Source organism: Mesoplodon mirus (assembly GCF_964341445.2).
Source record: "Mesoplodon mirus genome assembly, chromosome: X".
In the NCBI taxonomy this organism is placed as follows: domain Eukaryota; kingdom Metazoa; phylum Chordata; class Mammalia; order Artiodactyla; family Ziphiidae; genus Mesoplodon; species Mesoplodon mirus.
In genome coordinates this window covers 106,405,698-106,549,876 of record NC_138981.1, presented here as the reverse complement: position 1 = coordinate 106,549,876, position 144,179 = coordinate 106,405,698, and the positions used below count along the sequence as shown (strand labels likewise).

At 36.8% G+C, this 144,179-nt stretch overlaps 1 protein-coding gene across 6 annotated transcripts; it reads right to left on the bottom strand.

Annotated features, from left to right (window-relative positions):
- Positions 1 to 22,797: 22,797 nt before the first annotated feature.
- On the bottom strand, positions 22,798 to 143,789 carry STAG2 (STAG2 cohesin complex component). Of its 6 annotated transcripts, XM_082609121.1 has the most exons (35): positions 143,513 to 143,789; positions 103,401 to 103,479; positions 101,052 to 101,195; positions 97,734 to 97,812; positions 93,523 to 93,687; positions 88,007 to 88,103; positions 83,452 to 83,528; positions 80,588 to 80,792; positions 78,481 to 78,632; positions 75,757 to 75,830; positions 74,502 to 74,625; positions 73,606 to 73,704; positions 73,430 to 73,509; positions 68,153 to 68,260; positions 66,997 to 67,108; positions 62,480 to 62,597; positions 61,950 to 62,053; positions 60,804 to 60,896; positions 60,569 to 60,658; positions 59,784 to 59,987; positions 58,169 to 58,239; positions 57,528 to 57,615; positions 57,355 to 57,435; positions 52,630 to 52,722; positions 50,159 to 50,333; positions 45,800 to 45,939; positions 44,235 to 44,336; positions 41,843 to 41,991; positions 40,111 to 40,239; positions 36,270 to 36,493; positions 33,990 to 34,179; positions 33,789 to 33,899; positions 30,249 to 30,375; positions 29,188 to 29,265; positions 22,798 to 24,730 (listed from the first exon to the last, which is right to left on the bottom strand). In XM_082609121.1, exons 3-35 carry the CDS (start codon positions 101,093 to 101,095, stop codon positions 24,707 to 24,709), a joined length of 3,807 nt encoding a protein of 1,268 aa, XP_082465247.1. In that variant the 5' UTR covers positions 101,096 to 101,195; positions 103,401 to 103,479; positions 143,513 to 143,789; the 3' UTR covers positions 22,798 to 24,706. The 6 variants fall into 6 exon arrangements, with proteins under 6 accessions (XP_082465247.1, XP_082465245.1, XP_082465246.1 ...); XM_082609119.1 differs by lacking the exon at positions 103,401 to 103,479; XM_082609120.1 differs by lacking the exons at positions 103,401 to 103,479; positions 143,513 to 143,789 and adding an exon at positions 142,533 to 142,622.
- Between the last annotated feature and the right edge of the window lie 390 nt (positions 143,790 to 144,179).

The window sequence follows — 144,179 nt, the reverse complement described above, 5'->3', positions numbered from 1 at the left end:
TCACCAAAAAGGATACCCCACATCCAAAGACAAAGGAGAAGCCACAATGAGACGGTAGGAGGGGCGCAATCACAGTAAAATCAAATCCCATAACTGGTGGGTGGGTGACTCACAGACTGGTAAACAATTATACCACAGAAGTCCACCCACTGGAGTGAAGATTCTGAGCCCCACGTCAGGCTTCCCAACCTGGGGGTCCGGCAATGGGAGGAGGAATTCCTATAGAATCAGACTTTGAAGCCTAGTGAGAATTGATTGCAGGACTTTGACAGGACTGGGGGAAACAGAGACTCCACTCTTGGAGGACACACACAAAGTAGTGTGTGCATCGGGACCCAGGGGAAGGAGCAGTGACCCTGGGGGAGACTGAACCAGACCTACCTGCTAGTGTTGGAGGGTCTCCTGCAGAGGCAGGGGGTGGCTCTGTTTCACCGTGGGGACAAGGACACTGGCAGCAGAAGTACTAGGAAGTACTCCTTGGCATCAGCCCTCCCTGAGTCTGTCATTAGCCCCACCAAAGAGCCCAGGTAGGCTCCAGTGTTGGGTTGCCTCAGGCCAAACAAGCAACAAGGAGGGAACCCAGCCCCACCCATCAACAGTCAAGTGGATTAAAGTTTTACTGAGCTCTGCACACCAGAGCAACAGTCAGCTCTACCCACCACCAGTCCCTCCCATCAAGCCTCTTAGATAGCCTCATCCACCAGATGGCAGACAGCAGAAGCAAGAAGAACTACAATCCTGCAGCCTGTGGAACAAAAACCTCATTCACAGGAAGATAGACAAGATGAAAAGGCAGAGAGCTATATACCAGATGAAGGAACAAGATAAAACCCCAGAAAAACAACTAAATGAAGTGGAGATAGGCAACCTTCCAGAAAAAGAATTCAGAATAATGATAGTGAAGATGATCCAGGACCTCGGAAAGACAATGGAGGCAAAGATCGAGAAGATGCAAGAAATGTTTAAAAAGACCTAGAAGAATTAAAGAACAAACAAACAGAGATGAACAATACAATAACTGAAATGAAAACTACACTAGAAGGAATCAATAGCAGAATAACTGAGGCAGAAGGGGTGGGGAGGAACAATATAGGGGACGGGGAGCAGGAGGTACAAAGTATTGTAAGATAGGCTCAATATGTATTGTACAACACAGGGAATATAGGGAATATTTTGTAATAACTGTAAATGGAAAGTAACTTTATTTATTTATTTTTATTTATTTTTGGCTGTGTCAGGTCTTCGTTGCTGTGCGTGGGCTTTCTCTAGTTGTGGCAAGCAGGGGCCACTCTTTGTTGCGGTGCACAGGCTTCTCATTGTGGTGGCTTCTCTTGTTGCAGAGCACAGGCTCTAGGCACACGGGCTTCAGTAGTTGTGGCACGTGGGCTCAGTAGTTGTGGCTCGCAGGCTCTAGAGTGCAGGCTCAGCAGTTGTGGTGCACGGGCTTAGTTGCTCCACGGCATGTGGTATCTTCCCAGACCAGGGCTCGAACCCGTGTCCCCTGCATTGGCAGGTGGATTCCTAACCACTGCACCACCAGGGAAGCCCGAAAGTAACTTTAAAAATTGTAAAAAAAAAAATTTTTAATTAAAAAAAAAGAAGAAATAGACGATCTGAATAGGCCTATATTTATTAATAAAATTGAACCAATAATTAATAACCTTTCAAAACAGAAAACACTAGGCCCAGATGAATTCTACCAAATATTTAATACCAATTCTTTACAATCTCTTTCAGAAGATAGAAGCAGAGGAAATACTTTGTAATTAATTGTGTGAGACCAGTGTTACCCTAATACCAAAACCAGACAAAGACACCAGAAGAAAAGTACAGACCAGTATCTCTCATGAGCATAGTTGCAAAAATCCTCAACAAAATATTAGCAAATCAAACCCAACAATGCATAAAATGAATTATACACCACAACCAAGTGGGATTTATCTCAGGTATGCAAAACTGGTTCAACCTTCAAAAATCAGTTATTTAACCCATTACATCAATAAACTAAAGAGGAAAAATCACATGATCATATCAGTAGATGAAGAAAAAGCATTTGACAAAATCCAACACCCATTCATGATAAAAACTCTCAGTAAACTAAGAATAGAGGGGAAATTTCTTCAACTTTTGTAGAAAGAATATCTACAAAAATCTTATAGCTAACATCATACTTAATGGTGAGAAGCTTGGAGCTTTCCCACTAAGAACAGGAACAAGGCAAAATTTCCCCCTCACCACTGTTTTTTTTTTTTTTTTTTTTTTTTAATTTTATTTTATTTTATTTTTTTGCTTTATAACAAATTTAATCAGTTATACATATACATATGTTTCCATATCCATTCCCTTTTGCGTCTCCCTCCCACCCTCCCTATCCCACCCCTCCAGGCAGTCACAAAGTATCGAGCTGATCTCCCTGTGCTATGCGGCTGCTTCCCACTAGCTATCTACCTCACGTTTGGTAGCGTATATATGTCCATGCCGCTCTTTCACTTTGTCACAGCTTACCCTTCCCCCTCCCCATATCCTCAAGTCCATTCTCTAGTAGGTCTGTGTCTTTATTCCTGTCTTACCCCTATGTTCTTCATGACATTTTTTTTTCTTAAATTCCATATATATGTGTTAGCATACAGTATTTGTCTTTCTCTTTCTGACTTACTTCACTCTGTATGACAGACTCTAGGTCTATCCACCTCATTACAAATAGCTCAATTTCATTTCTTTTTATGGCTGAGTAATATTCCATTGTATATATGTGCCACATCTTCTTTATCCATTCATCCGATGATGGACACTTAGGTTGTTTCCATCTCCGGGCTATTGTAAATAGGGCTGCTATGAACATTTTGCTACATGTCTCTTTTTGAATTATGGTTTTCTCAGGGTATATGCCCAGTAGTGGGATTGCTGGGTCATATGGTAGTTCTATTTGTAGTTTTTTAAGGAACCTCCATACCGTTCTCCATAGCGGCTGTACCAATTCACATTCCCACCAGCAGTGCAAGAGTGTTCCCTTTTTTCCACACCCTCTCCAGCATTTATTGTTTCTAGATTTTTTGATGATGGCCATTCTGACTGGTGTGAGATGATATCTCATTGTAGTTTTGATTTGCATTTCTCTAATGAGTAAAGATGTTGAGCATCCTTTCATGTGTTTGTTGGCAGTCTGTATATCTTCTGTGGAGAAATGTCTATTTAGGTCTTCTGCCCATTTTTGGATTGGGTTGTTTGTTTTTTTGTTATTGAGCTGCATGAGCTGCTTATAAATTTTGGAGATTAATCCTTTGTCAGTTGCTTCATTTGCAAATATTTTCTCCCATTCCGAGGGTTGTCTTTTGGTCTTGTTTATGGTTTCCTTTGCTGTGCAAAAGCTTTTCAGTTTCATTAGGTCCCATGTGTTTATTTTTGTCTTTATTTCCATTTCTCTAGGAGGTGGGTCAAAAAGGATCTTGCTGTGATTTATGTCATAGAGTGTTCTGCCTATGTTTTCCTCTAAGAGTTTGATAGTGTCTGGCCTTACATTTAGGTCTTTAATCCATTTTGAGCTTATTTTTGTGTATGGTGTTAGGGAGTGATCTCATCTCATACTTTGACATGTCCCTATCCAGTTTTCCCAGCACCACTTATTGAAGAGACTGTCCTTTCTCCACTGTACATTCCTGCCTCCTTTATCAAAGATAAGGTGACCATATGTCCGTGGGTTTAACTCTGGGCTTTCTATCCTGTTCCATTGATCTATCTTTCTGTTTTTGTGCCAGTACCATACTGTCTTGATTACTGTAGCTTTGTAGTATAGTCTGAAGTCAGGGAGCCTGATTCCTCCAGCTCCATTTTTCGTTCTCAAGATTGCTTTGGCTATTCGGGGTCTTTTGTGTTTCCATACAAATTGTGAAATTTTTTGTTCTAGTTCTGTGAAAAATGCCAGTGGTAGTTTGATAGGGATTGCATTGAATCTGTAGATTGTTTTGGGTAGTAGAGTCATTTTCACAATGTTGATTCTTCCAATCCAAGAACATGGTACATCTCTCCATCTATTTGTATCATCTTTAATTTCTTTCATCAGTGTCTTATAATTTTCTGCATACAGGTCTTTTGTCTCCTTAGGTAGGTTTATTCCTAGATATTTTATTCTTTTTGTTGCAATGGTAAATGGGAGTGTTTCCTTGATTTCACTTTCAGATTTTTCATCATTAGTATATAGGAATGCCAGAGATTTCTGTGCATTAATTTTGTATCCTGCAACTTGACCAAATTCATTGATTAACTCTAGTAGTTTTCTGGTAGCATCTTTAGGATTCTCTATGTATAGTATCATGTCATCTGCAAACAGTGACAGCTTTACTTCTTCTTTTCCGATTTGGATTCCTTTTATTTCCTTTTCTTCTCTGATTGCTGTGGCTAAAACTTCCAAAACTAGGTTGAATAAGAGTGGTGAGAGTGGGCAACCTTGTCTTGTTCCTGATCTTAGTGGAAATGGTTTCAGTTTTTCACCATTGAGGACGATGCTGGCTGTGGGTTTGTCATATATGGCCTTTATTATGTTGAGGAAAGTTCCCTCTATGCCTACTTTCTGCAGGGTTTTTATCATAAATGGGTGTTGAATTTTGTCGAAAGCTTTCTCTGCATCTATTGAGATGATCATATGGTTTTTCTCCTTCAATTTGTTAATATGGTGTATCACGTTGATTGATTTGCGTATATTGAAGAATCCTTGCATTCCTGGAATAAACCCCACTTGATCATGGTGTATGATCCTTTTAATGTGCTGTTGGATTCTGTTTGCTAGTATTTTGTTGAGGATTTTTGCATCGATGTTCATCAGTGATATTGGCCTGTAGTTTTCTTTCTTTGTGACATCCTTGTCTGGTTTTGGTATCAAGGTGATGGTGGCCTCGTAGAATGAGTTTGGGAGTGTTCCTCCCTCTGCTATATTTTGGAAGAGTTTCAGAAGGATAGGTGTTAGCTCTTCTCTAAATGCTTGATAGAATTCGCCTGTGAAGCCATCTGGTCCTGGGCTTTTGTTTGTTGGAAGATTTTTTATCACAGTTTCAATTTCAGTGCTTGTGATTGGTCTATTCATATTTTCTATTTCTTCCTGATTCAGTCTTGGCAGGTTGTGCATTTCTAAGAATTTGTCCACTTCTTCCAGGTTGTCCATTTTATTGGCATAGAGTTGCTTATAGTAATCTCTCATGATCTTTTGTATTTCTGCAGTGTCAGTTGTTACTTCTCCTTTTTCATTTCTAATTCTATTGATTTGAGTCTTCTCCCTTTTTTTCTTGATGAGTCTGGCTAATGGTTTATCAATTTTGTTTATCTTCTCAAAGAACCAGCTTTTAGTTTTATTGATCTTTGCTATCGTTTCCTTCATTTCTTTTTCATTTATTTCTGATCTGATCTTTATGATTTCTTTCCTTCTGCTAACTTTGGGATGTTTTTGTTCTTCTTTCTCTAATTGCTTTAGGTGCAAGGTTAGGTTGTTTATTCGAGATGTTTCCTGTTTCTTAAGGTGGGATTGTATTGCTATAAACTTCCCTCTTAGAACTGCTTTTGCTGCATCCCATAGGTTTTGGGTCGTCGTGTCTCCATTGTCATTTGTTTCTAGGTATTTTTTAATTTCCTCTTTGATTTCTTCAGTGATCACTTCGTTATTAAGTAGTGTATTGTTTAGCCTCCATGTGTTTGTATTTTTTACAGATCTTTTCCTGTAATTGATATCTAGTCTCATAGCATTGTGGTCAGAAAAGATACTTGATACAATTTCAATTTTCTTAAATTTACCAAGGCTTGATTTGTGGCCCAAGATATGATCTATCCTGGAGAATGTTCCATGAGCACTTGAGAAAAATGTGTATTCTGTTGTTTTTGGATGGAATGTCCTATAAATATCAATTAAGTCCATCTTGTTTAATGTATCATTTAAAGCTTGTGTTTCCTTATTTATTTTCATTTTGGATGATCTGTCCATTGGTGAAAGTGGGGTGTTAAAGTCCCCTACTATGAGTGTGTTACTGTCGATTTCTCCTTTTATGGCTGTTAGTATTTGCCTTATGTATTGAGGTGCTCCTATGTTTGGTGCATAAATATTTACAATTGTTATATCTTCTTCTTGGATCGATCCCTTGATCATTATGTAGTGTCCTTCTTTGTCTCTTCTAGTAGTCTTTACTTTAAAGTCTATTTTGTCTGATATGAGAATTGCTACTCCACCTTTCTTTTGGTTTCCATTTGCATGGAATATCTTTTTCCATCCCCTTACTTTCAGTCTGTATGTGTCTCTAGGTCTGAAGTGGGTCTCTTGTAGACAGCATATATATGGGTCTTGTTTTTGTATCCATTCAGCCAATCTGTGTCTTTTGGTGGGAGCATTTAGTCCATTTACATTTAAGGTAATTATTGATATGTATGTTCCTGTTCCCATTTTCTTAATTGTTTTGGGTTCGTTATTGTAGGTCTTTTACTTCTGTTGTGTTTCTTGCCTAGAGAAGTTCCTTTAGCATTTGTTGTAAAGCTGGTTTGGTGGTGCTGAACTCTCTCAGCTTTTGCTTGTCTGTAAACGTTTTAATTTCTCCATCAAATCTGAATGAGATCCTTGCTGGGTAGAGTAATCTTGGTTGCAGGTTTTTCTCCTTCATCACTTTAATTATGTCCTGCCACTCCCTTCTGGCTTGTAGAGTTTCTGCTGAGAGATCAGCTGTTATCCTGATGGGGATTCCCTTGTGTGTTATTTGTTGTTTTTGCCTTGCTGCTTTTAATATGACTTCTTTGTGTTTAATTTTTGACAGTTTGATTAATATGTGTCTTGGCGTATTTCTCCTTGGATTTATTCTGTATGGGACTCTCTGTGCCTCCTGGACTTGATTAACTATTTCTTTTCCCATATTAGGGAAGTTTTCAACTATAATCTCTTCAAATATTTTCTCAGTCCCTTTCTTTTTCTCTTCTTCTTCTGGAACCCCTATAATTCGAATGTTGGTGCGTTTAATGTTGTCCCAGAGGTCTCTGAGACTGTCCTCTGTTCTTTTCATTCTTTTTTCTTTATTTTGCTCTGCAGCAGTTATTTCCACTATTTTATCTTCCACCTCACTTATCCGTTCTTCTGCCTCAGTTATTCTGCTATTGATCCCATCTAGAGTATTTTTTATTTCATGTATTGTGTTTTTAATCGATGCTTGATTCATCTTTAGTTCTTCTAGGTCCTTGTTAACTGTTTCTTGCATTTTGTCTATTCTATTTCCAAGATTTTGGATCTGGGAAATAGAATCTTGGATCATCTTTACCATCATTATTCTGAATTCTTTTTCAGGTAGACTGCCTATTACCTCTTCATTTGTTAGATCTGGTGGGTTTTTATCTTGCTCCTTCTCCTGCTGTGTGTTTTTCTGTCTTCTCATTTTGCTTATGTTACTGTGTTTGGGGTCTCCTTTTTGCAGGCTGCAGGTTCGTAGTTCCCGTTGTTTTTGGTGTCTGTCCCCAGTGGCTAAGGTTGGTTTAGTGGGTTGTGTAGGCTTCCTGGTGGAGGGGACTAGTGCCTGTGTTCTGGTGGATGAGGCTGGATCTTGTCTTTCTGGTGGGCAGGTCCACGTCTGGTGGTGTGTTTTGGGGTGTCTGCAGACTTTTTATGAGTTTAGGCCACCTCTCTGCTAATGGGTGGTGTTGTGTTCCTGTCTTGCTAGTTGTTTGGCTTAGGGTGTCCAGCACTGTAGCTTGCTGGTCGTTGAGTGAAGCTGGGTGCTGGTGTTGAGATGGAGATCTCTGGAAGATTTTTGCCGTTTGATATTATGTGGAGCTGGGAGGTCTCTTGTGGACCAGTGTCCTGAAGTTGGTTGGCTCTCCCACCTCAGAGGCACAGCACTGACTCCTGGCTCCTCAATTTGGGATGATGTGTTGTCTATTCATGTATTCCACAGATGCAGGGTACATCAAGTTGATTGTGGAGCTTTAATCCGCTGCTTCTGAGGCTGCTGGGAGAGGTTTCCCTTTCTCTTCTTTGTTCTCACAGCTCCTGGGTCTCAGCTTTGGATTTGGCCCCGCCTCTGCGTGTAGGTCGCCGGAGGGCGTCTGTTCTTCGCTCAGGCAGGACAGGGTTAAAGGAGCAGCCTCTTCGGGGACTCTGGCTCACTCAGGCCGGGCGGGAGGGAGGGGCACGGAGTGCGGGGCGAGCCTGCAGCGGCAAAGGTCGGCGTGACGTTGCACCAGCCCGAGGCGCGCCGTGCGTTCTCCCAGGGAAGCCGCCCCTGGATCCCGGGACCCCGGCAGTGGCGGGCTGCACAGGCTCCCGGAAGGGCGGTGTGGGCAGTGACCTGCGCTCGCACACAGGCTTCTTGGCAGCGGCAGCAGCAGCCCCAGCGTCCCACGCCCGTCACTGGGCTCCGCGCTTTCAGTCGTGACTCGCGCCCGTCTGTGCAGCCCCTTTAAGCAGCGCTCTTAATCCCCTCTCTTCGCGCACCAGGAAACCAAGAGGGAAGAAAAAGTCTCTTGCCTCTTCGGCAGCTCCAGAGTTTTCCCGGACTCCCTGCCGGCTAGCTGTGGCACATTAGCCCCCTTCAGGCTGAGTTCTCGCCGCCAGCCCCAGTCCTCTCCCTGCGCTCTGACCGAAGCCCGAGCCTCAGCTTCCAGCGCTGCGCGCCCCGGCGGGCGAGCAGACAAGCCTCTGGGGCTGGTGAGTGCCGCTCGGCACTGATCCTCTGTGCGGGAATCTCTCTGCTTTGCCCTAGCCAGGTATGTGGGGGGTTTCTTGCCTTTTGGGAGGTCTGGGGTCTTCTGCCAGCGTTCAGTAGGTGTTCTGTAGGAGTTGTTCCACGTGTAGCTGTATTTCTGGTGTATCCGTGGGGAGGAAGGTGATCTCCGCGTCTTACTCTTACCACTGTTTTTTAACATCATAAACTCTAGCAAATGCAACAAGACAAGAAAAGGAAATAATAGGTATACAGATTGGGAAGGAAGAAATAAATTGTCTTTATTCCAGATGACATGATTGTCTATGTAGAAAATCTGAATGCACAGACCAAAAAAAAAAAATAGAACTCCTGGAATTAATAAGCAATTATAGTAGCAAGGTTGCAGGATACAAGGTTAGTATACAAAAGTAGTCAATTGCTTTCCTATATACCAGCAATGAATAAGTGGAATTTAAAATTTTAAATGCAATGTCATTTACATTACCACACCAAAAAATGTAAAACTTAGCTATAAATCTAACAAAATATATACAAGATCTATATAAGGAAAACTATAAAACTCTGATGAAAGAAATCAAAGAACTAAATAAATGGAATGATATTCCACATTCATGTCAGTTCTTCCCAAATTGATCTGCAGATTCGATATAATCCCAATTAAAACCCCAGTAAGTTATTTTGTGGATATCAACAAATTGATTCTAAAGTTTACATGGAGAGGCAAAAGACCCAGAATAGTCAGCACAGTATTGAAGGAGAGAAACAAAGTTAGAGAACTGACAGTACCCAACTTCAAGACTTACTATAAAGTAGTCAAGACGTGTGGTATTGGTTAAAGAACAGACAAGTAGATCAATGGAACAGAATAGAGAGCCCAGGAATAGATCCACATAAATATAGTCAGCTGATCTCTGACAAAGGAGCAAAAGGAATACAATGGGGCAAAAATAGTCTCTTCAACAAATAGTGCTGAAACAAGTGGACATCCACATGCAAAAAGAAAAAAGAATCTAGACACAGACCTTCAAGAAACTAGCTCAAAATGGATCACAGATCTAAATGTAGAATGTAAAACTATAAAACTCCTAGAATATAACATAGGAGAAAATCTAGATGATCTTGTATTTGATGGTGACTTTTTAGATACAACACCAAAGGCACAGTTCATAAAAGGAAGGATTAATAAGCCAGACTTCATTAAAATTAATACTTTTGTGCTCTGCAAAAGACACTGTCAAGAGAATGAAAAGTTGATTCACAGACTGGGAGAAAATATTTGCAAAAGGCGTATCTGATAAAGGATTGTTATCCAAAATACACAAAGAAGTCTTAAAACTAAATGAGAAAACAAAAAAACCTGATTTTAAAAAATGGGCCAAAGACCTTAATAACCATCTCACCAAAGCAGCTATACAGATGGCAAATAAGCATATGAAAAGATGCTACACATCATATGTCATCAGGGAAATGCAAATTAAAATAATAATGAGATACCACTACATACCTATTAGAATGGCAAAAATCCAGAACACAGACACCACCAATTGCTGGCAAGGATGTGGAGCAAGAGGCACTCTCAATCATTGCTGCTGGGAATGCAAAATGGTGCAGCCAGTTTGGAAGACAGTTTGGTGGTTTCTTAAAAAACTAAACATACTCTTACCATACAATTCAGCAATCATGCTCCTTGGTATTTACCCAAAGAAGCTGAAAACAGGTCCATGTAAAGACCTGTGCACAGATGTTTATAGCAGCTTTATTCATAATTCCCAAAACTTGGAAGCAACCATGATGTCTTTCAGCAGGTAAATAGATAAACTGGTACATTTAGACAATGGGATATTATTTAGTGCTAAAAACAAATAAGCTATCAAGCCATAAGAAGACATGGGAGAATCTTAAATGCATATTACTAAGTGAAAGAAGCCAATCTGAAAAGGCTACATACTGTATGAATCCAACTATATAACATTCCGAAAAAGGCAAAACTATGGAGATGGTAAAAAGATCAGTGGCTGCCTGGGGTTGGGGTGGGGATGAGGGATGAATCGGTGGAGCACAGAGGATTTTTAGGGCAGTGAAAATACTCTTTTTGATACTCTAATGATGGATACATGTCATTATACATTTGTCCAAACCCATGGAATGTACAACACCAAGAGTGAACCCTAATGTAAACTATGGACTTTGGATGATAATCATGTATCAATATAGATTGATTGATTTTAACAAATGTATCACTGTGGTGCAGAGTGTGGATAATGGGGGAGGCTATGCATGTGAGGGGGGCAGGAGGTATATAAGAAATCTCTATATATTCCACTTAGTTTTGCTGTGAACCTGAAACTGCTCTAAAAAATAAAGTCTATTAAAAAATATTCAGAAAACATTTTCTTCAAGCAGTGCACAAAACTGACAGTGCTGAGAAATTAGTGTTCCTGCATCATAATGTCAAAAATTTTTAATGTGAAAAACCTCATTTTTAAACAAAAATTTAAAATAGTTTTTCAATAAAATTTTGGATTTACTCTTCTATTCCTGAAGTTTTTTCTACGATAGTGTTATTTAGTTTTGGCCTTAGCTTCAGGAAAATATTTTTTTAACATGTGGCCATATAGCATTTTGCCTAAATGTATATTCAGTGCACCTCTAGTCACCAAGTAAACAAGAACAGCAGAATCACTAGGAATATTTCACTTAACCCATTGTAAGTTTTCTGATTCATCCAATGGGCATGTATTCTAGCTCCTCCTCAGTTTAGGTGTACCTTCATAACTTAATACCACTTTTAAAAAATCAAAGTCACCATTTTAGGTAGACATTCCCCAACATTTATCAAGTTCAGCACTAACAATCTTATTCGGTAAGTCAATTCATTCGGTTATCTGGGCATACCTTTTACAACTAGTTCCTCTTCGGTGGCTGGCTCATCAGGAAATCACACTGTTCAAAGCTAAATCTTTCCTGCTGTTGTTTTTTCATGGCAGATTTGGTTACTTCTTTAAATTTTTTCCAGCCTAAAATTGCTATAGTGTTGCTCTCTACTTTAGAATTTGGGGATCTGATTCATCTGTGTGCTAAAGCAAATCCCAACTTAATTCTCGAGACTTATACCGGCCCTGACAGTGAGTATTCCCTTGGCCTGCCTTCACGCTGAAGGGCAGTGGCTTTCTACTCTGGGATGGGTTCTTGTTTGGCTCATCTTTTACTCAGGCTGACTTTTAAAACACATGGGCCTGTACTTTGGCAAACACAGACTAGTTGTGCTCTAAGGACTTGTCAGACCGCATACCCTCAAACCCACGGTTGCTCAACTTATCAAAAGCTCTGCGGAGAGAAATCAAATTTTATGGAGGATTGCCTGAAGGCTATGAAGTCCGTCCATTTCTCTGGTCTAAAATTTATCCCTGGATAAAAGTGTACCCCTGGGGCTTCCCTGGTGGCACAGTGGTTGAGAGTCCACCTGCCGATACAGGGGACACGGGTTCGTGCCCCGGTCCGGGAAGATCCTACATGCCGCGGAGCGGCTAGGCCCGTGAGCCGTGGCCGCTGAGCCTGAGCGTCCGGAGCCTGTGCTCCGCAACGGGAAAGGTCACAACAGTGAGAGGCCTGCATATTGCAAAAAAAAAAAAAAAAAAAAAGTGTACCCCTAAATACAAGAAAACTGTATCCCTGGACTGAATTGCTTTGGCCTCGACTTAACTGCTTTTTTAAAAATTGAGATATAATTCACAGACCATAAAGTTCTCCTATTTAAAATGTACAATTTGGGCTTCCCTGGTGGTGCAGTGGTTGACAATCCGCCTGCCAATGCATGGGACATGGGTTCGAGCCCTGGTCCGGGAAGATCCCACATGCCGCGGAGCAACTAAGCCCGCAAGCCACAACTACTGAGCCTGCACTCTAGAGCCCGTGAGCCACAACTACTGAAGCCCGAGAGCCTAGAGCCCATGCTCCGCAACAAGAGAAGCCACCGCAATGAGAAGCCCACGCACCGCAACGAAGAGTAGCCCCCATTCGCCGCAACTAGAGAAATCCCACGTGCAGCAACAAAGACCCAACAGAGCCAAAAATAAATAAATTTATTTTAAAAAATAAAAAATAAATAAAATATACAATTCAATGTTTTTTTAGCATATTCACAGAGTCGTGTAACCATCACCACAGTTATTCTTTGGAACATTTTCATCACCCCCCTCCAAAAAAACCTCATACCCATTAGCTGTCACATCCCCTTTCCCCTCACCAACCACCACCATCATCCACTGCAAACCACTTCTCTTTTCTCTTATAGATTTGCCTTTTCTAAATGGTTCATGAATGGAACCATCCAATATGTGGTCTTTTCTGACTGGAATCTTTCACTAAGTATATTTTCAAGGTTCATCCATGTTGTAGCATGCATCATTACTCCATTCCTTTTTTATGGATGAATAATATTCCATTTGTGGATATGCCAATTTTTTTTTTTTTCGGTATGTGGGCCTCTCACTGTTGTGGCCTCTCCCGTTGCGGAGCACAGGCTCCAGACGCGCAGGCCCAACGGTCATGGCTCACGGGCCCCGCCGCTCCGCGGCATGTGGGATTTTCCCAGACCGGGGCACGAACCCGTGTCCCCTGCATCGGCAGGCGGACTCTCAACCACTGCACCACCAGGGAAGCCCGTGGATATGCCAAATTTTACTCATTCATTCATCAGTTGATGGACACTTGGGTTGCTTCCACTTTCTGACTATTGTGAGTAATGCTGCTGTGGAAGTACTTTTTTTTTTTTTTTTGGCCATGCTGCGTGGCTTGTGGGATCTTAGTTCCCCTACTAGGGATCGAACCTGGGCCCCTGCAGTGAAAAGAACCAAGTCCTAACCACTGGACAATCAGGGAATTCCCTGGAATTACTTCTAATGAATTGCACTTTAGCATTACACTAGTAGCTTACACTGAGGGATATCACAAGAAATATACTAGAAATGTGAGAGTTTTGACAGTAAGTAAAATTTATTGCCCAGGATCCTATTTATAAGAATTCATAAGAGTTAAGCTTAATCTGAAGAACTGGTTTTGTTTTAGATGCTTAGAGACACTGAATCCTGTAATCCCACATGCCATGGAGCGGCTGGGCCTGTGAGCCATGGCCACTGAGCCTGTGCGTCCGGAGCCTGTGCTCCACAATGGGAGAGGCCACAACAGTGAGAGGCCCGCGTACCGCAAAAAAAAAAAAAAATAAAAGAAGAAAAAGAAAGCTTGGAAACAAGTTTATGGCCCACTTCTAGCAGGTATACAGGACCTTGATTTTTTACTTGTAATTGTCTTTTGTCCTGATTGCTTGCTTATTTTTATATTGTTCTATTATCCTTTTTTGAACAGCATGGGGTATAAACATTAGTGGCCATTTAGCCCCCTCTACAAGTCATGACTGAACAGAAACAAGGCCTTGAATATTGAGAGAAAGCAAACTAGAAGTCATTTGGGCAAGAGGACCATATACACATCCTCTTAAATTTCAATAACTGCCTTCAAGGCAGAGGTGGAAAATTGTAAGTTACCAAGACATAAATAAAAAAATCATTTTACCTTTATCCACACTTTCTAAAATGGGATCCTAGAAATAGTAGAGGTTCTTCAGTTAAATGTTTTCTACCAGAGATTCAAACTACCTACGGAACTCATTTGTTATTTTCATCCATTTCACATATAGGGGTTCCATGTACAATTTCAGTTTACAAAATAGTCCTAAAATGTTTGAAAATCCCTGGGAGTGAGAAAACCAAGAGACAGGTAGTTGGAAAACTTGGGTTTGCCCTTAACTTGCTTTGTTATTCCCTGGACATGCTTTCTTCTGTGTAGAACGAGGTGAGTTGGATTAGAAATTTCTGAGGGTCTTTCCAGCTCTGCCACTCTATGATAAGTCACAAAAATTAAATAGCTTTCTGAATGCAGCCACACTACCAATTATTTAACAAGGCAAAATCTTATTTAAATAGATTGCATTGATTTAAGTTTGAGGAGTTCTGCCGTAGGGGAAGTGAATAAGCCATCAGTGGTGTTCTTGTTGCTTTTTTACTTAAACTCTTGAATTAAAACCGTATGTACTTTTTAAAACAATGGTAAATTAAGTGGTCTTCCAAAACCGTATACTGTCTGCGTACGATCAGTGAACTACCTAGTCTCTTTATTTGGTACTAGGAACAGATTGTTAACCTTCCTTGTTTCCACGGACCACATAGTCCTAGCTTAAAGCTAGGGATAAGTGATTCTTTCTTCCCTCTCCCTCTCTTCTTCTCCTCCCCTCCTCCACCCTTCCTCTCTGCTCAGTCCTTCCTGTTCAACATTTTGCTATGGAGATTTTCAAACACAGAAGTTGAAAGATTTCTACAATGAACACGCATATACCCACCACCTGGAGACTACAACTAACATTTTAACTACACATATCTATCCATCTAATCCAGCTCATCCATGAATTACTCTTATTTTTGGTACGTTCTGAAATAAGACAGAAGTTCATTTCACACCTAAACACTTCAGTATAAATATTAACTAGAGTTAAATATTTGTTTATGGTGTTTGTTATTAGGTAAAATATAAATAACGTGAAATGCACAAATCTTAAGTCTAAGCGTTTGAGTCACACAGGACAAAGTTTATCCATCACCACATATTGTTTGCTTGTGTCACTGTCCAGTCAATCGTGGCCTCTACACAGTGGAGACAACCACTGTTATGATTTTTTCCACCATTTCTTTTTATTGCTGAGTCATATTTACTGTATAAATATACCTCGGTTTACTTATCCATTTTCCTGTTGATGGAACTTGGGCTTTTTCCAGTTTGGGGCTATTATAACTAAAGCTGCTATGAATATTCTTGTTCAAGTCATTTTATAGACATATGCTTTCACTTCTCTTGGGTGAACACCTAAGAGTAGAATTGCTGGATCATAGGGTACGTATGTGTATGTTTCGTTTCCTAAGAAACTGCCAGACCTTTTTCCAAAACAAAATAGCAGTTTCACTTTCTCCACATCCTTGCCAATATTTTATGCCGTTAGTCTTTTTGATTTTGACCATTCTGGTGGGTGTGTAGTGGTATCTCGTTCTAATTTGCATTTCCCTCATGACTAATACTATAGAACATGTTTTTCATGGGTTTTTCTTCCCATTCGTCTATCTTTCATGGTGAAGTGTGTGTTCAAATTTTTGCCCATTTTTATTGGGTATTTATTTCATTTGAGTTGTCAGGAGTTTTTTTTTTATATATATCCTGGATACCAGTCCTTTTTCAGACATATGTTTTGTATTTTCTCCCACTCTATAGCTTGGCTATATATTTTCTTTTCTTTTCTTTTCTTTTTTACGGTACACGGGCCTCTCACTGCTGTGGCCTCTCCCGTTGCGGAGCACAGGCTCTGGACGCCCAGGCTCAGCGGCCATGGCTCACGGGCCCAGCCGCTCTGCAGCATGTGGGATCCTCCCAGAGGGGCACGAACCCACATCCCCTGCATTGGCAGGCGGACCCTCAACCACTGCGCCACCAGGGAAGCCCTATATATTTTCTTAATGGTGTCATTTCAATAGCACAAATTTAAATTTTGATGCAGTCTATTTTATCAATTTTTTCTTTGGTAAATATTGTTATCTATGTCCTAAGAAACTTTTGCCTACCACCAAATAACAAAGATATTCCCCTCTGTTTTCTTTCTTTTTTTTTTAAGATACTGATGATGTATTTTCTTTGCTTCTTTTTTTAAAAATAAATTTTATTTATTTTTGGCTGCATTGGGTCTTCATTGCTGCGCGCAGGCTTTCTCTAGTTGTGGCAAGCAGGGGTTACTCTTTGTTGCGGTGAGCGGGCTTCTCACTGCAGTGGCTTCTCTTGTTGTGGAGCACAGGCTCTAGGCACACAGGCTTCAGTAGCTGTGGCACGCGGGCTCAATAGTTGTGGCGCATAGGCTTAGTTGCTCCGTGGCATGTGGGATCTTCCCGGACCAGGGATTGAACCCGTGTCCCCTGCATTGGCAGGCAGATTCTTAACCACTGTGCCACCAGGGAAGTCCCTCCCCTCTGTCTTCTTTTAGAAGCTTTAGATCTATGATCCATATCAGATTGATTTTGTGCATAGTGTGAGATAAGGGTTGAGGTTAACCAGTTATTCCAGCACCATTTTATCCAGTAAAATAGCAGAATATAAAATTAAGATACAGAAATGAATAGCCTTCATATACACAAGCAATAATAGGGGAGATAATGGTAGAGGAAAACCTCATTCAGCTTGCAATAATGAAGATAAAATACTTAGAAATAAACTTAACAAGAAATGTGCAAAACCTATGTGAGGAAAACTTTAAAACGCTCCTGAAAGATACAAAGCAGACTTGAACAAATGGAAAGACACCCCTTGTTCTTGAATAGAACAGCTTAACATCATATAGATATCAGTTTTCCTCGTGTTAATTTTTAAATTTAATGCAGTAAAATACTAAAAAGTAGTTGCAAAAAATGACAGAACTTCTCACTGTCGGCCTGGATAACCACATAGGAGTGACATCCTAACCTAGAACAGCTACCCTGGATTATAGAAGAGCAGGAAAAAACTCTCTTATGTAAGCCACTGTATGTAAGCCATCGTTGGATCTTAACAGCAGGGTATCCTGCACCAACTAGTACAGATCAGGTACCTTAAAGCGGCATGCTGCCAAACAAAATAAAGTATTTGGCATTGTCCAATTCAGAGGTGGCCATGGAGAATAAAGAACAAGGAAAAACTTCCAGGAGGAGGATAAGGAAGACAAAGGATAAGGAAATCCCATCCAGAGAGCAGAACGAGAATCTGACCAAAGGACTTCCTCCACTGCCATCCTTCTTTCTTCTGAATGTGGGCCATTGTGGTTATTCTGTCCACGCTGCACTATTCTATATTGGGTGTTAGAGGATACCCATCTGTATCTGGACCTGATGGAGAAGACTGAGCATAACGCAGAGAAACTAAATTTTGAGTTGCATGTAGTAACTGGATAGGACTTTGGATTGTTTCCCTTGGGGAATGGGGCAAGCACGTCCTAAGAATGGCAAGAGGGATATACACGGATGGCCAGAGGGGAAGTCTGAGGCAGAGAATGTCAGTGGTCAGCCAAAATCCATTCCTCCCTTCTTCCTGGGCATATGGCTAGGCTACATTTTCCAGCCCCCTTGCAAGTTAGGTGTGGCCACATAACAAAGTTCTCTCCAATGAAATGTGAACAGAAGTGATGTGTGCAATTTTCAGGCACACATCCATGATCTTTCCCCACCTCCTGTGGGCTAGAATGGTGATGACCAAACAACCTGGGAAGCCATGTATTAAAGATGTCAGAGTTGCCTGCCATGAGCCTGTGTCTTTCAACAACCACATAGAGAAAAGGCACCTGCCAATTTGGAAGAGCTGTCCTGAATTGCTACCAGCGGGAGAAAATTTATGTATTAAACCACTGAATCGCTATCGAGTCTCTCCTTGCAACAGCTTAGCCTTCTGAAGTTAATACAGAGGCCACTGGGGCTCTCAGAGCAGACAATTCTTAACAAAAGGCTTTTGAAGGTGCTAAAATCCTAAGAAATGCCAGATAAACCTTTAAATGCTATGGAAGGGCCAGTTAAATGTGTCTACACTTATACTGAAACTTGGTACAAAGGACACTGGGCCCAAGAGATTTAGAATCAGAAAATGAATCTGACCCAAACGCGTTTTGGCAGGCGTGAAATCGAGTGCCACACTCTGCTCCAAGCTTAATCTTAACACCCCATCCAAACCTCTCTCAACTCACTACCAAAGCCATTTGCAAAGGAGGAGATGAAATTGGTTGCTTCACTAACAAGGAAAGCCAGGAAATCAGTGGCAAGTTTCCATGTGGCATAAGCCAGACCCTGACAGCTATGGAGGTTGGGGGCTTCATGTAACAGTTATAAGTTCAGTTACTATTGCACAGGCTATGGGAAAGCCACATGGGAACACCCTTCTGTCAGTTCCCTGAGAGATGGCTGCCAAAGAAAGGCATCCCCAGAACTCCACCAAAAGGGTGCGATTCTTAACCTGCCATCAATGAGTTAGCTTGGGGCACAGAGCAAGAAACTGTGATTTGGAGGAGGAAACAAAGCTCTGTAGATAGGTTAGAGAGAATATTGGTAAGGAAATCCAGCAAAATGAAGGTCACTGGGACATAGAAGAGTTTCATTGGAGTGGTAGGGAGGAAGGCCTGATTGGAGAGCTTTCAAGAGAGAATCAGAGAAGAGGAAGTCCAGACAGCAAAAGGAGAAAAACAGGGCAGTGGCTAAAGGGAGATGATTAATCCAGGGAATGCTTTTTTCCCTAGTTTTGAAGATGGAAGGTTTGCATGTTGTTAGGAATGATCGAGTTGAGGGGAAAACTGATAAAGCAGGCAGGGGAGAGAGGGAAATCCAGTGTCTTTGATACAGGGACAGTTTATCCACTGTAACAAAAGGAAATGCAGTGTATACAAATAGAGGCAAGTAGCTGGGTACATTTAGTAGCAGAAAGATGAAGAGAGGTGGTTTAAGAGCATGCATGCAGTGTGGAGTCAGATGATGGGTTCAATCTAAATTCCATCACTTTTGAGTTATGTGCCCTTAGGCAAGTTGATTTAACCTTCGCATCATTTCCTTATCTGTAAAATGTGGGTAATATCAACTAGAAATCTGATGCAAGAATTAACTACCAGTGAAGTGCTTCGAATAGTTTGGCATACAGTAAACATCCAACAAAGATTGGCTGTTATTTCTTCAAAATTAGTTATAATTTTGCTATAAGTACCATAAAATTATTTAAAAGCTAACTTGCCAAAGATTTACTAAACTCCTCCTGCCTATCCTGAACTTAAGATGGAAGAGGTAAAATAAAAAGCAAGTAAACTTACTGTAGCTGACCCTCCATTTTAAGTTTGCACGATCAGCCCCAAGCTGACTTCTACTGAGGAACCTACTTCTCAGGAATTTAATACAATTACACAACTGAAACTGTAGGGAATGTATTATTTTTCTCAATGGTAGAATAAGGCCTAATGTGACTAATCCATATTAGTATACAAATCAATTTATTACAGCTCATTTAAAGGCAAACTACTACTATTATCTTGGATATTTGCCAATTCTGAGAACACTGCATTTAACAATGAAGTGACCAAAGGTACAGCTGTGAATGTTCTTTTTCTTTTTTAAAGCTGATGTGAGGTAGTGGGTGGCCAACTATCTTCCAGTTTTGCCCCACCCATCCCTAAGTGGCTACTAAATAGTTCTTACACCCATGATGGCCACTTATTTATAAACTGAAGTACAGGTGACTTAGTGTTGTCCATGATGCTCAATTATGCTGTCCCCTCTGCCTGGAATTCTTGGCCTTGGTCACCCTGCCCCCATTTCACCTAGCCCACCTTTCAGCTTTTAAAATTCAACTCAAGTAGCAGCTTTATTCATAGTAGTCAAAAAATGGAAACAACCCAGATGTCCATTAGATATTGAACAAATAAACTGTTGATACACACAGTATGGATAAATCTCAAAAACAGGCTGAGTGAAAGAAACCTGGCACAAAAGGATATTGTATGATTCCATTCATATCTAGTTCTAGAACAGCCAAATTTTATCTGTGGTGGAAAGATAAACAAGAGTTGTTGCAGAGGGGATGAAAGCAGAGATTGATTGGTAAGGAGTACAAATGAACTTTCTAGATTGATGGTAATGTTCAATATCTTTGATAGGGGTTTGGGTTAAACAACTGTAAGCATTTGTTACAACTCAGCAAATATATACTTACAGTTTGTGTATTTCATCATATATGAATTTTATGTCAAAAAGAAAACATGGTAAATATTAAACTCCTAATGATAAATGCTGGAATATTTAGGGGATAGTGTACCCATGTTTGCAATTTACTTTTAAATTACATGAAAAAGACATATTGATAGATGGATATATGGTAAAGCAAGAATGTAAAATGTGTTCACTGTAAAATTCACCGTTGCTGCGTGAAATTTTTAATAGTAAAACGCTGAGGGAAAAACTCAAGTGTCAGCCTTATAGGAAGCCTCCCAGAGCACACCCACCGTAAGTGCCCCTCCTCTGGGCTCCCATAACACCCAGTAAAAACATTGAACTTACCCCATTTTATTAGTTCTGTATCTGCATCCCAACGCCCAGCAGAACTGTAATTAACTTGAAAACAAAGTCTGTCTTCTTGGTCTCAGCAGCTAGCACAAGGCCAGGCACACAGTAGACAGTAAGACTTGTTGACCTGAAGAGATGCTTAGTGAACTCATCTCCTGGTTTCCTTATAATCAAAGACCTTGGCTCATTTTCTTTTGCTGAATCATTACAGCTCCCAGAATAATCTATCTGACCTGGAATTCATCCATGTGAATCCTTACAAGTTCCCTTTTTGGCAAGATTTTGAAGACATCCCTTCTGGTTAATCCTACTCCTCTTCCCCAGTCTCTCAACTTTAAAAACTATTAACTAGTAACTATCGATGCGCTCAGGGCTCAGATTTAATTTACACTCTTTACAGAAGCCAGCTGGGCAGCATATTAAGGACTATGTTGACTCATATTACTCAATTCTATAGCCACCTGGACTCCTTAAAGATGCTCCATTTCCTCACCATGGCACAATGAATATGTGCTATTTTATCTTTATGCAATTATCTATGTAATCCTTATGTATCAAATAGTTTCAATACTGCCAGGACTTAACGCAGCCAGACTGTCTGGGCTTGAGTGCCAACCGCATCACCTACTAGCCATATAACCTTGCCCAAGGTGTTTTAACTTTTTTTATGCTTCATTTTCCTCACTGCCTCCTGATTAAAAAAAAAAAAAAGTCGAGGGGAGGGACAGGGGTGGTGTAGGGGAGGGGGGATGATAATAACATGTTTCACCTGTTGTCATGAGCCTTATTAGTAAGTTACTGCATGTAAACCAAACAGTGTCCAGCTTTTAGCTGTCATTTATTATGTTCAGTTCCACATCACCAATGGCAGAAGACTGGGCTTATAATATCTACAAAGCAGCCTAAACGACCAGTGTGCCAGTGTTACATTGATATAAATCATTTTTTAAGAGTACAATGCAGGGTGGTGACTATAGTTAATAATACTGTATTGTATATGTGAATGTTGCTAAGAGAGTAGATCTTAAATGTCCTCACCATATACACAAAAAAATGGTAATTATATGAGGTGGTAGATGTGTTAACTAATCTTTGTGGTAATAATTTCACAATATATGCATGTACCAAATATTCATATTGTACACTTTAAACTTATACAATGTTATATGTTAATTACATTTCAATAAAGCTGGGGGAAAATGGGGGAAAAAAAAGGGTACAATGCAGGGAACTCCTTGGCGGTCCAGTGGTTAGGACTCGGTGCTTTCACTGCCATGGCCTGGGTTCAATCCCTGGCCAGGGAACTAAGACCCCACAAGCTGCGTGGCGCAGCCAAAAATTTTTTTAAAAATTTAAAATTAAAGAGTACAATGCAAATCTTAACACATTGAAGACTAAGAGTTTTCAATAAGAATTCAATTAGTAAATTCTTTTTCAATTATGGGCTTTCACTCACCTCCAAGCATCAGTCACTTATCTAAGGGAGGTTTTACACACACACAAACTCTTTCTCTCTCTCACTCTCTAGCTCAGCACACACTGCTGGTTTCCTTCCTAGCACTTATTACAAGTTTAATTATTTTATTTGATTCTTTCCTTATTTGTTTGCCACACTAGATCTACGAGAGAGGAGCCCTGTCTATCTTGTTCACTGCTAGATCTCTAACACATGCCTTAGCACATAGCGGGCACTCAAATGTATCCTGGATGAACAATGCAGATATTTTAAAGAGCATTTAACTCATACCAGATAAAAATTAAAGTAATAATGGTCACAGGTTTCTATTTTAAAGTAATAACCCAATTAGGGATTTAGTCTCATTTAAAAAAAGTATGATTTATTAAAAATATAAAATGGCAATGTTTTCTATAAATTATTCCCACCCAAACATGTTAAAAGATATGATAACAGGTACACTTTCTAAACCATTTATAGCCACCCTCCTCCTTCAATTACAAAAGATAAAACATACAACATACTGTAGGTTTATTTTTATTCAAAAAGTTACTGTCTCAAGACATAAATACAAATCAGAAAACAGTACAATTAGGACAATAGAATGTGGAGGACAACAGGTTAGAGTAATATATAAAACATTTTTAGCTGGTTGAAAACAAAGCTGTAAGAACTGCTTTCACAAAGAAGTACTCCTTTCAAGAGTGAGAAAAAAAATCAACTTAGGTTTAAAATCATATATACAGTCCTCTCAGCAGTTCTAGTAAATGCAGTGGTGTGAAAAACAACATAGGCAATACTTTTTTGCACCTAACAATATTTGTTGATGGAAAATCTGTTAGACAAGTCTGATTTCATTTGTTATTAACCATGATTTAATAAAATAATTGTATTTTATCATGATCTTTAGCTAACCTATGGTTTTTGGCTACCACAGCCCAATGCTTGTTGATTTCTGACTCTAAGAACTGGAAGCCTTTTGGTATTCACCCATCTGAAGATATTCTTGTATTGCAAGCATATTAAGGCATGGAATGATTAAAATAATATACCTCAAGAACTGAGAGACGACTGACAAAAGATAGATACACATGTAATATAAGTTAATATTTTGTTTTAAACGATGTCTAGCTGCCTAAGCCTCGCAAAATGAGTTGATGTCAAAATGGCAAGTAGCCACTTTCTGTTTTAAACTAATTTGTGAAAGGACATAAAATGAAGTTTAAAGCTTAGCTTTCAAAGAATATTATGGGTTATGAATTCTATTATCCCATCTAATTTACATACAGAGGAAATGTACTGTAACCTGTTAGAAGTATCTTTAACCTGAAGACTGCTTGCAAAGACAGATAGATAAAACAATATAAAATACAAATTTAAAAATCATTTTAAAGCATGAACACTCATGCTTTTCTATTTTTAAACATTGTTAAACTTTCAATATATTTCTGAAACCTCATAATTTTAAGTTGGAATTTAAAAGTAAGAAAAAACTAAACAAACTGCGCAATTATAAAATCAGCACCAATTTATATATATATATAATTTTATTTAAAATTTAGATCCCTATTCCCACACTCTAATAAGCTGTATAATTTTTGTTTAGAATTTTTTCTGCAAACATACTACAATAAGCTTCTTTTATTTGGAGACAAAATACAGTGGCACTACTGGAAGGAATATCACAACATTACATTTTTATCTTAAAGGACAAGCAAACTTTCAGGGTTGATAATGGGATAAGCATGTTTGAGACTGGTTACCTTCTGGCAGTTCACTGCATCTGGGTATTTCTGAAAAGTATAGAGAAGCTCTTGGATTTTAAAAATATCTTAAAATACATTTTAGATGAAAAAATTGTAAAAGTTCTGCTTATAAGTTTACTTTTCTCCACAATTACAATATTTTAAAAGAAAGCTTTGTTGATTGATGTTTCAAGCATTTAAATTTAGAATGCTAAAAACAATTCTATCCTATAATTTCAGGGTAGGGGAATAAACTCAACCTTAAATTTGTTTCTTGGATGTAAACAGAAATCCAGCAGAGGTCATCATTACTTAGTACACCCAGTAAATAAATGTGAGAGGATTCATGTCTGTACCAAATGCCTCTTCAGATTGTTATATTTTCTTTAAAAAAAGCATGAAATAATTGATTCAAAAGCCAACTAACAGCGCATAAATAAAATATTTACTTTCTAAGAAAAACTGTAGCTTATCATCAAATTGTTTACTTGTCCTTTACTTTTTTCAGGCAAACAAAACTGCCCCTCAAATGCACTTGATCTTGGTAAGTATAAGCATGTCATATTCTCCTTAGAGAAAAATCTGTACAGAATTTCACTGTATCTACCACACTTTATTTTAAAATTTCCTCTTCCACTTAGAAAATGACTTCACCACAGATTTAATTGTGTACTGGTATTAAAACATTGACACCCCAAGAACCTAATGAGAGAGAGGAAAAAAAATCTGGTTAAAATTGTCATTCATTTCTTTGTAAAATATATTACATTGATACTTGGTAATATTAAGTTTAACAACATGCTAAAAATCACTTTGAAAAATTCCCCTCTCCTCAGATATATAATTCTAAAATTATAATTACCATTAACATATAATGAAATAACATCAGGCCTAATCACAATGCTACTTACCTCACAAATATAACTAAAAGCAAAGATCATGTCTCATTTATACACACCCCTAATGCCTAGATAATGCCCTGAACATAGGCACCCGACATTTGTTGAATGAACAAATGAATGTGCTTTTTGACATACACTTCTGGCACAAGATGTATGGCAAACTTGGTCATTTGCACTGTGAAGTGGGTATAGTTTTTAAAAAGGCATTTGAACATGCAGACCAAAAACATCCAAAAACAATATAAATATGTAGAAAATAGGAAGCTTTCTGAGTGAATGAACAGGACTACAAATTTTAAGAAATCAAATAAGTAAGGTAAAATCTGAGCAAACAAAGTTATATTGATGCTTTTCATTACATTTCAGTTGGGAAAAGAATGTTACATAAAATCTAATAATTACTTGTCACTAACTTAAAAAAGTAAAAGCAGGTAATAAATGGAGCAACTCCCTCTCGTTCATTAAATAAGAATAAGATATAACCTTCAGTTGTACATACTAAAAGTTAGGCTCTTCAATTAAAATTCCAGCACTTACTATGACAATTAAGTAATATTTTAAAATACTATAATAAAATAGTAAAAAAACTGATATTAAAGTCAGAGGTAATGAGCTAAGACTGAGATTACAAAGGGCTCTTACTTGTAAATTATTAAACCTCACTTTAACAAAAGTCATAGAACTCACAAATTGTTCTGATCTTAATTGAAGGAACTGTGTATTTTCAGACCAGAAAACAAATATCTATCTCATTGCAAGCTCACTGTAGTAAATTATCAAGTAAAGTGTTTGGAATCCCCAGTAATGAAAGCAATAGAGAATTAATGTACCCCATTTCTTACCTGTCATCCACCAAAACCACCACCACTACTCACCCCTTGCCCGCCCCCACCCAAGTTTCAGGGTTCTCCTTTTTTGGTTAGAGTCAGAGTTTGGGTGATTAGAATGTTTCCACCAAAGAGGCCTAGGTGATACGTGATGTTTAAAGATCCCTTCTAGCCATAACACTGTGTGACTCTGGGTAAAGGAAGATCTAATGGTGAATGAAAGGATAAAATCTTAATTAGCAATTTTAGTGTAGAGTGTGGCATGAAGATGAACTCAAGTTCTTTCCAAACCAAGTGCCTACCTAGAAATGGCCTGAACAGGTTGTCTTTTGTTTTCTCCTGTGTTTGTACAGACTAGGTTATAAGTAGATTCTTCTATTAGAACAGTTAAATTAGCTCAATTATACCAAACCCTTCTTTTACCAATTTTATACTACAGATAATTCTAGTAAGAGTCTCAACACGGAAGAATGATATTAGTGATACTTATTCTCTTTCTGTGCTAACATGAGCTACACCTGTTTCTGGTGTTAACATTAATAACCACTTAAGCATATACTTTAAAAGTACCAACAGCAAGCTTTGGTGTGTTGAGACAATACTGGCCCACTAGTAGCAGAAAGCAACCACTGGCACAATGGGATAAAACAATGTTGACACTGTTTCCAAATATGAAACTAAATAAATCATAAATCTAGAATGTTGTATATATGCAACCCAAAACTGATCTGCTCAGAGTTTTCCTATTACCACTTCTGAATTACATGGATAACATGTTACGAAAAACACATTTAGGATTTATTTAGTATCTATACTAGGATGCTAGTATCTACAATAGGATGCTTTGGGTTACTTCACTTAAAATTAGAGAATCTTAGAACTGAGTATAAAAGGATTTAAAGTCTCAATTTTACTATTGTTTTGATGACTCATTTATCACAGGCTTGAGTAAAAACAGATGTAAGCTATTGTAGAAAAGCAAATGCAGATTTTTACATTTAAAAATTTCTATTATTCCACCTCTTAAGTTATTGTTGAGATAATGAGGTAAAGTTTAATGTATATTTTAAAACAAACTAGTATTAACTTAAATATATATACATGGTCAAAGATGTCTAAAGATACCTGCACTTTTAAAGATAGTGAGCACTCAGTTATGTGACTGCTGCCATCATGTGGTAATACTATAAAACTACAGGTACAGACGCATGTGCTCATTTTCCCAGTTTTAGAAGCAGCAGAACTATCCTCTTAGTTATGACATATTCAATAAACACAAGAATGCCAAAATTTTTCTACAAATAACAAATAATTATTAGGTCCCTATCTTTGGCCTCACTCAGATTATAGCTTTCCCTAAATGTTAAATGTCAAAAATACACACACATTTACATTGCTGTTCAACTACTGTAGTAACCTAAAGTGAAGAGCACCTTTTTGCAAATCTAGTAAGAGACTAAGGAAACAAATGCCTACAGTTTTCCTGACTTTAGATGAACACATGAAAAAATAAGGAGATCTCTGCCCACATCAATTTTGACTACAGTTAATCATTCCAATTTCTAAAATATTTTTCTTGGTATTTCTTCCACAGTAGAGGCAGCATGAGATTTTTAAATCAAAAGGAACTCAGGTCAAATTACTACTCTGACACTAAAGTTGTATAACTCTGAGCAAGTCACTGAACCACCTCTTCAGTCCAAGTTTGCTTGAGTGTAAAAGTGGGATCCCACCACCTTTCTTACAAGGTTGCTGATTAGATCAAACTAAATCGTGCCTAGCATAGTGTCAGGCACATAAGTTTTCAAATACTAGCTTCCATCCCTTTTCACCTCAAAGTGATAGTACAGTTGGACTAGAATACAAACCCCTTGACAGCAGGGGGAGCATCTTATTCATTTTAGTGCCACTTTCCAACTCGATAAACTGCAGAATTAATGCATTTCATTATATCTGCTTGAAAAGATTCTCTTTTATTCCTCATCACAATCACTACCTAAATGTTTTATTTAACGAACTGGAAGATACATACTCCTAGATTATCAGGGAAACCACATACTTCAATAGGCACTTAAACTACAGACTTAAGGGTAGGCCTAGGTCACCTATGTTACTCAAATTACGGTCTTGTTAGAGATGCAGAATGTCAGGCCACACTTCGGACCTACTAAAGCAGAACCTACATTTTAATAAGATCTCCAGATGATTCATATGCACCTTAGAGATTGAGAAACACTGGTTTAAAGGATCCCAAGGTGGCTTGTCCAAAGATTTCTATACCCGCTGATCTATGAAATATTTGTCTTTTAGCTCAAATAGCTGGCCTTATTAATATAAACATGTTAACATCAGTTAGTTTGTCAAAATTCTTCCAAGAGCTATCTGAAAGCAGATTATGAGGCAAGAAGAGGGCAAGGAGAGAATGGCAGAGATAGGGGCACAGAAGGCAGGCCTCAGAGGATGATACAACAGTCACCTGAGGCAGGAGGTGTTAGAAAGAAGGAGCATAAATGGGTAGACACTGAAAAGTGAGATAGAAGGGCACTTAACGGATTTATTAATTTGACAAATAAAACTAAATACCTACTAAGCTAGGCAAAACTCAAAATGAATAAAATCATCACTGCCTAGAGTTCAGTCTGAGTGAAATGTAGTATCTTATTTCACTACACCAATCTGGTAGTTATCAAAATAGAAGTATATACAAAGTGTTATGGGAACTGAGAATAAAGTATCTATCTAAAAAGGTTAGGAAAAACTCTGCAGTAATGTCCAAACTGACTACTGAAGAAAGAATTCACTACGAGGAAAAGGAAAGGGGCAATTCTGACAGAGAGAAAAGCTTTTACAAGGTCATGGAGTCATGAAAGAGCATAGTGTGTCTGAGAGAAACTATAAGATCTGAACCAAGGCATTCTCAGGGAGAACATGGTAACAGGGACTGATAGAAGAAACAGAATTGACAATACCTAACAATAACCAATTATCTCAATCCCCTTATCTTTATTACCAAAGCCTCTGTTCAAGTTCTATTTTTCACCATGCCTTCATATTATGATTATGACTATTATGATTATTTTTCTTCTCTTTCATCCTATCCAAAGAAATCTTTCTGAAACACAATTCTGATCATGCCGCTCCCTCATTCAAAATCCTCCAATATGTAACTCAAGCCTACAGGAAAAGTCCAAATTCCTTAACATATCATGTCCCAGTTGGCCAGGGATTCAAAGGCACTTTGAATCTGTTACCACCACTGCATAATCCCTCCCCAGCCCTACCCCGAAATCCCTCCTGCCTTCCTCTTTTCCTCCTATCCAGTTGTTTTTATCCATTCTCAATGTATTGTCCCAGTTCTTCAACCTCAGACTTACAGACTGCCTATTACTTTTGATTTTATAATCTTGAGGCATATTTAAATTAAACCTACTGATTCATCCATAATTGAAGCTGGATCAAAGAAATCAGGCTTCAGTTCTGTTCTCTCTCGTCTGTTCTTTGATGGTGGCTAAGGGAGAAAAAAGGAAGTTAGTTGACAATTGTCATATCTATAATAAGCCAAATAGTAACTGAAAATATTGAAATTATCATTAAGTGTTCACATGGTCCATGTAATTGCAATTGTACCCTACAATATTTCAAATGCTATATATTCAAACTACAGACTGTTTAAACATGCAAAACCAATTCATTCGTGGAAAATTATACTTAAAGATGAAAACTGGAAAACCAATTTTTTTGTTTTACTTTAAAAATGTCTCTCTCAACTTTCCTTTCAAGATACTGAATTACGCTATTCTGAAGAGAAGCCATATTTACTTATTTCTTCCCTTTAAGGAGAATACACCAAGGTATACTGAGAAATAGAATCAGAAGACCTGGCTTATAATGAATCTCAGCTTTACTGCTTACTAGTTTTGTCTCCTTGGATAGGCTGTCTAAGCTTCAATATCCTCAAGCCTTTCAACCTACCTCACAAAGCTGAATGAGCTGTGTGGCAAAATGAAATATATACAAACATTTTGTATACAGTAAAGCCCTAATTGTATATATGATGTAATTATCAAAGAATATACCCTCATATATATTAAACTTCCAAGTTTAAGTATTTTACTTTACTATCTGATACGGAAGTTGATCTCAATAACAGGGTAGATCATGTTAACAATGTATTATTTTGATAATGGTAAAAAGAGGGCAAATTATAAGGTAATATTATACTTAGTATACTATTAAGCAAAATAAATCCTTTAAATCTATATATTCCTAAATTAATCTGAAAGTTCATCATCTTAAATTAGGACCTAACACCCCCACCAACCTCACCCTCTTCCTCAATCCCTTCTCATGTATCTAAACTCCTGGCAAGTATTTTATTTAAGAATTTTGCAAAACTTACTTTTCATAGCAAGTATTTCTCTCCTCTAATAATATCCAACTTAATTTCCAAAAAATCTAAATAGAAAATCCTACAGAATCATTGTATCTTACCAAGTCTATATCCATGGTGTCGAAATCCATCCCCTCATTAAGATCTTCAATCCTCCCTTCCGAGGACATCATAACATCTTCAACGATTGGCTCTTCATCATCTTCCATTAGGCTTGTACCACGCCGACTAGAGAAATACAAAACAAGGTCAAGATCTGAACCAAAGTTGTGACTATTAATATATTGGCAGCAACTATGTGGCTCTGTCTATTCAAGTGTAATGGAAAATGATGGAATTAAAGGTCAGGGAAAATGATTAGGCATTGATCATGTCATCAATGATGTCAAAACCCCAATGTTCACTTGTCTAAAAATGCTATGGAGTTAGGTTTATTCGATATTACTTCAATACATTTAGCTTGATAGTTCTGATATCCCATTTAGAAGTTCAATGAGAATTTCCCACATGGGAACAGACAAGATACCTCAAATCCTTTTTGAAAGTAGGCAGGGTACAAATTAATAAACAAGTATAAAACAGAGACCAAAGAAATGACATTTTCAGAATACATATATTTTCATGAATATATATTGTTAATTTTACCCATCACTCACTCAGTACCTAAAATGTACCAGGCACTCACTCACTCATTCACACAGTGCCTACTATGTGACAGGCTTCTACTGTGTCCTATGGATGCAAAATAAAAGATGAGTAAGACATGGTTCCTGCCCTCAAGGAGCTCACAGTCTACTCTGGGAAACAGAGATAATTAATTATGACAAAGTGTGATAAATATTTCAAGAGAAATATGCCTTTAGTGCTATAAAGATATACTGAAAGAAGAGATTAATTCTCCTTCAGGAAGAAATGAGCAACATTTATGCTGAAATTTGCATTCTGTATCCTATAAAACTCAAAACTGAGACATATATAGAAAAGTAAAATAAAAATTAAGACCAAAAATTCTGTTATCACATTATTATAAGAAAAAAACTCAAATTTCAAGTTCACAAATTAGCCCAGATCGGCATAAAAGAGTCAACATAATAGTGAAATTAAGGGTGACTTCTTATTCCCCAGTTTGGCTAACATTTCCTTCTTTCCTCACTCATTTAAAGATTCTACCTCAAAAATCAATTATTTATTGAATGCTTGCTTACAATTTACATAATACCATGTTGAGTCTTAAAAGATAAAGATAGCAAGACGTGATGTCTAGTCCAGACTACCTGGACAAATATGCTGACAATGGTCCCTATTTCCCAAGAGTTCTGGATAGTAAATGACAAATTTACTATATTTGGTGGAGGCAACGTGAAGGGGATATGTGTGCTCTGGGGATCATATATTATAGAAAAACAGAAATTCATTCTGCACTTCATTTGAAGTATAAGAAAGATAATATATGTGATACAAACTATGAGAGAGAGAGAGAGAGAGAGAGAGGGAGAGGGAGAATTTGGAAGTATTTTTAGTTATAGGGCAGATACCATTACAGAACAATTGTTGTAAAACAAAAATATTTTAAAGTCTCAAGCAATAGAACACTTATGGTACAACACCCAAAAGGATCTTCTGGTAATAAATTATTTAACTGGGATAATTTCTTAGTCACCTGAGGAAGTTTATCTCTAAGAAGAATTAAAACTAACTACAAACATTGTATCTATATGAGACGATGGATGTTCACTAAACTTGTTGTGGTAATCATTTCAGGATGTATGTAAGTCACATCATTAAGCTGAACATCTTAAACTTATACAGTGCTGTATGTCAATTTTATCTCCATAAAACTTGAAGAAAAAAGTTAATCAATCAATCTACAAACAAAAGAATAATGATAAATGGTACTGAGTAATGAGATGCTATGGAAGATCTTGGGCACCGGTGGGCAAGTTTTCAGGGGAGACATTAAGGACCAAATGATTGCACGGCAGAATTCTGAAGTGTTTGGACTGGTGACTGGTCAGAAGCTAAGAAATCACTTGTTGAATTCAGCGTGAATTAAGAACATATATTAAAGGGAATGTGGCTATAGAAACAGAATAGGGGACAGAATCAAGGGATAGTATAGAGAATGAACATATTAGACATACTCGGATCAGAATCTATAGATGTGATAAAGTATACCTTGTCTGTAGAGGTTCTTAACACCACTACAGATAACTAAAGTGAATTTAAGTAGACTACCACTCATGTGGTAAATGATCATTTCTTAAGAAATATAGGTAAAATTCTCATCATTCAAAAACCAATAAAATGAAACAAAATATAAATTTTAAAAAGGTAACAATTATTATCCCCCAGCATTGAAACATATACCACATTATATTACAAATACAAAGCTTTCAAACTAAAAAACTTAATCAGAATCATCAGATCTTCCCCCTTTGTACCAGTCATCTAAAGACTACTTATATGCCATTTCTTTTGGAGCCAAAGCTAATAAAGATTTATAAAAATCTCATACAGATTCCAGTAAAAACAAAGTATTTGAAAATTAAACTACAATTTTTTTTAGCATTGGACATTTATTCATTCAATGAACATTTACTTAGTACTTTTTAATGTGCTGAGCACTAACAGGAAACAAAAGTAGTCCCTATTAAGTGGTACAAATTATTATGTATAAAATAAGCTACAAGGATATATTGTACAACACAGGGAAATGCCAATATTTTATAATAACTATAAATGGAGTATAACCTTAAAACCTGTGAATCACTAAATTGTACACCTGTAACTTATATAATATTGTACATCAACTATACTTCAATTAAAAAAAGAGAAAGAAAGAAAGAGGTCCCTGCCCTTAAGGAGCTCACAGTCTAGAGAAAGGGACAAATTCATAAACAAATTACAATACAATGTGGTAAGTGCTATAAGAAATAGGAGTATACATAGTGTTACGGGAGCATAGATGACACCACAGCTTCACATAAGGTGACACCTGAGCTTGTTCTTTTATGATGATTTTACCAGTTGCCAGGGAGTAGGATATGATACTAAAATGTAGGCAGGGGCCATATTTAGAAAGATCTTGCATGCCATGAGCTAAGGAGTTTGAACTGTATCTTGCAGGCAATGGGGATCCATGGAAAGGTTTTAAGGAAAAGAGTTACATTATCAGATTTTTATTCTAGAACAGCAATTCTTGATGGCAGTGTGAATGATGGAGTGGTGGTGAGGGGAGTGAGGGAAGGGGTTGGTGAGAGGATAAATGGGAGATTTGAGGGAAGAAAACGAGTTAGAAAGCTAATATAATAGTTCAGGTGAGAGATGAGGGCCTGAACTAAGGTAGGGATCAATTAAGATGTAACAAAACTGAATTTTTAGCTATAGTTCTGTGTACCAAAATAAACAAGGATTCATATTTAAACTTTTCCAACAGATCAACCTACGATCAGTCCTTTAGCTAACTAGTTAATATTTAAGTTTTTTTTTTCTGTTGGAAAGACCAATTTTTAGTTCCTTGATTATTTCAGCTTAGTTACTCTAGAGAGTTTGCTGAAATTTTTAGATAAGGCACACATTAAAATATGTTAAAATGAATTAGTGAACTTCCTGTACTCAGACAATAAGGCACTCTCACTTACATGGCATGCTGAAGATTAGTTCGCAGTTTAACATAGCTCATTGCTGCTCTCTCCTGCTGTTGCCTTGCTTCCTCTTGTTGTCTTTGAGCTAACATCCATGTTACCTGCGTGCTTCAAGGAGAATTTTATTCTTCTTTTAACTTAACTTTTTTCTATGTAATTAATAAAGTTATAGTACAGAAAATGATCAAATGTACTTACTTATAATCAAGAGGAGTTTGATGATGTTCAGTCTGCATTGGATAGACACTCATGAAACTGTCCTCAGGTCGTAATCTTTTAGGCTCTCTCATAATTGTTGAGGTGAGTTGTGGTGTCTGCATCATAACTGGGGTGTGCAGTGTTTGTTCTCTGCTTAGCCACATACTGTCACTACTACTGCTTTCTTCAGCTGAGAAAGAAAATTAACAGCAATGAAATTCAGTCACTAATTTTGATTAACCAAGTGTCTGATACAATGTGTTCAGGTCAAAAAACATCTGTTTGCTTTCCACATGCTAGAGCTTGGAACAGAAGGATACAAAGGTATGTAAGGTGCAGTCCCTGCCATGCCCTTACAGCCTAGTTGTGGAAAAAGAAAACACAGGCAATTATAACACAGTGTGGTAAGTGCTAAAAGAGAGGGAAGCACAGATAGAATGAGAACAATGAGAGGGATCAGAGCTAGCTACCCAGAAGTTACTTCTGACTAAAGTAGATACTGTGTGGACTGTGAAGTCTCCTAGGCAGGGGGGAGGACATAAGCAAAATCACCGAGGCATGAAACAGCAATGACTGAACCATACTAATTTACTGATATTCAGCAATTTTTGACCTACAAACTAAGAGTTTAGTACTCCTGGAGTAGACGGCAAAAGGTAAGGCTGAATAAAGAGGCAGGTATCAATTTATGCAAAGTCTTATAAGCTGTGCTAAGGTGAAAGGAACTACTGCTGAAGGTTTTATGGGAAGCAATGTGGTGAGTTACATGTTTTAGACAAAGTATGTAGTGGTAGTGTGGAGGGTGGACTTAAGAATATGAAGACTAGTAAGCAAACAGGCCACTTAGGAGGTTAACTGTGTATACCAGGTGAGTTAGAGGTTCAGAACACTTTAAAATTTATAGTGGCATGCAGGGAATACATCTTTTAATTTGATAACTTTTCTATTTAAAAGAAGGAAATTTTATTTTAACTTGCTATCAAGCCCTAACTATTTTAACTGGTCAGGGACACTGTAAGAGAGATTTCTCCACAGACTGGGATGTTGGGACTATATGATCAATCAAGTCCAAATCTAAGTTACAAGTTTAAGTTATAAGTTACGAGTTTATGCATTTATATTATTGGATAAAAAGTACTAAAACCATTAATCCATGTGGCAATTTAACAATATGGCCCCTAAAAAAATAAATACAATTAAAATATGGCCCCCAAATCTTTGACACTCCTCACATTAACAGGTGGGGGATGATGTCCCATTCCCTTGAACCTGTGCCCTGTGATTGCTTGGTCCATAGAATATGATGGAAATTATGCTATGCCAATTCCTGGCCTTAAGAAAATGGCAGCTTCCAGAGTTCTTGTCTCTTGAGACACTTGCTCTTGGAGCCCAGTCACATGCTGTGAGAAAGCCAAATAGCCACATGGAAAGGACATGTGTAAGGTGGTCCTGGCAGACAATCCCGCTGAGGTCCCAGCTGACAGCCAGTATCAGATACATCTGTAAGTGAAGATGCCTCCGTATGATTCCAGTCACCAGCCTTTGAGTATTCCTAGCAGAAGCACCAGACATCATGTCCCTGCTATGTCATAAGTTTTGGGGGTAGTTTGTTACTCAGGAATAATAGCTGCAGCAAATTTTGGCAACTATGCTAATTTGTTTAAAGTTTCCTAAAGAGAGGAAAAAAGTCCCCAGACCCATTTTGAACCAACCCTGGAGTACTAACAGTCCAAGAGATTCAAGTGTCATAATGTATTCTTAACCCTAAGATTATAGGCAGCAACTTGTATTTCTATCAAGTTCTTTATGATTAATGCTCTTCTTCATAGAAATTCAAAAGTTGGGACCTCTCTGAATCTGTTGTACCACTTAAACTAGATGATTTGATCCCTTAGGTAATGATTAGCTCTAAAATACTGAGTCCATATCCCTATACAGAGTATAGTGCAGTGATTTAAGAGCAGGTGCTCTAGAGTGAGACTGCCTGGCTCTGCTACTTAATATCAGTGTGACCTTAGGTAAAAGTTCTTAACTTCTCTGTACCAGCTTTCACATTTGAAAAATGAGTATGTACCTAAAGAGTTGTAAGAACTGAATTTATGTATGTAAAATGCTTAGAACAGTACATTTACACATAATTGGAGGACACATTGTTCAAGATATTATTTAACAACACATATCTCAAATTTAAAAATAAGGTGACCCTTAATGACAATTCAGTCATTAAGGTTTATGGTAAACATAAAGGACAAATATAAAGAGAATAAACTACATTCTTACTGAGTGCGAGCTGCATGCCTTCAACCACTTTCCGTTTTCCTGTAGATGGCTTTGATTTTTTACTCCGCACGGTTGACCCCCGACTGCTGATTCCACTAATGACTGACATGGTGTCATCATCACCACCAGCTAGCAAAGAATTTCGGTATGACATCAGTGGAAGCCACACATCTTCTCTTCGGAGTGACATCTGAAAGGTCATGAACTTCTCCAAGTAAACATACCTTAAAAAGGAGTAGAAACCATTAGCTTTGATACATCAAATTGACCTAGCTTTTTTTTTGCTTTTTGCTTATTCCTATAGGCTCACACACTATAATGGAACATACATGATTTAATGAGAGTTAAATAAAAAGTAAATTAGAATGAAAATAGTGGTTGATGGGTCTACATTTCCTCAAAGCATACAGTAACAACTGAAGGATTATTAGCGTTCTGTCTCAAGAAGTCTCTGTTCTATCCTAACATTTACAAGTCCTCTGTTAGAAGAACAAACCTGAGTCATATTCCTGGAAAGAGGACTGGATTTAAAAATTACACAACTAGGGTTCTACCAACCCCTAGCTGCGTGAGCATAGGCATATTACTTCACTACTCAATCTAAGCCTCATCAGTACACTGATGAACAATTTTGTCTCTATCAAGATTCGCACATTAAATGAAATAATTCATAGCATTTCAGCTTATTATTTGTTGAGCATCTATGTCCCAGGCAATGGGGGTAGATACAAAGGTCAATCAGATATGGTCCCTACCTGCACAATATTTTCAGCCTGATGGAAGTCACACATCTACCCTTGGATTCAAGTATCACAAGGATTTTATGACATATATAATATAGCAATCAAAAATCAACTAACATTTGTGTGACTACTGTGTGCTAGGCATTTTCCTCTTGGGTTCTTTAACTTTACTCTTACAGTCTTGTGAGGGAGACATTCTCCCCATTTGACAGATAAGGAGAGAAAGGATAAGAAAAGTTAAGTAATATATCCATGGTCATAAAAATGAGAAAGCAGTATAACCATGATTCAAATCCCAGGCTTCTGACACTAAGAGTTCAGTGCTTTATTGTGTAAATTATGCTTCACACAAGTTTCATCAACTAACTGTAAAGTGCAAACCAAATTTTGCTGTCATAATAATGGCTAATTCGAATCAGTTCAGAATTACCAGTTTTGGACACCATAAGAGAAAGGACAGGAGAGATGAGTTACAAACATACTGCTTAGTGTTAGTTGTATATATTGTAAATATATTTCAGCTACACACAGTAGTACAGTACTCATCAAAGCGTGGTCTGGAAGTTGGCTATTAGTCTGAGAACTTACCAGCCTGACACAAGATGTGCAGTCTGAGCCAAAATATACTCATTAGTTGAGAGATTTACAACTATGTATCCACCACAAAGCTTAACAGAACATTCCAGATAAGTAGCCCTCCCTGATGCTAGCTCCCTTGGTCCTCTTTCCAGCCACAGAGGTTGCCATTAACCTGAACTTGCTATTTTTTGTCCCCATTTGTAATGTTTTAATACCTATTTGTCTGTAAACATCATACCACCATTTTGTACTTAGCTTTTTGCACTCAACATTATAATTTTAAAATCTAACCATTTTGGAAGAGTGACGTCAGCTAACACTATGGTGGCAATCATTTTCCAATAATGTAAGTGTATCAAATCAACATGTTGTATACCTCAAACTTACACAGTATTATATATCAACTATATCTCAATGAAGTCAGAAAAAAAAATTTTTTTAAGATGAATGAGATCTGAGGGTCTAATGTATAACATGGTGGCTACAGTTGATGATACTGTGTACTTAAATAATACCACATAATTGAAATTTGCTAAAAGAGTAGAGCTTAAGTGTTCTGATAAAAAAAAATGGTAAATATGTGAGGTGATAAATATGTTAATTAACCTGATTATGGGAATCCTTCCACAATGTATATGAAATCATCATGTTGTACACTTTAAATATATTACAATTTTATGTGTCAATTATAGCTCAATAAACTTGAAAAAAATTTTTAAGATTTTAAAAGCAGATCAATTGGATTGTGTGAATCTTATTTCAATCCCAACTCAATCAAATAAAAGTCACTGTTGACATCTGATACTAGAAATTTGAACAATTAAATGGGTTTTTAATAAAATTAGGGAATTGTGTTTACTTTTTAAAAATCTAACCATTTTGACCACTGTATAGTATTCCATTGTATATTCATCTATTGATACCATTTTCTAGCTGATAGATGTTTAGTCAGTTTTGAGTTTTTCCCTATTCAAACAATGCAACAGTCAAATACTTTAATAGTTATCCTTCTACACATGTGTAAGAGTTCCCCTAGGGTATCTACCTATGAATAGAATTACTGGATCATGAGGTAGGGAGAATCTTAAACTTTACTAGACATTGCCAAATGTCTCCAAAGTGGTCTTGTACCAATTTACTCTGCCACCAGCAATGTATAAAAGCCTCTATTGCTCCACATCCTTGGCAATACTTGGCACTATCCGATGTCTTAAGTTTTGCTAATATGCTAAGTGAGAAATGTTTTTTTATTGTTTTAATTTTTATTTCTCTAATTAATAGTGCCAATGCAATTTTGGGGGGGGCGGGGGGGCGCACCACACAGCTTGTGGAACCTTAGTTCCCAGACCAGGGATTGAACCCAGACCCTTGGCACTGAAAGTATGGCATCCTAACCACTGGACCACTAGGTAATTCCTCAATGCAATTTTGAACTGGGATAAATTTATATATAATAAAATGCACAGAAATTAACAGTAAAGTTGGATCAGCTTTGCAAATTAATGCAGCCATGTAGCCCATACACCTATCAAGATACAGGACATTCCTATGACCCTACAGAGTACCCTGTATCCCTTTTCCCATTCAGTCTCCCCAACCCCAAGAAGTAACCACTATTGTGATTTCTATCACCGTTTTGTCTGCTTTAGAATTTCATATAATATCTATACAATGTTGTTTTTTTAAAGACTTTTTTGATGTTGACCATTTTTAAAGTCTTTATTGAATTTGTTACAATACTGCTTCTTTTTTATGTTTTGGTTTTTTGGCCGCAAGGCTTGTGGGATCTCAGCTCCCTGACCAGAGACTGAACCTGCACCCCCGGCAGTGGAAGGTGAAGTCTTAACCACTGGACCACCAGGGAAGTCCCCAAGATCTATATAATCTTTAAAAGCAAAATACTGGTGGGCTTTCAGAAGACATTACCTATGAGTTATTCATATTCTTCTGTCTTTTTATACCTCAAAGCCCGGGGTTGGGGGTTGGGCGTGGAAGAGATGAAAGAAGATTTTGAGACTTTAATTCCATTTGTTAGGCTCTCTTAGAACGTAAGTCACCATTTTAGAAGACCAAACCATAAAAGTATCCTGTTTAAATGGCCTGTTGAGAACAGGACTTGTAGTTAAAGTACAAAGATAAAAGAGGGGGACTTCTACTTTCCAGTGTAGTCACGGCTCAGGACACAGACTAAGATGCTCCTGATGGATCAGAGATATTATTATCTGTTAAATGCTCTTCCTTAGTTAGGCTGAGCCAAGAACTCAAATAGGAATACACAAAGCATTCCAGTTACACCTCTAAAGCCACAACTACACTGTAAGGGGAATTCACAGAATTAAAATGGAGTATTATGCATAAAACAGTTATAATCCTTAAATTATAAAATTTCAGAAGTATAAAGTTTTTTGTGAATTAATGCAATCCTACAAATCTAATCTAATCTGAGAGGGAAACCAAGTATAACAATCTTTAAGAATTCCAAAACAAAATTAAATAGAGTATTTCTAGCAAATACATACACTGTTCTTTTGTCTTGTCGAAGTAGTTTAGAAGAAAATTCACTGAGAATATCAAGAAATGCCAAATTTAAAGGTGGATGGCTCTCTCCTTGTGGATTAGGCTCTTTAAAAGCAAATTCTATGCCATCTCTGCAACAAAAACAACAACAAAAAAAGACAAATATTTAAAGGACTACAATACAAAATTGAGTAACTTAGGGAATTTCTCTATACTTCATCCCACTACTAAGATGTTTCCTTTGTCATGCATTTAATCTGAGGAATAGAGAGAATAAGGAGGCTATAGTGCGAGAATGAGCAAATATATTTACATTTTATGTCACTTTTACTTTGTTTTGGTTTTTATTTTTATTTTTTGGCGGGGGGAGGGGGGCATGCTGCGCCACGTAGCTTGCAGGATCTTAGTTCCCCGACCAGGGACTGAACCCTTGCCCCAGCAGTGAAAGCGCCAAGTCCTAACCACTGGACCGCCAGGGAACTCCCAACTGTTACTTTCTTTAAAACAAAACAGACACACACATACACACACCAGCTGGTCTTTATTTAAAATGTGGTTTGGTATATCTACATTCTCTCCTCAGTTCTCTTTTCCATAGAAAATAACCCAAATCCTTTCACATAATGATCAGTACATTTTCTGTATTTTTCAAGACACAAAGGAGATGAACTATAACACATAGGATCAACTTAAAAATAATTATTCAAAACTATCTGTAATGACGCACTTAAGAGTAAAGTTTAAAAATTAAACTCCACTCAGGGCCCACTTTATATTTATTTAACAATAAATACCTCTATTAATCAAGACAACTACCCAACATTATATATATATATGAAGTAAATAATACATTACTTCTCAAAATAATTACTACATGTGTGGTCCTTAAATATTACCTAAATTCTCATCCATAGTATTAAAAGGCATAAAAAGAAATTTGAGACTTTTAGAGCAAAGTGAAAAGGAGAGAGTAAATTAAAGTTGAGGAAGGTATAGGACTAACAAAGAGCAGAACAATTTCTGAAGGGAGACATTTAACACTTCATAATTAAGTAAGCAACAGGAATTTTAAAAAGACACAAAACAGAGAGCTTTCAATGAAACAGAGCCCAAGCCTCTTGATTTTTCCAAAGGCAAGGCTCTTTATCCACAATAAAGACATAAAGGGTATTAATAACCACATGTTGGTTATGTTAGAGCTCTAAAATATACTTTAAAGTAGAATTGATCACTAAATTACATGTCTAAAATAAAATCAGATGATTTCCAATTTTGATAAGGCAAAGAAAACATGCAGACAAAATAAAGATTGTGGCTCAAAACAAGAGAAACGGTCACTACAAAATAGAGAACAGAACCAGAAACAGAAAACTTGAAACAAAGAAATCAAATCTCAAAAAATTATCTACCCAGCAAGAGAGATTATGACAAAAACTGTTAAAAGAGATTCTATAATACCTGATGAATATATGTTGCTTTTCTTCACGTAATTTATAAAGATTTTGTATGGTTTTAATTAAAGCAAAGACTTTTCTATAAAAGGTGTTCTAGTCCCAATTCATGTGTTAAAAGAGATAGCACTATAACTGGTTCTTAAGAAAGGAGACATGCCACAGATTTGTAAACAAGTAATAAAGCATCAATTGAACTTGGTTATTCTAAATAAAGGAGCAAGATACAAAAAAACTTCATGATTAACAAACAGAAGAGCTGAATAAAATATTTGGAAATTACTTGTGTAGCATAGCAATGGCCTCTCTCGTTTTCAACTGATCGAGTCCAAAAGTTAAAGCAAAACGTCGAGCAAGTTCTTTTATGCCACTGAATGTTGAGGATGACCTATCAAAATTATAGCCATTTTCCTGTATCATTTCATTAAAAAGCTGTTTGGAAAGAAAGAAAGCATGTTAAAGTTTTTTAATAACTATGGATTATTAACAACTAATTTTAAAATACTACATTTTATATTTAAAATATACTTGATGTTCTATAAATAAGGCATTGTACTTCATTCTAAAACATGGATTTTTAAAAACATGATACAAATGACCAAAATTGTAGCACTTCATATATTCAGACTAGAAGTAGTTATTGACTTTAGAAACTCCTTAGATTAGTTATGACAGAATTCTTTTCTGCCGGTATTAATTGGATATTAAAATAGCATATAAAAATATAAAGAAAAAGGAAACCAACTAACAACTATGCTCTTATTGACATTTAACTGATGGATCTTCACATCAAGAACTTTCATCATAAAGTTAGCAAAACAAAATACAATCTTTCAACTATCAAGCTGCCAAGATTTTTAACAGATAATGGCTACTACTTAATACAGTGCAATGGGCACTGATCTGCTGGGAACATAAACTGAGAAAACCTTTCTTTCTACAGAGCAATCTGGCGAGGTGTAGTGAAAGCTTTAGAATTTTCATGCCCTTTGAGTAAGCAATTGTTATTATCAGACTTTATCCAAAAGGAATGATAATAGTAATATTTGTATACAATACATAAGTACAAAAATGTTTGTCTTAGTGTTATTTATAATGGCATGAATTGGAAAAAACCTCAACATCAAACGAGAAGAGATCTTGGTTAAATTATAGTCCCTCTATAAAATGGAATACTACACAGTCATTAAAAATGCAGAGCAGAGTATTTAACGGCATGAAAGTGTTCAGGATTTATTAATATGAAAAATTCAGCATTTCAAGACAATGCACAATAACATTTTTTATTTTTGTAAAATAAGATTTCATGTAGGCATAAAAAAGATTAGGAAGTCAAAAATTAAAACATTGCTAAGTGAAAAAAATTAAGGATAAGTTGTATTTTTTCTAGTTTTCCTATAATATTTTCTAAACTTTCTACAGCAAACAGCTATTATTTTACACCAAAAGTTATTTAAATGCTGCCTTTAAAACCTTTTAACTTCTATTAATTTTAATAAAGAATATCAAAATATGCAAATCAAATTAAGAACTTTCATACCTAGATTTCTAAAAAGCAAGAAAGTTTATCGAAGTGAAATGGGTTGGGTTATGTTCTGCATGCATTTGATCTCTACAGACAAAAGTATACTAAGCAGGGCCTCCCTGGTGGCGCAGTGGTTGAGAGTCCGCCTGCCGATGCAGGGGATACGGGTTCGTGCCCCGGTCCGGGAGGATCCCATATGCCGCGGAGCGGCTGGGCCCGTGAGCCATGGCCGCTGAGCCTGCGCGTCCGGAGCCTGTGCTCCGCAACGGGAGAGGCCACAACAGTGAGAGGCCCGCATACCGCAAAAAAAAAAAAAAAAAAAAAAAAGTATACTAAGCAAATGATTTTTGCCTAATTAAACCTGCCTTGACACAGCCAAAATGAAAATGACTGGTACCTTTTGATTATAAGGTTGATAAATGCTCATTAAAATACATGTGCAAATGTACAAAGAATAAAGTAAAATTCACCTGAAACCTAGCAAAGCAAGTTAACCACAGCTAACATTTTGGTGATTATTTTTTCCAAATAGGTACACAGAGATGTGCACAATTTTATAGAGATGCTATACTGCAATCTTTTTTTATTCTCAAACTATATATTGTAGAGATCTTTACAAATTAATGAATACAAACCTACACCAATTTTAAGTGCTACACAGCCACTGCAGAGATATACTACACAATATATTCATCTAATATCCTATTGCCAGGCATTTGGATTATTTTCTAATTTCTTGCTATTATAAATAACTTGGTAATGTATAATCTTCTACACTCATTTTTGCAAACTTATCCTATTACCACTGTGGACGAACTTCCAGAAGTAGAACTGCTGCCTCAAATGGCATACACATTATAAATCTTGACATATATTGCCAAACTGCCTGCCAGGAAGGTTGAACCAATATACCTTGCTGACAGAACCTGTTTCTCCCATACCTTAGGCGGCTATAGGTTTTGCCAATCTTGCCAGTCTCAAAGCAAAAAATGATCTCACTTGTACAATGTCTACTAGTGAGATTGAGTATTTTTCATTTCCAGTTTTATGAACTATCTATTGCATCCTTTGCCCAGTTTTCAACTGTTACCCTTGAAAACTATTAAGTGCTTATTTTGTTAGCCTAAACCTGGTATTCTTCATGTCTTACCTGTTGCAAACTGAGAATAAGGGTCTTTGCACACTGAATTTTGTCTATCTGCCTTGTTTTACTCATTGTTTCTTTGATGATATCGCCATAGTCATTATAATACTAGAAAAGAAATTTGTACAAATTAGGCCTTTGTCTCTTAAAACTATTGGACAATAAGACTAATTTTAGGTTAGTCACATAAGCATATCACAAGAATGTTATTTGGCTAGAATTATGCCTTCAAAGACACGAAAGAATGTTACTAAAACTTCATTATAATCTTTAAACACATAATCCCTAACATCAGTAAATTCAGAAATATCAGACAGTTAAGATCTAATCACATTAAGCTCCACAGTTGGTTTTAAGGAGGTGTATTGTTTAACAATAATTAAGTTATACAGATTTTCAGAAATAAAACAAAGGACAGAAACAAAGCTCTTGTGCTCTTTGTGAACTATTAAGACAATGAATGTAATCAGTTACTTTCATAACTTATTCATTGCTAATGACATGTAGTTCATGAGCAGTTTCCAAATTTATTGATTTGGCTTATATAAACTAACAGCCTGTTAACAACATTTAAAAGAAAACTTACTGTATGTGGCATTTACATTACACTGCACAGGATTTTTTTTTCTAATTTAAGATCTTGTTTCAAAATGCATACATTAACAACTACCAGAGATAACAGGATAACCATGCTCCTGTATGACTAACAAAATTGACTTTAATCTAGAATACCTAAGTCTAAAAGTTTAAAATTTGCAAAATGACTTCAAAAACAACCTTAGTTAAAAAAAAAATCTAACAAGTATTAGGCCAAATAACTTAAGTTCCAAAGTACTTTATTAATGGTTCTATCATATAGGAAAGTATTCTGAAGAGAGAATTAACTAGGTTTTGATAAATGTATTACATATTTTATCCTGTAAAAGCAAAAGCTTTAAAAAAGTTTACATTTATAATTAGATTTTACTTGAAAAAGGCTTACAGAAAAATCATCACATCATATTTAGTCACATTCTGTTAGTACAATCAACAATATCCTTTCTACTACTACTTAAAAGTTAAAGAATCTCACATATATTTATGACAATTTGTGAATAACCCACTGTGACTCAAATCAGATTTTCAGAGCTTAAGGAACCTTAGCTATCACAGTGGAATAGATGAAGAAACTCAGGACACAAAAGGTACTGAATTACTCAAGGTCACAAGCTGCATAGTAACCAAGCCAAAACTGTATTATCTAGTTCTCTGACTCCTAAACACTTTTTTATGTTACATCAAGCAGGGTAGGGACACCATCCTGTTGTTTTAAACTAAATCACAAAAGCAATTTCTATTAGTGACAGTTAACCTAAGACAAGCTGTTTGCAATATTCCAAACACAAATGAACTCAATAAACCCAAAATGTCCATTAATGGAGGATCAGAGGTATGAGAAAATTTACTGAAAATGTTAAATATTTTAAGAGATTTCTTTTACACTAGAAAAGTAATTTACTATTAAAAAATTCAATGGCAACCAAACATAAAAGCGACGTAAAAATATCTCGCTATCCATTTTTCAACTTTACCTTCATATACTGCTTAAAGATATCTGCAGCTGTATTCATCTCCACCACAGTATATACAATTAGCTTACAAAACGCTGCAAGTAAATTTCTCCTTTTGTGCAGAGCTTCAATTTTACTGGCTTCATCTTCCTGCTGACCATCTGGGGAAAAAGGTTTCCAACATTAAGCCATCTGTATTTTACTTCAGCCTCGTGTGTGTGTGTGTGTGTGTGTGTGCGTGTCTGTGTGTGTATCAAATTCAATATAAAACATCTTTATTTTGGAGAATTTGAAAAATAAGGGAAAAAACATTTAAATAAAATAAAAATTATAATCACTCAATATCTTCATGAATGACCAGCCCATTTATTCCAACACACAAAATTTTTGTGATGTCAAATCAGAAGGCTGTTTAGTGAACATGGAACAGGAACAAGTGGAGTGAGTGAGAGGAACTGATGTTTAGTGAAATCAGGCTAAGCTTGCCTAACACATTAATCTACTTCCCTAGCAGGATAGTTTGACGATGAGACCTGCATATTCAGTATCTGTTGGGTAAGGCTCTTTCTTCTCTAGGGGCAGACAACCTCAGAAATTCTCCTATCCCTTCTAAAGATGACCCCACCCAACCTCAAACCCAACTTTTATTGACAGATACTTTCTTTATACATATTACAGATATTCGGTTAGACTGGCCTAGAAACCATTCTGTCTTTTTAAGGTAACTTCACATATATCTGCTCTGATCCATTATGTGAGATCTTGATATTCAGTTATCAAAGGGACAAAATTATTTCCAAATTCATAGTTGAGAAAGCCGGATTACAGCCTCCAAGCGCTGCCAAAGGATTTTCAAATTATTTGATACTGTGCATAAAATTGTAACGAAGCCTTTTACATAAAAAGCTATGCAAAGAATTTTCCTCTTGACAAATTTTACAAATGAAATTACTTATATAAAAAATACTGTGTATAAAATAAGAACTCTTTCTAAACAAGTATTTATTTTACCCTGTCTCTGATAATCCTTGATAACTGCTAGTAAATAAAAACCAAATTTTAAGAATAGGAATTTGTTTCAGACAGACCATCCGAAAAGTTTGTTATCAAAAGTGCCTATTCCAGAGTGCCAGTCATTTGCTTAGAAACCTAAAATATACTGTTCATTCTTTTAAAAGAGTACACTAAACATACAAGCTAACTTTTTCTTAATGACTCTGTGATTATAATGGATTTCTATACAATATTGTTTCCAATTATTGTTTGGTACTGTTCTCAGGAACCAGAGGGATACAGACTTATTCCCCCTACAGAATAAGTTACCCAGATATTAAGAGTTTTTTGAGCCCTGATTTTTAGGTTTCTTCACTTTTTACTTATCAAAAATTAGCCACCTTTTTCTCTTGTGGGGATTAAAGAATGTTAGAGAAGTGTCTAACACACTGGGCCTTCCACAGATGTCAGTTGCCATTATTATTATGTGTTGCCAGTGCCTCTAGAAGCATTCCCTATTTTATTCTCCCCTTCTAGTCTGATGTGGGCTAACAAATCAAATAACCATGGGTCTACAATACCAGGGGTTAGATGAGTATGAAAAGCAATGGAAACTATCATATGTTGCTGGTGGGAGGATAAAAGAATAAAACCACTTTGGAGAATAATCTGGCAACTTGTGGTCAAGTTTAAGATGCACATAGACTATATATAATCTAGCAATGCCACTCTTAGGTATACAGGCACACCTCAGAGATATTGCAGGTTTGATTAGACCACCGCAATAAAGGAAATACTACAATGAGTCACATGAATTTTTTGGTTTCCCAGTTCATATAAAAGTTATGTTTACACTATACTGTAGTCTTACTAAGTGTGCAATAGCATTAAGTCTAAAAACATGTACATAAGTTAATTAAACACTTCATTGCTAAAAAATGCTAATCATCTAAGCTTTCATGCGAGTTGTAGTAGTAACATCAAAGATCACTGATCACAGATCACCATGACAAATACTATAATAATGGAGAAGTTTGAAATGTTGCAAGAATTACCCAAAAAAAGACACAGAAACATGAAGAGAACAAATGCTGTTGGAAAAATGGCACCCACAGACATGTGTGATAAAGGGTTGTCACAAACCTTCAATTTATAAAAATACACAGTATCTACGAAGTGCAATAAAAGGAGGTATGCCTGTACACTAGAAAAGCATGTGCTCAAGGAGATAAGTATGAGAACATTTTTGTAACACTATTTATAATAGGAGAAAAGATGGAAACAACCTAAATGTTCGTCAATATGAAAATGGATAAAGTGTGGTTAATTCATATCACATAATATTCAGCAGTCAGGACGAATAAGCTATAACCACATGTCAATACTGACAAATTTCACAAATAATGTTAACTCAAAAAAGCAAGATGAAAAATAAAATGTTCAACATGATACCATTTATGTGGAAGCTAGCAACAGAAAATAAACTATATATTGTTAAAAGATACATAAATTCCTAGTAAAATAAAATTAAAATGCAAAGGCATGATAAACAGCAAATTCAGGATAGCAGTTATCTCTAGGGAAAAAGAATAATGGGATGGGGAGGGATACAAACAAGGGCTTTCTTTTGTATCTATCTATTCCTTTAAAAAACAAATCTGAAACAAACAGAGCAAAATTTGACAAATGCTGGTGGTTGGTATATACAAGTGTTACATTTTATTCTTTTCCACAGAACTGGAATACATTTCATTTTTAAAGTGGAAATAGAAAAACACGAAGTCCAAGGAGGTAAGACAAAGTGTAACTCCAGGAAGCTCCCAGAAAATATAGGAGGATTGGCAAGCTTATTCTCATTCCTATTTCCTATGATCTAAATGAAGTTGAGGTAGTCCCCAACTAACAAAAGGGTTATAAACCAAAACCAATTTTGTATCAGTTTTGGGAATATAACTATGTTTTCCTATAGAAGTTTTAAAAACTCCTACTCATCTTTTAGGATCCATTTCTGATGTTAGCTTATTTCAATGGTGTTCTGACTCCTATAGAACAGTTAGAACTTCCTCTACATGCCCACCAACACTTTGTAGCTACCTCTATTACTTATCAAATTACATTATAATTACTTTTTTTAGATGTCTTTTCCACTTGAATTGAATTCTTAAAGGAAAAGACCATGTCTCATTTTTTTGATATTCATAGCATCTAGTATACTGCCTGCTGACCAATAAATGTCAAATGAATGTTAAAAATAAAGTGTAACTAAACCAATAGCTGAAAGTGAATGGTAGAAAATTGTAAGTATATAAACTTTAGTACATGGATTTTGATATCTGTTTTGGCTACTTAGGTTTCTCAATTCTGTTCTGGTTAAGTTTTTAATACTTGAGAACAAAGCTCTCTATTGATAAAAAAAAATAAGCCACAAGCCATGTCTAGAATTATATATAGTTAAAAGCTTTGCAGTGATGTGTCAGTTTATGTATGGACATACACATACTGATGTTATATATCCTTCAAGTTTAACTTCAAATTGGAAAAAAAAAAACCAGAAGAAGTCACCAAATACTATATGTTTTTCCACGATTTCTTGTTCAAGTAAGGCATCTGTGTATGCAATTAGGGTGCGAAGAGTAACTTAACACTAGGCAAGGCTGGCTTGATTATTTACCTGTAACATTCTGTACTGCCCCAGACTTTTACAGAAAAATTATGCTATGAAAGTATACAACAGAAAGGTCATTTAAAGAAACACTTTAGGGCTTCCCTGGTGGCGCAGTGGTTGAGAGTCCGCCTGCCGATGCAGGGGAAACGGGTTCGTGCCCCGGTCTGGGAATATCCCACATGCCGCGGAGCAGCTGGGCCTGTGAGCCATGGCCGCTGGGCCTGTGCATCCGGAGCCTGTGCTCCGCAACGGGAGAGGCCACAACAGTGAGAGGCCCACATACCGCAAAAAAAAAAAAAAAAAAAAAAAAAAAGAAACTTTATTCTGCTCTAATTACTTGAATATTGGTATTACCAATTATTAAGGGGAAAGAGAAGTAAATTTTGTTGAGTACCTACCTACTACATGCCCAGGCACGTATATACTAGTCACTTTGCTCAATTTAATTTACTTGTACAGTTCTGTAAGGTAGCTACAAATTAGAAAAACAAGCTCACAACTAGTGAGAAACAAAGATTTGATTCCAAAGTCTATGCTCTGTGATACCACACTGTCTTTACAATATTACAAGCAATGAACACAAATTGCACTGGAAAATGTACCTCTGTTTCATGTTTTAAGAATAAAATATCAAACAGTAGTGTAAAACTTTACACTGCTGTTAATTAAACTTGATTTATAGTAGATACACAGATTTAACAAAAAGATGGCAATAAAATTACCTGCACTGTTATTGTCATCATCCTGTTCAATGAAGACATGATCCAGAATAAAGCTGAGCAACTCAGACTGCAATGAAGAATCAGGGGTGTAAACTAATGGCTCTAACATGTCACGCCCTCCTGACATAATCTGATGGCTGAAGATCATCAAAATATCACATAGAATAGTGAAGGCCTAGTATAAAAAAAAAAAAAAAGAAAAAGAAAAAAAAAAAAGGATAGCATGCCATAAACCAAAGTTTCTCACGAACTGCCACAAGTAACTTACATATTTAATGTGGAAATAAAACCCAACTTTCTATATTTGAAACTCATAAGAAAAAGCAATGTCTAGTATTTTCCTAAGATTTTAAAAGTGAAGAGTGTAATTTTTTCAACAATAACTACTGATATTTGCATTGTGATTTACTAACTGCAAGATAATTTCACAAATATTCTTTTTAATTTTCAGCAATTTTCTTTTAATTTTTTAAATGATTTGTAAAATATGTTAACATCATCAGAACATGCAATCAGGATTCAATCTCAGGTTTTCTGACTCCAAACTCCACCCTTTACACTATATATACCACAATATCTCATGGTATACATTCTCAAATATCAAATAGTGTATAAACTTGGTACCATTCTTTTCTTCTATGGAAGAAAACGCTTATACCAAGAAGATTAATATCTCCTAGAAGATCTCTTAGAAGAGAGATCACAAAATCTATAGGACTTCTTAAGCACTTTCATTGTCAGTATATGTGATGATTAAGTAAAAAAAACATAACCAAGTGTGGGTCTGCTTACTAATCATCAGGCAAACCTGACAGTATAATAAACATAAGGCTGAAGTGGGACTTCCCTGGTGGTCCAGTGGCTAAGACTCCACGCTCCCAATGCAGGGGGTCTGGGTTCGATCCCTGGTCAGGGAACTAGATCCCGCATGTCGCAACTAAGAGTTCGTATGCCACAACTAAAGATCCCACGTGCCACAACTAAGACCTGGCACAGCTAAATAAATAAATAAACAAACAAACAAATAAATAAAGCAATAAAGCTGAAGTTATATATATATATATATTTTTGGATGAAGTTATATCTTGAGGAGCTTTATAAAAACTCTGCCAGGAGTTTTAAATAGAGTCAAACACTCGTAAAAGTAGTCAGAAGGTAACTGGAAAAAATTTAGTTATTTGTTGGGAAGTGATAAGGAAAATAAAATTTTGTGATCACAAAGTCAACAGAAAATTACATTTAATGGAAGACTACTACTAGAAGGACAGATTATAATATAGAGCTCAAAGCAGATTTTAATAATAGCTTTGCCTTTTTGGAACTAACCACATTTATTTTTTCTCTATGCTTTTACCTCTTCTTTTGGTCTCTTCCTCTCATTTTACTACTATAGTAATAATTTATACCTATCAAGATATTTGAGTTTACAAAAGCTTTTGCAACATACACAGTAAGGATACACAGTGATAAGGGTGTGACATTTACTAATTAGGTGAACTGACAAGTCTTGTAAGCTAACCAGGACATATTCCTGGAAGCTGTTAGGAAGACTAGTACACAGGCTATTTAATGACCAAATAATTAATCTCCAAGGCCTGAACAACAGATTATATATAAAGGAGATTACAACAATAACCCATAAGGAATTATGTGCTAACACTGTAAGAAATATGGACTATTAAGCTGAGTATCTTGGTGGCCTATGAAAATATATCAAGTAATACTTCATGTATTAAGTTTGAATCAGTGTATACTTCATTGAAACCCTATTCTAAGACATTAACTATAAACTCATTTTACTACCTTCTGAAATTTTGTCCCTCTTATCTGAATAGTAGAGAAGAAAATGTCCCAAGTCCTTTATTGTTACAGTTCAAAACTAAATAGGCTCTTGGTCCCAGGATCAGAAGTTATTTTACAGATGGGAAAACTACCCATGGCACCAAGTAACAATATATTTCCAGATTGAGAAGCTTGGCAGCAATGGAATCAAGAGGGCATATGGGGTGGGAAGGTAACACTCTGAAGACGGAAGTGATTAAAATTTTTATTTCAAAGTCCACATAAGAAAAAATAACTCACACAATCAGGATGGGCAGGAATGCCAACATCTGATAATACTCTCAGAGATAACAAAACCAGATGGACCTTTCCTCCCTGAGGCATACCTGTTATACTTGTTGCTTTCAGGAATAATTTATGTAACTGCATACACCTACTTTGTATATATGGGTCTGTTTACCATGTGTGGCATAAAGAAACAATAACACAGAATAACTGCAATATGTGGGTAATCTATAATGCTCCACATGGAATTAATGTTAATCTATTTTTTGAGCATGGTATATATACAGACAGATACAAGATATTTCTAATTTGTCCAATTTCAGTATTTCTTAAATTTTCTATATTAGTTCAGATATTTATTCAGAGTTGCTTACAAAAGACTGCTATCTATAGTAATTACTGACCTGTTCTTTAACAGTGGTATTCACGTTGGTCAGGTAATGCTGACATATCTGACAGAATACCCTCATCTGTTTCTTTAAACGCAGCAAGTCCTCCTTGAAAAAATTTAACATGAGCATTTTAAAATACTGTATTAAAAACTCATTCCATATTTAAGATATTTTAAATTACATAAAACATCGCCATATATTTAACTATGTTAACTCTGCTTGTACATTAGATTTAAATTCTTTATTATTTATCAAAAAGGAAAACAAAAACCACTTTTAAAATCTCAACAAATCACAGCCTTAAAAACACCAGGTATGTTCATGATAATTAGTTGACATTTAAAAATATTGTTTATATCATCTTTAACTCAGCCTTTTTCAATTTCCATTTCTCTGTTCATTCTGTAATACACTTAATTTACTATGTACTTAATATTGTAGGCCTAGTACTTAAAATCCTCAGACTAGTAGTACATGCATATCATTAATGAATATATAAATACTGGTGGCGTAGTAAATATATGTTTTCACAAAGCTGAGTGTTAGAATATTCACTCAAAGCCAAATATCACCGTATAGAAAAAGCATCTGTATATAAGAATAAAGTTTTATCAAAAAAAATACCAGGTATATTAACAGATAATAACCTATGTGATCTGGGTCCTTTAGAATGAGAAAACTTATATGACCATATATGGCTATCCATATAAATCCACTACCTCAGAGTGCTTAACAAGTAAAGATTTATGTTCCATCCTCACTTTGTAATTTGATGGGTGGCCGACTGATGAATGGAATGAAATAAATGATAAAAAAGGGACAGCATGTTTCATTTTTCATTTGTAGGATAGTGGTTGTGCTTTTTAAAAACAGAGAGGGACCAAAGAAAAATTCGTTTTGTGGTATTACTCCACTTAAGAAAAAAAAAATTTAAGTGTCTCATAAACCTACACTAAAAGGATGAATCTTTTTTTCTTTTTCTAATTTTTTTTTTAGAATTTCTTTTCTTTTTCTAAATATTTACATCAGTTAATTTAAAATAGAAAACTACTTTATAAAGATCAGCCACACTAATTTATTTAAGGCATAACCTCTGGCCCGTCTCCTGATAATGGATGCCAAACGATAGAGTATCAGTACACATTTGGTATATGTAATAGACAAGTTAAATAAAAACAGGTTTAACTTAGAGCTTGATTTGGTGAAGAAAACTCAACCAAGCTTCAGTAGAAATAATTTTTGCATTTAATAACCTTCATTTTTACCCTCTTTCCTCTACTAAAAGTATTACCTTTTATTCCATGTTAATTTTTAACTCAATGCTTTTGATTTAGGTGAGCAATCATATTTGCTAATACAGTCATTGTTCCTATTACAAGCTTGATATTGAATTAAAATTTTTGGGTGTCTAACAAAAAGTACACTATTTTAACAATAGTACTACATTGTCTTTTCAGGGGAGAAAATATCCATTTGTAGATATAATTGCATCTTGTGCTTAAAAACCTCAAAAAATTCTAAAATTATTCTGTGATTTTATGCAAAACAAACCGATTATCAAGAGGATTCCTTTTTAAGGAAAATAACTATGAACAGCTAATTCTATAGCTTACAGAAATTACTTAATATTTATAAAAATGTGCCCAATTAATATTTAAGGCAACATCTACTACTATAAGTACGAAGTTTAAGTTTCTAATTTACAAACGAAAAAGGCAGTACTGTTTAGTTCAGTTACTAAACACATCAAGGATTACCACTACAGATAAAAATTTGAAAGTTCTATGACCTAGTAGCTGGCACATTACACTCAACGAGAAAGTGATTTATCATGAATCTGGAACATCAGTACAGAGATCCTGAGTATGAAGAAGGAGACCCCAAAACAATACAAGGCATAAGATCTAGGGACAGGTGGTTTGTCATAATTAATTAATATAACTCAATAGCTGTATCTGTATGTTTCAAAGGCTCTTGGTCATGATTTACAAAATCTGTAGTTCTTTATGTACCCAGCAATTTTGAGAATGATATGGAAATCCATAAATTATGCCACGTATAAATGTGAATTTTTAAATTTAGAATCATGCCCTAAACAAAACATATTAATGTTCTTTCACTGAATATACATCAAACTACAAATAACTATTTTTAAAAGTAAACATGCCTACAACGTGACACACCATATTAACAAATTGAAGGAGAAAAACCATACGATCATCTCAATAGATGCAGAGAAAGCTGTCGACAAAATTCAACATCCATTTATGATAAAAACCCTGCAGAAAGTAGGCATAGAGGGAACTTTCCTCAACATAATAAAGGCCATATAGGACAAACCACAGCCAACATCGTCCTCAATGGTGAACAACTGAAACCATTTCCTCTAAGATCAGGAACAAGACAAGGCTGCCCACTCTCACCACTCTTATTCAACATAGTTTTGGAAGTTTTAGCCACAGCAATCAGAGAAGAAAAGGAAATAAAAGGAATCCAAATCAGAAAAGAAGAAGTAAAGCTGTGACTGTTTGCAGATGACATGATACTATACATAGAGAATCCTAAAGATGCTACCAGAAAACTACTAGAGCTAATCAATGAATTTGGTAAAGTAGCAGGATACAAAATTAATGCACAGAAATCTCTGGCATTCCTGTATACTAATGATGAAAAATCTGAAAGTGAAATCAAGAAAACACTCCCATTTACCACTGCAACAAAAAGAATAAAATATCTAGGAATAAACCTACCTAAGGAGACAAAAGAACTGTATGCAGAAAATTATAAGACACTGATGAAAGAAATTAAAGATGATACAAAGAGATGGAGAGATATACCATGTTCCTGGCTTGGAAGAATCAACATTGTGAAAATGACTCTACTACCCAAAGCAATCTACAGATTCAATGCAATCCCTATCAAACTACCACTGGCATTTTTCACAGAACTAGAACAAAATTTCACAATTTGTATGGAAACACAAAAGACCCCGAATAGCCAAAGCAATCCTGAGAATGAAAAATGGAGCTGGAGGAATCAGGCTCCCTGACTTCAGACTATACTACAAAGCTACAGTAATCAAGGCAGTATGGTACTGGCACAAAAACAGAAAGATAGATCAATGGAACAGGACAGAAAGCCCAGAGATAAACCCATGCACATATGGTCACCTTATCTTTGATAAAGGAGGCAGGAGTGTACAGTGGAGAAAGGACAGCCTCTTCAATAAGTGGTGCTGGGAAAACTGGACAGCTACATGTCAAAGTATGAGATGAGATCACTCCCTAACACCATACACAAAAATAAGCTCAAAATGGATTAAAGACCTAAATGTAAGGCCAGACAGTATCAAACTCTTAGAGGAAAACATAGGCAGAACACTCTATGACATAAATCACAGCAAGATCCTTTTTGACCCACCTCCTAGAGAAATGGAAATAAAAAAAAATAAACAAATGGGACCTAATGAAACTTCAAACTTTTGCACAGCAAAGGAAACCATAAACAAGACCAAAAGACAACCCTCAGAATGGGAGAAAATATTTGCAAACGAAGCAACTGACAAAGGATTAATCTTCAAAATTTATAAGCAGCTCATGCAGCTCCATATCAAAAAAACAAACAACCCAATCCAAAAATGGGCAGAAGACCTAAATAGACATTTCTCCAAAGAAGATATACAGCCTGCCAACAAACACATGAAAGAATGCTCAACATTATTAATCATTAGAGAAATGCAAATCAAAACTACAATGAGATATCACCTCACACCAGTCAGAATGGCCATGATCAAAAAATCTAGAAACAATAAACGCTGGAGAGGGTGTGGAGAAAAGGGAACACTCTTGCACTGCTGGTGGGAATGTGAATTGGTACAGCCACTATGGAGAACAGTACGGAGGTTCCTTAAAAACCTACAAATAGAACTACCATATGACCCAGCAATCCCACTACTGGGCATATACCCTGAGAAAACCATAATTCAAAAAGAGTCATGTACCAAAATGTTCATTACAGCTCTATTTACAATAGCCCGGAGATGGAAACAACCTAAGTGTCCATCATCGGATGAATGGATAAAGAAGATGTGGCACATATATACAGTGGAATATTACTCAGACATAAAAAGAAATGAAATTGAGCTATTTGTAATGAGGTGGATAGACCTAGAGTCTGTCATACAGAGTGAAGTAAGTCAGAAAGAGAAAGATAAATACCATATGCTAACACATATATATGGAATTTAAGGAAAAAAATGTCATGAAGAACCTAGGGGTAAGACAGGAATAAAGACACAGACCTACTTGAGAATGGACTTGAGGATATGGGGAGGGGGAAGGGTAAGCTGTGAAAAAGCGAGAGAGAGGCATGGACATATATACACTACCAAACGTAAGGTAGATAGCTAGTGGGAAGCAGCTGCATAGCACAGGGAGCTCAGATCAGTGCTTTGTGACTGCCTGGAAGGGTGAGATAGGGAGGGTGGGAGGGAGGGAGACACAAGAGGGAAGGGATATGGGAACAGATATATATGTATAACTGATTCACTCTGTTATAAAGTAGAAACTAACACACCATTGTGAAGCAATTATACTCCAATAAAGTTGTAAAAAAAAAAAAGTAAACATGCCTAAATAGTAGATTAGAAATAAGCAAGATTTTAATGATATGTCTTATGTTTAAGTTTGCTGAAAAGTTAATGCTATTTAATAAAGACGCCACTGAACCACCACAAACCTTTGTAGAGCTGCTTTCAGTTATCTTTGCAAGCTGCCAAAGGATTACATAGTGAGTGCACTGCAGTGCGTGAATAACAATCTATAAAAGAACAAAGAGAATACAATTAAATTTTAAAAGTCACAAGTCTTCTTTCTCAAAGTTAAATATGTAACTTGTAAATAAATAAAAACCTGTTCAGGCATGTCTCCATTTTCAATTCCGGTTTTCAATAGTTTGTAATTACAAGCAAACAAATCCCACTTTGAAAGATCATGGGCACTGTAAAAAAGAATTAAGTTATATTAAAAAGTTAGGCTTAATCACATTTGTTCTGGACTTGAGTGTTAACAGAATACTATTTTTTTTTTTTTTTTTTTTTTTTTGCTGTACGTGGGCCTCTCACTGTTGTGGCCTCTCCCATTGTGGAGCACAGACTCCGGACGCGCAGGCTCAGCAGCCATGGCTCACGGGCCCAGCTGCTCCGCGGCATGTGGGATCTTCCCGGACCAGGGCACGAACTCGTGTCCCCTGCATCGGCAGGCGGACTCTCAACCACTGCACCACCAGGGAAGCCCAACAGAATACTATTAAAGTAAAATGTAGTAAACTTTCTAACATGTGCCCACAAGAACAAAAAAAAATGTGTATTTTTAAAAAGTATATTAGTTGATAATTTGTTGTTCCCCAATTCACAATATGACTCTATCAAGTACTTTTTTCCCAAAAGCACAAGAAATCCAGCAAAAAATTTGACACTATAATCCCAAACATGCAATTTGGTTCTGATTTTGCTACAGTTTTAAGAAATCAGAAACTTTAAGATTGAACTTACTTATGAAAAGCAGTGATTCTCTTCAATGTTGACAATACCTGATATGCATCATCTTCATCAGGTTCTTCGCCCTATGAATGTTAATTATATCATATTAAACATTAATAACCACAAAATGAAAAATCTTAGGCTATCACATTGGTGATTTCCACACCTTGAAAATAAAGAATAAACTAATTAAAAACCACAAAATAACTTTGTCTTTCAATACTTAGACCTGGCCAAATTTAAAGCAATGTGGCCAGAATAATGGGTCAACATAGAGCTGTTGTGACAGATACATTATACCCAAGAGAGAAAAACTGAATGACATTCTCCTTTTTTCCTTTAAGTGATCTTGAAACAAAACAATGAAGACATCTACTCTTTCACAGTAATAAATGCATTGGGACAATAAAGAGAAATATATTAGAGGACAAGCAAGAGATCATAAAAGGTAATACCTAAAGGACAAAATCTACTAAGTAAATGAAACACAGTGCTCAAGAAAGATATATCAGACCAATTAAAATTAATTTGGAAAAAATCCTCTGCATAAGGACTAGATATACTAATCCTTTTTCTGGGTATCAACTTCCCAATTTAGAGTAACTTAAGTTTTTGAAAATTTTATGAGCCTCACTATAAGAAACTTACAAATTTTTAAAAATACTATCGAACTTACTGTATTAAACTCCAGGTCTCTCAAAAAAATGCTTGTTTTTCACCATCAATTTTTATACAAGGTAGGTAATTAAATTTAATTAACAAACCATAGTTTGATTTTAAATTAACTTGTCCTAATCAGAATCATATCCAGACAATAGTAGAGCCATTACAATTTTTAAGAATGTGATCATTTGTACATCAACATATTTGCACAAACCTCCAATTAAGCAAAGCATAGTAAGCATGAAATGTTATACACAGAAATAAGAAAGTTAAAGAAGTAACTGCTAAACAAAATAACTGGAAATTACAAAAGTCCATATCATTTTTGCAGCATTAATGACAAAAGTGATGTGGAAAAGGCTAAATGCATTAATTTGAGAATCACAACTTTTTACTTTATGCAAATCAATTAAACTGTTAAGTGTACCTTTCCAGAAAAGATAAAAATCACAATAAAAATACAAGTGTATTTGAGTACCACACTTAAGCCTCTTTGGAAATACAAAAGAACAACAAAACAACAAAATCGACAGTGTCTATAATTTATCAAGGCTTTATAATATCAAAGACCATAAATAAACTTCCAAAATGTTAAAGAAATACCCCAATTTTTGAGGTTGCGTGGCCACAGTCTAGCTCAACTTTTCTGTTCTGTTAACACCCTGTTCCCTAACAGCCTCTTGTTCAACTAAACCCTGGAAACGTCCCAGATCATTTCTTTAAATTAAAAAAAGGGGAAAGATGTTAGCTTTGCTTTCACCCTCTCTTAGTTGCAGATTCTTGCCACCTTCCTATTTTGGTGGATGAATAATAGTAACACGATGAATCATAGAACAAAAAGTCTGAATGACTTTTCAACATACTGCTAGGGATTATCACCAAGACTGGTGATTAATTTGGTTCCGGGGGGTGGGGTGGGGGGTGCGCAGTGGGGCACAGCTGACAAAATACTTGTAATATATACCTCTTGCAGAAAATCTTCAAGAAGCCGGTTAAATTTATCGGCCAACTCGTCTATCAGTTGACTTCTTGAAATATCTACTCTGTTGAAAATTGTGAACTCTTCATTACAGAGTGCATGATAAGTTTTAGAACATGCTTCCAAAACATCTGTATCTGTGTGCTTCTCTACAATATTCCGGATCTGTCGTAATAAGGCATCCAAATGCTGCAAAATCAAAGTTTTCTTCATTAAAACTAAGGTATATATGATAGGCATAAAATGACTACACAACCGGGATGAAAAGCTTCAAACACAGTAACTTTATAACCAGTAGGGCATACCTTAAGTTCTTCTAGTCATAATAAATAAATGCACTGACCCACCCAAACTTATTTCCCCAACAGGAATAATATTACCTATCTCATAGGGCCTTGGTGAGATGTTAATACATATAAATACATATGTTCCTGGAACACAGTAAATGTATTCAATGGATGTTAGCTGCTTTCATTTTGCAATTGTTATTATCTAGTTACCCACTCCTAATCTCCATAAATGGTCAGTGATATAGTCACATAATGGCTAGCAATGATGGTACGGATATGGGCGTGCATCAAAGGGAAACCTCATTAGTGCCATTCTCTAATAAATCCACCTTATCTAAAATATATATGGCATACAAGATACAGGTTTCCTTTTACATTAAAAGTTATAAAAACATATTTCAAAAAATATAAATAAACAATATGATGGGATGAACTAAGTTAATTTTTCTTCAAGGTTTTTTATACACAGAAACACCATACCTTTTCTAATCGTCCAGTGGTATATATTTCCAAATCAAAGTACTGTGGCAATTGCAACAAGTTAGTCACCTTTTCAGCATCTACAGAGTACTTCGAAATAAAAAAAAAAAAGAAAATCATGTCAAAAACATCACAATAATGGTAAGTAAATATGATAAGTGCAAAATTCTGTGTGGCATTTCCAAACAAAACTTGTAATTTCTTAGTAACACTCCTGATACTGACACAAACTTACTTTAGCTAATAACTGAGGAAGGGCCACAGCAAAGAGTTCAGTGATTTTTGTCCGGTCATCCAACTGGGTCTTCTTCTCCTTTGCTGTTAGCACCTAAGGTAACACAACAAAGTTTCTAAGTATTTATTAATAAGCCCACTGACACTGTTAGGTGCTCAACTTTAAGTTAAGATATCCAAAATAAGTAATAAAATGACATTTTAAATGATCGATACAAGAATTTCTACTATAAAACTTGAAACCCAAAAGTAACAAAGAGAATAGCTTGCACATTATATTTTTAAAAAATAGCAACACTTTGAATAGGTCTAGAGGCAAAATCAATACCCAATTAGATTAACTAACTCTACCTTTGGATGAAAGGAGAAGCAGTTAGGAAATGCAGTTTAGGAGCTTATATAATAGGATTGAGTAGGATTTCAGTCTACTATAAGTTGTGCCATGATCCATGAGTTATGAAATCAACATAAGTAATGACCAGCAATTAGAAAAACAAGAAAAAAAACACGAAAAGAAAACAAAGGAAAATAGAATGCATCACATAAATTGCAGTATTGTTTGATGAAATTCTGTTTCAGTTATACACAAACACATATATATAGATGTGTACTAGGTCACATTATAAAAATGTATTTTTGTGCTTCACAAAGTTTGAAAGCCTGTGCAACTCTGGTCTACAATACAAATATATGTGAACTTTGAAATAATGCATTAAAATCAAATCCCAGGAAATAGGAATTTCCCCCATATTAATGAATGATTATCCTGTCTTTATTTCTAACTTTTATTAAAAGAAAAGGAAAGCAAATCTATAAATAAACCAAAACAGACAAATACACCATTCTAAAATGTTGCACAACAGGCAGTCTTAAAGGCAGGGACTGTCAATCACTTTATCTCCTGTAGTTACTGTCAATCACTGCATCTCCTGTAGTTAACTCACAAAGTATCTTATGGAAGGAACGTGGATTTCGCAAATTGCTAATGTTTTAAAATTTACTTCTAACACATATTTATAAGCAAAGATTGCCTGAAAAATAAAATTTAAGATTCAAAAATTTGATTATATGGTTACAAATAAGAACTTTAAAAAAGATATTGAAAAAGAGACATATAATTTAGAATACTGAAAATATGTTGGCATACCCTTTTTCCTGTCCCTCTCCCCACAGGAGGATGACATTCAGCAGCTTGTCTAATGGTACAAAGCATTATTTCAATCAGAGCGCTCTCTTGTCTGTCCGTTAGCGCTGAAAAAAAAATCAGAAAGTTAACCTATTTCTTTTCTTTATATGCCATTTATAATATTACATAACAGTTCCTTCTGCCTGTGACAGAATCTGACCTAATGTACTAAAGAAAATCCCATTACTAAATCACAAAAAGGATCAGAACAAGTTAAACCTTCCTAAGCATTACAAATCTGTAAAACACTGCTCCACAATTTGAGAAATGAAAATATGAACAGATACAAAAAAATAAAATATAATAAAACAAAATAAAGAATATTGACAGCAACTACATCTTTCTACATAGCATAATATTCAGGTGTATGAAAACAAAATTATTCAAAGACTTTGAATCATTATTTTAATGCTAAAAGATAAAGAAATGGAATAAGTAAACTCTATTTTCAAAATTATCTAAACAAAAATACCATAATTAAACATCCTTACCTTCCTCTCCACTAAGTGGCTCCTCCAGCAACAAACTATTCATACATTCCCAGTCTTTCAGCAGCTCAGTAGCACAGTCCCACATGCTATCCACAAGGTATGCTGCGTGCTCATGTAACTAAAATTTAAAAAGAGCAATGTGCTCTTAGACAAATATCATACTAGCCTTAATCAAAAGAATGGAAGCTTTGTTGGCACCATGTGCAAACTCAAACAACAATTTGTTTTTTGAGGTCAAATGGAAGAAAGGACAGAGAAGAACTGCCTTAGCTTGCTATGTATAAGTAAACCCTGCTAGGTAGTAACATTTCTCACAATAATCATTAAATCATTCACATGAAAATTATTTTTGAAGAGACTATATGCATGCATATTTAGTACCTGACTCAATACAGTCATCCTTCTGTATCTAAGGAGGATTGGTTCCAGGACCCCCCGTCAGATTTTCCGAGGATGCTCAAGTTCCTTATATAAAATGGTGTAGTATCTGCACATAACCTACGCTCATCCTTCCATATACTTTAAATCATCTCTAGATTACTTATAATACCTAATACAATGTAAATGCTATGTAAACAGTTGCCAGTATATGGCAAATTCAAGTTTTGCTTCTTGGAACTTTCCAGAATTTTTCAAAAAATATTTTCAATCCACTATTGGTTGAATCCCCTGTTGGCTGAATCCACAGATGCAGAACCCACAGATATGGGGGGCCAACTGTATTACACGGGTGAACTACTCTCAGTTATAAAATATACTACAAATTTATTGTAACTTAATGGGAGCTGTAACGATTACTTAAAATACAAAATACATGATTACTTATCAATTCAATATATAACTAAATCATTTCTCTTCATTCTGTGAAGCTTAAAAAGGCCCTACAGCTTCCCAACTCATTTTAGGGGACAAGCATTACCATGATACCGAAACCCATCAAAGACATTACAATTAAATATATATATATATACCAATACCCTGCATGAACATGGAGGAAATGTTCTCAAAATATTTGCAAACTAAAACCAGCAATATATAAAAAGGATAACAGATCATGACCAAGTAGGGGTTTATCCTAGGAATGCAAGGTTGATTCAACATTCAAAACAATCAACATAATTCATCACATTAAAGTAATGAAAGATAAAATAATCATCTCAAGGGATGAAGAAAAAAGCATTGGACAGAATTCAACATCCATTCATGATAAAACGTCTCAGCACCCACACACCTTTGGATAATTAATATTTGACAAAGGAGACAAGAATATACAATGGGGAAGAGACAGTCTCTTCAGTAAGTGGTGTTGGGAAAGCTGGACAGCCACATGTAAATCAATGAAGCTAGAACACACCCTCACACCATACACAAAAATAAACTCAAAATGGCTTAAAGACTTAAATATAAGACAAGACACCATAAAACTCCTAGAAGAGAAAGACAGGCAAAACATTCTGACATAAATCGCACCAATGTTTTCTTAGGTCAGTCTCCTAAGGCAATAGGAATAAAAGTAAAAATAAACAATGGGACCTAATCAAACTTATAAGCTTTTGCAAGCAAAGGAACCCATAACCAAAACAAAAAGACATCCTACAGACTGGGAGAAAATATTTGCAAATGATGCGACTGAAAAGGGCTTAATTTCCAAAATATACAAACAGTTCATACAACTCAATATCAAACAAACAACCCAATCAAAAAATGGGTGGAAGACCTAAATAGACATTTCTCCAAAGAAGACATACAGATGGCCAATAGGCACATGAAAAGATGCTCATCATCGCTAATTATTAGAGAAATGCAAATCAAAACTACAATAAGGTATCCCCTCACATCAGTAAGAATGGCCACCATTAAAAAGTCTACAAATAATAAATGCTGGAGAGGGTGTGGAGAAAAGGGAACCCTTCTGCACTGTTAGTGGGAATGTAAATTGATACAGCCACTATGGAGAACAGTATGGAGGCACCTTAAAAAAGTAAAAATAGAACTACCATATGACCCAGCAATCCCACTACTGGGCATATACCAGACAAAACTATAATTTGAAAAGATACATGCACCCCTATGTTCATAGCAGCACTATTTACAATAGCAAAGACATGGAAACAACCTAAATGTCCATTGACAGATGAATGGATAAAGAAGATGTGGTATTGACAGATGAATAGATAAAGAAGATGTGGCACATATATACAATGGAATATTACTCAGACATAAAAAGAAACGAAATTGTGTTATTTGTAGTGAGGTGGATGGACCTAGAGTCTGTCATACAGAGTGAAGTAAGTCAGAAAGAGAAAAACAAATACCGTATGCTAACACATATATACAGAATCTAAAAAAAAAAAAAAAAAAGATCATGAAGAACCTAGGGGCAGGATGGGAATAAAGACACAGACCTACTAGAGCATGGACTTGAGGATATGGGGAGGGGGAAGGGTAAGCTGTGACAAAGTGAGAGAGTGGCATGGACATATATACACTACCAAAGGTAAAACCGATAGCTAGTGGGAAGCAGCCGCATAGCACAGGGAATCAGCTTGGTGCTTTGTGACCACGTAGAGGGGGTGTGATAGGAAGGGTGGGAGGGAGAGAGATGCAAGAAGGAAGAGATATGGGGATACATGTATAGCTGATTCACTTTGTTATAAAGCAGAAACTAACACACTATTGTAAAGCAATTATACTCCAATAAACATGTTAAAAAAAAAAAAGACTCCATGCTTCCACTGCAGGGGGCATGGGTTCGATCCCTGGTCAGGAAACTAAGATCCTGCATGCCCTGCAGGGCGGCCCCCACAAAAAAAAAAGACAGAAAGAAAGATATGTGTGTGTGTGTGTGTGTGTGTGTGTATACACACATACATACAATGGAATATTACTCAGTCACAAAAAAGAATGAAATAACGCCATTTGCAGCAACATGGATGGACCTAGAGATTATCATACTAAGCGAAGTCAGTCAGAAAGAGAAAGACAAATACCATATGATATCGCTTATATGTAGAATCTAAAAATACGACATAAATGAACATATCTATGAAACAAAAACAGACTTACAGATATAGAGAACAGGCTTGTGGTTGCCAAGGGGGAGGGGAGGTGGGGGAGGGAAGGACTGAGAGTCTGGGATATTAGCAGATGCAAACTATTATGTATAAAATGGATAAACAACAAGGTCCTAGTACAGCAAGGGAACTATATTCAGTATCCTGTGATAAACCATAACAAAAAAATATGAAAAAGAATATACATATGTATAACTGAGTCACTTTGCTGCAGAGCAGAAATTAAACACAACACTGTAAATCAACTATATTTCAATAAAATTGAAAAAAACTTCTCAGCAAAAATAGGTATAGGAGGGGGCTTCCCGGCTGGCGCAGCGGTTGAGAGTCCGCCTGCCGATGCAGGGGACGAGGGTTCGTGCCCCGGTCCAGGAAGATCCCACATGCCGTGGAGCGGCTAGGCCCGTGAGCCATGGCCGCTGAACCTGCGCGTCCGGAGCCTGTGCTCCGCAATGGGAGAGGCCACAACAGTGAGAGGCCCGCGTACCACAAAAAAAAAAAAAAAAAAAAATAGGTATAGGAGGAAACATCCTCAATATAATAAATAGTTACACAACACCTATAACTAACAACGTAATTAATGTTGAAATATTGGATACTTTTCCCCTAAGATCAGGAACAATCCAAAGCTATCTACCCTCACCACTTTTATTCAACATTCTACTGGATGCCCTAGCCACTACAATAAGGCTGGGGAAAAAATGGCATAAATGTAGCAAAGGAACAAGTAAAATCATCATTATTTGCAAATGACTTGATTGTATATTATAGAAAATACTAAGAATTTTATTAAAAACTTACTTTAAAAAGTGAATTTAGCAAAACTGCAGATAAGAGATCAATATGCAAAAACCAACTGTATTTCTATATATGGAAACAATTAGAAAATCTAATTAAAAGGCCCTAACACGATTAAATAATACACATATACTAAAAATGTATGTTGGGTCTTCTCAAATTCTGGTGAACAGGTAGGTTTTCAACCTAAGGGAGACCTAAAAGAGCTCATGTTAAATGTAAATCTGTATCTGCAACAACAATAATAATCACAGGTACCAAACATTGAGAACTAACAAAATGCTAGGTCTGTGCTAATAGTTTTACATGGATTATCTCAGCGTTATCTAAGAAATTATTATCCACATTTTTACAAGGAAAATGGGCTTAGAAAGATTAAGTAACTGAATCAAGGTTATACAAATAATAAGTAGGGAAGCCCAATCAGGTCTTTCTGGCTCCAAAATTCATGCTCTTAGCACTACATATAAATATACTATTTGAGTATCTTACTAACACAGAAAAAAAATTTTTTTGGTGTGGAGTTGGTAGAACTCTATTTTATCCAACACTCACTGTGATATTTGGAAGATTTTAAGATTTACATCATTTGAACCCCACCTCCAAATTGTTTTGAACGTAAGTATAACATGAACATCAACTAACCTCACTTTCCAGAAAGAAAAAAACCAATGTCTTAACAAGGTTGGCATTTGGACCTTGTCGTCCCCTTCTTTTCATCATTCCATCCTCCTCTGGATCTCGACGACTGAAGAGCCTATGATAAATGCAAAATACTTACTTTTAAAATAAACAAAAATTTCCTAATTTAAAAAAACTGTCTGAATTCCATATTTAAGCATTTAACAAAGGAGTACATGGGAGCTGAGTAGGTACAGTATTTTCCAACTTTATACTAAGTAATTGCTATAAACCTTTTTCATTTCACACTTGGTGGTACTTCTAAATCCTTTTAAATTAACTTCTCAAGTTAGTTGCATTGTGAATTATTTCTTTTTAAAACCCTTACTGCATTTTAACCAAGCATTTCTTTTTATAAAAGTATCACAATGACTAACCTATACCATTTATGCACATAAATCTATGATAAACATTCTTCTCTTTAAAAATGACATGTCTTTTCCTTCTATCCTTTGACTAACCTATACCATTTATGTACATAAATCTATGATAAACATTCTTCTCTTTAAAAATGACATGTCTTTTCCTTCTATCCTTCTTGCACAATTTATCCCAAAGTCTGAACTTAGTGGCCTCTTTCTACGGGTATCATGATCATTCTTCCTTATAAACAACAAAGTTATCACTGGATAACAATGAATAGAAAACTGTAGTGTAAATGTTTTATATCATATACTCTTTCTAATAAATGCTTCACCCCAAATGAGCATTTTAATAAAATCTTTTAAGACTTTACAATCTTAAAATCTTACAGTTTAGTCCAAGTGGTTCAAATTGTTCTCTTTAAAAGCCATTACATAACATTTGCTAAATATTTTCGGTGATTAGATATTCACACTGCTATCTATACTACCTAATCTGAGGTGTTATACAGCAACATAAAAGTAATGAGACTAAAGGATTCTTGTGGTTCTTATATCAAACTGTTATCAAAGTACTCGAAGTAAAACCTTTTATTATTTTGAAAAATATTTTTTTAACATAAAAATAGGCTTAAGACCGGTACTGAATAATTTTTAATAAGTTATATTTATATATATTTTAATATGAATTATACCACAATAAATTACTTCCATTAAAGTATACTTTAGACAAATGAACAACAGAAATACAGATTTACTTTTTGTAGAGAAATTCTCCAGCTGCTACTGCTACTGGCCGATGAGCTGAATAAACCAGATGATAGACATTTTCACAATCTTCTGCAGTAAGAACTTCTTCACTACTCCTAAAAAGAAATAAGAAATAGCAGTTTTCAAAGTAATGCTGCAATTTTAAGCATACTGATTACAAAAATTCATATTCACACATTAAAAAATAGTACACTTTCACTTTTAAACTTGTGTTAAAAAAAAACCTTCAGGGCTTCCCTGGTGGCACAGTGGTTAGGAATCTGCCTGCCAATGCAGGGGACACGGGTTCGAGCCCTGGTCCGGGAAGATCCCACATGCCGCGGAGCAACTAGGCCCACGTGCCACAACTACTGAGCCTGCGCTCTAGAGCCTGCGAGCCACAACTGCTGAAGCCCGTGCGCCTAGAGCCCGTGCTCCACAACAAGAGAAGCCACCACAATGAGAAGCCTGCGCACCATAATGAAAAGCAGCCCCCGCTCGCCACAACTAGAGAAAGCCCGCGTGCAGCAACGAAGACCCAACGCAGCCAAAAATAAATGAATAAAATAAATTTATTTAAAAAAAAGCCTTCATTAAAAACTTCTGCTGAAAGAAGAAATCAACCTTATTTGATTATCGTCTATCAGTAAAAGCATCCCCTGACAAAATAGCTGAGTATTTTGTTAACACCTAAGATCAATGGGAGGTAAAATTAGAGTGAATACTGAGTATAATGAAACATATACTAAGAGAAATAACAATGTGACAAATATGCTAAAGGGAAATGAAGACAAAATAATATAAACTAACGTAGGAAAAGAAGTGGTGGTATGCTAAGAGCTTAGAGTTAATAATCACAGAGAACATTTTGCATGTATTTCATAGTAATATTAAGGCAAGAGACAATATTGCAACATTAAAATATACTAACACCCCAGTTATCTCACAATGAAGAATAATACTTCACCATGTACTAAACACCATATAAGGCAATGCAAAAGCATTTTAGCAAATAATTAAAATTTAAGTGCCAAAGACCTTTACAATGTATCATTAAAAAAATCTTACTAAAATGCAGTGCTCATTTTACTGACCTTATTTTAAAAGAACAAAATAAACCTAACAAAATCTTGGTAAATCAAAGTCATTATTAGGCCCATCAACCACAGTACACCAGGGTAAACCTTGTTGGGTGCTTCCATAGTGGGACTCTGCATTTGAAGTCCTGACCTCTGGCACCTCTTTCCCTCCTAATATGCTTTTAGTCTACTGTGAGATAAACAATCTAGGTTTTTTACCATTATATGTAAATTAGGAATCATAGGACCACCATCAGAGAAAAAAGCCTAAGGATAGTAGATGGTTAGTTCAGGAGCTCAGATCCTTTTTGGTTTTCCGCTGTGCACAAGGTTTCCAGAAGTCTGATGTCTAAGGAAGTATTACTTCTTTTTGAGAAAAATGAAAACAAAATGTTAAAAGTTTCAAAAGCACTTTAATTTAAATTAACTCGATGTGTAATACTGCATCATTTTTGGAAAAACCACTTGTGCCATCTTATAATAAAATATATACATATACATATATATTGAATCAAATCAGTGAAACTATAGTAAATGTGTAGTAGTTCACTCATTTTAACCAATAAGGAATGTTCCTGACAGGTTTCAGTTATTAGGTATATACATGGCTGAATCAACAAAAATGGCCATTACCCTTCATTAAAATACCAGAAACAACAAAAAAAGATGTCCACAGGGAATTACAGAGGGAAAGGGGAGAAGCTGTAGAAATATAAGTAGGATACTATTATTTTCTTATTTACTTCGGGATTCTTTCAATATTTTTATAACATGTGCATATAAAAACTTATAATTTTTAAATCCAATTAAAAATTAAAGAAAAATGCAATTGTTAAGACTGCTCAAAATCCCCCCAGTTAAGTGAATTCTCAGAAAATGTCAGTGTATCTAGAGCTGCCTTCTCTTTTCTGGTTTTTTTAAATTTAATTTTTATTTTATATTGGAGTATAGTAATTTACTATGTTGTGTTAGTTTCAGGTGTACAGCAAAGCAATTTAGTTATACATATACATTTATCTATTCTTTTTCAGATTCTTTTCCCATATAGGTTGTTACAGAGTAGTGAGCAAAGTTCCCTGTGTTATACAGTATGTCCTTGTTGATTATCTATTTTATATATAGTAGTGTGTATATATTAATCCCAACCAACTAATTTAAATTTTGAGGTAGAGCTGCCTTCTTTTTAATGACTGCAATATAGTCCATTTCATATAAATGGGGTTAACAACCATGCTTCTCACACAGGACTGCTGCATTAAATGAGATAACCCCTATGAGGTGCTTCTATTAGTTATTATATATAAATTTAATTCTTCCTCTATTAATAATCACCTAGAATATTTCCAAAATTCTATTACAAATAGTACTATGTTAGAGAATGTAAGCATTTTATATTTTGAATAGATACTGCCAAGCTTTGCTCCAAAGAGGTTATACCAATTCATAGTCCCATCAATAATGTACAAGGGTCTGTTTTTGCATAGCCTTACCAACATAGTGTATTACCAAACACATGTTGTATCTTTGTCAAGAAATAGGTAAAAGATGGTCTCATTTTAATATACATGTCTCTAAGTACGGCTAAACAACTTTTCATATGTTTAAATTTTTATTTTCTTTTCTGTCAATGATGTGGCTCCTAACTTTTGACTGTTTTCCTATTGGGTTTCTGTTCTTTTTATTGATTTATTGAAAGTGACTCCTATGATGCAAATATTTTGCCCAGTCTGTCATTTGTTTTCTGAGTTTGTTTATATTTTATGTCATATACACATTGCTAGTTTTTTTTCTTCTAGTTTTTCATGTAGTTAAAATTCCGTATTTTTTTTTTTTTTTTTTTTTTTCCGTACGCGGGCCTCTCACTGTTGTGGCCTCTCCCGTTGCGGAGCACAGGCTCCGGATGCGCAGGCTCAGCGGCCATGGCTCACGGGCCCAGCCGCTCCGCGGCATATGGGATCCTCCCAGACCGGGGCACGAACCCGTATCCCCTGCATCGGCAGGCGGACTCTCAACCACTGCGCCACCAGGGAGGCCCCGTATTTTTTTTTAATGTCTAGGTTTTATGTCATGCTCAGAAAGACATTGCTCAGTTTACATATAAAATATAAATGTTTAATCTTCCCCTAAGTTTTCATCTAGCACTTTAATGGTCTCATTTATCTACATTTAAACATTTCATCCACCTGGAAATCATTTCTATATAAGGTCGAAATATGAATCCAATTTAATTTCCCCCCAAATAGAACCTAAGTGTCACAAAACCATTTATTTTCTGATAGGAAATGACCCTTACCCTACACTAGGTTCCTGGATGCATTTAAGTTTGTCTCTTTTCTTTATTCTGTGCCATTGATTTCTGTCTATTCACATACTAGTGTCAAAATTTAAAAGTTACTATGGTAGGGGGAGGGAGGGATAAATTAGGAGTTTGGGATTAACATATACACACTGCTATGTATAAAATAGATAACCAGCAAGGACTTACTATATATATGTATAACCGAAACACTTTGCTGTACACCTAAAATTAACACAACACTGTAAATCAACTATACTTCAATTTTTTGAATTAATAATAATAATAAAAGTTACTGTGGTTTTACAATATGACTTAAAATCATACCGGGTAGTCGTCTCTCATTAGTTTTTATCAGAATTTTGCTGGCTACTCTTACATGATGACTTTCCCATACATATGAGTATCAGAATTAGCATGCTATGATTTTTTTTGAAAAGGCCCTTTTGCAATTATTTGGATCATGTTAACAACCTAAATGTCCATTAACAGATGAATGAATAAATAAAATGTGTTATACATACAATGGAACATACTGAGTCTCAAAAAGGAATAAAATTCTGATACATAACCTAACATGGATGAATTCTGAAGACATTATGCTAAGTGAAATAAGCCTGCTACAAAAGGGCAAATATTGTATAATTCCACTTATATGAGGTACCTAAAATAATCAAATTCAGAGATAAAGAGTAGACAATATGACTTAAAATCACACTTGGCAGTCATCTACAGAGTATCAGTATGGGAAGATAAAAAAGGTTCTGGAGATGGATAATGGTGATGGCTGCACAACAATATGAATGTACTTAATTCCACTGATCTGTACTCTTAAATATGTTTAAATGGTAAATCTTACATATATATCATACCTTTTTAAAAAGAAAAAAAGGGAATTCCATCACTTTTACATTTTAACATAATAGAATACATTTTAAATTCAGATTTTTTACAGATAAGTTTGAGTAAATACTAATTTCTAAAAGTGTGACAAGGGACTTCCCTGGTGGTCCAGTGGTAAAGAATCTGCCTTACAATGCAGGGGACACAGGTTTGATCCCTGGTCAGGGAACTAAGATCCCACATGCCAAGGGGCAACAAGCACGCCACAACTACAGAGCTCTCGCACCTCAACTAGAGCCCACGTGCCGCAAACTATAGAGCCCATGCACTCTGGAACCCGTGCGCCACAACTACAGAGCCCACGCGCACTGGAGCCTGCGCGCCACAACTAGAGAGAGAAAACCCGCACGCCACAATTAAAGAGAAGCCCACGCACCGCAACGAAAGATCCCGCATGCCTCAACGAAGATCCTGCATGCCGCAACTAAGACCCAACACAGCCAAAAATAAATAAGATAAATAAATAATAAATAAAATCTTTAAAAAATAATAGTGTGACAAAATATGATAGGCATATTTAACACATTCAAGTGTTTAACTTTATTTCAAGAGCATCTAGAGACAGTAAAATTGAAAGGAAACTAGTCAAGAGAATGAGAACACATGAATTCCTAGCTCAGAATTTTCTAGTCCAATGGTTCTCTCTTCCTGTTTTCTCAACTTTACAAGAAAAAATTAAACTTCTTGCTGTAAAACCCCAAGTTATTAAAATTTAGATCTAGATAAATTTAAACCAAGTATTCTAATGTATTATTTAGATAACTAGACATTAGCAATATGCAATAAATACATACTTATTACTGTTGGACTTCCCTGGTGGTCCAGTGGTTAAGACTCTGCACTCCCAATGCAGGGAGCCCGGGTTCGATCCCTGGTCAGGGAACTAGATCCCACATGCATGTTACAACTGAGAGCCTGCATGCCACAACTAAAAGATCCCACATGCCGCAACTAAGACCCAGGGCAGCCAAATAAATAAATAAATATTTTTAAAAACCCATACTTACTGTAAAACAAGAGTGAGTAATTTTATTGCTTGTACTGCAACATCATATTCTTTGTCAAGGGTCATAGACACAATTCTATCCTAAGGACAAAAATAATTAAAATATTCTTAAAGGGAAAGCCAGAAAAAATACTTTCAAATAACAGGTAATTTTTAAATACTTAGAGTAATACTAACCTTGAACCGACTGGTAAATAGCTCCAGTTTGGAATTAAGCTCTTTGTTATAATAAAGCCCTTGTAGAGCAGTGAGACATTTGAGTCTTACCTCACCTTGCTGAATGAAACAAGAGGAGAAAATGCATTAAAACTCTGCATATTTTCAACCTGAACATTCAAGATACTTACAATATTTTCTACTTTAAATGTTCTATACAATAGCATTTCTTCAGAAACTCTCATCTTTGATAATGCAAAAATAGCAATCAATACATAAACATTTAAAACTAAATACCTTGGGGTTACTACTGCTGTAGGTCAAATGAAAATTTTTTGAAAATTTTTTCAGAGCAATACTATTGTGAAAGACAATAGTAGCATATTTCACAGTAAGTTTTCCTTTACAGAAAGTAATATTTGTAAGGAATATATACAAAGAACTTCAAGGCTTGTGAAGAGGCAGACTAAGAGAAAGGTAGATTAATTAAAAAAAATAAAAAAGGTCAGAAGCCAAGTTGTAACTTATAATCTGGCTAAGATACATGTTTATCAAGAGAAGCAAAATTAAAGAAATTTTAAAATGTATATAGCACTTACATATTAACAGAGTAAGAATTCTTCTTACTGCTCTAAGAAGTGTCTCACCACTACCACCATCACCTACATGATCCAATTGTTTCAGTACACAAACTATTTCAAGATTGAAGGCTAAATCAGTGGCCAAGATTCAAAAAACTAGGGAACTTTGTGATAGAAACCATATTTTCATGGAGCGGACAGAAAAGAATAAAGGAGAGAGGCCTATAGGAATGTACTCCCAGTTATACCTATATGCAGATAAGTCACTATGAATGAGAGCAGCAGATAGCTATGCCTATGTGTAAAAAGAAAAGCAGTCTATACGGCATATCTTACCTTATCATGCATAGTCCAACCAACATATTTTAAATAACTGTCATTAAGAAAGGCATCACTATACATTTTCATCCAAATGCCAATTTCTTCAATGCAAATAGCTCGGATTTCAGCTATTGCATCCCTGCATGGAGGAAGGAAAATTATGCATATTAGTGCCAGTATACCACAGGATTTGTGGTTTATTTAAGCAGCGCCAAATACTTCATACCTACTATGAATATACCACTACCTTAAGTATTACTGGGGATTTCAAAGTAGAATTGAAGCATGGCCCCCGAATGCCAAGAGCTTACAGTCTAGTTGTCAAAGCATAATTATCACCATATAAATATTTAAAGTTAAATAAACCTACAAACAGAATCCAATCCCCACCTTTTATACCATGCCATACCCCAGCCTTTGTTCACACCTCCTGGGCATGGTGTGTTCAGACAGCAGGAACACTAGTCTGGTTAGATAATATTTTCCCGGTGAGAATTAGTTACACCTAATATTGAGGCCAAGCTCAACTTGGATTTGAATGTCAGACTAAATTATTTTGAATTCATCCTGTAGGTAACGGTAAGTCATTCAAGGCTTTTGAGCAGAAGAATGATTCAACAAAAGAACATTTTAAGACAACTGCAATAATCTCTAGGCATGAGAATGACAAGGGAACAGACTAAGGTAATGGTGACAACAGAAATAAAAAGGTAAGAATAGACAAAGGGATATTACAAAGGAAGTATTAACCTGATTCAATAACTGCCAAGTTAAGGAAATGACGGAGAAGTTAAATAAACATGCCACCAACATTTAAAGAATAGGTTACAGCAGAAATGGTGGTAAGATTACCTATTTCTTTCCTCTACTCATTCAAAATAAGGGAAACATCTCACTTAAATCTATCCAGCTTTTCCCACTGATATTCAAATGGAAGAGGAAAGAGTCAGGAATCAGAACGTACAGTCTCTACTAACATAGTACCTCCAAAATCAATTAAGTATTCTGTACCCTGACTCCTAATAACAGCAGTAGCTTCCATTTTCTGGGCATCTACAAGTCAAGCACAACATTACCCCATTTTCAGATAGAAAACAAAGTTGAGAGCAGTTAAGTAACTTGCATAGAGTGTCTCAATCAGTGGAAGAGCTTAGATTCTAACACTGATCTTACTCTAACACGATTTCCACTAAACTTATATTACCTAAACCACTAAATATCCAAACTTGAACAGAATAAGAGTTACATTAAAAAAACTATCCTGACTTACCGGTATCTATGTACAAACACTCCCTTAAATATTGCATTCATCATATTTTCTATTTCATCTTGATTTTCTTGAAGCTGAAAAGAACACATCATTTCTTTTCAATTGTAATGGAAGAGAACCAAAAGGACATCTAAAAGCTGTTGCAAGCACAAATGCAGGTTTCTCCAGTGTTTTGGTTATTACACCCAATTCCTTTTTTTTTAACATCTTTATTGGAGTATAATTACTTTACAGTGGTGTGTTAGTTTCTGCTTTCTAACAAAAATATGGAACACTTCACGAATTTGCGTGTCATCCTTGCGCAGGGGCCATGCTAATCTTCTCGTTCCAATTTTAGTATATGTGCTGCTGAAGCGAGCACCCAATTCTTAATTCCACTAAACAAAAAGTGTCCACATACAAAAATTAAGAGCTGTTGTCTATCAGGTAGCCACAGTCCCTTGATACCTGGAATATTTGTACTTGGTTTTTAATGTTTAGCTGGTAGACTAATTTTTTAAATGGTCACATATTTTCATTGTATAAATGTACATAAATCTGTTATGTAGTTTATTATAATACATATTATATAACATAATCAAAAAAGCATAGCAATGTTTCATTATCTTGGTCTTCAGCATCTGAAAAATAAGTCATGTTAACTAGTGCCTGCTCAAAGAAAATGATTTGAGTAAAATAACTTGGCAAAAAATTTGTCTCCCTGCTAAATATTTTTGAGGAAAACAAGGCTCACTTGAAATAATCAACTAAACATTTCAAATCTTGGTTGACTTATTTACTCCCATATATTTTCAACTCAGAGCTTGAGAGTTAAGAGAAAATTGTTTCAGAGCTTGAGAATTACAAGGAAAATCTTTCACATGCTAAGTATTAATTAGCTTTTTTTTTTTTTGCGGTACGCGGGCCTCTCACCATTGTGGCCTCTCCCGTCGTGGAGCACAGGCTCCGGACGCACAGGCTCAGCGGCCATGTCAGCAGCCATGGCTTACGGGCCCAGCCGCTCCACGGCATGTGGGATCCTCCTGGACCGGGGCACAAACCCGTGTCCCCTGCATCGGCAGGTGGACTATCAACCACTGTGCCACCAGGGAAGCCCTTAATTAGCTTTTAGATTATGTTGTATGTTTCTGTAAAATTTTTTTTTCTTTTCATGATTATAATCTCACATTTCCAAATAATGCTAACAAGGGCATGCACTTGTATTCATTAGCACAGTCAAAGGCACAGGTGGTCTTTCAACATGTTTAAAAACTTAACCCAAGCTAGAAGTATTAATATCTTATATTTGTACAAGAATTTTAAACTCAAAACCCCTTTTTACCTATATCCACTCATTCTATGTTCAGAATCTTAGAATCAGGCCATAATTTCATGCATTATGTTCATCTAATAAAGCATCCAATGCAATTTATTAACTAAATTAAGGGGCAAAAAGGTCAATTCTTCATTTCAACTACAGTTGACCCGTGAACAACGCAGGGGCTAGGGACGCTGACCCTCCACACAGTTGAAAATCCAAATAAAACTTATAGTTGGCCCTCCGTATATGCAGTTTCTCTGTGTCCACAGTTTCTCCACATACAAGGTTCCACAACTAAAGATTCAACCAACCGTGGATCATGTAAGTACTGTAATATTTACTACTGAAAAAAAATCCAAGTATCAATGGATTTGCACAGTTCAAACCTGTATTGTTCAAGGGTCAATCGTACGTGAAAAAGATGAGGAGTTAGGTATGCTGGAAATGTGGGCAAGATATTTCTGGCTTTTCTTGAGCAGGGGGCATTTTAAAAAGTTATTGGCTATCTCAGAAATAACCAACTTTTAAATTATAGTTACCACTACACCCCCAAAAATGTCAAACTCAAGTAAGTAATTTATGGAATACCACGGCAAATATTTTAACTCAACTGCATTACTAATATTTCTGAAACATCAGACTTTGCCTATTAGAAATAAAAATAAACATCCCCAATATCAGATAGCAAAATATTACATCACCAATGAAGGAGAAATTTAAATCAAAAACACAACATCAAGGGAATTCCCTGGCAGTCCAGTGGTTAGGGCTCGGCACTTTCACTGCCAGGGCCTGGGTTCAATCCCTGGTCAGGGAACTAAGATCCCACAAGCCGCACGGCATGGGGGCAGGGGAGACAACAACAACAACGACCAAAAAACACAACATCGAAAGATTTTATTTATTATTATTTAGCATAAAACTGAAAAAATATATTTTCCTCATTCAAAGTTGAATTTGGTGGTCATTAATGTTAACCAGGTGCCTCTTACACTACAAAAAAACCAAAAACACAGATTATGACAGCAAAAATAGCTTATAAGTTATTTTTCAAAGTGACTTTACATAAGTGAAACCTCATTTCATCCTGACAATAAGCTGAGGGAGGAAGTTAGGAGAGATATTTTCACAGTAGAGATGAACAACACTAAAGCATTAAGCAGCTTGTCAGACTGGCCCAGGACTCCTTATGTGAAGCCTTGAACTCTTAATCCTAGTCCACACAGAAAGAATATATACACAGAAGGTATTGTTGGCATGAATAATCAACAAAAATAAGTTAGATGTATAAACAACTTGAAACATGTTGTTTAAATTTTTCAAAAAAATTTATCTGATGAACTAGCAAAGTTATATCATAATTAATGGTGACCAAGTTAGTTACAGATTAATAGCTTAAATATTCAGTGCAAAAGTGTACGTACCTCTTTCCGCTTCTGTAGCAGGAGTTCTAGCCTCTCATTGGCTCGTTTTCCAATCATTTTATTCCGTTCTGCCTCATATTGTCTTTGTGTATTATCCATATTAATGCTAAGATTTAGTGCCACATTCACCAAAGCTGTCATCAACTTCATAGCTATTTTTAAATGGAAAATGTTGAACTTAGTCTCAGACACAAAAATTTACAAGTTAAGATCAAATTAAGAGAAATTAAAAACAAGATGGGCTGTTCTGCTTCTAACAGAAAAGAAAAATATAGCTGCTACAAATGAAAACAACAATAGTAAAACAACAGCTAATGTGTATTGAATACTTAGTATATGTCAGTTACCTATGCTAAATACTTTTCATGGATTAACTCCTAATCCTTACAACAGCCCTCAAAGTTAAGTATTATCCTCATTTCATTCATGAAGAACCTGAAGCTCAGGGAGATTAAGAAATCTGCCTCAGACTACACAGTTCATATACATAGTTAAACCAAGATTCAAAACTAGGTAATCTGACTCTAGACTATGCTCAAATCCCACTATACTATGATATATGTCCCCTACAATGACCTTTTCCAGAGACCACGATTCACCTTCTAAATAAATTTTGATTCATACAGCAGTCATTTAGCTATCCAGTAACAAAAGGGGGAGGGAACTTAAGTGCTTTTTATCAAAGTACAGTGTGTAGAAATGTTGGACAGTTTTATCAGTATTTGATTTCCTTTAATTTTACTCTATTACATATCATCATAAAGACAACGGTGCGATTATGAAGGACAGATCTAGATAAAAAGTCAAAAGTACAAAGAGTAAAATATCACTCAATAAAGTGCTTTTTATCAGAGTTCCTCCAGATCTCTACCTTCTGTTACTGAACTCTTGCTACTGAGACAAGACTCACTGCCTGTGATTTCAAACTTATTAATTGAAATATCTGAACACTTTATGCTTAATATAGCTTAGTCCAGACTATGTCTCAGACCTGGTTCACTGTGTGATGGAACACCACAAAACTAAACCTTAATTTGTGGCTATTGGCTCTCTTTAAAAGAGATTCCCAATCTTCTGAGCTATTCCACACCTTCAGCAAACCAGTTTGTCATTCTGATCTAAAATTACCCACCTTACCCCATCATATATGTTTTAATTTACTTTAACTGTTTAAGTTCTTAAAAAGCTACCTAAATTCACAGAGCAAGATCACATTCATATTTTGTGACCTCAAATCTAAAAGCAAAACCTACAGGTTGATTGTATGCATTTTATTTTTTTTTTTAAATGGAGGGTTGAGCAGAAGTACATCTTTAATCATAGCTTTAATTCTCTGGGGAAATACTCTAAAGGAAAAAAACATCCCCACACTTAGAGAAAGAAAAATTTTTGTAGAAATCAAAATATTCTATCATTAAGGCTTAGAATACTATAGTAACAATTAATGCCTAGTTGATTTATTCAAACTCAAACCAAAAAGCACATATTCAATAACAGTACTTTCAGCACAAAAGAGAAACCAGAACATTTTATCAACATCAACACTAAAAACCACTGTTCTAGAATTAATCATGTGAGCCTTAAAAATGTAACTCATTTCATTAAAATTTAAAGATCAAAGAATCTGACTCAGCCTAAAGTTACTCAGAAGCATAAGAAAAATCAACTTTTTGTGGTGTGATTAAATAAGCATCATCCTGTAGTGACCATCATACCATGAGGGACTATGCTAGCAGAGACTATGCATAAAAGTCATTTAGAACTACATATCCAAAATGACTGTTCCCCAAATTTGCTGTCAATACCTTCCTTGATAAAACATATTTCAAGAACCCAACAGATCACTATGCCACAGAAAGGGAGAAGAGGTGGATAGGAATCAAGTAGGTTTACCACAAGAAAATTAATTATGCCTTCAGAGAATCAAAACTGAAAATATCACTCCATTCCCAGTAATTCGTGAGGGCTGAAGGAGAGGTGAGAGTGTCCTCTTAGGGGCTACTTAATAAACAAAATTAATTTGTCACCATTATTTCATTTCTTTTAATGAAAATCATTTTGATCTCTAACCTAAGAAAATGCACAGAAAATATTTCTAAATACTGACCTGCCAGGGTGCTTGTGTGTCGAAATGCTCTGACTTGTGAGTCAGACAATCCTGTAAGAAGTGAAATGACCGTATCCATCATGTACTCATCATATATGATACTATATTGACACTGCCGTACTAATACGCCAATGAATTCACAGAAACTGGATTTGAACTTCTTCCACTGAGGACCAGCCATGGTAAGTGGATAATCTCCACTATCCTAAAACAGAAATTTTAAACAGCAATTTCATTTAAAACACATGACTTAATAAACTTTTACTTTTTTTTTTCAAATACCCTAGGCAGAAGCTGAAAAGACTCCTTTATCGGACCTCCCTGGTGGCGCAGTGGTTAAGAATCCGGCTGCCAATGCAGGGGACACAGGTTCGAGCCCTGGTCCGAGAAGATCTCACATGCCACGGAGCAACTAAGCCCGTGCGCCACAACTACTGAGCCTGTGCTCTGGAGCCCGCAAGCCACGACTACTGAGTCCACGTGCCACAACTACTTAAGTCCACACGCCTAGAGCCCATGCTCTGAAACAAGAGAAGCCACCGCAATGAGAAACCCGCGCACCGCAACGAAGAGTAGCCCCCACTTGCCGCAACTAGAGAAAGCCTGCGCGCAGCAATGAAGACCCAATGCAGCCAAAAATAAAATATAAATAAATAAACAAATTTATTTTTTAAAGAAAGACTCCTTTATTTCATCTTTCTTCTATAATAAATCCTCAAAGTAGGCAGGAGAATAATATGCAAAGGTAGAGGTACCTTTGAACACATCTCTTTTATTTAAGATCAAAATGGATGGGACTTCCCTAGTGGTCCAGTGGTAAAGAATCCGCCTTACAATATGCAGGGGACACAGGTTTGATCCCTAGACAGGGAACTGGGATACCATATGCCATGGGGCAACTAAGCCCATGAGCCACAACTACTGAACTCACGCCTCAACTAGAGAGCCCGCATGCCGCAAACTACAGAGCCCACGTACTCTGGAATCCACGCTCCACAACTAAAGAGAAGCCCGTGAGCCGCAAATAAAGATCCCACATGCCTCAACAAAGATCCCGCATGCTGCAACTAAGACCCGATGCAGCCTAAAATAAATAAATAAATAAATAAATAATAAATCTTTAAAAAAAACAAAATGGATATTCTGAATTCACTCTAACCAATGAAAACATATACCAATTACATACCAAAATAAAAAGCCTCTCCCATCAAACAAAACATTATTCTGATAAGCAAAGATACGGTTACTAAATTTCTTTAAAACAAAACCAAACCAACATCAAACCAAAGTTATATGTTTTAATGGATTCAAAATGATGAAATCACATTCTCAGCCAGTCTAATGGATTGATGTATGAGTCATAAATAATCGAAGGATTACAATGTATGTTTTCATTAGTTTCAGAACATCAAATAGTCAGCAGATGTAAACAATGAGATAATTTTTTAAAAAATGGAAATGTAGCTAGAATGATCTGGAAAGACAGGTACTCAAGTACTCCTACATATAAGATGGGGCATTCACCAATGAAGATACACTGAGGTCCTCCATAAATCATTAAAAACAAGCAAGTCATAAAGATAAAAACAGAGATCAATACTACACAGAACTTCTAGAGTTGCTGACAAGAATGTCCTAGAAACTTAAGGTCATTTTATCAGTATGGTTTAGTAAAAATTTTTAACAATTAAATTTTGTCGTTAGAGCCATACATTTTTAAAAATTTTAAGTCATGCCATAAAAAAGTTGAACTATGTCTCATCTGAGAATAAGGTCCTAATACTCCACAAAAAGGTTTTCTTCCACATTTTCTGATTGGCTCATTTAGTGCTATATTGAAAAGTGTCATCTTAATTGCTGTTAGCAACTTGGTTTGCTGATATTTTCAAATCTTATTTCAGGATTCTTGTTTCAAATAGCTGTTTAGAAGAAAGAAAATTCTCACTACAACATTTAATATCAGAAAGTTAAAATAATACCATTCCTCTTAATTATATCTCAATTACTTAGAGACTGATTAATAGCACTTAGTGATCATCAAAGCCATTTTAACAACTCTTGTCTATCTTTTAGAATGATAGTTGAAAGTTCCTTCATCTGAGTAAGCAAAAACCCCCCAAAAAACATCAAATAAAACTCAAATGAGACAAGGCTTTCTACCTGAAAATTCATGGTGAAAAGCTTTAAAGAGTAAAACTACTGGTGCTGGAATACAGCTGTGAACAAAACAAACAAAAATCCCTGCCCTGAAGGAGTTTATATTATAGTAAATCTAAATATGTCTTTATTGGCAACAATACTTCAAAGACATCACCGTGATAAAGGATCAACTAAAGTCTAAGCTACTACTTATTATGGATTTGTATTGTTCTTAACTACTCATATTTGAAACAAAATAAGACTTTAAACAATTTTATACATATATGTATGTATGTATTTTCCTTTGCCTAAGCTTCCACCTGGTTCCCCAAGTATTTATCGAATCTTCCTTCTACAATATTCTAAGGTATGTTTGTAGGCACTTAATTTTATTCTTCCTTGAAATTTTAATTTTTTGACAAATAAAAACAGCTACCATTTATTAAGTCCTTACTATATGCCAGGCATTGTAAAATGCTAAGTAATTTTTCAAACATTACTGCATGCAATTTTCATAACAGCCTTATAAGTATTTTTAGCTCAATTTTACAGATGATGAAACTGATGCTAAGACAATTTGCCCAAGGTCACATGGCCATCATTTGATTGGATTTCTACTGCCAGAGCTCTTACCCACAACACTAATATTCAGAATTTAATACTCTGAAGAGTAAATCAAGATCAAGATGCATAAAATTATCATAACATTTAGGGTAATAACTTACCTCATCAAACTCTTCAGTCATTTTTCGAATTATTTCAGAGTTCTGCATATGTCTAAACATTTCTGCTGTGACAACACCTGAAATTTGCAAGTGTAAGAAGTTAATGGTAAATTTAAAAAATAACTTCTAAGTCCATCTCTAACACTAAAATGTCTACAATCGCACAATAAGGTGTACTTCAATATCACCTGATCTTTACCATGTTACTCAACCCTATAAAGCACAAATGCCATTCTCAACATATACAAGAAAAAAGCCCCACACTTCTGACAGGTATCTTTTTTTCCTAGAACAATCAGCCTTAGCCATTTCTACTTGGCTTAACTTTACTTATGCATAGAATGACTAAGACCCTTTAATATAAAGCATATGTCATCAAGCATGAGGCAGCATCCAGGGTAACATTTAAAACCTTGAGGATGAACCTGAAGAAAATAAGGGAAAGAGTAATAGGTAGACTTCACTTTAGCCAGGTTTCTTTATTAAGTACAACAATATGTAAGGCAACTATATCCCATCATCCCCTCAAAGGGCTTCAAATAAACATAAGTAGTAAGCTGTAGTTCCTGCTCATCCAGAAGCCTGTAATCTAGTTGTAAGTTTAAACAAAGAATAATAGGGGGCGGGGGGAGCAGAGAGAAAGCGGAAAATAAAGTATTAAAGTTAGTACATAATAAATGCCCAAATTAGTTGAAAAGCCAAGAAAGGCTATAGCTCAGACAAAAAAAAAAGATCTGGATAAGTAGGTGTTTCTTATAAGGACATTTAGAGTATTAAAGGAGTATGGAAGAGGCAAGGAGAAAGGATGCACATTACAAGTAGTATAACTGTATCACTTTGCTGTACACCTGAAATTAACACTGTAAATCAACTGTATTTCAAAAAAAAAAGTAGTAAAAGTTAGCCAGGTATAGGTCAAATATCAAAAAAAGGGGTTTCTAGGAAAAAGTTATGAGTAGGAGACAATGCAAGAAGTCATACATGAATTTCCACTGATGGGGTGTCACATTTTTTTTTAAAAGAAAAAATGTAAAAAGTGAATTTCCTAAACCACATTTCTAATGCTAGATTATTTATTCTTTGCCAGTCTAATCACTATGAATACCATAAATATAGTAACATCTAAAAGAATGTCTTGGGGCTTCCCTGGCAGTCCAGTGGTTAAGACTCCACACTCCCAATGCAGAGGGCACGGGTTCGATCCCTGGTTGGGGAACTAAGGTCCTACATGCAGCACGGCACAGCCAAACAAAAAAATTTTTTAATTTAAAAATAAAAGAATGTCTTGGTACAGGAACATGAGATTTATTATAAAAGTCAGATATATTTCAATTGACCAAGCTCTATTTTATATATGCATGCACATGTGTGTGTGCGTATAAATTTAAAAACAACAATAGAACATCATACTCTCTTTCCAACCCCAAATCTGAAAAGAACAACTGCTATGTAAGCTCCCTTCTCTCTGGGCATGCAATCTGAAGACCTTCCAGTAGCGTAACAAAACCAGCAGGAGTAGAATAGGAACTAACATCCATTGAGCTGCCTATGCACCAGCCACTTCAGCCCTGGTAACAAGCCTATATAGGAGGTACTATAATCCTGGCTTTACAGATGAGGAAACCGATGCTAAGGCAAAGAGAAGTTAAATAATCTGTATGAGATTATTAGTCTACATCTTGCTGCCCAGCCCCAGGTGAGATCAATTTCTACTGGTACTGTGAAAGACCCCTTACTTACATTAAAAACCCAAATGATTGTTTAAAAATATTAACAAATTTGAAAGAAAGCATGATTTCCCTGACTAAAGAAGCACATTCTCAAAAACCTTTTGAGGGGTTTTTAATTTATATCTAGAGCCATGGATGTATCTCCAGAACCTTCTCATACTTTATACCCAGGTACTGTAAATTTGGCAGTGCTAGAGAAGGACAAATAACTCAATCCCTGAAATAATTTCTACGAAATAAGCATTTATATATAAATAAATCTCCAAGTAAACATATTGCATACATTTTGACAAACTTCTAAAGCTCCTCCTCTCATCTCATAGACCATATAACAGCCATAAACCCAAATATAAGCAGAAAACAAAATAGCTGTCACAAACTCCATGCATATAATAACTCCTGAGGCAGGTGTAAAGGAGCCATCAGGACATCAGGCCAGCTCCCACTGCCTTAAAAGTGTGGGGGACACGAAGCAAGACTGCTTTAAATACTGGTAAACTGAAAAGTGACAGCTGACCAGGAAAGAAAGAAGGAAACAACTGGCCACAGAATCACCAACCACAGAGCAGTCTGGAGCCATTCAGTTTAGGGCCAAACATCTCTCCACATACCTCAATACTTCAGAAGGCATAACTACAGTAAAATAACTGATGCTCATAATAACAATCCTAAATCCACAGGAAAAGGTACACTGTATATACTTAAGCATGTTTCTAATTCATTTATAAAAGAATTCTACCAAAATATTTTGAGTATGTTTTGTAAGTACTTAATGACCTTAACTTTGATTACATGGTAAATTTCTCTTTATGGAGCTTCCTTGCTTCTAAAATAAATATTATAGCAGTGTTTAAATCTACCTAAGTTTTCAACACCCTCAATTTTTAAAAATTTTCACAACCTTGTTTGTGACAAGGTATGTCCAAATGTTTAGTGGGCAAGCTCCTGATTTATAAATACAGTGATGCCAGAAAAGGAATGTATCTGATAAAGGGGAATGCTCTGACTACGGCTTTGTTTTAAAACTGCAATTCAGAAGCCTAGTTAGGAAACTAAAACTGATCAAACTATGGTATAATAGCTAAGACTGAATATAAAAATTAGAGTTTCAACTCATTAAATTATTTCTGGCACCTGTTCAGTTGGTCTGCAATCAACCTTCACATTTTCAAAGAATCTAAAGAGAAAGGACATTGCCCTTGATTACATAACACCACAAACAGGTACTTGTACCCTTTTACTCCAGAAAGATGGAATGGACATAGACAAAAAAAAATAATATCAACATATCTCATTTTCTAGAGTTAATCTGGTTCATCATACTGTCATTACTACAATACTTCCTCTGAGCAGATTCAGTAGAATTTTCTAATACTGATTTACAGCTACCTTTAGCTAAGAAGTAAACTAGGCAACTCTCTGCACTCTAAAGACAAGACAATAAAATTTCTCAAAAATGGCCATATTAATGGCATTATGAAGACCATAGACTCAAGAAGTTAATAAATTTGTCTATCAGGCCTCACATATATAACATTTAATATGCAGACTGCACTGAAAGTTGTGATCGACCTCATAAAATGCATCAGTTCTTAAAATGTTACTTGTCTTCCAATTCCAATGACAGGATTTTTAAAGAAGTTTTGTAGAATTAAAGGAGTAGACATAAGTAAATTGTTTTCTGGGATCTCTTTTCAGATTTGTTTATTAAATCAGTCATTCTTTAGCACCTTAATTTTTTAGATCTACTTTTAGGCAATCTTCCCTCCTCCTAACTTCTAATGCCCATGTTTTTGGTGCCATTTTCATTAAAAAATGTAATACCCTTGGAAAACTCTGTAACATTTATTAGCCTGTGCATCTTCTAGAATTTCAAGGATGGGCCAAGTATTAGGGAGACACAGAATAAATCAGAACCTGACCATGATCTTGACTAACTCATTTACTGATCCAGATCAGGATGTATGACTCCCCCAACTTACACAATTTTGTCCCTCTGGCCAAATGTGTGTGCTACATGTTTCTGTCTCAGGGAAGACATTTTATATTTTCCCTACTCTTACTTCAAAATCTTTTAAAATAAAGTATAAACACTTTAAAAAAGACCCCGCTCCCCACTCCAGTTTCTCTACCTTTTAGGAAAAAAAACCTGTAAATGTCACCAATTCCTTACTTTACTTACTTACTTACTTACTTACTTACCTACTTACTGTTATTCATGGCACTTTTTAACTCCCTACACTTTACAATTCCCTGCCACTTGAACCTGTATCTCTTCATTATCTTCCTCCTCCCTTCTTTTTTTTTTTTTTAAATTTGCGGTACACGGGCCTCTCACTGCTGTGGCCTCTCCCGCTGCGGAGCACAGGCTCCGGACGTGCAGGCTCAGCGGCCATGGCTCACGGGCCCAGCCGCTGCGTGGCATGTGGGATCTTCCCAGACCGGGGCACGAACCCGCGTCCCCTGCATCGGCAGGCAGACTCTCAACCACTGCGCCACCAGGGAAGCCCCCTCCTCTCTTCTTAATCCATTTCTTTGCTCCTAAAACCAGATGCTGAAAGTGGGAAATATATCTAATAAAGTAACATAACAATTATAAATTGCCAAGTTTTTAGTTAACTTTCACATATGAATATAACAGTCTCAACAGACTTTCTCTCTTTGTTCTTTGCTCTTTTTTCCTTACATACATTTTGTATGGTTATAATGCAAATAACTCAGTATCGTGGCATTAGTTTCCACATAAAGTGCTAATAATTTTTAGGTGAAACAAAAAAGAAGAGAACATTTGAGAACATTCTGCTTCCAAAATAAATATACCTTACCTTTACAGCCTGAACACTGAATAAAAAAGTTGATGAGGTCAAGAAGTGCTATATCTCGGTCATGCTTGTATGACTCTATCCAATCATCTACCACCGACTACAGCAGAGGGGGAAAAGAACCATTAGCTTTTTCTAACGTTCTAAGAGTTAATTAAGTCAGATTAAAGTCGTTAAGATTCAACATTAAGTGCTATCACATTATTTCAATAAATACATACACTTGTATACTAAAATTTAAAGTTAAATTTTAACAATAAAATGGAATCTAATTCAGTAAATTAATCACCTGATTGTACATAAATGATCCATCTTCCTCATTTTTGCATTAAAAGGAATCTGAAAACTAAATATGGGACCCAACTCTATAAACTGAAATTTCTTAGTGATATTATAGATATCTTAAAAAATACTGATATTTGACTAAAATATTGTACTAAGTAATATCTAAATATTAACACTGCAATGGAATGAAAATTTTAAAAAATTTTTGAAAAGAAGTGAATGCCTGGGTCATTGAGGAAATGCAAATAAAATAACACCCTCCAAATTGATCTACAGACTCAAAGCAATCCCTATCAAAATCCCAGCTGGCTTAGCAGAAATTGAAAAGTTGATCCTAAAATTCTTAGGGTAATGCAAGGTATCCAGAATAGTCAACAGTCTTGAAAAAAGAACAAAGTTGAAGGACTCACACTTCATGATATTAAAACCTACTACAAAGCTACAGTAATCAAGACAGTACAGTACTGGCATAAGGACAGATACGTAGATTAATGGAATAAAACTGAGAGTCCAGAAATAAACCCTTAGATTGATGGTCATTTGATTTTTGACAAGGATGCCAACCCAATTCAATAGCGAAAGACTAGTCTTTTCAACAAATGGTTCTGGGACAACTGGATATCTGTATGCAAAAGAATGAAGCTGGACCCTATCTCACATCATACACAATCAAGTACCTAAATGTAAGAGTTAAACCTATGAAACACAGAAGTAAATCTTCATAACCATTGAGTTACGCAAACCCTTCTTATATATTAGACCAAAAGCACAAGAGACAAAATAAAAAATAAATTTGACTTATTCAAAATTAAAACTTTGTTCTTGAAAGGACTCCATCAAGGAAGTGAAAAGACAACCCACAGAATGGGAGAAAATATTTGCAAATCATATATCTGATACGGAACTTGTGCCCAGAAAATATAAAGAACTACAATTCAATAATTTTAAAAACCCAAATAACCCAATTAAAAATATAGGCAAAGGATCGGAATAGACAGTTCTATACAGAAGATATACAAATGGCCCTTAGCACATGCAAAGACGCTCAGTATAACTGGCCACAAAGGAAATGGAAATCAAAAGCACAATAAGATACCACTTCACTCCCACTAAGATGGCTATAGTAAAAAGTACAGACAAAAATAAATGCTGGCAAGAATTTGGAGAAATGGAATGCTAAAACACTGCTCGTAAAAAAGTAAAATGGTGCTGCCACTTTGTAAAAAGTTTGGCAGCTCCTCAAAAGGCTAATGAGTTAAATGACCCTGGAACTCAACTCCTAGGTATTTATTACCCAAGAGAAATGAAAACGTATGTCCAAACAAAAACTTGTACAATAATACTCATAACAGCATTATTCACAACAGGCAAAAAGTGGAAACAAACCACAGGTACATCAAGGGATGAATGGATAAATAAAGCATGGCATATCCATACAATGGAATGTTATTTGGCAATAAAAAAGAATGAAGTTATAATACATGCCACACCATGGATGAACCTTAAAAACATACTAAGTCAAAGAAGCCACTCAAAAATGACCATACATTTATATGACCTCATTTATATGAAATGTCCAGAATAGGCAAATTTATAGAAAGTAGATTCATGGTTGCCTAGACCTGGGGGCAGGTGAGGAGAAAGTGATTGCTAACGGGCACAAGGTTTCTTTCTGGGGTATTGAAAAAATTCTAAAGTTAGATTGTGGTGATGGCTGCACAACTCTGTGAATGTACCAATACTAAAATTCATTGAATTTACACTTTAAAAGGGTGAATTTTATGGTTTGTGAAGTATATTTCAATATAGCAGTTTTTTAAAAAACAGAACTAAAAAATAAAAGCAGCACTATATTCCTTTGTGGACAAAAGAGGAAACCACAAAACAGATAAAAACAATTTTTAAATAAAATTTTAAAAATTAAGATGATAAATTACAGCTAACATAAAAAACAAAAAGTCAGGAGGGAAAATGTTTTAAGTTATATACCAATAAATACAGAATTTGGGTATGAACTGAATGAATAAAATATGTACAATTTGATGTAAAAAAAAGATAATAAGATCACATGAAAAAGAAAAGAAAATATTATTTAAGAATCACCTGGCTCATAGAGATTTACTGGACATATTCTAAAATGTTGCTTAATTTCTAGATTTCAGTCCTTTTCTATATTTTATAGCAGCTTGTGTATGTTAACCAGCTCAATTTATGAAAGAAACGTTTCTAAGATGATCCCCAAATATGATATGGGCAGTATCAAGAGAATATATTATGTGATATGGGAGTTTTAAAACATGGCCCCAAGTTGTTTGACATTGCTCCCCAAAAAGAAGTGAGGTCTATGTTCCTTTCTCCAGAACAGAGTGCAGCAGAAATGATGCTTCCAAGATTAGGTCATAGAAGGCTATTCAACTTCTGCATTGGGTTCTTGCAGCACTACAGACCTAGATACTTCCTCTCAGGAGTCTCTCCAAACCCAGAAGCCATGCTGTAAGAAGCCAAAGCCACGTGGAAGAACCATTTGTAGGTACTCCAGGTAACAGTTCCAGCTGAGCCCAGCCTTCATATCACTCCTGACTAGGTACCAAACATGAATAAAGAAGTCTCCAGATGATTATAGTCCATATTTGTTTTTGTCACCTCCAGGCATTCAAGCTATCTCAGCTAAGATCCCAGCTATCATGGATGGAAGCACAGAAGAGACATCCCTATTTACCTCTGTCTGAATTCTAGATCCACAGAATCACTAAGCATAATAAAATGGTTGTTCTTTTACATCACTGAGTTTGGGGTGGTTTGTTATGCAGCAATAGATAACTAGAACAAGGGCTATTCTCATCAATAAAGATACAAAAATATTTAATGAAATCTTACAAAAAAATCACATCACATCAAAAAGTTATTCATGAAGATCAAGAGTTTATACTAGAGTTTACATAAGGCTGCTGTAATAAATACAAATAAAATATAAATAGTAAAACTAATACAAGCTATCACAATGAAATATATTTAAAATTTTTAATCATCAAATAGTATACTAAAAACTCATTCAATAAAATTCAACATCTATTATCTAATAGAACTAGGGGCACGTGCATGATTTCTTCTTTCTTAAAATTTAAGAACTATTTTAAAACCAACAGCGAGTCTTGTACTTATTCACTCTCACTCATAATCACCGAAATAGGGATATCCTGGGGATACAAAAAAATGAATAATACACAGTCCCCAATCAAGGAATTAACAATCTAGAAGCAAATACAGACATGTGCATAACTATAATACAATATACTAAGTGCTATACTGGAAAAAGAAGAATAAGAAATACATTCAAGGGGAGAAGGAGATAGAGTCCAAAAATGTTTCCCCAAAAAAGAGCGACATTTGAATTAGTCAGTCCTGTGATATGGAAGGGAGAAAAATAAGACTATTCCAGGCAGTAAGAAAAACAAAAAGAAAGGTCTAGGGGCAGAGAACATATGGCAGCCAGAGAACAGCAAGTATGCCATAAGGAAATCTGGGCTGGAACTTTTAGATAAGGAAGAACTCTTAGAAGTTTGTAAACAGGAGACTTCCTTGATCAAATTTGGTGTTAGAAAGATAACACAAGTGGGAGTACACAAAACAAACTGGAGGCGGAGAGATGATTCAGGGAAATCAATGGAGAGATACTGTGGATATACTGCTTTTAAGCGGGAAAGCACACTTAGAAATAGAAAAACAAATGGCATAGAGGTACAATCTTAACATATGACAAACCATAAGCAACACAAAAATAAGGAAAATGTTCACTCTTTAAACACTGAGATACCATTAACAAAAAGAAATATAAAGCTAAGCCCTCACATTTTCTATTAAAAAGTTCTGATGAGCCAAAAAGTTAAAAAAAAAAAAAAACCCTACAGACTAGACAAAAATAGAATAGCCTAATTAGCTGCAGATATAAGTTGAGATTTCTGATGTTAACAAAAATGATAAGATATTAGAAAAAAAATTAATGCATTTAGCCACTTAGAATAAAATATTATAGAGAAAAGTATAATATAAATATAAAAAGGAAAATAATGAAATGGTATACAATTTAACAGAGATAATTTATCCCTTCAATAAAATTAACCCAAAATGGGAATCAGAGAGGAGGATAATTTTTTAAATTAGGAAATGACTAAATAAACCATAGCACAGTAATATAATAAAACATTATTTCTTTCAAATGTGTACACAAAATAATCATTTAAAACATTAAACAAGAAATAAAATCCACATCCTAATCACAACCCTATGAAAGCTAACCATATATGGATAAGTGACAGTGAATTCAAATTTAAGAAAATACGTTGCACTATACAATTGGTGATAGTTCAAAAGCTAACAATTCTTTTTCATTTTACGTGTAAAAAATGTGCCTTATTAGTTCCAATTGATATTTTAAAATTTATTTACAAAACCATACATATTTAGATAAATGCATATTTATAATCAAGATTTGCATTTCAGTTATTCATTAATAACAAAAAGTTTAATGACTAGCCTTCTCTAAACCATCCATGTGCACCTTTTGTTGATGAAAGTTAATTCCATGAAGGAAAAAAACTATTCCCTATAGTTTTTATAAATTAAATAATAATTTCATTAAGCGTGTATATTGAGTATAGTGTTGATTCAATTTTTTTAAACCATATGGGTTTAGCCTCCAGTGTAAAGCTGAAATGCTTCTACTGTCATAAAATTATGAAGAAACAAAGTTAGGATAATTTGACATGGATATGACTCCAACTCTGTACTCTTCTGGTAAGAAACAGCAGAAGTTATAAAATTTGTGATAGACAACAGTGATCAAAAGAATTCACTAAAGTGGACAGTGATTACATTAGGTCACTCAGCCAAGAATTCTGTATGTGCAAAGAACTTCATGTTTTAACAGCCACTATATAAACTCAAAGGAAATTGAAATGTCACAGTCAGGGTTTACATCAGCATATTTTTTGACATAGTTTTTATTATATGCCATTAAAAGAAAATAATGCAGCAGAAAATGACTCAAGACACAGCTTAAATGTCTTATGTATGAATAGACAGATCCCTTTTTTTCTGACTAGTTTGTTGCTTTTTTCTAATATGCAGTATTAAAAATTTTTTAAACACAATTACAAAAATCAGGGATATATTTTATATAACTCATTTAAGTTCAAAATGTACAAATGAACCAGGAAGAACACAATAAACATTACCTGCATAGCACTCTTGCCCATTTTAACAACTTCAAACAACATCATGTTTTCCACTCCATTCTGCTGGTGATGACCATTCATTCGGTTTGGACCAGAAGGAGGTTTTCCTCCTCCATTTCCACCTTTGCCCTTTTCTCCTGGGCCTTTTTTGCCTTTTTTACAAGTCTGCATAAAAATACAAGCTGCTTAAGTTATATCCTTATCCTTGAGAGTTCAAAATAAAGCTACAGCAGAAGCAGCTGATAGCGTGCATAATTATAAAACACTTAAACCTGACCTAAAGGGGAGTGCCATACACATGCGTCATAATAAAATGATATGGTTGTGACAGCCTCTTTGTGGTATCAATTTTTTTAACTTATACTACCATATACCTCATGTGACACTGCAGTTAGGAGCACAGTCTCTGTAGACTGACAGACTGCATAGGTCCCAAATTTCTATTCCTGTTAGCTGAGTGATCTTGGACAAGTTACTTAACCACACTGTGCTGCAGAGAGATTTTCTAATTTGTAAAGTGAGGATAAAAGTAAAAAAAAAAAAAGTGCCTACTTCATAGGACTGTTGCTTTAGGGTGCAGACTGTAGTGGGCAACAAGAATAACAAAACTCTATGAAATAAGTAACTCGTAATTAGTTCAACATTTTAACTTGATGTCTATTGTTAGTCTTATAAATCACTGCAGTGCATTGACAAAGGAATTCTAAACAGTATGAATAGGTATATCAACCTTTCTTGTTCTGGGCCTTCCCTCCAACACTTATTTATCATGAAAGTTCAATTAACGAACACTATGGAAATGAAGCCCCTTTATAAGAAAGTTAACATTGGGTGGAGGGACTTCATAAATCAGTGAAAAGGCTGCCTACATGTCTCAGATATAAAACACCTCCAACAGCATTTATACCTTATTATTAAAAAAAAATGTCATTCCCCAACTCACAGTCCTCATTTCTAAAATGCCAGAGCTGTATCAATATCTTTACAGGTTAGAATAGATGATTTCGAGGGTCTCTTTTAGATCTACCCATTTCTATGATCTAGAGCAAGTCAGCAAACTTTCTGTAAAGTACCAGATAGTAAATATTTTAAGGCTCTGCAGGCCACATACTGTCCCTGTCACATATTCTTTATTTTTACTATCCTTTAAAACTGTAAATACCTTTCTTAACTCGTGGGTAGTACAAAAACAGGCCATAGTTTGCAGATCCCTGATCTATAGCCAGATCTACAAATTTATTTCCACTGACAGTCTGTATGTTTCTATACTTTGTTTCATAAAGGGTCCTTTCTCCTTCAAGAATCTAAAACCACCCTACTCTTACGAACTACTTCAGGGGCTTCCCTGGTGGCGCAGTGGTTAAGAATCCGCCTGCCAATGCTGGGGACAAGGGTTCGAACCCTGGTCCAGGAAGATCCCACATGCCGTGGAGAAACTAAGCCCGTGCGCCACAACTACTGAGCCTGCGCTCTAGAGCCTGCGAGCCACAACCACTGAACCCATGTGCCACAACTACTGAGGCCTGCACGTCTAGAGCCTGTGCTCCGCAACAAAGAGAAGCCGCCACAGTGAGAAGCCTGGGCACCGCAACGAAGAGTAGCTCCTGCTCGCCACAAATGGAGAAAGCCTGCGCGCAGCAACAAAGACCCAACACATCCCTAAATAAATAAATAAATAAATTTTTTTAAAAATTTTAAAAAAAAGGTAAAATTTATTTAAAAAGAAAAAGACAAAGTTGGTCTAAGATATGAACTTTAAAATACAACTGTAGTGGGGATACATGTATGTATATGTATAGCTGATTCATTTTATTATAAAGCAGAGATTAATACACCATTGTAAAGCAACTATACTCCAATAAAGATGTTTAAAAAAAATAAGTAAGATAAAAAGATGTAATGTACAGCACAGGGAATATAGCCAAAATTTTATAATAACTATAAATGGAGTATAATCTATAAAAATAATGAATCACTATGTTGTACTAATATAATTTGTCCATTATACTTCAATAAAAAATATAAATTAAAAAAAAATACAACTGTAGAGGGAGATCAGCTCGGTGCTTTGTGAGCACGTAGAGGGATGGGATAGGGAGGGTGGGAGGGAGGCTCAAGAGGGAGGGGATATGGGGATATATGTATATGTATAGCTGATCACTTTGTTATAAAGCAGAAACTAACACACCATTGTAAAGCAATTATACTCCAATAAAGATGTTAAAAAAATTAAAAAATAATATAAAATATTGAATCCCTGGTCCAGGAAGATCCCATATGCTGCGGAGCAACTAAGCCCATGCACCACAACTACCGAGCCTGCACTCTAGAGCCTGCAAGCCACAACTACTGAGCCCACGAGCCACAACTACTGAAGGCCACGTGCCTAGAGCCTGTGCTCCACAACAAGAGAAGCCACTGCGATGCCCGTGCACCACAACAAAGAGTAGCCCATGCTCGCCGCAACTAGAGAAAGTCCATGCACAGCAATGAAGACCCAACACAGCCAAAAATAAATAAATAAAATTTATTTTTTTAAAAAAAGACTATGAGGTAGTATACTATAGTGGATTAAGAGTATACCACCTTTCAACAGATGTGGGCTCAAATCCTTAATGACTAAACTTCTCTAGACCTCAGTTTCCTATCTATAAAAATTAAGTTTTCTAATCTACAGGGTTGTTCAAATATTAAATTAGATAACATGTAAAATTATTAGCACAGTGCATGGAACATACATAGTATAGGGTCAAAATATTATTATTGTTATAATAAATCATTGATCTGACGCCTAACACCTCACTCACAGCAGTGGCTACTCTATTCAGATGCCACTATAAGTCTTATCCCAGCTTGCAAATTAAAGCCAAAAGCAGAGTTTCGGCTTTGAAAGATGACTGCAGAACAAGGAAAAGTGGTTTTCTAATGAATAAGTATATACTACCCACTAGAATTATGGCTGTCTTTGGATAGTCATGAGTTAACATTTGTATTCATTCACATTCTCTCCCCTCCGCCAAACTACCACTTTTTAAGGGACTAAGAATGCATACGAAATTATGAAACACATGGATTATGTGCACTCTAAAAAGATGTTCCAAGGAGTAGTTAAATAAATTATGTTCCATACATAAAATGGGATCCTATGACACCATTAAAAATTACAGACAGGAAAAATTCACTGATAGGAAAGCTGCCGACAACATGCCATTAAGTTTTAAAACCAAATGAAACAGTTTGCTCAGTATGATTCCATTTAAGTAAAATTCTATGTGCATTTTTATATATAGGTGTATATATACATGTGTATGTTCATCAAAAATGTTTACATATTTAAAGTGGGAAATTTTTACTTTGCTCATTGTACATTTCTGCATTATTTAGACTTTTTAAAAGTAAATGTGGATTGACATATATACACATGTATGTATAAAATAGATAACTAATAAGAACCTGCTGTATACACAGGGAACTCCACTTCGCTGTACAGTGGAAACTAACACAACATTGTAAAACAACTATACCCCAATAAAAATAAATAAGAGAATCATCAAAAAAAAGAGAGAAAAAAAAGTAAATGTGTCATGAGAAAATATAAATCCAAAATTCATTTTGGCAAAGAAAATGCTGAACAAAAGCAAGTCATCTTTTGCACAATGTATTTACACATGCACAGAGTCAAATGTACTTTCCAAAATAGCAAAATGATTTAACCATTCACTAAGTTACCCACACCTCTCGGGCTACCCACTCATACTCTAAACTTGCATTCTATTGACTCAGAACTTCACTTTGTTAGTTTTTATCCTTGACATTACTTATAAAGAGTCACTGTCAACAGTAACCTATTAGACTTAAACGCTTGTAGGTTACATTTTTAGGGTGCTTTAGAATAAGAAATTTACTGATTTGCTTTACATTGGACTACTCATGTACAAATAAAAATAAAGCCAACAGAATACCACATTTTGCTTAGCATACTATGCTTTATAAAATAAACTACTAGAAACAATGACATATTAATTTCAACTTTATAGTAGTAGAAGTGTTCAAAGGCTTGCCATACCAGTCAGGGGAAAAAAGCATTTTTAAAAGACAACAACATCTGAGACATAACTAAAACAACTATATATAGTATATAATTATATTTATTCATATATGTATATTTATGACCGTAAGAACCAAAATAAAGACACATATCCTATACATACTTTTCCTTTGCCTTGCTTTTGGTTTTTTCCTTCAATGTCTTCAAAATCTGTGTCAGAAGAAAAATGTGTTTCTGACTCCCTATGACAAAAAGATAAGCAATTATTTAAAACCTTCCTTAGAAATGTAGATGGAGTTTCTAAATTTTGCCATATTTTCTAAAAGAAAGGCTTGGTTAACTCATTACAAAACTATATTAGCATTAAATGTAATTAAGATGCTTTCCCAAAGCAACATATCGTAGCATATTACCAAACATTTAAAATTACATAACACAAAAACATTAATCTAAAACACAAATGTCTAAGCATGTTTTTATTTTGTTAATTTTTAACCAAAGCATAAAAACAAAACCAGGGGCTCTCAAACTTGTAACTCTAGGAACCATGGTGTTCTATTGGAATGGCTGGTTTCATTTTCTGATTCAAAGACCATGGTGTTCAGGTAAAACTGTATTTTAGCACTAGGTATGGGATAATCGTTATTAGGGAATTTTAGCAATATTAAGGATCTTATGACCTTTCCTATATAACACAAAAATATTCATAATCTAAGTGTAACTATACAAAACATGTATTTCTGAAAGAATATACGTAAAACATTTTTACAAACTAAATCATTTGAAACGGGGTAGGGAAGTGTGCTAATTGATCAAAATCCTTTATGAAGCCAAAAGCTGTTGAGCTATAGTCAGGAAAACTGGTTCTAGTTAATATGGTACTAGGAAATTGTGATCTTGGACAACTGACAACCACTCAATCTTCTCATCTACAAACAATGTTTATGCAGGAAAGAATGAAATCTCTGAAGCCTCTTTAATCTCTAAAATATAGATTTATAGTTCTTAGAAACTGTCCCTCATTCTGGAGTAGGAGGGGTGCTTTGTATAATCTGGATTTTCTAAGGCAAAATGGAAGTAAACCAATTTAAATACACATGTGTGATGCTTCCTATATATGTAAACATGGGTCTATCTATCTAAATAGTAGTAACAGACCCACACTTAAATGCTTAAGGAACAGACCCACACTTAAATGCTTAAGGCAAGGCATACTTAGTATCAATATTTGGGTCACAATGGATTTTAGAACTGAACAACACACGCAAAAGATAAAGGTTTTACCATTTTAAATGTGTAAAACTATTGTCGGTTTTGTTTAAAATAAATAGAATCAAAGTGAAAGACTATCTTTCTAAAGCTAGTCTTCTCTAACTAGATTTCTTCTATTTCCATTTTTATTGCTATAATAACCAGTTGTCCAGAGGCTGTGAGTTAGGAATACTTCATAAATCTAAAATAATGGTTAAGATGCTAGCAGGGGAAAAAATTACTATTTATAGCACTTACCTACAAAGTTATTTAAACAATGTATTGAAGATAGTGGCAATCCTAACTATGTCCTATAATGTTGCGAGGAAAAGAGCCTGTAATAAACACCATTTCCCATAGTTAATGCACCCAAAACTGAATGATTACTTAGTATTAACCTTGAAACTCATGCCTCTTACACCTTAAGAAGACTGTTGTCATCAATAATCTTCCCACATGCCTATATGGCTTTGCAAAAAAATTTTTGAAAATGGTTTTAAACATCTTGGTGTGTAAGTAATCTTCTTTCTTCCCCAAGATATCTGTGGGACACTAGCTCTCTTAGAGAGCTCAGTAAATGCTCTAAGTCTGCAATCACTAGTCTTTGCCAATATTCTGACAGCCAAAGAGTAATCAAAGGCTCAATTACATTCTTAATCCTCATCTCCAGGCTATCCCAACTAAAAGAATGAGCCACTAGAGGCTTAATTACTAACTGGAAAACCTTCTGAAGAAAACTGAAGTGAGTAAATGGGGTAATAAGAGTATAAAATATCCCCAACCAGAGAAGAAATATTCTTGTGAGTCTGTCTTTCTCTAATGCTTCCTTCTGTTTTTAAGATCAAAAGAACAATCACAAAAACCTATCCTAGGTGAAATCAACATATGCTAATATGTTTATGGGGTATACTGGTCTCACCTTTTAGTGGCTGGAAACTTCATGAGCCATCCATCACATGACTGAATCTTCCACTCCTTTCTCTTTACCCTGCCCCCACCTCACATACCCAATCAAATACTGTCTATTCTACCTCCACAACATCGATTCCCTCTTATCCATTATCCTATTTCAGGCCCTAATTACTCGAGAGATATTCTAATTTATAGATATTCTAATTTAAGTCTAGTTTATAACGCAAACCTTTTTAATTACCTCTACTGTATTAATGTATTTGAGAAATTTCATAAGATAATTTTATAGTAGTCAAACCAAAAATTAATTTTTTTTCTCAGACTATCCCATATCCTCCCTCAAACAAAAACAAGAAATTTTCCTCAAGAATCTGAAAGTAGAGTCAATATAAACTGGGATTAAAATCACATTAAAAATCATACTTTGAAATATTGGCAATATCGCAGCAGACCCTTAACACTCTGAAAATAATAAAATTATTTTTAAAATGAAAATCTATAAAACATCAAAAGCAGACACTGGCCACCATTATGTACAAGGATATCTGCTGTTTTCAAAATTTTTAGCAACCAGACTGTTTTTAAATCAAGGTCTTATAAAGACCCTAATATGTGGTATATGTGTGCATAAAGTTAATGGGGTCCACGAGCAGTTTAAAGGTTCACGCTTCACTTAGGTACCTCATGAAACTGGAGCTTAGTATGAAAACCACTGCTGCATATAGCGGCTCAAATTCTTTCCTACATCAAAACACCAAAGAGTGATGAGAATAAAAGCTGAAAAAGGAGTATAGTAGCTTTTAAGACAAGGGTAAAGAAAATAGCTATGTTGAAGTCACTTTATGGACCAATGAGCATATAATTTGTTTCTGGGGGGTTAAAAAAAAAGGAAAGCATGTCCTACCCTCCTACGTTTGTTTTAGCCTGTCATTTGATTTTAAACAGAAATCTGACATTACATCCTAAATACTATTGCATGGTATATATTCCTTACTAATGAGAACACTTAACATTTTAAGAATTTCATGACACTCCCTTCAAAACAGTTGCTATTGTAAAACCAAGTATGGACTCAAAAGAACTGAACAGCAAAAATAATAAATTTTCCAGGATCTAAATTATAAAATATACTAAAAAAAAGGCATGGAATTACTGTTACAGAACCCAATAAGCATTGATATAAACTATTTCCAAGTATGCATGCTATTTTATACTGAAACATTATATCTTCTCAAGCAGAAGTAACTTTAACTGAAGTTAATACAGTTCCCATTTTGTGGAAAAAACAAGTATTTAGAAATTATCATAATATACTTACTGAAGTAGATTAAAATCAGTTGGTATTTCTGGAGCTGCTATCATTTCTTTATCATCTTCTGGGACGCCCCAATGTCAGAAATATATTCATATATTTACGTGGGTAAAATGATGGTTTGCTTCTTTCTTCCAAGAGAGACAATTCCTTTAAAAGGGACAGGGGGGCGAGGGGGGAAGAATGCCATATTTATTATAAACACACCAAAAATATTGGGAAGGGTATCTACCCCAAAACTAAATTTCCAAGTGTCTGCTAGTGTGTTTTAGTAAATAAGGATTTCTTTCCCTTGCATTTGACTGCTTTTTCTAGATATGGATTTGTTACAACTGTTGTAGCCCCATGACAGTAACAACAAATACAAAGAAAGAAGCTTCTATTACAATTATTTTTTTAAATTTGTTATGATTCTCCAGCCTGGCTTAAAAAGACAGATGCCCTAACTAGGAACAGAATGTGACTTTTACTCATCCTAAAATCTTTATGACAAGTTTAAACCATAATACAAGACGCCTGAAAATTCTATAGCTTTCTGCTTATGATGTACAGTATAGTTAAAAGGAGCTAATAAAAAAATCTAAGATATAATTTTAAAATACTTTAAAAACAGGTTCTTCTACCATAGAAGAAACATACGGTCCAAAAGCCTGGCTTATTAATAAATAACTACACTTCATGATAATACCACCTGCATTGAACAGGAAAGGGGAAAAAATGTTAGCTCTGATCCATTCCCTCAAGGAACTTATAATCAATTTAAATACCAATAATGTCATATGGACAACAGATGAATGCCATTTGTGACCAAAGTAAGTTTGGCCATAGGAAGATGCAGTTCCTAAACAAGAGAGTGACCTAAAAGTAAATGACAAGTCTATAACAAAAAAGAGAAAATAGACTGGGTTTAAAGCTCTGAATCTTATGTATAACTTTCTTTTAAAATTTTATGCTTTTATTTCCAAGCAAATCTCATACTTGGTGGCCACCTAAAGACTAAACATATCGAATTAATAATAAATATTCAAATATCACATAGTGATGAACTTCTAAGGATCTCTTCCAGCAGAGTAAACTTTATATAAGAAACTGACCATTCAATTTTTCCATTAAGTTTAAATCTCAAAAAATCATAAATGGCTACTAATATGTAATTAACATACAAAAGTTCAAAACACTGCATTTCCTTGCTCACTCTAATTAAGCTACTATGAATAGCAAAATAATGAAGAGGAGAAACAAGAATCAATAATATACAAATTAAGCCCTAATCAAGGGTTGTCTATACCACCACTTTGAGTTTCTTTTTTTCTGAAGAATACTCATATTGTAAAATCTTTATTTAGATATCACTGTTAGTATAGTCTTCTCACACTAAATCATGGTCCCAGGATTGTTACCCTCCAAGACCACTAATTGTTAATTTGGTTTTATTTTTATTGTAACCTAAGGAATTATCTAAGTAGTATATCAGAGTTCTGAGACTTGCCATCACATGTAGAATACACTCTAGCCTCCTAAAAAGCCCAACTAATTTAAAAAAGAAAACTGTTTTTTAAAAAGAGAACAATTTTGTTTTTTTAAGTGAGCTGGAGAGGTACAGAGATAATAAGTTCTAGCCAACACATCAAATCATCTAGATGGCAAGATGGAAATAAAGAGTTTGCTGTGTCTGTCTGACTACCTGTCCCCTCCCCTCTCTAAGCATTTTATAAAACCAAACTTGATGCATTCCTTAAATATACAGTTTTTAAGCAGACTTTAAAGATAGTCCATAAATGTATTCTACTAAAGGACATAAAGAATGAATCAGCTCTGAAAAGCAGAGAGCACTAAATAAAACAGGTACTGTATGATATACTACATTCCTCTAAATAGCACAAAATTAATTTCTAGTGTACAAGAAGTCTTGCCAGGTCAAATTATTTTTCTCAAAGTATGGCTATACTAACATGTACTTGGTAATTAGAAACCAAGGAAAACATAAAAGAAAAACAGAATTTATAAAGATGTGAGTCTCCCAGACAAGGTGTCTGTATTTTAAAAAGAAATACCATGCCAGGGTCTGATAGGTTTAGAAAAAATTATTAAACTAGCCAACTCCCTACCCCAGTGAAACATCTGGTTTTAAAAGTTTCTAAATATTAAAAATCCATCTAGTGGGAAGCAGCCGCATAGCACAGGGAGATCAGCTCGGTGCTTTGTGACCGCCTGGAGGGGTGGGATAGGGAGGGTGGGAGGGAGACGCAAAAGGGAGGGGATATGGAAACATATGTATATGTATAACTGATTAAATTTGTTATAAAGCAAAAAATTAAAAAAAAAAAATCCATCCAACCAAGTAAAAGTATCTACCATGTGCCAAATGCAGCAGTGGGCACTGGGCATACAGTAGTGAACAGGAGAGCGATGATCCTTGCCCTTATGGAAGTACCTGTAACAGTAAATGTGAAAATATATTTCTAGGAAAAGGCACCTACCTCTATTGCAACCTATTATTAAACATAATATTAAATCCCATGTATCTTGAGTTTTTACTACTGTAATCATGCTCTAAATAACCAATTTGCCACCAAAACAGTTCTTCATAGCTCAAAAAACTTATATATATTAAAGTTGTTTTGTAATTTAAAGGGGTAGGGAGAACGATGGATATGTTAGCAATGGTTTGCGTTTTTTTTTCTTCAAGAATATAAACTTTATCTGCAGGAAGAACTTCGAATTTTTCCCATTTTATTTTAAATGTCTACAGCTATACATAAATACAATTTGCTTCCCCCAAAGATTTTCATTAAAAAATTCATAAACAAGGTCTTTAAATGTACTTAATGTCATTTGACCTAAGTTGGGAATCCCCAAACTGTAAGAATACATAATGCTCAAATAAAAGTATAAGTTTAATAATCAAACTCACCACACCATTTCTGGCCTACTCTATGTAGGTTATTAATTTTTAAGAAATATGCTCAAAGATCACAAGGTGGAGCTCTCACCTAATGTCAAAGAAAAGCTGAGATTTTTAGCATTTGTACCAATTCTCTATAACTACTATAAGAGAGTTAACATTCCAACAGCTTTGGAGGATAAAGCACAGAAATAAAATTTGCTTTAACTCTCAATCACTATTTCCCCTTTGGGAAAAAATACATCCAATAACAACTAGTTTCTGCTTCTCCTTACTGAAAACTAGGCAAACACATTTATCGATAGGTTGAATAACATACTTTAAAGTAAAACCACTTCCTTAGGCTCAAGTGTGTAACACACTGCCATTAAAGATTTATTAAAATTAAAAAGTAATAGGTGATTATATATATTTTAATTCTATACCTTAAATTCAAGTAAACGCTCTCAGCAGTAATGCTTTTGATATAAACAGAGATCTAAAAGCTGAAATTTGATCACCATACTTTTCAAGTTATCTATAATGAATCTGTTTAGGGCCTGTTACTCTGTTTAGATCCCGAGTTAACTAATTCAATAACAAAAAAACTTTCTTCTTCCACTTCGGAAAACCTGTTGGATACCTACTACTCTAGCACATAAACACAAATATATACTAAATATATATAATTATGCTTGCATCCTTAACTCCAAAAAATGACTTAATTGATTTAAATTATCCACCCACTGCTAAAAAAGTAAAAATACACAAAAAACAACCTGTTTTTCTTTGATATTGTTTAAAAAACTTAAAGTAATTCTGATTTCTTTTTATAGAAGAATGATTGTTTCAAAGTTCCTTTAATTCAATCCCAAGTGGTTTCAAGATAGAAAATAAAAAACTACAACACTAACAAGGTCCCTCAGAACCCATATGTTATTGGGGAGTGGGGGAAGCACTTAAAGTAGCTGGTGTATTAATTCTTTCCCTAAAAATGCAGAAATATTCAACTGCTAAAAGCTAGCAAATTCAGGACATATACCACATGTCACACCCTTATTTTAACACCAGCCCAAAAGGGTTACGTTCTTCTATCTGTAAGGATCACATCTTGGAAACGTATAAACCCTTCTGAAATGCCACCATCATTATAATGCAAACACTTAAAAATAGGAACTACTTAAATGCCCAGCCATGGATTAACTTACGGTACAAAAATGTAATTCATATTCATACACTGAAACTACATATGATGACTGTGTAGCAACATGGGTAAAGTTTGATAAGTTAAAAGCCTTATATTAGGATACAATATTAACCAAAAAGAAAACAAAGGAAAACAGTTAACATATCAAAGTGGTGAAAATGTGGTTGATTTTTAAATTTTTAATTACAATGTTATCGTTAGTAAGAAAAAAAGTAAATTATGAGGGTGGATATTTATTTTTCAATGTCTTCTCTTAAAATCTGAACTGAGAGGAACTACAAAACTATCTCTGCTGCTAAAACCTGATCTATTCATATTTCAGATACATAATGTCAAAAAGTTACACATCTACAAAAAGAAACTGAGTTCTATCATAAAATTATCTTTATTATGTTCACCTACTCAAGATTAGCAGGGAACAGAAACTTTCATATGAACTCCCGACAAGACCCAAAGGTATGTTCCTTTTATTGGCTTATCTACTTTCTTAGGAGATAGCAGACAGAAGTCTATCATTTAGGATGAGTGTGAAAGAAAAGGGAGACTAGTTCCTGGAGTTATTTACTCAAAGCAGGAAAGTCACTATCATTCCTTATGTCAAATGATACATGGCAACTTTGAGTACATAGGTAGGGCAAGAAATGAAAAAAGCCTTTAAAAAAGATTTCTCCTTGCTCAAAAAGATATTTTTCCTCCCTCTGTTTATCTCCCTAATTTCTGCTAATAGTCTTCTAAGTAAACGACAGGGTGAAAAGAATGACAAATCAAACAATGATCATGTATATCCAGGCCAGCAACACAATTTTAACCTAAGTGTTTCTTGATAGCATACTCACATTACACCTACCACATAAATCATTTGCAAATGTATTTACCTTTCCACAAACTAGGAAGGAATCCTAAAGAATTTCTAATGGAAGCACCTGCTCTAGTGCAGGAATAGGTAATCTGGAGAAGGTAGGACTAGAAGAAATCTAAATACGTAAAAGAATTAATAATCCTGTCTACATTTCCTAACTAACCATAGGAGAGGTCAAATATCTGCCCTTACGGGGCTTCCCTGGTGGCGCAGTGGTTGAGAGTCCGCCTGCCGATGCAGGGGACACGGGTTCGTGCCCCGGTCCGGGAGGATCCCACATGCCGTGGAGCGGATGGGCCCGTGAGCCATGGCCGCTGAGCCTGCCCATCCGGAGCCTGTGCTCCGCAACGGGAGAGGCTGCAACAGTGAGGCCCACATACTGCAAAAAAAAAAATATATATATATATATATATATCTGCCCTTACAAACTTAAAAAATAATATACAGAAAAAAGGGAAGGCCAAAAGTAAAAAAAAAAAAACTTTCTAAAATAACTAAGTAGACAAAGTGAACACACCTAATGCCACAACACTTCAAAAACAACTTTTACTTTCAGGAAGAGGGGAAGGAGCAAGCTGGGGCACAGTCTACACACATCTGGCATCACTATACACTGCCAGAAACTAAGCCAGATAGAACTGGAAACATCCACCTGTTCCCCTCCTATTTTTAAATGTATGATAGTATATGCTCAGCAATCTTCCTTATTTTCTTGTCTACCCACATTCCCCAATACTTTCCAAATGTGACTCAAGTACTAACCACAATTAGGATCACCTGGCCCAACCTACTCAGCTTGCCCCAGTTCTCGACCATCAGTTCTGATTTCTGTAGAAAATCTAGCACTCCATCATTAACTTCACATGCACAAAGTGCTACCATTTGGAGGAGAGGGGAAAAGGGGGGAGATAAGAAAAGGCTTCTGCCTTATTCCTGCAGACCCACTACTCTATCACTCTATACTCAGTCGTACCCTGTGCCTTAGTCATCCAAGGATCAATACTCTGCCTTGTTCTCGCTGTAGTATATATCTACCAGCTCCATCCCGGGAACTGGAATCCTGCCCCTAAACCTACCCTAAAAAGTTTCCCTGTGTCTCTCCAGTTGCCCTAATCCAAATGCCACAATACTGTCCTCCTCTCATCTGTCTACCATACTGACACTGACTGCTGCTAGACACTGGATACCATATCATACCTGATACAGTGGACATATATAAACTATCTAATTCCAAGTCTGCTACTTCCCCAGTTTGCCTAACCAGCTGCTGTTGACTAGACATTATCTGGCCCTATTGCAAAATAAATATCAAAACAGGTAAATATTTGTTTTATCATATACTATCAAATATCATACCTCAGGACTTCCCTGGTGGTGCAGTAGTTAAGAATCTGCCTGCCAATGCAGGGGACATGGGTTCAAGCCCTGGTCCAGGAAGATCCCACATGACGTGGAGCAACTAAGCCCGTGCGCCACAACTACTGTGCCTACGCTCTAGAGCCCTTGAGCCACAACTCCTGAGCCCTTGAGCCACAACTACTGAAGCCCACGCACCTAGAGCCCATGCTCCACAACAAGAGAATCCACCGCAATGAGAAGCTCACGCACCGCAATGAAGAGTAGCCCCCACTCGCCGCAACTAGAGAAAGCCCGCGCGCAGCAACAAAGACCCAACGCAGCCAAAAATAAATAAATAAATACATAATCGTACCTCAGTCTGCAAGGTCAACAGCTAAATCATGAATCATTTTTTAAAGTACTGTCAATGTTCACTCTTCATCTCACTTATACTTGAATATCATACTCTGAAGTTAGCCTTCTGCAATAATTTAAAGTATGTATGTGCCCCACTGACATAACTTTCTGTATGTTAAGACATGAGTAAACAGCAGCAATTACTAGTGGGTGTAGTGGCTTTCGACATTTCAGAGGTGAGACAAAATTAGCTGGTATAAATGAATGTCTAGGTCTGAAAATCAAATTTACAACAATGAGCTAATTTCATGTGTTAACACTTGTAAATGGTATACAGCATGATATAAGCACAGTGCATCATTACCATCAAACCCACTTCACACTGGGCACCACTGGCTCACTGGCAGATTTCAATCAATAGCGGTTATCAAGGCAGATTTCATAACAATGTTGATGAAGACAGGATAATCCCGCCCAGATTTTGATGGAATTCCAAATTTTTATTTCATATACTCTCAGACTGATTACACCAAAAGAACTTTCACATTTATTCAAGGCGCTAAAAAGTATCTAAATGAAACCCTGAGTGTTTATTAATAACTCACATGAAGATGGAGACACAACTGTAACTTAGATACAATTCGGTTAATAAACAAAGTGTAAAATAAATCACTTTATAGAGAACAGTGGGAAATTTTAATCTAAAATTTAGAACTGCAGTTACTACTACCAAGTATAGTATTTTTTATTCATTTTATTATGGCAGCAAACATAACATACATGCTACATATTTAATACCTTTTTTTTTTTTGGCTGCACCACGTGGCATGTGGATCTTAGTTCCCCAACCAGGGATTATGCAACCCCTGCAGTGGAAGCGTGGAGTCTTAACCACTGGACCACCAGGGAATTCCTATATTTAATATCTCTTGCCCCTTCCACTTCTGATTAGGTAACACTTTATTAAAATACCCAGCATTCGCATCCACTTGATATAAACCACTAACCTTCCTACTAACATCCACAGTACACAATTCACAGGCTTGAATTATATTCATATTAAAGTTCAGAAATCATGTTTTCACAATAAAGTTTATGAATACAGTATAGGTACTTCCAATTTCTCATTTCAAATCTAAAAGGCTGGTAATTCTACACAATGACAATGACAGGAGGGTCACATGTATGTTGTACTCCAAAATTATTTTAATTCTCTCTAAACTTAAGCTTTCCTAAATAAAGATTAAAACATGTAAATTACTTTTTGAAAACTAAACTTAAGCCAGATAAAGACACTACAAAAAACAACAGACCAATATCCCTGATGAACATGGATACAAATATCCTCAACAAAATATTAGCAAACCAAATTCAATAGCATACTAAAAGTTATTATACACCATGACCAAAGTAGGATTTATTCCCAGAAGGCAAGGCTGGTTCAGCATATGAAAATCAATTACTGTAATGTACATATTAACAGAATGAAAGGCAAAAACCCTTCATGATCATCTCAACTGATACAGAGAAAGTGTTTGATAAGATTCAACACCTTGGGACTTCCCTGGTGGCACAGTGGTTAAGAATCCGCCTGCCAATGCAGGGGACACAGGTTCACGCCCTGGTCCGGGAAGATCCCACATGCCGCAGAGCAACTAAATGCATGTGCCACAAGTACCGAGCCTGTGTGCCACAACTACTGAAGCCCACGCACCTAGAGCTCGTGCTCCTCAACAAGAGAAGCCACCACAATGAGAAGCCCGTGCACCGCAAGGAAGAGTAGCCCCTGCTCGCCGCAACTAGAGAAAGCCCACGCGCAGCAACGAAGACCCAACGCAGACAAAAATAAATAAATAAATAAATAAATAAGAAGATTCAACACTTTTTCATGATAAAAACACTCAACAAACTAGACAATGAAGGAAAATACCTCAACATAATAAAGAACACTTATGAAAAGCCCGCAGTTAATATCATACCTAATGGTAAAAGACTAAAAGCTTTCCCTCTAAGATCAGGAACAAGGCAATGATGACCTCTCTCTCCACTGCTATTCAACATGGTACTGAAAGTCCTATCCAAAATAATTAGGCAAGAAAAAGAAATAAAAGTCACCCATATCAGAAAAAAAGAAGCAAAATTATCTCTGTTCACGGATGATATAGTCTGACACGTAGAACACTCTAAAGATTTCACCCCCACCACCAAAAAAACTGTTACAACAAACAAATTCAGCAAAGTTGCAGGATATAAAGTCAACACACAAAAGTCAGTTGTGCTTCTATACACTAAAAATGAACAATCCAAAAAGGAAACCATTCCATTTACAATAGCACCAAAAAGAATATTTAGGAACAAACCTAACCAAACAGGTGGAAGACTCACATGCTGAAATTTATAAAACACTGCTGAATGAAATTAAAGAAGTCACAAATAAATGGAAAGACACTCCATGTTCAGTGATTAGAAGGCTTAAATATTAAGATGTCCATACTACCCAAAGCAATATACAGGTTCAAAGCAATCCCTATCAAAATCCCAAGAGCCTTTTTGGGCAGAAATAGAAAAATTCCTCATAAAATTCAACAGACTCCAAATAACCAAAACAGTTTAGGAAAAAAGGAACAAAGTTGGAGGAAACACACTTTCTGACTTCAAAACATATCACAAAGGTGCAATACTAGCATAAAGACAGACATACAGGGCTTCCCTGGTGGCACAGTGGTTAAGAATCTGCCTGCCAATGCAGGGGACACGGGTTTAATCCCTGGTCCAGGAAGACCCCACATGCCGCGGAGCAATGAAGCCAGTGAGCCACAACTACTGAGCCTGCACTCTAGAGCCCACGAGCCACAACTATGGAGTCGGCGAGCCACAACTATGGAGTCGGCGTGCCACAACTACTGAAGCCTGCGCGCCTAGAGCCCGTGCTCCACAACAAGAGAAGCCACCACAATGAGAAGCCCGTGCACTGCAATGAAGAGTAGCCCTCGCTCGCCGCAACTAAAGAAAGCCCACGTGCAGCAACAAAAGACCCAACACAGCCAAAAATAAAATTAATTAATTAATTAAAAAATAAAAAGACAGACATACAGACCAATGAAATAGAATGGAGAGGCCAGAAATAAACCCTTGAATACACATTCAAATGATTTTTGACAAAGGTGCCAAGACCACTCCATGGGGTTTCTCTTCAAAAAAATTCTGCTGCGAAAACTGGATATCCACAAGCAAAAGAATGAAGTTGGATCATTCATTATCTCACACCATATACAAAAATTAATTCAAAATGGATTAAAGATCTAAATGTAAGACCTAAAACTATAAAACTCATAGAATAAAACTTAGGGGAAGACACCAAAAGCACAAATAGACAAATGGGACTACATCAAAACTTTTACACAACAAAGGACACAACCACCAGAGTGAAAGGCAACATACAGAATGGGGGAAAAGATTTGCAAATCATACCTGATTAGAGGTTAATATCCACAATATACAAAGAATTCCTACAACTCAACAACAAAAAATTAAATAACACAAATTTAAAAGGGACAAAGCACTTGAATTGAAACCAAATCAAAACTACAATGAAATACCACTTCACACCCTCTGGGATGGCTAGAATAAAAAAGACATAACAACAAGTGCCTGCAAGGATGTGGAAAAAACTGAACACTTGTGCACTGTTGGTAGGATTGTAAAATTGTGCGACTGCACTGGAAAACAGTATGGAGGTACCTCAAAAATTTTTAAATAGAACTGCCATATAATCCAGCAAATCTCCACTTCCAGGTATATATCTCAAATATTTGAAAGCTAGGTCTCCAAGAGATATCTGCACAACCATATTCATAGCAGCAAATTCACAGTAGCCAAGAGGTGGAAGCAGCCCACGTGTCCATTAACAGCTGAATGGATGAACAAAATATGGCACATAGATACATTGGAATATTATTCATCCTTAACAAAAGAGGAAGTCCTGTCACACGCTACAACATGGATGAACCTTCAAGACATTATTGTAAATGAAATAAGCCAGTTAGTCACAAAAAACAAATACTGTACAATCCCACTTACATGAGGTATCTAAAGTATCAAATTCACAGAAACAGAAAGCAGAATGGTAGTTACCACATTTTGCGGGGGGCAGGAAAGGGGAAGGTGTTTAATGGGTACAGAGTTTCAGAATTGCAAGATGAAAAAGTTCTGGAGATCAGTTTCACAGCAATGTCAATTTACTTAACAATGCTGAATTGTCCACCTAAAAATGGTTAAGATGGTAAACTTTACGGGTTTTTTTTTGCCACAATAATAAAAAAATTTTAATTTAAACCCTTTTATCAAGCGTCTCTTGTATCAAATATTAACAAGATTTTACCAATTACTTGAGAACACCTTTCTAGTGAACAAGCATACTATACAACATAACTATTGATATCTTTTAAAATGTAATTTTATAAATTAAGACACTGACAATTGACATCTACACTCAAAATACTGTATTTGTCTCCTATTTATACAGTAAAAAGGAAACAAAGCTTGTATCTTTATGGCAAAACAGTCAAAGAAATATCTAGCTTAAAAAAAAATCAGGGGCCTCCCTGGTGGCGCAGTGGTTGAGAGTCCGCCTGCCGATGCAGGGGATACGGGTTCGTGCCCCGGTCTGGGAGGATCCCATATGCCGCGGAGCGGCTGGGCCCGTGAGCCATGGCCACTGGGCCTGCGCATCCGGAGCCTGTGCTCCGCAACGGGGGAGGCCACAACAGTGAGAGGCCCGCATACCGCAAAAAAAAAAAAAAAAAAAAAAAAAAAAAATCAACTCTACTTAATGCAGTGTGGTGGCCTAAATGGGAAGGAAATCCAAAAAAGAGGGGATATATGTATATGTATAGCTGATTCACTTTGCTGTACAGTAGAAACTAACACAACATTGTAAAGCAACTACACTCCAATAAAAATTAATTTTAGGGCTTCCCTGGTGGCGCAGTGGCTGAGAGTCCGCCTGCCGATGCAGGGGACACGGGTTCGCGCCCCGGTCCGGGAAGATCCCACATACCGCGGAGCGGCTGGCCCCGTGAGCCATGGCCGCTGAGCCGGCGCATCCGGAGCCTGTGCTCCGCAATGGGAGAGGCCACAGCAGTGAGAGGCCCGCGTACCGCAAAAAAAAAAAAAAAAAAAAAAATTAATTTTAAAAAAATTGTAGTATTTGGTTGAACAATGTAAGGTAGTCTCAGCTATATCTTTACTCTGGTAAAGAGTTTAGCAGTTTCTTCTAAAAACCATACAGCTCACCACAAAAAAAAAGAAATGATAATTATGTAACAGAACAGAAGTGTCAGCTAAAGCTACTGTGGTCATCATATTTGCAATATATAAATGTATCAAATCAGCACATTGTATACGTTAAACTTATTCAACGTTATATATAGATGATTTTGATAAAAAATTAAAAAAATTAAAACCATACACACATTTGCCATAAAAACCAGCAATCTTACTTGTGAGCATTTATCCCAGAAAGCTGAAAATCTATGTCCACACAAAAATGTGTCTATGGGGCTTCCCTGGTGGCACAGTGGTTGAGAGTCTGCCTGCCGATGCAGGGGGCACAGGTTCGTGCCCCGGTCCGGGAGGATCCCACATGCCACAGAGCGGCTGGGCCCGTGAGCCATGGCTGCTGAGCCTGTGCTCCACAACAGGAGAGGCCACAACAGTGAGAGGCCCGCGTACCACACACACACACACACACACACACACACACAAAATGTGTACATGAATGTTCACAGCAGCTTTATTTGTAATAGCAAAATACTGGAAACAACTCTGTTATAGGTTGAATTGTGTCCCCCCCCGCCAAACTCGTATTTTGAAGTCCTAACCCTCGGTACCTTGAAATATGACCTTATTTGAAGTTAGGTTCTTTACAAAAGTTATCAAGTTAAAATGAGGCCATCAGGATGGGCCCTAATCCAGTATGACTGGTATTCTTATAAAAGGGGGAGCTTGCAGACAGATACACACAGTGAGAATGTCATGTGAAGATGAAGGTAGAGACCTGGGTGATGCTTCTATAAACCAAGAAACCCCAAAGATTTCCAGCAAACCACCAGAAGCTAGGGAAGAGGTATGGAATGGATCCTCTCTCATTGCCCTCAGGAGGAACCAACTTGGCTGACACCTTTATCTTGGATTTCTAGCCTCCAGAACCGTGAAAAAATAAATTTGTTGAAACCACCTAGTTTGTGGTGCTTTGTAATGGCAGCCCAAGCAAACTAATACAAACCCAAATATCCTTCAACGGGTGAATGGTTAAACAAACCATAGTACATGGAATATGAGTCATCAATAGAAAGGAATTAACTGTTGGGATGCAACAACTTGCGTGAATCTCAAGGGAATTATTTTGAGTGAAAAAAAGTCAATCTCAACAGTATAAACTGTATGATTTCCACTTATGGAACAGCCTCCAAAATGACAAAATTATGGAGAACAGATTAGTGGTTGCCAGGGATTAGGAACAGAATAGAAGAAGGTGAGAGAGGGGGATGAGTGTAACAATAAAGGAGTATTATGAGGGATCTTTGTGATGATGGAACAGATCTGTATCTTGATGGTGGTGGTGGCTACATCTATCTATACATGTGTTAAATTGCACAAAATTAAAAACACACAAAGACAGTCACACAAAAAAGCACACATATAACTGTAAAATCTGAATACACTGTGGATTGCACCACTGTCAATTTCCTGGTCTTTATATTGTACTACAGTTATGCAAGACGCTTCCATTGGTAGGAACTAAGTGAAGGATACATGGGACCTCTCTCCTGTTTTTGCAACTTCCTATGAATCTAATATTAATTATACCAAAATCAAACTTTAAGATGTCTAATCAAAATCCTAGAAGTTTTTTTTCCCAAAAAAAATCAACAAACTGATACTTAGATGAAAAAGTAAAGGAATCAGAAAAGCCAAAACAATTTTGAAAAAGAACAAATTTGGAGAACTCACACTATACACTGTATCAAGGCTTACTATAAAGCTACAGTAATCAAGACGTTGTAAATGGTGATTATGACAGATCAATGGAATAGAGACCTGAAATAGACCCACACACATACGGTCACTCACTTTTTGACAGAGGCACCAAGGCATTTCAATGAAGAAAGACTGTCTTTCCAAACGACTATATATCCATTTGCCAAAAAAAAGTTCCTTAATCCATACCTTGTACCATATGCAAAAATTAACTCAAAATGAATCCTAGACTCAAATGTAAAAACATTCAACTATATAATTGGGTGGCTTTTTGAAAAATAGCTTTTTAATATGATTTTTAATTTTTATTTATTTATTTATTTATTTTTGGCTGCATTGGGTCTTCATTGCTGCGCGCGGGCTTTCTCTAGTTGCGGCGAGCGGGGGCTACTCTCCATTGTGGTGCACAGGCTTCTCATTGCGGTGGCTTCTCTTGTTGCGGAGCATGGGCTCTAGGCGCACGGGCTTCAGTAGTTGTGGCACGTGGGCTCAGTAGTCGTGGCTCGCAGGCTCTAGAGCGCAGGCTCAGTAGTTGTGGTGCACGGGCTTAGTTGCTCTGTGGCATGTGAGATCTTCCTGGACCAGGGCTCGAACCCGTGTCCCCTGCACTGGCAGGCGGATTCTTAACCACTGCACCACCAGGGAAGCCCTAAAATTGGGTGGCTTTATTTGTAATCACCAAAAGGTGGAAAGCAACCCAAATGTCTTCAACTGGTGAATGGATAAGCAAATTATGTTATATCCATACAATGGAATACTACTCAACAGTAAAAAAAGAACAAGCTTCAGATATAGAGTCAGCCGAATCCCAAATGTATTCTGCTAAGTGAAAGCTGCCACACTCAACAGGCTGCTTATTGTATGATTCCAATTATATGACAGTCTGGAAAAGGCAAAAAACCTATGGATGGAAAATAGATCAGTGGTTGCCAGGGGCTCAGAATGGGGAAAAAGAGCAACACATACCAAGGAGTTTTGGAGGGATTCGGGGGTAGAGATATCGGAACTGTAATATATGTTGCTGTGATAATGGTGATACAACTATATAATACACTAGCCCAAACTCACAGAAGTGTACACTAAAAAGAGTGACTTGCACTTTATGTAAATGATATCTTAATAAAAAATTTTTAAATCTGTGTCCATCAGTGCTGTTCCCCCCACCACCAACCAAATGCTTTCTTCCAATTAATTTCTTCAACATCTATACTAGAACACCAAAACTATCTGTTTTAACCACTTGAACAATATTTAATTCCATGTTACTCTGGTCATTTTAGTCAATTAACACATAAGCTGTCCCTCATACCAACTGGTACATGACTGCAGATTTTGGCCAAAAGCCATATGCATTTGTAATATTAACAAATAATATTAAAATTGGCCTCCATACACAAAGGTTATACCAATTTGTACTTCCACCAGCAACCAACCTATGTATGGTTGTGTTTCTGTACAGCTAAGAGCACTGTTAAGACTTCCACATTTTTGCCTATCTGCTAAAATGAAAAGTGATCATTCAGGATATAGGTGAATCTCCCTACACAAAATGTTACTTCACAAACTCAGAAACCAAATATACATTTTCAATAAATCCCTTGTTATTCAAAACTTGTAAACCAGAAGATTTGGATAATGCAGTATTTGCCCACTAATAAAAATCAGGAACCAAATAGGTCTGGCTAAGAAGCGATACTTGTAGTTTTAATTTGCACTTCTCTAATTTCCTTATACTTAAGAGCCATTCTTACTGTCTTTTCCATAAACTCCTCCTGCTCATGTCATTTGCGCACATTCCTAACGGGCTGATGACCTCTTTCTTGCTGACTTCAAAAAGAAAAACATTCTCTCCACTGCTTCCAAGGAGACAGATCACTTCCTGCTATAATGGCGTCTTTGCGCAATAGTTATTACATACTGCCCTACCATCTCTCCTAATCTGACCTCGTCCACAAGGGCTTTATCTTCCAGGCCGCTCACCTCCTTATCTACTCCCATTGCCACAGACAAAGGATGTTATTATCTTTCGCACTTGAGATTTCTCAGATCAGCCATCCCTGGGCTAACTAGCTCACTACTCTCCATGCTTCTTTTTGTTGTTGTTGTTGTTGTTTTTGCGGTAAGCGGGCCTCTCACTGTTGTGGCCTCTCCCGTGGCGGAGCACAGTCTCCGGACGCGCAGGCTCAGCAGCCATGGCTCACGGGCCCAGCCGCTCCGCGGCATGTGGGATCTTCCCGGACCGGGGCACGAACTCGTGTCCCCTGCATCGGCAGGCGGACTCTCAACCACTGCGCCACCAGGGAAGCCCCTCTCCATGCTTCTTTGATGCACTACCCACCCCCACCCTTACACATTTTTTGTGATTTGCACATTTTATGTCTCCAAGTATGTAAAAAAGAAAAGAAAGGGGGCCTCCCTGGTGGCGCAGTGGTTGAGAGTCCGCCTGCCGATGCAGGGGATACGGGTTCGTGCCCCGGTCTGGGAGGATCCCATATGCCGCGGAGCGGCTGGGCCCGTGAGCCATGGCCGCTGAGCCTGTGCGTCCGGAGCCTGTGCTCCGCAACGGGAGAGGCCACAACAGTGAGAGGCCCGCGTACAGCAAAAAAAAAAAAAAAAAAAAAAAAAGAAAGGAATTTAGTTACAGAGGGCTTTTTTTCTGTTCTCCTTGTTATTTCTATACTAGATGCAAGAAGAAAAACACCCTCACGCCACCATGGTAAGACCAGAAGTCTTACCAAAATACTTAAGTAATGAAATGGTTTCCATAACACATCACTGACTTCCCCTAAACACTCATAAGATTATTTTCTAAAAGATTAAAAGTCTTGCCCAATGTCACACAGCTAGTAGGAGATAAAACTCTGGGCCTGAACCTGCCTTCTGCATATTTGCTTCACAAATAGATGGGTGCCCTGTTAGGATAATCCACATATCAGCTCTTCAGAACAAATGAGATTATGCTCTTAAAGTCCTGTGAATCAGTTAATTTCAAATATAAGAGAGGTGTTAGTTTCCCTCCTCTATGTTTACGTAAATGTCTAAAACTATCACATAGGAAACCCCTGAAATATCTTACACACCTTGTTCAATACATGCAATAAAAACAATATTTTTTCCTTACACTCGTGTACACAAAATGGTCTCTAGCAAAATCTTGAGCAGCAGAAGATCCCCAACAGCTACTTTACCATCAATCTTATAAAGCAAATAAGCACTTATTGTTTGTAATTGTACGTCCCCAAAGGGGAACAGTAGCTCCCCCACCATACTTCTAGGTGATCACGTAATAAATAATGGAAAATTCTATCTATAAGAGAGAGTGCTTCTCTTAAATTCCAGTGGGCAAAAGAATCATATAAACGCTTGTTTAAATGCAGGGTCACAGGACCCACAACTAGGGACTCATTCAGTAGACCTGTATACAAGTGTCAGGCATCTTGTATTATTCACAAATCCCCTATGTAGGTGGGTCCAATCCCACTTTAAGAAAAGCTGCTGTTAAGTCATGGAATAAGCAACCTCTGATATACAGAATGACCCAGTTTTAGAGACAGAGAAGGCATGAGTAGTTAGGGAAGAAAAGCAAACACACTTCCCCCTTCCTGCTTGGGCCACTTAATCATCTGAACCTTCTTCACACAAATGCCAGAAACCCAAAGCTCAATGATGCATTTCCCCCAGAATGTCCTTAAGAAGCTTCCCAAAGTCTAAGCCACCAGTGGTCACCATACCACTCTTCTTTCGACAAGAAAGAAATGTGCCTTTCCTAAAAGATACTGCCCAAGTTTAAGCTAACCATGATTGAAATCTCCACGAAGTTAATTCCATATAGACTTCAATTTGCCACTGGGATCTTCTTCTTTCCAATTTCTATCTTCTACAGAAACACCAGGAGCTGCCAGTTTCTAGAAATTCTGAATAACCCAAGACAAAAGTTTACTCAAATGGAAAAAAGCATTAAAGAGTATATTTTTAGGGGCTTCCCTGGTGGTGCAGTGGTTAAGAATCTGCCTGCCAATGCAGGGGACATGGGTTCGAGCTCTGGTCCCGGGAAGAATCCACATGCCACGGAGCAACTAAGCCCGTGTGCCACAACGACTGAGCCTGCGCTTTAGAGCCCACAAGCCAAAACTACTGGAGCCCGCGCACCTAGAACCTGTGCTCTGAAGCAAGAGAAGCCACCGCAGTGAGAAGCCTGCGCACCACAACAAAGAGTAGACTCCACTCGCCGCAAATAGAGAAAGCCTGCGTGCAGCAACAAAGACCCAATGCAGCCAAAAAATAAATAAATTAAAATTTTTATTTTAAAAAAAAGAAAGTACACTGGCATTGGGAATTCCCTGGCAGTTCTGTGGTTAGGACTCCACACTTTCACTGCCAAGGGCCCAGGTTCAATCCCTGGTTGGGGAACTAAGATCCCACAAGCCATGTGGCGTGGCCAAAAAAATTAAATTAAATTAAAATTAAAAAAATAAAGTACACTGGCATAAATATGCACAGGAAGCCCCAGGGAAGTGGCTCTTAACTGGGTAAGGGGAGCTCGGACATGGTTTCCAGGTGACCCCAATCTAAATCTAGAATGATATGCACAGTATCCTGGCAAGTGGATGCAGGAGCATTCCACGCATTAGAAACAGCTCAAGCAAAGAAACATGGAGGCATCAAAACTCGTGGTATGTTAAGGCAACTAAGAGCAGTTGGATACTACTGCAATGTATGGGGTGGGGGGTTGGTTTGGAATGCCCTGGTCAGCTCCTTCTGAACCTCAGTCACTACCCTCTGTAAGGCACATTCCCTGAAGTCTCCCAGATAATCACTACCTCTTTCTGTTCCTAATGATCCTGTATTTTTAATGTTTTTGTTTCCTTAATTACCTTCTGTATTGACTGTTGACTCTTTGAGGACAAAAACTGCATCTTATATACAATTCACCCTGAAAAGATACAGCTGACCCTTGAACAACACAAGTTTGAACTATGCGGGTCCACTTATATGCAGATTTTTTTTTCAGTAAGTACTACAGTACTACATGATCCAGAGTTGGCTGAATCTGCGGGAGCGGAACCACAGATACAGAAGGCTGACCACGGTAATTTGAGCATCCGCAGATTTTGGTATCCACAGCAGGTCCTGGAACCAACTCCCCACAGAAACCAAGGGACAACTGTATAGTAAAGTCTATTCTTTTGACATAAAATATGTCCTCAATCACATCCCCATGAACTTCCCAACACGATAACAACAAAAAATGTCTAAGCTAACTTATTATAGAGAAATAATTACAATACCATTTTTTCTGGAATAAAAAACACTAAATTATATGTATGTCCTATGCCCAGAAAAATTCTGCATTTTTAAAAGGCACAGGGAGGGACTTTCCTGGTGGCGCAGTGGTTAAGAACCTGGCTGCCAATGCAGGGGACACGGGTTCGACCCTTGGTCCGAGAAGATCCCACATGCCACGGAGCAACTGAGCCCATGCGCCACAACTAATGAGTCTGAACTCTAGAGCCCGTGCGCCACAACTACTGAAGCCTGCGCGCTCTACAGCCCTCGTGTTGCAACTACTGACCCCACCTGCTGCAACCACTGAAGCCCGCGCACCTAGAGCCCGCGCTCTGCAACAAGAGAAGCCACTGCAATGACAGGCCCGCGAACCGCAACGAAGAGCAGCCCCCGCTGGCACAACTAGAGAAAGCCCGCGCACGGCAACGAAGACCCAATGCAGCCTAAATAAATAAATAATTGTTGTAATAAATAGATAGAGATAGATAGATAGATAAATAAATAAATAAATAAAATACGTAAGAGAGACAGACAGACACACAGAGAATCAACCCTTAACTGGAAACAACTGAAAAAGCAGCATTCTGGTAACTTTTCAAACCACCAAGACCATCATACCATTTATCCAGGCAAATTCTTTCTAATAAGCTTGTTTTAAAATCAGAATATAAATGAGAAATGCAAGAATCAATGGTGCACTGTGTCTTGTAGTACTCACAGATAAATGGAAAAACAGAAGGAATCAAACAAACACCTAAACCAGTCTTTTTTATGGAAGCAATGAAACAGAAAAGAACACACATACCATAAAATATATCAACCATAAAGTATATGAAGTAATTCGGAAGGCAGAGAGCAGTAAAGTATTTGCTTTGCTGATTGACAAGAAAAAGTAATGGGCATAAAAGATTACAATGGATGGTTCCCCTCATAATACTGCAGTGGGACATATATCTGGGGTTTAAAGCCCAAGAACTTGAAAATTCTCAAATAAATCCATTAAGGTACAAAAGTAGTTATATAATATGTAGGTCTACTTGTGGTGGCTATCACGTTCAAGAACAAGGAGAAGGAAAAAAAAAACCTAAAATTCCATTGCAAAATGCAATGGGTTGAATGATAATGTGTGCTGAGAGCTTACTAAAAGAGTAAAAAGCCGGGCTTCCCTGGTGGCGCAGTGGTTGGGAGTCCGCCTGCCGATGCAGGGGACGCGGGTCGTGCCCCGGTCCGGGAAGATCCCACATGCTGCGGAGCGGCTGGGCCCGTGAGCCATGGCCGCTGGGCCTGCGCATCCGGAGCTTGTGCTCCGCAATGGGAGAGGCTGCGACAGTGAGAGGCCCGTGTATCACAAAAAGAATAAAAAGCCAATAGTTGAGATTACTTGAAGTGTCCACAAAGTATAAGAAACATTATACTGGACCCTGTCATCTAGGTCAAACCTGCTGAATATTTTAAGGGCAATCAATGTCCTTCAGTGCACACTACACAGGAAGCATATGACCTTGGTTCCCACAAAATGACACAAGAAATTACCTTTAAAACGCTTAGAATAATCATATAGCATCCATTACACTAATAAATCACTTTTTCTCATTTTTTTTCCCAGGCTTTGTGCATGCCTGAATGTCTAGGTGTAAAATTTTCAAAACTATAACCACAGAATGGATGTAACTGTGCATAATTTTTCATCTCTATATGCATTTCTACCATTTCTGTAATATTCGTAATAACTACTACTAATAGTTTCATGAAATTCCACCACACGTGATGTACTATAACCTACTTAGTTATTGTTAGACATTAAGATTGACCCCAGTATTTCATTACAATAACTAATACCGCTTCCTGTGTACATACCTCATGTTTAATTATTCCCTATCTTATCATTATTAGATCCAAGTAGATCAACATTTATTTTAGGGCTCTTGGTTAGAGATAAGGTGCATGCCTACAATTTTTTGCTATTTGTAAAGTGAGGAGATTTGCACCTGTACTTTGCGTGGTTCCTGCTTAAGGATTTAAAATGACAGATTTGGGCTTACCTGGTGGCACAGTGGTTAAGAATCCGCCTGCCAGTGCAGGGGACACGGGTTCGAGCCCTGGTCCGAGAAGATCCCACATGCCACGGAGCAACTAAGCCCATGCACCACAACTACTGAGCCTGCACTCTAGAGCCCGTGAGCCACAACTACTAAGCCTGCGTGCCACAACTACTGAAACCCACGTGCCTAGAGCCCATGCTCCGCAACAAGAGAAGCCACCGCAATGAGAAGCCCGCACACTGCAACAAAGAGTAGTCCCCGCTCGCTGCAACTAGAGAAAGCCAGCGCGCAGCAATGAAGACCCAACGCGGCCAAAAATAAATAAAAATAAAATAAATAAATGTATTAAAAAATATATTTAAAAAATAAATAAAATAAAATGACAGATTTATCAAGCACTTAGCTTAGTGCCTAGCACCCAATAAAAATCAACAGGTAGTAGTAATAATATTGAAAACTTCATATCCACTAACATTTAAGATCATTAACAGTTGTTCATATCAATTTGTATGAATGCTAAATAAAACAATGGTAACACTATCGAGCATATTCCATGTGTCAGGAACTTAACATACTACACTATCTTTGATTATTTCAAGGTAGGTAATATCCTGCCCACTTTATAGATGAGGAAACAAAAAAGTTAGGTAATTTCCACAAGGTCACAGTTAATGAGGAAAGAAGTCATAGGATTCCAACTTAAATCTGCTAGGCTCTAAGGCTTATGTTCTTTCCACTATCTCAAGCTGCCTCAAAATACATTTAAATGTTTTTGGAAGCTATTCAGCATTACAAACATAGATGTGAATCAGAAAAATATTAAGAAACCCAAATACCTTTGTTATCAGACAGCCAGTTCATCCAGTAGCATACACATCTCCAAAATCAAAGACAGGGAAGACTAGAAACGATACAGATTCGATCTGAGGAGAAGACCTGGGTTAGAATCCTGGCACATCAGCTTTGTAATGTTAAATTCATATATATATATGTGTGTGTGTGTGTGTGTGTGTATACATATATACACACACACACACATATATATATGTGTATATATATGTATGTATATATATAGTTTAGAATCTTTAAGGCTTCTTCCTGATCTAAAATTCTATGCTTCTAAAGAACACAGAACCAGAACACATAAGATGTATGTTCTAGTGTTTAATTTACTAATTCTAGTTGTGTGACCTTGGGCCGTGTTGTTTGGCTCCTCCAAAAGGGTAATTCCTCATTTGTAAAATAGCATGAATACCACAAGACCTCCCTCCCGAAAGGATTATTATGAGAACAAAGTGGAAGTACTATGTAAACTCTACAACGCACTAAAACTACTATGGAATCATCACTATTACATTTGACTCACACACGTAATGACCAGCATACTCAGAATTTGGTATTAGGTAACAGGTTCAACACAGGAGAACACAGTGAAAGCAAACATACCTCCCCCTCTGTCAATCCCCCTACAAGATGGTGGCAAAACGGCAATGTAGTTTTCTAACTACTCTTTCTCACCTGCTTCGGATTTCTTAACTTTTGCAACCTGTAAAAGAAACTTGTCTAAGTTTGGAAATACACAAAATCAGATGCTTAAGAGTAAAAGCTTGTCTTAACTTGTGAAGATAAAACTGATAAGAAAATATGCTAATAGTCATAGCTCACATAATGAGTTCAGACATAGTTACACACAGCAAAAAATTTACTTAATGATCTTTGGAGACTGGTGCCTTTTTAGCCTTACCTCTAATTTCTTGTATTCTATCGTAACACTGACAAGCCTCTCAGATCTTTTTCCCACTTCTCAAACTGATTTAAAAAATAAAAAAACAAAAAACTCTGAGACATTCTTAAGTTCAGAAGTTTAGTTACATTCATAAGTAGGACTGAATTTATTTCTGAATATTTCAATCATATCCAGATAAATTAGTGAATAATTCATTCATTCAACAAGTATTTCTTAAGGACCTACTATGTACCAGGCACTGTTAGAAAACAGCATTAAACAGTAAAGCCCCTGTTCCCATGGTGCTTAAATTCCAGTAGGGCGAAGACCACAAAGAAATAAGAAAATACCAAGCGGTGGTAAAGCTACCATGAGAATAAAACAAGGTGATTGTGTTGAGAGGGGAGCAGGGATCCATTCACTACATTTAAACGTAATATAACATGCATGATCATTTTAACTAAAGTTATAAGTAATACATTTTATGTTCCTAACTAAAGTCAGTCCTAATCCCCCCAAAAATGCTTGCAAATTATTCTATATTTCTACTTGCCCTGAACTTCTCTCCCCAGACCTGAACATTTTTTCTCTACAAAGCTGGTAATGTATCTTTAATCACTCTAAAGTTAGATAGTCCAGAACATTCTCAGATATCTAAAGAAGAGTATCTTTTACCATTGGTTTCACAATGCCTTGACACTGACAAATTCTCAATAGGGGAAGTCTATGAACTTACTATCTGGAAGTAGTCTATGGACTGACTACTACATGGCACAACCATTAATGCAATCATGTAATTATTTTTTTTCAAAGAACGATGTCGAACAGCCAATTTCACTTTATCTACACTGCTCATGACTAAGAATAATCATTACTATCAAGAAACAGGCTGAGGGCTTCCCTGGTGGCACAGTGGTTAAGAATCCACCTGCCAATGCAGGGGACACAGGTTTGAGCCCTGGCCCGGGAAGACCCCACATGGCACAGAGCAACTAAGCCTGTGCGTCACAACTACTGAGCCTGTGCTCTAGAGCCCGTGAGCCACAACTACTGAAGCCTGTGCACCTAGAGCCTGTGCTCTGCAACGAGAAGCCACCGCAATGAGAAGCCCGCGCACCGCAACAAAAAGTAGCCCCTGCTCACCACGACTAGAGAAAGCCCGCGTGCAGCAAAGACTCAACGCAGCCAAAAATAAATAAACTAATTTTTTTTAAAAAAGAAAGAAAAACAGGCTGAACTACTAATAAAAATTTAATTTCACTGTCGGCTTCATTGCTAAGAAGACTACACTGCAGTGAGAAAAAAAATCTGGGCTTTTCCCACTGGTTCTCTCATACTCTGTTTACAAAACACTTGAGCACAGCTCATCCACAAACTGTCCACTGAATGCAACTTAACACTACTGGGCTAGACAAGTGGATGGATAGATTATTGCAGGTTTCCTAAGCAACTGCTGTTCGTAAATTGAACTAACACCACGAATAAGGTGAACAGACATTACAAAACAATACACAAATCCAATATAAAATAATTAGATACTTCTATTGAGACTTAATACTAAAAACCATCACTACCAGTAATTAACCAGAAAACTACTGTATACTCATAATTAAAAGGCCCTCAGGTTAAACTTAAGTGTTGGCTGTCGCATTTAAAATACCTTGCTCAATAATAAGGGGAAGGGCTTCCCTAGTGGCGCAGTGGTTGAGAGTCCACCTGCCGATGCAGGGGACACGGGTTTGTGCACCGGTCCAGGAAGATCCCACATGCCGCAGAGCGGCTGGGCCCTGTGAGCCATGGCCGCTGAGCCTGCGTGTCCGGAGCCTGTGCTCCGCAACGGGAGAGGCCACAACAGTGAGAGGCCGCGTACCGCAAAAAAAAAAAAAAACAAACAGGAGGGAAATGTTCATTCTAGCTATTCATCAAAGAATGCAAATTAAAGGAATCTGAGATACCACTAGCAAAATTGCTTAAAATAACATCTCCAAAGCAGGGATAATGTGGTTACCATACACGACAGCAACGGTGGGACTGTAAGGTAGGTACGACCCTACTGGAAAACAATACACCTTCAGTTACAAGGAGCTTCAAAGTGTTCATACTCAATGACAGCATGATCCCCACTGCTGGACATAACTAGATAAGGGGAAAAAACAAAGTTACTCATAGAAGCTGTGCCTTCTAAAACAGAGGAGGAAAGAGACAGACAAATGTACAGCAAGGAAAATAATTAGGTAGTTGGTGGTATGGCACACACACAAAAAGACAAAAATGTGTAGAGCTAAACTGGTTCTGAGACCCAATTCCAATGTTGTGTTGGGGGCAGGGGTGAGGGGGTGGGGATATCTCATACAGCACCAAGTAATTCTCCAGACATCAGCTGGGAGTTCTACAATTCACCTCAATTCTGACACTGTCTACCCAGAGACTGCATCAGATTCCACAGGCTTAAGGGTTCAGTCCTACAGGACTGCCCCAGCCCAACCCCACTTTCAGAGGGCAGTCACAAGTCCAGGCTGTTACGGGTACTTCTGACCGACTGGCTATAAATTAGAGGTTCCTAATGTGAATGAAAACGTTGCCTGCCATATCAGCAAACAAAGGATGCTATCTATGGCCACCAAGCCATCAGCCACTACCGCTGCCCTGATGGTGAGCCCTGAGGTAACTCAGGATGGAGACAAACAGGCTTCCCGCTGCCAAACCCTCAGCCACAGCAGCCACCCTGCAATGGTGCACCCTGAGGGGACTGAGGACGGGAAAGCACAGGACACTGGCCCTATAGTTAAGGTGCCTATCAAAGGAATGACTTCAATGAGCCCAGACTCTTGCATCTTCCCATACAAGAAAAGTGCTAACTTCATTAACTTGAGATGTCTGGTCTTCTTTAACTAACAGTAATCTTTTGATATTCTAACTACATGTTTTTTTGTTGCAAAACTCGTATTTATCCTGGCCCCTTCCTTACCTCTTTGGAGCAGTCCCTCAGAGCTATCAGAGAGGCTGTCTTGCGGATTTAAGTCCTCAGAAATTCCTCCAAATAAAACATAATTCTCAACTTTTAGGTTGTGCATTTTTTTGACACTAAGAACCCCTCCTTGGGTTCAATTAATTTGCTATATCGGCTCACAAAACTCAGAAACGTTTTACTTAGTAGATCACCAGTTTATCGTAAAAGGAACTCAGGAACAGCCAGATGAAAGAGATACAGGGCAAGGTACGGGGAAAGGGCGAGGAAGCTTCCAAGCCCTCTTGGAGCTCGCCATTCTCCTCAAATTTCCATAAGTTCACCAAACCAGAAGCTCTCTGAACCCTTTCCTGTCGGGTTTTTATGGAGGCTTCGGGATTGATTAAATCATTGGCCATTGGTGATTGCATTCCATGCCCCCAGAGGTGGGGGTGGGGTGGGGATTGAAAGTTCTAACCCTCTAACCACAGCTGGCTCCACTAGCAACCAACCAGCCCCCACCCTAAGGTGCTTTCTAAAAGTCACCTTATTGATATAACAAAAGATACCTCTATCACTCTGAACACTGAGGAAATTCGAAGGGTTTGGGGAGCTCTGTGCCAGAAATAGAGAAGACCAAATATATACTGCTTATAAACCACAACAGTAGCCCTACGTCACATCAGAGTCAAAAATATATTCCAGGGCTTCCCTGGTGGCGCAGTGGTTGGGAGTCCGCCTGCGGATGCGGGGGACGCAGGTTCGTGCCCTGGTCCGGGAGGATCCCACGTGCCGTGGAGTGGCTGGGCCCGTGGGCCTGCGCGTCCGGAGCCAGTGCACCGCAGCAGGAGAGGCCACGGCGGTGAGAGGCCCGCGTACCGCAAAAAAAAAAGAAAAAAATATATATATATATTCCAGATGCATTAAATTTTTAAATGTGTTGGGGGGGGAAACAAAAAAATTTCCATGTGGTGGTAGGTTGGCGAGTGAGGTGCTGCAGGGGATATCAGAGTACGAAAAAGCATTTGATGTTTTGTATTCTTTTTACTTTAACAATATATACATTATTACGACCATATAAAATATACACATGGCACTCTGTACTTGCCCTTTTGTAACACTTAACATACTTAATTGTAACTGCTTATTTAATATCTTTTTTCCCTACTAGACTGTAAATTCTGAGGGCAGGGATCAGGCCTGCCTTGTTCACTGATATCCCCAGTGCTTAGCACAGTGCCTGCCACTTATAGACACTCAAATATTTGTGGAGCAATTCTACTTCTCAGTATACACACAAAAGAACTGAAACTAGAGACTCAAACAGTTATTTGTATACCATGTCCATGGCAGCATTATTCACAACAGCCAAAAGGTGGAAGCAACCCAAGTGTCTACCACGGATGAATGAACAAAATGTGGTATATACAGAAATGGAATATTATACATCCTTAAAAGGGAAGAATATTCTGACACATGCTACAACACGGATGAACCTTGAAAACGTGCTAAGTGAAATAAGCCAGTCACAAAAGGATAAATATCTATGCTTCCTCCTACATGAGGTACCTAGTCAAATACATAGGAACACGAAGCAGAACGCTGGTTACCAGGAACTGTTTGAGGGCAGAGGGGAGATAGGGAACTATTTAATGGGTAGAGGGTTTTATTATGGAATGATGAAAAAGTTCTGGAGATGGATGGTGGTGATGTTTGGACCACTATGTGAATGTAACTAATGCCATTAAACTGTATACTTAAAAGGGTAAAATTTTATATTTTACCAAAATTTTAAAAAATAAATAGTTTTGGATTGAAGCAAGTAGAATTATGAGTAGTTTTTTAGACTGATAACAATAATTTCTCTTTGCAATATTATCCCAAGAAGCAGAAAAGTGAGAAAATTTTGTAAGATAGTCACGTCGGGCTTTATTTCTACTCAAGATAGTTTTTCCACAAAATTTGAAGAAAAGTTAAGGGGTTGCCTACACACTTATCTCATATAAAAGAACAGAGGAAAAAAAGAAAAGGTTTTCCTTTTCAAAACAGACTCCAGCAAATCCAATCATAATTTTCACAGCTATTTTGAAGAGGACATCAAATTGCAGTATATTATCTAATACCACTCATATTTAAGTACAATCAATTCTTTGAGTATCCACAGCGCCATACAAAGTAATTCCAGTAAAATTTTCATTGACTTTTCAGAATGCAATAAGCCAGATATGCCCTCCCTTCCTGTCCCAGACCACTTCCCAGCTTAGTCTGGTAACCTGGGACCCAGGGTGGAAGAAGAACCCAACTCCCCAAGAGATGCCACAAAGAAAACAATCTACATAAGAATAACCATTGATTATATCAGCTTTAAAGTTAATTTCATCTTGACATAATTGAAACAACAGTTTTTATACTATATACAATTTAAAAGCATCTCCCAGATGGGAGAACATGCCATCTGGATTCTTTTCAAATTTTAGATGCTTATGGATTTTATGCTACATTTTCCTAGATTTTCTCCTATATCCCTGACCAGTCTATCAGTGTTCCTACTTCTTCCTCCTACCCAGTTAATAATAAGGTTTTCACTCCTGGCCTTCTACTCCTCTTTATTTATAACTTCTCCCCTCTAAAGACCAATGTACAGTATGCACAGGGATCCCTAAGGTCTATCTCCTACTCTTATATCTGCTGAACTCCAGTTGCACTAATATCAGCTTAAGATTGAAATATCTAAAAATACAATTTTGTCTTTCTCTCAAAAATCAGCTACCATTTAAGTGCAAGAGCATGGTACAGTGTTATCACTACCATGTTCCAACTACATACATTATTGCAACAAATTTTATGAGAAGCAGAAAGAAAGAGGTATGAATTCCATGATATCAGAAAATAATGATTTTATGTGCTATCAAAATATTAACTAAAACAATTTTTTAAAGTTTCAGTACATGGCAGTTTTCTTTTTTTTTTACCATACATACACGTTTATATACATATTATGACGACAAAGTTAGGAATCTTCCTGTATGAAGCCAACTCCCTGCTTCACAGCTCCACACTGCGCACATCACAAATACACTATAAATGGTCAATGAACAAATCTTTAGGCAAAACGAGGGGTTGAAAGTTAAGACAGTAAGAAGCTGGAAAGCAGACCTCTACTAAGAGATAAAAGGCTTCACAGAACCTAGAAGCTGACCTGAGGGCACATACTCCTCCCAGAATTCAAGGCAATTCATGAGAACAGACTTCTAAAAACTACAACATGAGACTGCACTGCCTCCCCACTCCCACCCCAAAACAGCCCCAAGCACAATCCTCATCACATCTCTGTTTCGGAACATGCCCATCTTGGTCCATTAAGATTAAATCAGTCTAATTCAGGATCAGCTTGCAAGTAAGCCTAGTGAGTCTCGGGATACCACATATGCATCCACTCAACAAATATTATACAACCTACTATGTCCCAACCACTGTTCTAGGTGCTGGGGTTAAGGCAATGAACAAGACAAATATTCTTGCCCTCAATGAGTTTACATTCTAAGGTGGGGAAAGAGATAACCCACATAAAACTATGTTTGATAATGAAAAGAGCCATGCAGAGAAATACAGTAAGGAGAAAAGGAAGTGTTGGGGGCAAAAGATATTTTACATGATATGGCCAAGGAATACTTCACTGAAAGGCTAATTACTTGAGGGAACAAAATGTCCTGAAGAAATGAGCAACCACACCAGACAAAGGGAACAGTAAATACAACAGCCGAGAGGTGAGAACATATTTAGGCAAATTACTAAATTTCTTTAGGCCTCAGTTTTCTGTAAAATGAGTACAATATCCCCTATACAATGTAAGATGTAAAAGTAGTATATCAAGTATCTGACATACAGAATGTACTCAATAAATGAAAATATTACAGTTATCTGGGGGCCTATCATGCCAGCAAAACCCTAGGCATATTGTCTGGCATACAGAAAACACTCAGAAAAGTATTGTTATTTAATCCCCATAATAACATAAGGCATGCAGGATTACCCATTTTATAGCTAGGAAACCTGAGGATCAGAAATTTTCCCAGTCTTCTGTTGACCTCTAAAATTCCTATTAGGATGAGCAAACATACTTCACGATTAAAGAGAAGACTTAAAATAAATACACTGCCAAGGTGAGGAAACCATTCACATTAATGTTAACAATCAGCAGTATGGTACTGTAGTGCTAAGAACATGGGACAGTAATCAGATTGCCTGGGTTCACATCAAGTCTCCACCGCTTTCCTAGGTATGTGTCCTTGCGCAATTTTACCTTTTTGTTTTGCACCTGTTTCCTCACCTGTAAACAGAAAACAATAGCAGTACCTACCTCAGAGAGTTGCTGGGAGGATAAAATGGGTTTATTTTTGAAATCACTTCTATTTCAGTGCCTAGCATATGGAGTTATATAGTATTATTAGTAAAAGCATAAAAGTAAAAAAAGGAAATCATCATCAAAACAGTTCTACTTGGGCTTCCCTGGTGGCGCGGTGGTTCGGAGTCCGCCTGCTGATGCAGGGGACGGGGGTTTGTGCCCCGGTCCGGGAGGATCCCACGTGCTGCAGAGCGGCTGGGCCCGTGAGCCATGGCCGCTGAGCCTGCGCGTCCGCAGCCTGTGCTCCGCAACGGGAGAGGCCACAACAGTGAGAGGCCCGCGTACCGCAAAAAAACAAACAAACAAACAAACAAAACCAGTTCTACTTTCCATGGAGAATTTTAGAAATTGTACAGATACTGGAGATGGAAAAGCAACAGAAAAGGGGCGCTGGAGAAAAATGAAAATCAAAACAGAACAGAAGAACATAAAGTAGCATCATGATGTTATCTGGATTTAGACCAATTTACCTGAACAGATTTTGCTCCCATTAGTATTACTGTCCTTTAGTAGGAACACTACTAGTGAGACATATGCCAACAATGCTTTGGATAACATTTTGTTTCATAGTTTATTTTATAAGAAGTTTAATTCCTTAAAATTAATTCAGATGTCACTTTACTGGGGATTAAAACAAATTCAATGTAACAAACTTTATCATCTTCCCCCACCCAACCCTCTTCTAGGTGTTATCTGATGCTTATTACAAAATATGAAACATATCACATCTAACTTCAGACTGAGAATGATTTATTCCCTATCAGCTCTTGGTAGAAAATAAGCCTTTCCCCTACCTAATTTCCAAAAGTTTTCTACTTTGAGAAGTCTAACTTCCTCAGTCTCATCAAGTTAGGATGCTTGCCCCCTCTTACTCTCCCCCCCCCCGCCAAAAGTTATCACTACACAAGTCTATAAATATCCCACTGGAAGGCAGTGTATCACTGTGTAAAGAAGTGTGCTGGAATTAGGCAGAACTGGATTCAAAAGTAGGCTCTGCCACTAACTAGCTGAGTGAACTTGGGCAAGTCACTTAACTATTTTGAACCTCAGTAAATGAAAATACCACCAACTACCTCACATGGTTGTTTTAAGAAATAAAAATTAAATGTTAGGGAGCCTTGCTGTGTAGTAGATCCTATAAATGATATCCTGTAGATACACAAAGTTTATCATTAATGCAAAGCCAACTAGAGGAAACTAACTACTTCTCTTCCAACATACAGGTCTTGAAGATGAGATATTAATAATGTAATTATAATGTAGGGTTACTTTCCTAGAAAACCTAAGGTTTTAATTACCATTTCAGAATCTGTATGATACATATTACACAATGAGACAAGAATTCAAAATCAGATAAAAACGTAATCCCTTGTCTGAAAAAGGTAAACTAGTTATAAGATATAAGTTTGGATATTCACCAATATTGTACATATAAACATTACATATTTATACACACAAATAATTATCTCTCATGTTAGGTTTGCTATTTTTCTGCAGCAACCTGGATAACTGTTTCAGTCTAACTTCAAAGGTTTAGGAACTAATTCCCTACTAAATGATCTTTTCTAATATAATCCTGTATTGTCCAGATAATCCCTCTGAAATTTTTCAAATATATTTAGAACACCCAAATATGAATGCAACCACTGAATAGTCCTCAATGAATAGTAGCACTTTATGCATTGACATGTAACCAAAACTCAAAAAAGTACATATACTCAAACTGGAAAAATCCATTTGTCATTGACAAATTTGCTTTTCAAAAACATACCTTCAAGCTTCTACTTCCCTGCCAGCCATGGCTACCACCACTTCCTCAATTCTCCTGCCAGGAATAAAGTCTGAGGAATGTCTTTTGGCCTGAATGAGTGGTGGAAACAGGGAGGGACATATCCCAAAGGAAAAATATTATGGCTTTGCTAATATTTCCTACATTTTCTCTACTTCTTTAGCATAGAAGGGAAATTCTCAAAGGTTCATGTTCCCAACTATCTTCAATACTACTTCTTTAAATCACAAAAAAGGCCTTTTTTAGTAAGAGAATATTAAATGTGTTCTTTGTAGTAACATTCTAATCACCATAAAGTTTGCAAATTAGTTACAAGGCAGGAGATACATTGGTGAGTGTGGAAAAATTCTTGCTTTTGAAAAGAGAAAAATATTAGAAACCCAAGAAAAGAGGGTATCATACATCCCAATCCTGAAATGGAAATACTACTTTAAATATACCAAACCTACATCATCATACATATGTAGAGAATGAATTTAATGAATATCATATACTGCTACAAAGACATTTCAAGCTAACACTCCGACAAAGAATCCAAAGTCAAAAAGCAAAACACAAGCATGGATAAATTTAAGTTCCTATTTAAACGCAAGCATTTACAACTTGAGGTAGAGAAAGACACACAGGAGTCCCATATAACAGAGTGATTGTTGATTGCCTCCTTTTCTTTTACACAGAAGCACAATATCACTTAGAAGGTCTCAACCTTTGGACAACAGTAACTGGTTACAGGGAATGATCATGGGCTCCTTAAACTTAGTTTATTAACAACCACCGAAGACTGAACTGAAGCATTGCAATACTACATCAACAGTCCTTAATTGTTATTTTCCCCCAAAGCTTTTCAGAGTAGTCCTTATTTTTAAATACTTGTCACTAATCTTAAATTAAGGACAATATCAAAACTGCATTGGGCTTCCCTGGTGGCTCAGTGGTTGAGAGTCCACCTGCCGATGCAGGGGACACGGGTTCGTGCCCCGGTCCGGGAAGATCCCGCATGCCGCGCAGTGGCTGGGCCCGTGAGCCATGGCCGCTGAGCCTGCGCGTCCGGAGCCTGTGCTCCGCAACGGGAGAGGCCACAACAGTGAGAGGCCCGCGTACCGCAAAATAAATAATAAATTTTAAAAAAAATTTTTTTAAAACTGCATTGATGGCTATTGGTTTTAGCTTAGTATTCTTTAATATACAGTAATCCCAATACATAATGTTTCCAAAATGGGTTAGTTTTAACCCTTTTGGGGTGATAAAACTCAAACTGACAACATTGACTGAGGGCAGAGACTATGTAGTTTACCACTGTATATCCCATCCCTGAAGGCACTTTAAGTATCAGCTGAAAAAACAACAAATGAACTCTTTTGAGAACTTGAATACATGCAGTTATACATTTTGTACATTAATTTCACAGGGTTCTCACACCTCCACCCTACCCATGGGCCCCATATTAAAACCCAGCAATAGCTTTTTTAAAAAACCAACTGTATTAATTTCTGTAATAAATCAAATCCACAAAATAACCTTTTGTTTACCAGTCATTATGCGGCCCACAAATTCCTTCCTCTGGTCAGATATGCAGTCCCTGCCTTCCAAGTTCACGATGGCTTTAATGAACTAAATAAATGACTTTAAGAATTGAATAGACCTACTTAATAGCCTCTCAGTTGTTTATAAGATAGTGATGCCAACAAAACTTACAAAAGTGAACTAGCTAGCGGAAAAAAAAAATTCCTCAATGAAATATTAAAATAGCTAAGTATGAAGTCCTCTTAAGATCAGCTACTACTCACCCTCACTAAAAGAAAAAAGAGGGAAAAAATCTTATTTTACAAAATAGTAAAATCTGTGATTATGCTGAAATCATTTCACCAAATGTTTGAATCATTTGGGGGGGGGGTGTACCACAAACAAACAGGCTGGGAATACAAAGCAGTTGCAAAAGTCACCAAAAATAAAAGACAACTATTAATTTTACGAAATGACACATCAATCTCCAAAAGACTTAATTTTCAAATTATGGTACAGAATCAGTTTAACTTCGAATAAGTCTCTAAACTAGACCTTTTTCTTTCTTTTCTAATACTACTTCTCCTTAGTCACAAAACTGTGTCTCTTTCAGCTTTCTTCTCAGAAGAAATTTTCCATCTAAGAGCCCCCAAGAAATATCATACAATTCACATTTCCTCCTAAGAAACCCGTAAAGGGAGTCTAAACAATGTAAGGAAAACAAATACAGATGTAAACAGTAAAAGTAGTTATCATGGAGTTTTCTGTTTTTATTTAGGAGGACCTCACTCAGAGAAGTTGGTTTTCAACATTAAGACATCATCACTTAAGTCTTAAAGAGTCACTTGAAAAAAGCCAACTGGAAATTCTACTGGGTTTTTAAAAACACTGTATCTTGTCTTTTACTGTCGACCCCATACCAATAAAAACTCCTCCAAAAGAGTAAAAACAAACAAACTCTAAGAATATGGCAGTGTAAAGTAATTTAAATCACGTTCATGCCCAAAGAAATCTCCATAGGGGTTTCGAATCTCTTCCTACCACTTACTAACTGAGCAAGTTACTTGGCCTCCTAAGCTTTGGTTTTCTCTTCTAAAAAAGGGGGGTGGTTGCTAATTAGGGTCATCATACATCCTAGTTACTCTGGGACAGTCCTAGTTTATACTATTATCCTAGCATGCCATCCAGTTAGTGCCCCCTTTCACTCAACAGTATCCTGGTTTGAACAAAAAATCATATGGTCATCCTACTTCAGAGGGTTATGAAGACTAAGTGAGCTAATACACATAAAGCATTTGTAATAGTGTCCGGCACACAGTAAGAGTACAGTTAGTGTTACCTATTGCTAATGTTAGCCACTGTCAAAGACTTCTTTTAAAAGGCTTTGAATAATATGATGAACAGAGCTCCTACAATATTCTTTTTTACAAATGAAATTATGCATTTAACTTCGCACATTCAATTCTTTAAAGCAACTAAGTAGCACTAACTGCTTGAAATCAACACTGACCAATTTATCCCACAGAAATGGCAGTATCAGCAACTGCATTCACTTTTTATCAAACCTAAGTTTTAAGTAGAGGCTATATTAGGGTTACTGACAGGAAAGAAACCATGAAAAGTAAAACCTTGTTTGGCACCAAACCAAGTCCCTTAATATTCTAGCAACCTTTCTCAACCAGGGTTCCTCATGTTATTAACCACAGAACTCAGAAAATGATATGAGTGACAATTTCCTGAATTCCCCCAAGAACAGTACATAGCTAGTATCTTTCTAGATGCACTGGAGAGAAACTAATTTATTATATACAATGGATGCCTTGGGGCATAATTCTGTGGTAGAACACCAGTGGTATTCTTGGACTACAAAGGGGAAAATATGGATGAAAAGACTCAATATTGAGTCTGGGTAGAAGACAGTATCACCTGGAAAAAATAGTTCCTACAGAATGAAGCTTAAGGAAATGATTAACATAAAATATATAAATTTGACTCATGGCTGTGAAAAGCACTAATATTTTTGGTTTTACCCCATCTCCACTAATTTATCTTAGGCCAGCTACATGATATCTAGCATTCCTTCAGATTAGAAAAGTTCTAGTTATAGTTTATGAAAAGCAGGAAGGAGAAAGAGGAAAAGCAAAGAAAGCTGAGACCAAGATTCTGATCATTAATGAACCAAATAATCCAGGGCAGCAATATTAACTATTACCTGATAAAAAATAAGAACAAGAAATTTTAATTAAGTGAAAAGATGAACTAGAATAGAAAGTAGAAACAGAGAAGGTACTAACACTTAGAAGAAAATATTTTTAAGGTACCATTAAATAACAAAAAAATCCCCCTACAGAACCAATCAGAGCAATGAATTATAAGAGTCACCTAAATTCTCTTTTCAAATCACTCGATATACATGCTGAATGATTGGGGAACTATTCTCAGACACATTTAGCTCCATTCTATATAGAGCTTAAATGACAAAAGAAAAAAAATATCAGTGAAACCACTCTATCTACCATAGTATGACCTACCAAAAATCAAGAATACAACATATTATCCCATCTAAAACAAAAATATATATATATTATTCCACAAACTTTTGTATAATGAGCATACTCAAACAAAACTAAAGCTCAGATTTGTTTCAACTATTTCAACTATTAGTATAAAACACAATTGAGACCGTTCATCAGGCAGCAACTCATCTAACCCTACATTAAAAATCTACATTAACCTTGTACTATACATTAAAAAAATCCTTTTGTAACACTGAAAAGATACATGCTTTCAGTGATAGATATCCCAAGACCTAACACAGTTAAGAGAAATTACTAAGTTTAACAAAAAAGTACAAAGGTTTTGAGGCCAGACTAATATGGGTGTGAATTCAGACTGTCAATTATTATCATGTGACAAGTCATTTATTCTGAGAGCCTCAATTTCCCCATCTGTAAAATGACAACCATCTATCTTGCAAGGTAGCAGAGAAGTTTAAACAATACATGTTAAAACACACAGTACAGTTATTGGCATTTAAGTCACTCAAATGGCAACTAAATTAAGAGTTTCTTAGAATATCTCAGGATTCAACAAGTTATAGGTCAAATCCCATTACAACAAATGTTATTCATGCAAAAGTGTAAATAGGACCTGCTTTTTCCCCCTCTAACAACATTCAACAGAATTTGAACTATATATATATATATATTTTTTGCGATCACAAGCTGTTTATATTTACCAGTGTTCCTGAAGAATTTAAAGGGATACAGTAGGGAGCCAGTCGCAAAGATTGAACAATGTATTTTTATAAAGGAATTTTACCTTTGAGGTGTACATTAGATTATCCAGAGTTTACAGAAATCGCTCTAGTTTGTCTCATCAAGCCTAGTCGTGTATTTTCCAATTAAAATAAAAAAGAAGAGACCATCAACATTATTCACCCTCCCCTCATTTGGGGGAGGGGGTGGGGCTTAAAACAATTTCAATAATCTTAGACTAGACCAACCATATGTAAAGATTTGTTTTCTTCTGGCTAGTAGCAAAGATAGAACTATAGCAAGCATACATTAAAAATACAGTTCAGAAAAAAAAATACAGTTCAGGTAGCAGATTACCATAGCTGCTAAAGAGATGTAGTTTTTTTTTTAAATGCACATATACAAAAATTAAGACTCCACCAAGCAACACCACTCACACTGACAAAATATAAAATTTGGTTAAATTAAATGCAAAGCAGGCAACTCAGGAGACTGAAAAATATCAAGCTGACAATTTTGTTTTCTCACGTACCTTTGGCAAAGAGAACACGCAATAACCACCACTCATGATAGCAGGAGATATTAGAAAATTATTATACAGGAGCAGTACTGAACCACAAATTAAAAGTCCTAAATATGTATCAAATGTAGAAATTACACAAATAAAATACATGTAAAGAACTTTTAAAATAATCTGTATCTTTAAAGTTTCTTCTTTACTCTCTGATAATTAGCGGTGTTTCAATATATACTGACACCCGTAGATAACTGGGACTATCCCTTGCCTTTGCTATGCTCCCCAACTCCCAAAATAGGTATAGGATAGTGCTCCACTACACAGTAAACTGTTGTGTTCAAGTCTTCGAATAATCTAATAGCGATGCCAAAGTACTAACACAAGACCAGTGTTTTTTTAACATGTGAGACAAAAAAGTCACATTAAAGATATGAACCTTATCCCACTGAGATGTAATAGATCATTGCATCCATCTAATGTAAATTTTAAGCTCGAAAGTTAACTTGCAGCATCAAAAACTGAAGTCTTCCATCTATTATAAAGAACCCAAAGAAGAATAAGCTATTCACTGTTTACTCCCTTCCCACACATGACTGTGGGTGGCATCAGTTAAACATGCAGAGTATTAAGCATTACTAAACTGTCCAAGGTGTATATTCACATCTAACCCTATATTCCCAAAGGATGGTTTGAGCTTGAGCCTGTCCCCCACCCCAACCCACCCATTTTAATTCATAGGTTCTAAGGAGACCACCGACGTCATTAAGGTTCAAAAAGAAAACAATGAAAAAGTAATAATTTAATTTCATTAAAATCTTGAGTACTTGGGCTTTAAAAAAAAACCTAACTAGACTTCAAAGTTACCAAACAAATAATTTGTTGCTTTAGTAGTTTAGCTTTTGCCTCACAATAAAATAAACCTGAAGTCACAACCCTCAACATTTAGGATTATTCGCATATGAGTTCAAAATACATAATCTATCTTCTCTTAATATCCTTCTGAAGCTAAAATGATGAATGTGAAATATACAAACAGACTAATATTAACAATTATGAAATGTCTGTCCCCAGCCTAGGGTGGAATTTTTGCTTTAATAATGATTAGGGATCACACTCCGCCAAATACAGAAGTTAAATATCCATTATTTTCAGTTCCCTTTAAAACTCTGACGTATGTTCAAAAATACATCTTATAGGGTGAAAAAACCTGCCACTGAACAACACAAAATTGCAGAAAATAAGGCACTTAACTTCAAATGATCTACAAATTCTTTGTAGGAGCAATTTACAAATACACTAATTAAGGAGACTGAAGGTTTTAATGGCAACGCATTTTTACTTTACTGTTGATGGGTAATGGTCAGATGTTCTTAATATAAAACATTAAAATATTTTACATATCAACCTTTAACTATTTATAGCATCAGATGGTTAAAAGTGGGGGGAGGGGAGCTTTAACTCATTTTGTATGTAAACATTCATTTTCAGATCAATTTTTTTAAAAACCACCGCACCCCCACTGCCCGTCTCTGATACCTTAGGATGCTATAGTTATTTCACAGTGGGAAAGAACAGGTAAGAAGTAGATTTCTTTTCCAATCCTCTTCTCTACCCATTCATTAAACACCAAATACTGAAACTGAATTCAACTCCTACCTCGATCTTCTTACCAGGAATGCTCCCTAGGGCACCCGAATCCCTTCCACTGTCATTTATTCCAACTGCCAAAGCCCCTCCTATTAATAGTAAATCCCTTTCATACTGACTCACTGGAACTCCAACTTAATGAAATAGACACCAAGCAGAATTTACAAAATTTGCTAATGGAATTTTCCTATTTTCAAAGGATTAAAAAAGAAACTAAAAGTAGAGCACATTCAGACTAAGTTACAAACATTTAAAGTTCAACCAATTTATAACCATTTATCTTGCTTATTCTATACTGGTTCAATTTAAATATTTTTTGAGTTTGTAAGTCAGACATTGTGTAATTACTTATACACAAGGCCAAGTTTCTCAGGCAAATAATATGTAAATATAAACTTAAGTCATTACACCAAAATTGCAAGACAATCTGAATTTTTTTCTTCCAATTTTTTTCTGTTTAATTATGGAAACATTCAAGTACAAGCTAAAGTAGAGAGAATAGTACAATGAGCTCTCCTGTACTCATCACCCAGCTACAATCAACTCAAGGCCACTTTTGTTTCATCTCTACCTCCCACCTCTCCCCCAATTATCTTCAGAAAAGAATTAAAAGGAAGACACTGTGCTCAGTATGTACAGAGAAAAATCCAAAGATAAAAAAGCATCAAAGACTAGCAAGAAGTCAAGAATCTAACAATGTAACTGTACAGCCACCCTATACAACCCCTTGTTAGGTGGTAAATTTTTTTAAGAATTCGGATTTTTTTTAAAAAAGGGAAATACCCAGCTTTAAGAATCTGATAAAGCCAATAAGATCCCAAGGACATATTTAAAATTACATCTAAAAGGGTAAATAAGAATGTGATGAAAACGAACTTAAACATTTACAATTAGCTTGCATTCACGTAGCACCTTGGCTCAAAACTAAAAAAAAAAAAGACTATTTAACATAACGTGTCATAAAATTACAGTTCAAGCACTTGAAAGACCGCTGAACACTTATGCCTTAACTGGTCCTTCTGATTCCTAATTATAGATTGATATCAGTGTAGGAAAAAAAAACAGGCATTTTACCGTAAGTGGTTTAAAATGTTCAAAATTACCCCACCGTTCACTGGAAAATACATGAAATCAAGTCTAAACTACCTGAATTGTATGTCATTAAAGAGAAATGTATCCACTTTCCAGGCCGATTTTTTTTTTAATAAGTTCACATATACCCTTAAACGCAACGGGCTAGGCTACAGATAGAATTAGGAGACCGCCTCCTGCTTTTGCTCCTAACCAATACGCAGAGAGAGAAGGTTGGCAGGAAAGTGCTGCGAGGACAGTAACAAACACCAGCAGCTCCCGAGCAGGCCCTGCTAGAGCCAGGAATGACGCACTTCGGTAACCCGACTCTTTCTCCCCTCCACCCCCGCCCCCAGCAGCGGTGCTGACACCGCCAACAGCCCGGAGTAGGAAAAAAGACAACAGAAAAAAGGCAGAGGTTGGACCGCACCAGGTTTCATCAAGGAACCTCGATTATTCCTCTTTCGACACTAACCACTAGGACTAAACAGGAAAAGAAGCTTCGTGCTTAAGCAAGTCCCATCATGGTGGTTTAAGAGTCACTAAATTAAGCTGATAATGAGCCCAATCCACAGAGACAAATACAGGGTGTGGCTGCCGTGAAATACGGCGGTCCGTGGGAGAAAAGGGGTATGGAATTTACACTCCAGTGTGAGGGGAAGATGGGGCTCTACGGGGGGGGGGGAGGGCGGCCCGCGCATTTTAAGGAACCATTTCAAACCAACACGAGCTCTTCGTTTACTTAAATCTAATCCTACACATCAAAAGTTTTGAATAGATATATCACGTAAACTGTAAATAACCATTTAATCAAATACCATGACCCTCAATTAACTACATCCAAGAGAAAGGAGGAGGGGGGGCGGTAGGCAACAACATATAAAACATTTCTAGGCCACGGAAGAGAAAGTCTCACAAACCAGATGAAACTACTAATGCAATATTAAAAATTACAGCTGAACACTGCAGCACGAAAAATCACACGATAAAACCCATTACAGTTCATGATTAAAAATAAAATGGCATATACACCAAGGGGGAGCGGAAACTAAATGTCGAAAGTACAGCGGTTTATTAAAAAAAACTAAAGGCAAAACAAGACATTCTCGCGACGGGGGAAAAAAAGGGCAGAAATCAACAATACGTTTACGAATGTAGGCCAGAAGAAAATGAGAACGGGGCTCAAAGTTTTGCGGAACTACTTGATGCTGTTTCCCACACCTTCTCTCTCCCATGGCCCATCCGACCCGTTCCGTCCTAAAATCGCCGTCCACAGATCACCGGGTACGTGAGAGAAGAAAAAAGAAAGTCGACCCCAAGCAAGAATAAAAGTGTGGAGGGAAAAAGCAGAAGCTGCCTACCTGGGGCAAGGATCAGCTCAGTTCGTGCCTTGAGAAAGACAGTGCGGGTGGGGGTGGGAACGAAAAGCAGCACTAAAACTAAAACAAAAGTGGCGCCAAAACCCCCCAACAAACAGCCTTCCACTCCCGCCCTTCCCCCCTCCTCCCATGCCAGGCAGGCAGGGCCCCCTTCGGGGCAAGGTCTGCACGCGGGGGCCAACACCGCCAGACCCCAACCTATTCAGAAAATTGTTGCCCGAAGAAAACTGACCGAAGTCGGGCCTCGGAAGGGATGGAGAGATCGATGCCAATCGCTTTCCCCGGCAGTTCCCCCACCACGCGCTGGAGATGATGGGGCGGGGGAGAAGCAGAGGGGCCCGTCACATGAATGTTGTTCCCTCTCTAGGAAGGGAGGAAGAGAGGGAGGGAGAGGAGGGAGGGAGGAAAGGAAGGAGGGGAAGGGAGAAGGGAGGGGGCACGAGGGAGGGGTGTGATCAGAGTAGATTTTCCCTCGCCTCCCTCGGTCCGAGGCCCAAATATACACAAGCGAGCCTCCTCGCCTCCCCTCCCCCCTAGGTTCCCAGCACCACCATTTTGCTCTCTTCCTTCCCCTCGCCGCGATGCCGCGCTCTCCCCCACCCCAACCGCGGCCGCCCGGCCTTCCCCACTACGGCTCGCACCCCACCCCACCTCCAGTTCGGGCTCTCCCAGGCTTAAGAGCCTGCCGGAGAAAAGGCACCTAAATCTAACACTACACCGAGAAGCAGAGCCTCCATCTTGCGCTGCTCCGCGTTCTCCATTTTGGGCCACCCATGGGGGGGGGGTCTCCGTAGAGGCCCCGAGGGAGAGTGGGGCGAGGGAAGGAAGAGAAAACCTTCAGCGAGGGTAGTCGAAGAGTCCTGCGGTAGAAAGCCACTCTAGGAGTAGGAGGTAGGGAGGAAGGGGGGCTGGAAGTTCCTTGGTAGTGCTGAGGGAGCCACTTGGGGGAAGAGGGGAGAAAGAAGGGCTGGGGGTTACGCGGGGACGAGGAGGCTTCTCCCCGCCTTCACTTGACCGCCCGCACCACGGCGGGCCCCGCTGGAGGCAAAGGAAGAAGAGAGGAAATTAAACGGCAAGAATGCCCAGTCTCTTTCCCTCCCAACTCCTCTCTCGCGCCCTGTTTCAACCACACGCGCCTCACGGTGGGCCCCGCGCCCTCCGGGTGCCCCTCCAAACTTCTAGAAGCTTCGCCTCCGCCATTTTATAACTTACCTCCCCCCTCAGCGTATACAGAGGCAGCAACGAGACTGTTCGCCTCCCCCACTCCTCCTTCCTTCTTTCTCAGGCCGGGGGCTTCTTCACCCCTGGGCTGGTACAAGATATTTTTCCCTTCCTCTTCTTTACACCCTCGAATTCTACTCAGGGACGGAAGCTCCCGCGGTTCTAGAGCGGTGGGGGGTTTTGAAAGTGGCGGTCGGATCCGGCGGGGTTTTTTTTCCTCTCTCTCTCTCTCTCTCTCTCTCTCTCTCTCTCTCTCTCTCTTTTTTTTTTTTTTTTTTTTTTTTTTTTTTTTTTTTTTTTGGTGGCGCTTCGGGATTGTTTGGGGTGTTCGCTCTTCGGCGACTTGGAGGCGAATGGAACGCGCAGGCGCCATCTGTCGGCCGCGAACCCGCGCCCGGCTCCCGTTGGGAGGGAGCGTCATCTAGCGGCAAAGAGTCGCCACTGCAACGCCTGGCCCCCTGCCCTCCCACCCAGCGTCCTCCTCCCAATCTCCAGCCAATCAGGGCCGACTGCCTCCCGGGTTCAGCGTCTCCGACGCCGCCTCCCAGCGAGGCGCCCGCAGGGGCGCGCCGCCGAGTGGGGTAAACAAGGTGGCGTGCCCGCGCCTGACTTACTCATCCGTTTAGCAGCGCTTCCGCCGCGCAGCCGGTCGCGCCGC

Bases quoted from the DNA above. Each gene is read 5' to 3' on its own strand.
- STAG2 (XM_082609121.1), bottom strand. From the start codon at position 101,095: ATGATAGCAGCTCCAGAAATACCAACTGATTTTAATCTACTTCA. The intron at 83,529-88,006 runs GTAAGGTATATT...TGCAAATTTCAG, and splicing joins TCAGTGTTCAGGCTGTAAAG to GTGTTGTCACAGCAGAAATG. The intron at 45,940-50,158 runs GTAATTTTATTG...CTTTTTCCCCAG, and splicing joins TGATGACAATAACAGTGCAG to ATGGTCAGCAGGAAGATGAA.